The following is a 114,419-nucleotide window of genomic DNA, read 5'->3' on the forward strand; positions in this document are numbered from 1 at the left end:
CAGAGCGACCTCACCGGGTTAGCCACCCCGGGTCCTCTGACACTTAGTTCCTTTGTAGGTCTCTAAGGAGCAACAAAAGCTCCGGAGCGGACTACGAGTCCCTCCCAAAGCCTAAGGGCCACAAGAAGACCCAATCGCCTCTACAGCATGGGCAAAAGTTCATGAGCGAACTACGGGTCCCTCCCAAAGCCTAAGGGCAACAAGAAGACCCAGTCGCCTTTACGGCATGGGAAAAAGTTCAAGAGCAGACTATAGGTCCCTCCCAAAGCCTAAGGGCCACAAGAAGACCCAGTCACCTCTACGGCATGGGCAAAAGTTTAGGAGCAGACTATAGGTCCCTCCCAAAGCCTAAGGGCCATAAGAAGACCCAGTCACCTCCCTGGCATGGGCATAGTACAAGAGTGGACTACGGGTCCCTCCCAAAGCCTAAGGGCCTTACTACTGCTGAATGACCTAGTCGCCTCTACGGCATGGGCAACACTACTACTGAAAGACCCAGTCACCTCTACGGCATGGGCAACACTACTGCACAAAACCCAGCCACCTCGTCGGCATGGGCAAAGTCAAGGTGAGTGGACTGCAAGTCGCTCCTAGAATCTAAGGGATAAAGTACCGAACCAGCAGAGACTTTGGCGCCCCACGAGCAGCTCGCTTCCAAGCAATTCCCATAAACTAAGAAACTGAATCAGCGCTTACAAGCTTGTCGAATTACGGGCCAAAAGGGGAAATCTACTCCCTTCGCCAAGTTACTTTCAAATCGGGAGTGGAGGGCAACTAATAAGTGCGGATTTGGCCCTCCAATGACATTGTGACGCCTAGCACCTCATGCCAACTAAGTACAGCCCCTTGACAGCTAGACAGCTCAAGCTCGCCACAAGTAGCTCGTCACAAGCAGCTCGCCACTAGGCAGCTCGCCATCTTGAAGCCTGGTAGCTCAGAACAACTAGGTGACACCCGAGACCACTTTGACAGCAACTTGCCTTTGCTAAGTTGATGGTGTCCCACCAGGCGCGGCATGGCACAGGTGCGGCCTAGCACAAGCACGGCCTAGCACTAGCGCGGCCTGGCACGAGCTAGCAGCCTGGCCCTAGCACGAGCTGGCAACCTGGCCCTGGCGCAACCTGGCCTTGACACGAGCTAGCGGCCTGGCCCAGGCACCGACCTGGCGGCTTGACACATGCGCCAACCTAAGAACCTCGAGGAACACACCTCTGTACCCCGCATTTTAAGGGATTGTGACTTGTAACGGCTATTTTAGTTCACCAACTCCCCGGTTCTGGCGAGAGGGGATAGTTTTACCGTTTGATGGCATTTCACCCACCTAGCACGTAAGCCAGTCCCATCACAGCTGGGATCCAGGAACTGCTCCACCTAACCCATGAGGACTCCAGTATATAAATACCTCACCCCGTAGGGGCGAAAGTATGATGCAAAATGAGGCAAGATGATGCAAAATGAGGCAAAATGATGCAAAATGATGCAAAAAGGGATGAGTAACCTCTACTCTCTAGCTCTCTCATTCTCTTATCATCTTCAAGCTCTCTACTACTATATTGCGCTAACTTATCCATCTGAGTGACCTCACCGGGTAAACACCCATGGGTTCTCTGATTTGTTTCTCACAGGTCCCTCAGCTCCCGCCACCTACAAAGATGAGCAAATCATCGCCAGCAAGGAGTAGCCAGATCACCTCCTACCGGTAGCAGTCAGGTTGCACTACACTAGGGAGCTCGCCATCAAGGTGGCCCACCTCCAGGCAGCTCATCAAGGTAGCTCACCTCCAAGTAGGTCATCAAGGTAGCTCACCTTCAGGCAGCTCATCAAGGTAGCTCACCTCCAAGCAACTCATCAAAGTAGTTCACCACCAGGCAATTTGCCACTAGGGAGCTCCACTTCAGCCTCTGAGTCACAGGCCACTTGGGAGCAGACGAGATGATGAGGTACTTAGCCAAAAAATTGACACATCATGAAAAAATGATATGTGACCGGAACCGGTTACATCACGTCATTGCTGAAATTTTGGGTTTTAGGTTGATTTTCTTCTTATCATGTGGGTTTGATGGTTTTGAAAGCATTCCCATTGCTGAAATTTCTGGATTTTGAAAGTTTCTTTGATCCCCAACATGTGAAAAATGTTGGTTTTAAAAGCTCTCTCAGTGCTGAATTTTCTAGTTTTTTGGGTTCTTTTAGTCCCAAGTATGTGAGACATGTGGGTTTTAAAAGCATCCCTATTGCAGAAATTTCTAGGTTGTGGGTTCTCTTTGACCCCAAAATGTGAAAAATGCATGTTTTGGGATTATGTTCATTGCTGAATTTTTAAAATCATTACATTGCTAAAATTTCTGGGTTTTTGGTTCTTTTTAATCCAAATGTTTGAACAGTGCTTTATTTAACAGTGTGTTCATGGCTAAAATTTCTGGGTGTTGGGTTCTCTTTGATCCCAAAATTTGAGGAATACATGTTTTTAGAATCATAACATTGCTGATTTTTTTTGGTTTTGGGCTCTTTGATCCCATTATGTGGAAAATGCATGTTTTTGGAATCACAATATTGCTGAAATTTCTGGGTTTTGGGTTCTCTTTGACTCAAATGTGTGAAGGATGTTTGATTTAAAAGCGTGTTCTATGCTGAAATTTCTAGGTTTTGGGTACTCTTTAATTCAAGTAGTATATGATTTTAGAAGCATCCCTATGCTGAAATGAGAGGTTTTATGTGGCTTTTGAACTCTTTTGTGATGGATGTGTTGATCTAAGGACTTATTTTAAATGCTGAAATGACATGCTTCTTAATGGATGTTGAAAGGTTGATACTTACAAATAAGCGTGATGGTTCTTTGATCAAATTATAGTGTTGAAAGCTTGATGTTTATGATCTTGGAAAATCATCTATGCTGAAATGTGGATTCTCACATATTTTTTGGAAACAATGTTTGAATGAAATAAACTTTTGGGGATGGGATTCTATGATGAAATAAGCATATGAATAATGCATGCAAAAAGGGTTAGGTGTTTGGGCTGAAATAAAAAGGCTCATGTTGATCACTTAGGCTAACAGGAAACATGTCACATAATGAGAAAGCCTAGAACTTTAATCTTGGAACTCAAATAAAATGTGCAAATTGGGGTTAGGATGAGAACTTTGGGGTCTTCTAATTTTAGGTTGATAAGTGAGTAGTGTAATTAGATGTTCCTAGGGTAATCAGAATAAAATGCAAACAAATTGAGTATCATGTTTTGTGAGGTAAAAAAAAAATCAGCTTTAGGATAGAAGTTTAATCTCTCTTTTTCTCATTAATAAGCAATAAAAGAAAAGACCTCGGCTAATTCAGTTTTGGTGAGCGTCTTTTTGAAATCCTTGACTCTTGAAATGGTTTATTATACAGACATTGGAGGAGATTTCAGTATTATTCTTCGGGTCTTTATTAACCTGAAATGCTGAAATTAGAGTGAGTTTCTAACATCTTAGGTAGGACTGTACTCTCTTCAACTTGATTAAATCATTGGTCTTCTTATTGTGGAGATATTTGAGAGAATTTACAACACTATTCTTTGAGGATAAATATGATCAAATGCTGAAAAAGGGGGGAGTTTAAAATCTTTCAAGAAAAATAATCTTGTAAAGCATGAAGAAGTCTTGAAAGCTCACTTAGAGTAAGTAATTTAGGCCTTATAGGAAGTTGAATAAAGAGTGTCTTAAGCTGAAATGTGTTCAAGATTCAAAACAAAAGACAAAAAAAAATGATGAATAAAAAATAAACAAAAAAAAATGAAAAATCAAGTCAAAATAAAAAAGCAAATATTATCATTTAGGATAAGAAAAATAAAAAGAGGGCTTTGCATCCAATAATTTCACATTCCAAATAAATATACTCTCTTAGATTGAAAGTTCAATGTATGTAAATATCTCCTTTGTGTGATTTGTTTTTAATGAATGTGCTCTTTGCTTAATGTTTAGTTTTGTTTATTGATCTTGTTATTTACATTTTATATGTGATGATGTATTTAGCTATGTTTCTCTTACTTCACCTTTTGCATGCTTGATCTCACTCACCATTTGCATTAGACTCTAGTGTACTATTTCCTAATAGGAGGGGGGAAAGTATATGCTAGGCCATTTGGACAACATCGACAACCGAAAAACCAACCACAACTTGAGAAGCTCGCTTGTCCAATGGGTGGAGGTTTGAAGGCTGGCTACCTTGTTGGATCCTTGTGTCTAGAGATGAATCGTATTGACCCATGCATTTTTCACTTAAAACCCAATTTTGTATCTATAATGGAATAGAGAAGCTACCCTAGTTTAGGATAGGACACGTGTGTTGATTGTTGAGCACTTTGTGGATAGCAAAAAAAAAGGAAACAAAACATGATAGGATAGAAAAAGGAAGAAAAAAAGAAAGAAACAAAAGAAAATTTTAAAATAAAATGGAATAGGAAATGTAGTAATTTTCTTTTGATTAATCAAGGTGAGAAAGGTAGTAATAGCACAAATACAAATAAAAATAACAAAAAATAATTAAAAAATAATATTAAAAATAAAAAAAAAAAAGAAAAAGGAAAATTTTAAAGATTGAAAGGGGACTTTTGTTTTAAGAAGAAAAGAAAAAATAACAAAGACCAAATAAAAGGAAAAAAGTAAGATATAAAATATAAAATAATCCAAATTATCAAAATTTAAAAAATCATTAAAAACTAAAAAAGAATAAAAAACTCAAAAGAAAAATAAAAAATAAATAAAAAAAGAGAGAAAAAAAGAAAAAAGAAGAAAAGCACAAAAAGATCAGAAATATATAATGATGACTACTAAATAAAAAAATAAATGATAATAATAAAGTAAGGGGATCGGAAATTGTGGAAAAATTAAAGCATGAGTGGATTTCTTGTCATGCATCAATTCTTTTGGAGCTTATTCCAGTATATCTTGTTTTTTGGAGAAGATAATGCTATCAAGTAATAAAAAATAAATAAAGAAGAAAATGAGTAATGTAAAAAAGAAGAAAGCAGAAAATGAGAAATGATGATTGATAAATAAAATTGAGATGCTAGGATGACTTAAATTGCTTGGAGTTTATCTTGGAAAGTTTGATGAAGGTATGTTGCTAAGTAAAAAAATGTAAAATAAGTAAAAAAAAGTAAAAAAAAAAAAAAAAAAGATTGGGCTCCCTTTCAAGTCTTGAGAAGAAAACTGAAAGTTTCAAGTATAGTTGCAATTTCAATCCTGTGAGCTTTTTTCTTTTTCTCTTCAAGTCGTTGGGTCTATCCCCGTGGCGTTGGTAGTAAGGTTTTACAATTTCCCAATCTTCAATCATCCCAATTTGATCTAGACTTGCCCTCACTGATCTCCATTCGTTGGATCACATTTTGTAGTCTTTTGTATAGAAAAGAGAAACCCATCGAGATCTCTTTCGGGTTTGATTATCTCACCGTGTAGTTGGTCTCGTGTTATGTCCTTTGTAATGCTGCCAAGATAGTCATCTCTCGGGAACCTAGTTTCCACTTCTGTTAGGTATATAGGGTTTAAGTTGCCCATGGACCATGGTATCCCAATTTAACAAGACTATTTCCAATAGATTCATTTTTGTTCCAGGAGACCATACTTGAATGGTGTCAAGTTGCTTGGGGTTGTACCCACCATTGGTTTCAATTTGAGGTGTTTAAACAACTCGGAATTCAGAGCTGGTATCAAACACAGTTGTTTTTCTCTTAAGGGTCTTTTCTACCAGAGTGTGCCATCCTTAAGAGTTCAGGCTGCATATTTTATCTCCGAGTTTTCCTCTTGGGAGTGCGGAACAGTGGAAGGTTCACTGACAGCCTAAGAAATTATGTTTAAGCTTCTGTATAGAGGTGCAACTTAGAACTTGTTCGCGAAGTCAGAAGCTTAGGGGAGCCTGGAGCGTACAATTATCCTTCGACTCCTAGCTGGACCAGCATTGTATAACGCGGGGAGAGTGGTCTGTTTAGCATCCAAGGGCGTTGAAAATCCTGACGGGACAATCTCCAGCTGTATGGCAAGTCTGTATTTCTGTCTTTTTTCTTTATTCTCTAGAGAAGTCTCAGGAGAAACACTTAGCCTGGGTTGAGTTTCGCCAGCCTCCTGTTGTCAATATCAGGCCTGTTCGGTACCTCTAGAATTTCACTATCAGGTCTCTGTTGTCAAGATTTGGGTTTAGTACTGCCAACAATCATGTCATTCAGCCGTTTAAAGACCGATAGTTTCGTTTCTAGTGGCGTCATTGCCTGCCTTTTGTGGCCATGATTTGGGGTAATAGAAAGTCCCTGGGGTTGGGTGATATCAGCTCGCTTGTTTTCTGTTGAGTCTTCTAGGGGTTACACTAGGAAGATTCTAGCATACGTGGGACTATATTGGGAGAATGACCAATCAGCCCAGGGTTAGAATTTGTAGATTCAAAGTACTGTCGGGTTAGGTGCCAGTTCAGAATTGATGCCAATCCATAGGCGGGCGTTAATGCATAGAGTGTGGGTTGTGGACCTTTTGAATGTTTATAGTTCTCTGCAGTGCAAATCAGAAATCTGCATTAGGCAAATCCATACCTCTCTGTATATTTAATTGTTGTTGTCAGCTTAAAACAGTTTAGGAACTCATCAAAAATCTGGACTGAATCACCTATTCAGAAGCCAATGTCATGGATATCACCCCACCTAAGCTTGGAATCAATAGACCTTGAAGTCCTCGCATCTACGTTTGAATGTCCAGGAAAGTCTCCCTCTCATATGCATACAAAAGGTTTGTAATTTAATTCATGTACATGGATGTCCTGCAAAGAGATCGTACCATGATCGAGGGCACATTCTTTTCAAGTTCACATATGTGGGGTCACCCCAAAACGTCGTACAGTACATCCCAACCATGTATTGGAAACATTTCCTGATGACAATTACGGGAGTTTTTAATACACATGGAGTGTTGATGTGATCTCATTTCATCCCTGTAGTAATCGGTTAATTCCAATTTGAAAACTGAGCTTTATATTTAGCTTTGGACTAATTAAAAGTATTAAATCTGAGTCTAGTGTTAACATTGGGTTTAGTTTCAATTTCAACCACTCTTTTTAAATTTCAAATTTCATCATCTTCTTACTCACACGAAGTTTTTCCAAGTTTCAATTTCAGTTGCGAAAACAACCATTAAAGTTAAGAGTTGTTTCTCCCCCTCAACCTCATACTTAGGAACTTAAGCAAGGTGGTCTCTCCGTTTACTCAAATCTTTCCCATTTTTTTCTTTTGATCTTGGTTTTCTTAATGGGTATTAGATTTGTTCTTCTATGGAACATCTGATGATTTATCACTCTAAAAATCATGTGTTTCAGCGTATACGTAGGTTTTTGTACGCCATTTGTTCTTATAGTCGTTTTTTTTTTTCTCTCTAGAAATGGATAATAATCCACAAATCAACAACAAGGGGGAAGACTGTTCGGCTCGCTTGCAACACTCAGCAATGGTGACAAAAGGGTCCTTTTTGGATCGCCTTTAAGATTTGCTGATGGAGATTCAAGGAACTTGTTCTGCTTTTCTTCAAGACTCAACAATTGCGATGCCTGGAATTTGTTCGGATCTCCATTTCCTTGGGGGACTATTGGGAATTGGAGTCACTGAAACTTGGAAGAGAAACTCTGAGGCGAGTCTAAAGACATTGTCTTTAGAACGTTATTTTCCCCCACTCATAATATGACAACTGGTTGGCACCTTGTTGCAACCATCCAATGGGGACATCTTCCCACAAATGGAAACTTAACTCATGATATGACAACTCAACATATTACCAATTTAATTTGTTTAAAATAACTCATGGTATGGTGTGTCTAACGACAAGAAATCAATGGAAAATGAAAAAAAATATATATTTTTCTATATGAGAGAATCAATACTTTTTTTTGGTATTCAGTGCTATGCACTTTGCCCTGACCCCTTTTTCCCAAAGCACTGATTGCAGGATTTGATTCTGCATCAACGTTGGAACAAACCAGCTAACACACTAACGAGCCATCCCTCGGTTGGTTGAGAGAATTAGTACTTTGGACCATGTTTTTAGCCAAAAAATGATGAGAGGAATTTGAAGATTCCTTTCGAGCTCAAAACTGCTTTGCCACACAAACACCCTGAACTCCTTTCGAACTCGTTTAGGAAAATTTACAAACCAATCCAAATTGAAAACCCGCAAAATATAACTTTCAAGCAGCACCTGTATGATGCATTCATTTCTAACATGGTGATGGTACGATGCTCTTTTTTTGGCATCTTTGTTCAATTATTTACTTATAGTGAGCACAAACTCTCGTACCAATGGCATCAAACAAGTTGGTTAAATAGGATAAATCGTGCATGGCATGATACATTTGCATATCGATAGGCAGAGGATCTAGGGAATTTTCCTGTTTGCTGCAGTGCCCACGTTTAGAAAAATCCCATGCAAATGGCAGATAGAGAGATAGAAAGAGTGCATACACACATACACACTTGCAAGAAAGATTGAGAGAGAGAGAGAGAGAGAAAGACCCACAATGTAAGACCATGAAGCTGAGTTATATTAGCAAGATGGCAATAATTGTACAAATGACGGGCTAGGGCAAGTCCGGGCAGACTCGTTAACTTTTCAAACTACCCACATCGCCTGGAAAAAGCATGCCAAGCAAGATACATCCATTTCTACAAGCTTGGTCGTGGAAGTGGCTTTGCCACCACTTGTAAAGACATGCCCGGACCAGGCCTCCAAAGTTCTGTTATTATGCCAGCCCCACTGTAGCATCCCAAAACAAAGAGATTCCATTTCCATTGAGATTTTCTAGGTCCAGATTCACCTGTGCCGAAACATGAAGGAAAAGTGGGAAGAACTATTTCTCGACCAAGTGTGGTAGAGACCTGGGATTTGGTGGGATACATGAGTTATCATGGCTACTTGGAGATCTCAGGAGAGGGTTCCATCGATCAAATACTATCCACCCTCCACGACCAATTCTTTCATGAAAACGGTATCACAGTTTAGATGTCTCGTTATCAACTGGAGGAGTTGGTGGTGAAATGCCTGCAGCAGCCAATTTTCCAGGATCTAGAGGTCTTGTGAACAAGAAAACTGGCTCAAGAGGATCCTGCATTAATCCCACACTAGGTTGCATTAGCAATGATTTTCCATGCAATGGGAAAATAAAGAAAATATAAACTGGAACACGATATTCATGAAAAATGCTTAGGAGGCCATATCAAACGGTACTCTGAATAAATTGTAGTGTAGGGGCAGGTTGCATATAATCTACTGGTGAACTGTTTCTATCGAGTAAAGGTTTCCATCCCAAATAAGAATTTTGTAGATCCTGTCTTGCACTGCCACTACCAAGCCCAGATAAAAGGTCCCAGCTTAATTCAATAAAGCTCTAATTCCAACTATTTTTGGATAAGCTGCAAGAATCCTGTCACACCATATCACTCAAGAGCCATTTATGCACCACCACCAAGTCCAGATAAAGTTGAAAAAGAAACTTGTACAAAACTCTTGTACAGGAATCACATTTGTTTCAAGCTACTAGCCTATACAGAGAATGGAGAAGAATTTGAGAAATCAGACTAAAAATAGTTGGACTAAGGCTTGGTCACTTTGGTACGTTTTCTTATCATGGCGCTCAGAACAATTGAGAGGGAAGAGGGAACCATGTACTTACTGTTTGGCTTGCCAGTCCTTGCTACTATCCAAAAGTTGTGAGGAAATAGGAAAAAATAAAAAAATAAAAAAGAAATATAACTTGATCTTGCAGAATAAATATATTTGTATACCCTTCTATGGAACCATCCATGAGGAAGATGCCGCCATCTCAACTCTCGTTTCATCCGCCCTGTTGGGATCAACATTGTCTTCGGGTCCATGAAGGACAGATTTCCTACTGCAGCTGGTCGAATACAAAGGCGACTATTTTCCATGTCATCAGAGTCAATAAAATCATCCTCACTTGATCCAATTCTAGAAGAGATGGGTGGGAAGCCTGGGAGTGCCAATCCATCTTCAATGATTTGTGTCTCATGCTGAAAAGCCATGACAAATTGCCAATTAATTGCTTGGTAAAGATCACTATCAGCCGTGACAAATTCCCTAATATAACTGATATGATTACTGTAATTTAAGAGGCTGTTGATTAGTATTTACATTATTTGTGTGTAATGTTTATTTTAATTTAGATCTGGAGGAATATATGTTTTTTCTTTACAACACACTCTCTCTCTCTACAATTCTCTTTCTTTTTCACCTGTTTCTGCACACCATATACAGCATAATCTGTACATCTCTGTTGCAGCTGTGATCTTTCCTCCAACATCCTTTGCTTCAAAAACTGCAAGTACATCAGTCCTGGTCTGCTCTCGGAGCATTCAGTGATTGTATAATCCATCACAATAATTGTTGTGATGGTGTTAAGCGATATTATACTTTTTATTGGCACAGATTGTGAGGGATTATGAAGCTGTTTGTGAAGAATACTTGATCACGAACTCTGGACTCAGGTGATTGAAGTTGCTGTTTGGCTTAGTGTAATAGAATTATAGGTGAGCAGATCTGGTTGACGGTCTATAAGACCTTTTCTGTGAAGTATAATCTGTGATTTGTGAAGTGAAGCAAGAAAAAGTGGTGAACAAATGGATGATGATTATTTTAAGCTAGAATTTGGTGAAAGAGAACGGAACCTAAGCTAGAATGGGTGATGATTATTATTTTAATATCATGCTGTTTATTGATTTCATATCATTTCGGATGACTTCCATAAAATTAAATGGAAGTAACTTTGTTGTCTGGACAGTCTTTAAGATTGACCAGTGCATCTCACCAAAAGGCGCAATACGACTTTCTGAAGACTGCAGATTACAGTCAATGGTCAAATCAAATTAACCAGTGCATCTCACCAAAAGGCACAATACGACTTTCTGAAGACTGCAGATTACAGTCAATGGTCAAATCAAATGTTTGACCAGTGCACCTTACTGTTTGGTTAAGGCATGTGTGAGTGATAGTAAAATTTTGGTTAGAGGTAGAAAACTGTCTAGCTGTGTCTTCTTTCTTTTAAAGAATTTAGGGAGTTCAATTAATAGATTTCGAAACAAAATACAAGTACAGAATGATCAAGGGCAGTTTAGGAAGTTTATAAAGATTTTGTAGGATTTAGAAAGTATATATTATCTTTATCTGTTGATATATTTTCTGGTTGTTGCAATAAAGTTTTGAGTTTTCTTTACTATTTTCCATAGCTGATTTCTATAAAGGGATTGTTCTTCACTTTTGATTGACATTCTTCAAACAATTGCTGGAAAGTGCCTTCCATTAGCTACAGTTAGTGAATTTTCTTATTGTTTTACCACTATTACAAGGTATACCGCCAACTATATAAAACTTTTGGAAGATACTGGTGGTCTCATCTAACCTGAAAATTCTCATCCAAGCATGAACAACAAGGGCCTATGGGTTTTCTCAAGAGGAGGAAAAAATTCTATGAACCCGGTCCCTTGTTATCAGTTTATCACAACAGCACCACGGAAGACAGTGATTGCTAGAACTGAACACTTCTTTTGGTCTCCAATTTTATCAGAGTTGCTTGTTTGACTTTGGTAAATTTTATACTGGTTGGCTTGATGTTGTATTTCCAACCCAGATGATTTATAGGTTGTAAATGCTACATGTCTCCTACAAATGATCATTTCATCCTTGTAACTGCAATATTATAAAAACAATAGTGTTATTGCTAGAGCTGAACACTTCTTTTGGTCTTTGATTTTACTGGAGATTGCTTGTTTTACTTTTGCAAATTTTTTACTGACTGGCTTGATTTCATATTTCCAACTCCAGATGATTTATAGGAAATAAATGCTCTGCACATGTCGCATACAAATGATAATTTCATCCATATAATTGGGATATACTCCACTCATTGAAGCAAATTAAAATAAAATAAAAAAGCACTATAAAATATTGTTGCAATCAAAACAGACGAGACTTGAAATCATGTACTTACTTTATATTTCAATTGATTACGCTGAAAGTTAACTTCACATTCCATGACCTCTCTTTTTTTCTCTTCCCTCTGCAACCAATTATTTTGTTAGCAAATAGAATTTGTATCCTTGCGGTTGGTTCAATACCTTTACAAGCTAAAAAAGAACAAAAGAAATTAAGGAGATTTTAAATTTGTCACCAGAAAGATGTTGTACCTTAACCAAAGCCTCCAACACTGTCTTCGCCTGGTCCAAGTTGCGCCTGACCTAAAGATGATGAACTCAACAAATAAAATATTTCAACACAAGGACAGCATGAACAGTTAAAAAACTAATCTAATTTTTCTTTAAAATAATATTAGAACATATGTAACATAATATAGTAATAGTTCCATTCACCTGTTTTCAAGAGAAAACATATTCCAGTCTACGAGAGAATGGAAATTCGTGGTGTATACATAGATTAAGCTAGCAGTTTTTTTTTTTTTTGGATAATTGAAATAATTTTATTAATCAGCAATAGACAATAGTACAAAGTCCCCAAGGAGAGGCACAAGTTGCAACCTCTCTGGGCTAGTTAAGTACAAATTTCCAGATTAATAACAACTTACCCTAGAAACCCCCTGTTTGGCTAAAGCATCAGCCATAGAATTAGCAGACCTACTAACCCATTTTACCTCAACTCTCATATTACTGGTTAACCACTTTACTTTTTGATGAGATCTTTGTAGCCCCAAATGGTGGTACCCGGGTTTAGAAGCCACCTTGTTACCACCTGAGAGTCCCCTTCAACTAGGAGATGCTCCACTCCAAGCTGGTTAGTGATCTGAATTCCTTGTACTGCAGCAAGGATTTCTGCCCTTGTGGAGTCCCCCACTCTCACAGGTCCTGAGAATAAGAAAATTATGTTGCTGTCCTTATTTCTCAGGATATCCCCTATACCTGAAGGCCCGGGGTTGCCTTGGTTGCTTCCATCAAAGTTCAGCTTGATGACACCTTCCAAAGGTGGAACCCATTCTGACAGAATTCTATTCTTCTTTATTGAAGTGTTAGCTATTACTAGCCAATTCCTCCACAAGTCATCAAAGGAGAAGTCATAAAAAATATCCACAGTTTTCAGCCAATGGATTGCTCTTATTAGGATGCAGTCCTTCACTTCATCTAATCCTCTTTCCTTCTCTAAGAAAATTCTTGCATTCCTTTCCTCCCAAAGAGTCCACAAAGTGGCTGCCCTGACACATTTCCACATGACCTTACCTCTTCTAGTGTGCCAAACAAAAACAGATGGGTTGAATAACAAGCTTAAATCAGAAGGCATAGACCGCCTACCTCCAAATAAACAAAGGCTCCAACTCCATATAGATGTAGCAAAGGAATAGGAGATCAGCAAATGGAAACAGTCCTCATTCTCAGCCGTACACAAGGAACACCAATTTGGGGAAAGACAAAGAGAGGGTCTCTTTTTCTGTAAGTTTTCCGAAGTATTGATTTTCCCATAGAAAACTTCCCAGTAGAATACAACAATTTTTGGGGGAATAAGTCGCGCCCAAACTTCTTTGAAAGGGAATCCTTAGGAAATGGGGTTAGAACTGAGGGATCTTAGAAAGGAAGAGCAAGTAAATGTACCTTTTGGAAGAGGAGTCCAAACCCTTTGATTAGAAGAAATGGGGTCCAAACAAACAGATTCTAGTAAATGAATTAGCTCAATAACACAACTCGACTCACCATCCCTTAACCCTCTACGAAAACCAAAGTCCTAGTTTAAAGATAAGGGATTTAATGGGCTCGGGAGAAAAGTTGCAATTGTCTCATTTTTGTGAAGGGAAAGGGAATAGAGCGAGGGGAAACAATCTTTGAGGGGTTGAGTACCCACCAAAATATCCTCCCAGAACAAGCATCATACCTGATGAATTTGAGGAAGCGAGGGAGAATACCGTGTATAGCCTTCTAGAGTGTAGTAAGGGTAGCTCGGAGAGATATGCCAGAATCCCAACCATTTCCTAAGCAACCATGAATGCTTGCCACCACCTCATGCCATAATCTCTCTCTCTCTCTCTCTCTCTCTCTCTCTCTCTCTTGGAGCCATCTCCATAACCACTTCCGTAAAAGGGCTACATTCTTTTTCCAAGCTGCCAAGCACTTATCAAATTTCTCCCCAATAGGGGCCCAGAAACTATTCTTTAGGGTTGGCTCCTAAGGGTAGCCCTAAGTATGTCAAAGGCCAAGAAGAAGTATTGCAACCTAAGCATTCTGCAATGGATTCGAACTCCCTATTCTCCATGTTTACTCCAGCCACACAACTTTTATCAAAGTTTACCCTCAAGTTGGAGACACTCTCAAAAGTTCTTATTAAATTCTTAAGGTTCTCCACCTTGCTCAACTCATTCCCTTCACAAAAGATAACAATATCATCAGCAAACAGAAGGTGAGTTACTAGAATGCCTCTACTCCCTATTCTCCATCCCTTTATTTGGCCCTCCTCATCTGCTTTGGAAATCATCCTACTAAAGACATCATCAACAAGTGTAAAGAGGAAAGGGGAGAGTGGATCCCCTTGTCTTAAGCCTCTATTGGCTGGAAAGAAGTCCTTAACCACCCCATTCACCAACACTGAATAACGACAAGAATTTAAGCATCATCTTATCCAATTACACCATTTATCCCCAAATGCACATCTTCTTGACATCTCCAGCAGGAAACTCCAATCCACTAAGTCATAGGCCTTTTCCAAATCCAGTTTGCAAACAAAGCCTTTTCTGCTCGATCTCCTCATCTCTTCCACACTCTCGTTTGCAATAAGGATCTGATCTGTAATTTGTCTATCCTGTATAAAGGCTCCTTGTGCTTGGCTAACGAAAGAAGGGAGGACTGCTTTGATCCTCCTAGAGAGCACTTTTGCCAGAATCTTATAGATGCTTGTCACCAGGCCGATTGGCCAAAAATCTTTGGGGTGTTTGGCATCAGTCTTTTTGAGAATTAAGGCTATAAAGGTGGCATTGATTCCAGGACTCACAAAATGTTTATCCTCAAATTCTCTAAATACTCCAATTAAGCCTTCTTTGACTATGTCCCAACAATCCTAATAAAATGCCATTGTAAATCCGTCTAGACCCGGCGCCTTAGCCCTATCCATAGAAAAAACAGCTTGTTTAATTTCCTCTTCCTCAATCATTCTTTCTAGCCATCCCCTGTCTGTTTGGTTCAAAGTTGGCCAATTCTCCTCCCCAACTGTCAACCGATTCTCTAAGGGTCTTTGAAAGATTGAATTGAAATGATCCATAATCCTAATGGCAATCTCTTCTTGAGAGGTTATCTTCACACCATCAACCTCAAACTTTAGTATCAAATTTTTCCTTCTTCCATTAGCCAAAGCATGAAAGAATTTGGTATTCCCATCCCCTTCCTTGATCCACTTATGTCTGGACTTTTGTCTCCAAGAGATCTCCTCCCTCAACAAAGTCTCCTCTAACTCCTTTTTCAGTTTCCACCTCATTTCTCTGTCTTGCTCATCCATCATCCCTTGGGATTCTTTTGCATCTAAATCCTCAATTTGAACCAATAATCTAGCTTTTACCTCCTCCACTCTTCCAAATTGATCCTTATTCCATTCTTTTATTTTGCCTCTCAACCTTTTTATTTTTTTGTGGAATCTAACTCCATTCCATTTCACTTCTATCATCTCTTCACTCCACCATTCCTTAACCTTAGGCAAGAAGTCTGGATGTGTCAGCCACATGTTCTCAAACCTGAATGGTCTAGGTCCATTACCAAGAGGTTCTTGTCCTACTTCTATAGGGCAATGATCAGAGGTTATCCTAGGTAGGGCCTTAGCCACCAAACCTCTCCAGTGGCTCTCCTAACCCTCATTAAATAGGAATCTATTAAGCTTCGAGCAAGTTGGGTTTTCTTGGAAGTTGGATCAAGTGTAGGTAGCCTATAGTAAAAGAAGCTCTCATAACTCACAGGAATTAGTGAAGTCATTGAACTTCCTCATACTAATTGTAGGATTATTTGACTCAATTGTGAATCTTATCGCATTAAAATCCCCCCCCCCCACAAACACCAAGGGCCTTCCCATAAACCTTGAATTCCATGAAGCTCCTCTCATAACTCATTCCTCTCTGTGATTATTTAGACCATACACTATTAGTAGTTGTTGTTGGGTGGGGGGGTGGGGGGGGGTACCTAGACATATCAAGCCCAATAAATACTCAAGTACTCATGAGAGAGAGAGGATAATTACATATGTATCACAGCATGAAGTATCATCATCCATAATTGCATAAGTATAACCAGATATCAATATACCACTTGCAAAGTTGAAAATCAGAATATCAGAATTAACAATCCACATAAATTGCAAAACATTAACATTAGTGCGCCATCTGATATTCAAATGAATGTGATGCATTGAAGGAATGGGAACCATGGTACCTCCATTTCTAATTCTAACATTTTATTATAATATTATAATAGACAATTTTGGAGGGTTTTCATCCTCAGTATTGTTTCCTCGCATTTATTTATAATATATTTATTACAAAAAAATAGCTTAAAAGGTAAGAGCATATGCTATGTATACCTCATTTAAGGTGCATCTCTAGACATTTTCTTAACATCTTGCCTGGACGCATGCATCCAAGACTCCAAGTCCTTGCCATTGACTGGCCTTCAGGAATTGTGGTTGTGCTATGGATCTTAGTGGGAGTGCCATTGATGATCTTGATTCTCACTAGGGTTTTAAAGTCAGTAATTTAGCAGACACCAATAAGCCTATTCTTTTAGATAGGAATGTGGATGATGTGGACACTCAATCAAGTGACAGCTGATTATATAGGGCTAAACACAAGTGTAACAGGTAGAGGGAGTCAAGATAGGGTGAGGAATCTATCAGCTCAGAGGTGGTAGGTGGGCTACGGTGTGATAGGAGCAAAAAGGTGTATATGATTGGGGTGATGGAGATGTCTTTTTATGGCACCTATCTGCAGAGGGTATATAGGGTCGTGATGTCAGTTTAGAGCATGAGAAGGTAACTCTATAGTCTTTTTGGTTGATCCAAAGCTGTCTATGCTCTTTTTAATTTTCTTTGAGAAAATTGTTCTTTACCATGAAAAAAAGTTGATCATTTTGTTGATGTCATGTATTTTGCCTTATTCTTGTGCCCTCTAGTTTAGTTGATCTTGTAAGGCTGAGATGTTGGAATATACATCTTGCATACTTTTCTTTCTTTAAATTAACTTTTATTTAACTTGCAGATGCTACTAGAAAGATGAAGTGATCCAAGTTACTATGTTGTAATTCTAGGAACAGAAAGGAATGCAAGCATCATCTGGTAGGGTCTCGGATCTGCTACCAACGAGCTGTTCCCACATCTCTAACCATGAGACATTACAGCTGTGCATTGGGAATATCTCCCTTGTCATTCATGGGGAGATGTCCCCAATACACGGTGGTGGTGCTCTGTGGGTAGGGATGTGGGAACAATTTGTGGGTAGCAGATCCAGAGTGAGCTGATAGATATAACTATGGCAAGCTTACCTTATCTATGTCAGCAACAAAACTTCAAGAATCAAACTGGGGAAAGGTAAATACAACACATAAATCATAAAGAATGAGGGAAGGCAATTACTTCATAGGATAATGAAATAATGAAATAAAGACAAAGAAGATATTAACTGTAAGACAAACTGAAAGATTAGCTTATGTATGCATGTCAGACCATAATTGTAACCAAGGTTCAAAATATCAATATCGGCCTGTATTGTGGCTCGCTTCCCCCTTTTTTTTAGTTTTTTTTTTCAATCTACCGACCCCTCTACCCCCTGAACCAGGGTCTGACCCAAAACTTCCCCTGTAGGGGCGTATTTGGAAGCCCCCAATACAGTATCGGCCGATATGCCCCGATACCTTAAATTCACGAAATGTTAAACCAAGCTCTAAGCTTTCAAACGGATCCCCCTTATTACCATAGTTATGGTATTCAGGCATATTAGCCGAGATAAATTCTATGAATACACAGGAAAAAGGTGATAGTGGTTTTTACCTTACGAAGCTTTTCAAATGACTGCACATTGTTTTCTCTCCTTTGCATCTAAAAACCATGAAGAGAAAAGCTTGTAATTTGATTGACTAGTAAATCTGGTTTGTGTGTGCTTCAACAAGAACAAAAATAAAACTAATCTACTCAATTGGAATAGGTATTTAATATTTAACTAGCAACAAAAGTCATATGCACCAAGCTAAGCTTAGCAACTCACCCTTCTTGTGTGGAGTCTGTGTGCTTTCTCCCTTGATCTAAATACATTGTACGGATTGGTGTCATTAACTGGTGGAGGTGGCTGAATAGGCAGAAAAACGATGAACATTAGCCGGCTCTTCCAATGCCGTTAAACTTAACTAATCGATGGAACAAGATAGTGGTGAGCAGGGCATGCATTATACTACATTTATCTTCATGTATCTGAATCCTTTTGCCACCATAAGTAGAAGAGAAGTAAAGATGTTTTCAAAATCACTACAACAAGAAAGTCACTCTCATGGATATTCAAAAAGAAAATGAAAAAAGTGCATTATATGGTACCCATTTGGTGGACACAAACAGGACTTAATTTCCAATTGGATTTACTGCAGAGATTCAAAGATTAGGACAATATCCAGTCTACACCTCCCAAGACCCCAGATAGCTGAGACCAACATTGGATAATGGCTTCTTTTTTTAATTTACAGCAGTGACTCAAAACTTGGTGATCCCGATCAGGGATAGTGTAGGCCAAATCGTAAGAATTAGTTCATCAGTTTATTCCTGATGAATCATAATTATTTTACTACCTTCTTTTCCTATCCCTGATGAATTGGCCAAATCAAAGAATTATATTCCTGATGAATCATAATCAAAACAAATAAAGTAGGCCAAATTCTTTCTAACTTCCATCTCAATTTCTAATTTATCTTCTTCCCATCATTAGTTTATTCCTTTACTATCTTCTATTCCTATTCCTAAGGTTGTCCAAGAATCTCCTACTTCTCCAAGGTAGCTCAAAGCAATGGAGTAGGAATTTTCCACTCCTGAACATAATAACACATGGGAGTTTACTACTCTTCCATCGTCAAAGCATGTTGTAGGTTGTCGATGGGTTTATACTGTGGAGTTTCTACCAAATGGCTGGATAGAATGACTTAAAGCATATGATTTAGTGGATTGGAGTTCACTCTTGAAGTGTTACGATGTAGGAGTTTCGGGGAAAGGTGGTGCAAATGGATAAGGGGTTGCATTTCCTCCTATTGATAATAAGTTTGACCCTCATTCCCCATTTCTGTTCACCTTAGTAGCTGATGTTTTGAGTGATATGATTACAAGAGTTGATGTTGACAACCTGATAAGAGGTTCGAGAATTGGGAGGGATGCAGTGGCACTAACACATCTGCAGTTTGCAGATGACATTATTCTGTTTTGTGAAGGGGATTCTAGTTACTCATTAACTTGAAGAGATTGGCAACTAAATTTCAAAGGGTTTCAAATCTTAAAGTGAATTGGGATAAGAGTTGTGTAGCAAGAGTAAATAGATTAGGAGATGAGGTGGGACTTCTGGGTAGGATTGAGGGGTATGAGGAATGGGAATGGTTGTTACATTACTCGGGCTTACATCTAGGGGGAGGGGATCCAAAATTTGAAAGTTTTTAGTAGCCAATAGTGGAAAGATTCACAAAAAAGCTTGCAGGGTGGAAGAGAAATTGCATCTCACTACTCACTACGCGATAGAATTACTCTAATTAAATCCACTTTGGCCAATTTGCCAGTTTATTTCCTATCTACCTTCAACCTTCAAGATTACTAGTAAGGTTGTCAATTAAGTAGAGATTATTGAGGGATTTATTATTGGAACCAGGAGATTCAAAGAAGGATCATTTGGTGAAATGGGAGGTGGTTTCTAAAAGTAGAGATGATAGGGGATTATGTATAAGAAATATCAAGGTGACGAATCAAGCTTTATTGGGAAAATGGTTATGGACAAAGATCAATGCAGTGGTAATAGGTATTGTATCGGACAATCAAATATGGATACGCTTCGGAAACGCATGGATACAGACGAAAAATATGAAATGCATGGATATGCTAGGGAAATACATACAAATTTCATTAATAGTGTACAAATACATAGGAAATGCATATCTTAATGGTATATATGAAGAAATATAGAACAATTAAAAAAGAGGGATGCATCAATATCATACAACTTTATAATAACGCATCAATAAAGAGTCTAAGAAACATATTATATAGATTTTTACAAATTAATACATGCACAAAGCCATTATTCTGTTTATTTAAGTTCAAGGCACAAAGCATAAGCAACTATTATATTTTAATTATTATACCGATCTTTTTATTTTACCATTTTTACTTTTTAACATTAAAAAAATAAACTAAATATTAAACTCTCAAATGTTTAGTAAACAATATTTCTATTTTTTAAACAATAAGTATTCTATCAAATCTATTAAAATTTCTGAGACATATTTCATATGCAAATCCATAATTTTTAATTACTAAAATACTTATTCCATTATTAGTATTTTTATTTCTATATTTTTTCTGAAATTAAAATTATTTATGATATAAAACTAAGTTGATTTGGTAAATTCATTCAATATTATATTCTCAAATATTTTGTAAACAATATTTTTATTCTTGTAAATAATAAATATATTTTTATTTAATGTAAATTAAAATAATAACTAATAATTTATAAAAATATATACAAATTTTAAGATATTTATCATGTACAAATTTTGAAATTTTAAGTACTTAAAAATAATTATTCTATTACTAATATTTTTGTTTAATTTTTTGAGATAAAAATCATTTTTTGATATAAATGTGGATTTAATAGATTATTCCATTAGTCTATAAAATACCAATTCTGAATATTATTTTTTTTTTTAGTTGAAGTTGAGTTGTTGAATATAAGAATATGCTATTTGTTTGGATTGCATATGAATACAAAGGTTTATAAAAATTATTATGTTTCATTCAATATCACAAGAAGCAAGGTGGTGTGGTATCAGTTCATATCAGTGCATATCGGGTTTGATACAATGATTAGAGTTCAAATCATGCTATAATCGCTTTTTAATAAAGAGACACCAAAAGCGAGTGTAACATAGTATCAGTTCATATTAGTGTATATTGGTTTGATAAAATGTGATATGCACCGATGCATGCCCATATTGGCCCAATACGCATGAGCGGCACGATTCAAGGGATATGCCCTTGTTCATACCGTATCTCGTACCCATACGCACCGATAGATTGTGGTACAAAAAAATTTATATGCATTCATGGCTTGGCAAACAACGGATGGGATGCTGGCCTCGACCCTATGGCCTCTAGGTATTCTCCTTGGAAAGCTATCCACGGTATTCTTCCTTCCCTTCTTCCTTTCTGTAGGTATGATGCTTGTACAAGGAAAAAAGTGTGGTTTTGGGAAAATGTTTGGCTTGTGCGAGGAAGAAAGTGTGATAATGGTACCTCTTGGGATTTGGGATTGAGGAGATGCTTAAGGGAGTACGAAATGGGGTTGGTAGATGATTTTATTTTGATTCTAAGTTCAATGTTCTTGGATCAGTCATGCTCAAATACTAGAATTTGGTGGGTTTCCTCTGGATTATTCATTTATTCTTTGTTTCAAATCTTGCTTCAATCTTCTATCTAGCAGGGACCTTTCCAACAATGGAAGTTTGGTGCAGCCCAGTACCTCCAAAATTAGGGCTTTTTGCTGGGTGGTGATGCTTCAAAATATCAATACTTTGGATGTGCTTCAGGAAAAAAAAGGCCAAAGTATTGCCTCTCACCCCATGTTTGTAGCCTTTGCTTAAGATTTGGTGATACAATCACACATCTATTAATCTCTTGTCTTTTTGTGTTATTTATTTGGACTCCATTCTCTTCTTTTTGGTTGCAGGTGGACCCGTCATTCAGATGTGGCAGCCCTCTTTAACCCAAGTTTTCTTAGGCAACCACAGAAGAGGGGTAGAGTAATGTGAAGATCAACAAGAGCAGCTGTAGTCAGTTTGGGAAGAAAGAAATCCGAGGAAATAGTTGACTGCATAACTGTAAAGATGGTTCATTTGCTGATGACATTCTTAGAGGTTGGAATGCTGTAGTATCTTTTGCTTCTCTAAAGACTATTGTTTAGGATTTCTGTTCCCCATCAGTTGATCAAAAGGTGAAGTTGAATTCTGATGGAAGTTCAACAAGTAACCCTGGTCCTTCTGGAACTGGGGGAGCTTTTAGATATGGACCTCTAGGGGTGCAGAACTCCTTGAGAGCCAAACTGATGGCCCTACTTCAAGGTCTAAGGTTGGCAAGGCAGTTGGGTTTCCAACAACTTGAGGTGGAAGGAGATTCTAAGCTGGCAATTGACTGGATACAGAATAATTTGTTGGGTGTCTTGACACTTGGACAATCTGTAAGGAAAATCAGGAAGGCAGGCTGAAGATGAGAAGGTTCAAGAAGATGGGTTATGTGCAACTCAGCGAGTGGTTAATTCAAACTGGTCTGAAAATTTCACAAATATGGGAAGTCAAGGACAAGAATTAGTGAAAAAAAGAGAACAGAAGTCAAGCTAGAAAAGGAACCACCGATTGAAGGGAAAGTGTTTGGTAGGTCATATGTACAGGTGCTGACAGGTGGTAGCCTTGGGCAGACAATTGGTAGACAGGTTACATTAGAAAGGCAACCTAAAAATCTTACAAGGGGATGTAGACCGACTCCAAGCTCCTTTGATCCACCCGGACAGCAAGAAAAAGCAACAGCTAGTGACACATCCAGGTCATGGGTCATGTAGGCACCAGCAAAGAAGGTGCTCTTTTAAATGCCTGGTTCAGTTGTGGTAGGACAAATAATGTTGATCTGGACCTTTTGTCCAATACTGGGCCAGGCTTTGGCAAAAAAATGTTGGACCTGGTTAGGTTTTCAAATATTTTGAAATTGATTAAGTATGGGCTGGCAAAAGGAGTGGGCCCACCAGACCCAAAAGATCTTGGATAGAAAACAAACAGAAATTCAAAAGAAGCAACCAATGGGCCAAGCCCATTATTAAGTCTAAAGAATGGGGCATGTGACTTTAAAAGAGGTCACATGGGAGGGACCGAGCAGCCAATGGTTCACAGAGTCTATCATTGTCCCCAGCTCGACTACCATCTCAATCCAGGGACGAAGGGCAGGAAGCTCCCTTCAGTGAGTACCTAAGGTAGTTAAGGGGGCTTTCTCCAGATTGCTGCAACCCAAGAAGCAAGAAGAAATACTCTGCTAGGCCTGCCAAAGACGAGGAAGGTGATTTTTCAGCCAGTAAGGTGGAGTACGACTTGTATGACACTGAAACCTCAAGCATGGGTTGTATTTGTCCGGCAAGATCAGTAGGATTCCAAGAGAACATAAGCTCTGACACTAAGGGACCTTTTTTTTGGAGAAGAGGAGGATTTCAGCTCTAAGAAAATTGTCTCAGCGATCTCTGAAGCTCCTATGGAGGTTGTAAGGAAAAAAGAACACCAGGTTGGTAGTGGCCTCGAATGCTGCCCCTTGGGATCAATTTCTTTCCCGGATGCGCAGCAAGTACAGGGCATCCAGTCGATGGTCTATAGTCTTCCTTCTACGTAAGATAAAGGAATTTCAGCATCGGATATTTGTCTCAACCCAAATTTGTCAAGCCAGGTGCTCAGCAGCTAAGCAGCCTTGTTGTGTCCTTATCTCAGGGCAGCCAAGCAGCCCTGTTGTGTCCTTATTTTAAGTAGCCAAGTGCTCAGCAGCCAAGCAGCCCTGTTCTACTGACGACTTTTTTGTGCCTGTAACAGAGACACTCCAGTCCCAACCATTAGCTGCAGGTGTACAAGAGGAGAGTGTGAGAGGCGGGAACGTCAGAATAGATTTCTTTGAGGACTTGCTTAAGAATGAAGAAACAGTGAATTCTTTCAGGGAGCAGGGAGGGGAACCTCTGGTGGAATTAGTTGGGGAGTTGGTCTTGAGGTGAAAGCGTTAAAGTTTTTTTCCAAAAAGAAGAGAGATAACGAGGCTCAAAGGAATAGAAAGTTGACTGTGGTAGAAGATTGAAATATGATGTAGCAGAGGATCTAGAATTCAGTGCAAGGGGGGAAAGGAAAGGTCAAACGTAGAGGAAAAACGGTAAGGGGTGGTCCTGTATAAGTTGACATGAAGATAATTAGCTGGAATGTTAGGGGGTTGGGCAGTGCTAGACAGAGGCAAGTAATGAAGAATCTACTTAGAAAGGAGAATCCTGATATAGAGATATAGGATGGTCCTTTATACCGTCATGGGGTGCTTTCCAGGCCTAGTAACATTGTGAAGGACTGAGATGGTGGAGCTCTTGGTACAACTAATATGTCGTTTCAAACTTTCTCTAAAATTCAAGAATGTGGATGATGGGTTTACTTGGGTGCAGTGTTTTAAAAGCGCAAGGGCCAATTTGCGCCTAAGGCGCAAGGCGCAAGGCGAGGCATGCGCCTTTTCAAGAAAGGCGCAAAATTACAAAAAAAAAAAAGCTAAAAAATAAAACATGTAAAGTGTATTCAAATGAAAATATAAAAATAAAAGAAAACATATAAAGCATTTTCAAGCATATAAAACCCACAATCTCTTTTTTTCTTTAATTGCATTCCTTGGGTGTTGATGAATATCTACATACCCAATAGATATGGAGAAAGAGGTAAAATGTGGGAAAACTTTTTGATACTAGGGGTCTATGGAATGGGCCTTGGTGTTTAGACTTTAAAGTGGTCAGATTCACTATTGAGACAAATAATCCTAATAAGATAATCTCTACTAGTATGAGGAAGTTGAATGATTTCATAGAGAAGTGTGTGCTAAAGACTTTTTGAGTGGCCCAAAACCTTATAGGTTGGAGAATATGTGGCTTACACACCCTAACTTTGTCCATAAGGTAGAGGAATGGTCGAAAGGTGTAAAATTTCATAGGAAGCTGCAATGGCTAAAATGCAAAATCAACGAGTGGAATAGAGATCATTTTTGGAAGAATTGAGGAGAGGAAATTATTAGTAACTTCTCAAATTGAGCAATTGTATGTCAAGGAGAGTCAAAGTTCAATAAATAAGGAAGATAAGACTCTGAGAGTTGTTGAAAAAAGAATTGAAAGAAACTTTGTTGAGGGAAGAAATCAGTTGGAGGCAGAAATCGAGGCTCTTGTGGAGAAGAAGAAAAAAAATTGTGGAGAAATTAGAAGTAAATGGAGAAACTCCTGTCAATCAAGAAGAGATTGCTAATTGTTTTGTGGCTCATTTCAAATATGTGTTTAAAAGACAAGAAGACATGGGTGCTGCTCTAGAAAGACTGGATTGGCCAAGATTTGAGTCCGGATTTGGCAAGAGTGTTGGAAAGGGATTTTGATTTGGAAATAAGGGGAGCTGTCTTTTCAATGGATATATCTAAAGCTCCGGGATTTTGATTTGGAGAGAGCTGTTACCACTTACCATCTTCTAATTTCATGCCCCTTTTGATGCAAATATTTGGGAAACGTTTTGGTCTTTTTGGGTGTAGGTAGATGATGCTTCTGCAAATCAGGGGGCTTTTCACCCTATAACTTCCGGGTGGCCTAAGAGAAGAGGTAGAGTTTTATGGAGATTTGTTAGGGCTTCTTTAGTATGGACAGTTTGGGAGGAAAGAAATAACAGGAATTTTAATGATAAAGAAAGGGATGCAGCTACTACGGAAAAACTGCGAATCTGTTGTAAATTCTTCTTCGGTTAAAGACAAACCTGTTGTAGACTGGAAGCCCCCAGAAGAAGGCTTCATAAAGCTCAACTTTGACGGCAGCAGCCTTGGCAATCTTGGACCTTCTGGTATTGGGGGTGAAATCGAGCAACGTAAGGATTTTGATACTTTTGAATGTTCTCTATGGCATTAACACATTTAGAAAACTTATCCTATCTGGATATAGTATGGATGGAAATGGATGTGTTATCAGTTACAAAATTTACGGTAAAAACTGAAGTATCTGACACAAATCAGCACCTTTATGTGAATAGAAGATCATCTTGTTAATTTCTTAACCAAGGGAGTTACTAGTTTGACAGGATTCTAGGCAAGTTGAGCATGATCGACATCTATGGGGATGGATTTCAGCCCCATCTTGGGGAGCCTCAGGGGGGATTGTCACACTTTGGAAAGATGATGTAGTAGAGGTAGTGGAGGAGTTAATAGGGAGATTCTCAGTTTCCATTAAATTTAAGAATGTAGAGGATGACTTCACTTGGGTGTTAACTAATGTCTACGGTACCAATAATTATAGAGAAAGGAATGACATGTGGGAGGAACTATATGCAATTCAAGGTTTATGGGAAGGTCCATGGTGTTTAGGAGGGGATTTTAATGTGATAAGATTTTCTGAAGAAACTAATAACTCCCAACAAACCATCACAACTAGCATGAGAAAGCTTAATAGCTTTATTGCTGATTGTGAGTTAAAAGAGATCCCACTAGTGCAAGCTCGATTTACTTGGTCTAACTTACAAGAAGTGCCCTTGTGGTCGAAGTTGGATAGATTTATCTTTAATGTTGACTAGGAGAACTATTGGGGAAACTTGGTGTCTAAAGCATTGCCTAGGGTGACCTCGGATCATTGTCCTATACGAATAGGTGTGGAAGATTTTATCAGTGGACCTAAACCCTTTAGGTTTGAAAACATGTGGCTAACACACCCGGATTTTGTGAATAAAGTAAAATTTTGGTGGAATGAGGAATTGAGGGGGACAAAATGGAAAGGGGTAAGATTTCACAAGAAACTACAGAGGATAAGAGCCAAAATAAAAGTTTGGAATAAGGAACATTTTGGAAGACTTGAGCAGCAAAAAGTGAATCTAATCTCTAGGATAGAAGAGTTGGATGAAAGATAGGCTCAATCTAGAATGGAGGGGGAGAGAGTTCTAAGGGGACAGTTGAAGAAGGACCTAGAAGAGGTCTTACTGAGGGAAGAAATAAGCTGGAGGTAGAAATCGAGGCATAGATGGATTAAGGAAGGTGATGGGAATACCAAGTTTTTTCATGATGTAGCAAATGGGAAGAGGAGAAAAAATTTTGTGTCTAAGTTAGAGGTAGGGAGGAGGAATTCACTAACCAGGATGATATTGCTAGGAAGTTTGTGGAACATTTCAAATCGATTTACAGAAGACCCTTGGAAGAGAGGAGGGAAATCAAAGGGATTGATTGGTCAAGGTTGGAGGAAGATCAGGTTAGGTGGTTGGAAAGAAACCTTGAGGAAGAAGATATTAGGAAGGCGGTGTTTTTGATGGACAATTCCAAAGCTCCAAGACCAGATGGTTTTATAATGGCTTTTTACCAGGATTGTTGGGAGGTGATAAAAGATGATCTTTGTGAGGTTTTTAATGAGTTCGCAGAGAAGCATATAGTCAGTCGAGGCATTAATCCACATTCTTGGCCCTAGTTCCAAAGAAAGTTGATGCTCTCCATCCTAAAGATTTTAGGCCAATTAGTTGGTGACTAGTATTTATAAAATCCTGGCCAAGGTCTTGTCTTTAAGGATTAAAGAAATCCTCCCCTCCATTATTAGTCAAGCTCAAGGGGCTTTCATCCAAGGGCATCAGATAATTGATCAGATTCTGATTGCCAATGAATGTGTGGAAGAGATGAAGAGGTCCAAGTAGAGAGGCTTTGTTTGTAAGCTTAATCTGGAGAAAGCCTATGAATTGGGGGACTGGCAATTCCTACTAGAGGTTTTGAGGAAGTGTGGGTTTGGAGAAAGATGGTGTAATTGGATGACTGGTCGTGTTAGCTCTTGTCACTATTCCATCCTAATAAACGGGGTGGTGAGGGATTTTTTTCCAGCTAGTAGGGGAATCAGACAAGGGGACCCACTTTCACCCTTCCTCTTTACCTTGGTAGCTGATGTGTTTAGTCGAATTATCACTAGGGTTGATAGAGAAAATGTGATAAGGGATTGGAGAATAGGCACAAACCGAATTCCAATCACTCACCTTCAATTTGCAGATGACTTGATGATCTTCTGTGAGCGAGGTTTCGGTGAGAAGGTGGAAATTTTGAAAGAATTGATTATAGTTTTTGAAGGAGTCTCTAATTTGAAAATCAATCTAGGAAAAAGCTACATAGCCGGAGTAAATTTAGTTTTTGAGGAGGTTGAGGCGATTGTAGGTTGTCTTGAGTGCTCCATTTCCTCCTAGCTTTTGTGTTACTTAGGGCTTCCGTTGGGAGCAAACCCTAGGGAGAGTAGGTCCTAAACCCCAGTCTTGGAGAAGTTAGAAAAGAGACTAGCTGTTTGGAAGAAAAGTTATATCTCTTTGGGTGGGAGGATCACTTTGATAAAAGCTACCCTCATGAATCTACCTACCTATTATCTCTCTGTCTTTAGGATACCGTCTAGGGAAGCGAAGAAGTTGGAAATTTTGATGAGAGATTTTCTGTGGGAACCGAGAGAAGGTAAAAAAGACCATTTAATTAAGTGGGGGGTTGTGGATAGAAGTAAAGAGGAGGGAGGATTAGGGCTCGGGAATGTGCTTAAAAAGAACTCAGCTTTGTTAGGGAAGTGGTTGTGGAGATGGCCTTTGGAGCGGGATAGACTCTGGCAGGAAGTAGTGAAGAGTATTCATAGATGTTCAAAGAGTGGTTGGGATGCTGGTGCATCAAGGAGGGCTAACCTAGCCACACCTTGGAAAGCAATTCACAAAGTTCTTCCGCAGTTCCTTAGTTGTGTTAGGTATGATGCTTGTTCAAGTAATTCTATTCGGTTTTGGGAGGACATTTGGGTTGGAGATCTCCCTTTGAAAGACCTTTTTCCTTCATTGTACTCTGTTTCCTTGTATAAAAATGAGGTGATCTCAAAATTCCTTCCATCGAATTTATCCTTACCAACTTTGTCTTGGGATTTTCGTTTCCATAGAGGATTAAGGGATGAGGAAATTGAGTGTTTGTCTACTCTTCTATGTCTCCTTGATAAGGTTTGGTTGGATCCCTCGAAACCTAATAAAAGGATTTGGGCCATTCACCCCAAAGGGTCTTTTTCTTGTGGTTCCTTTTTCAAGTTCCTCTGCCAATCTCCCTCTAGTTAGAGTTTCCCTTTCAAAGAAGTTTGGTGTAAGCCGATCCCCCCCAACGTTATGGCTTTGTGTTGGGAAGTGTGGCATGGTAAAGTAAACACGCTGGACAACTTACAAAAGAGAAGACCCGTCCTTTGTATTTCACCAAACTGGTGCATTCTTTGCAGATCTCATGGTGAGGATTGTAACCATCTATTTTTATCTTGTAGTGTCACTGCAGAGCTCTGGGCTTGGCTTCTATCTTTGTTTGGGTCTAGTTGGGATATGCCAGCAGAAGTAAGCACAATCTTTAACCCCTCTTTCTTCTCTTGGCCCCATAAAAGAGGAAGGAAAATGTGGAGATGCTCACGAGCAGCATTGTTATGGACAGTATGGGAAGAAAGGAATGCCAGAATCTTCCAAGAAAAAGGAACAAGCAGTCAAACCTTAAAGGACTGCATTTTGTCCAGGTCTTTACATTGGTTAAAGACTCCAGAATTATTTAACCATTTTACTTTTGCTGATTGTTGGAAGGATTGGAAGTTGGTAGCAAGTTGTTCCTCCTACAAGGGAAGGGCAGTGACTAGCTGGGTCCCCCCTCCTCTTGGTTCTTTAAAGCTGAATTTTGATGGGAGTAGCCAGGGTAACCCGAGTCCCTCTGGGATGGGAGGTGTACTGAGGAATGAGGCTGGAGAGGTGGTCTTAATCTACTTTGGCCCTTTAGGAGTTGGGAACTCTATCCGACTGCAATACAAGGAATACTTCTTGCAAAAGAAGTGGACATGGAGCAGCTTCTGATTGAAGGAGACTCTAAGACAGTGGTGGACTGGTTAAATAATCCGGAGGATGTCACTTGGGGCTATAAAAATGAGTTAAAGAAATTCAAATGGCTGACAAGAAATATGTCTATGACAGTACAATGGGTTGGGAGATTAGCTAATGCTTTTGCTGATGTCTTGGCAAAACAAGGGAAATTCAACATTCATGTTTTCTCTATTGTAGTTTGTGTATTTTCTGTTTGGAGAGGCTGCTCCTCGCGCCTCTAAGGGGATCTTCTTGTATCTATTCATTATTTTAATGGAATTGATGTTATTTATCAAAAAAAAAAAGAAAGATACAAAAAGAGGTAACCATCCCAAGAAAGCAATTCAGATTACAATGTTGCCCAGAAAAAATTAGCTCTTCCCACCCCTTGTTTGGCCAATGAATCTGCCAAGGAATTAGTGCATCTCTTAGTCCCTTGAAACTTGACTTCCATATTTTGTATGAGATGTCTAACTTTCTTCTTTTCATTCAGAAACTTTCACAGACTCGAATCATCCTTCATTAGCCAGTTGATAGCCAACTTAGAATCACCTTCCACTATCAGATTTCTAATATTTAACTCTTGAGCTTTTTAACCCTTCCAAGACAGCCAACATTTCAGCTCTAAGAGAGTCCCCCCATCCAATAGAACCAGAATACAATGTGATAATTCGACCTTCATCATCCCTGAAAGCTCCCCCTATACCCAACAGACCTGGATTTCCTTCACTACTACCATCAAAGTTCACTTTAGTGAACCCTGAAGCTGGAGGGGACCAAACTGGGTAAGATACATTCTTCCTTGGAACTCACCAAGCCACTTCTTTCCACTTCCTGATGATATCTCCTTCTGAATAGTTTTCAAAAATTTGCAAAGTCTTAACCCACTGAATCACCCTTATAGGTAATTGCAAGTATTTAGCATGAGGAGGTTAATTTAACCCACTTACCAATCAGGTGATTCAGGTCCAAGATGAACAAGAAGGGTAATTTTAATTCAGATAACTTGGATGGTAATGGACCCATTAAGACCACTATGAATTAATAAAGTAACCAAACTCACCTGCAAGCGGCGTAGAATAGGCTTTTGCCACCGTTCTCGCTGATAAAAAGAACAAGAAACCATACATAAGAATTTAGTCTACAACATAAAACATAAAACATAAAGCATAATTCATAAATAAACTGAAGCCATTCCATTTGTTAACAACAAAATAAAATATGCTCTTAACTTCAAAAATGAAGAAGAAGAAAAACCACTAAACTGTTAACTGCTTGGCATGCACAAACATACTCGAAAAAATACAAATAGGAAACCAACTTGGACAGTCTAAAACACACCTTTGTCTTCCAGTAGTTATATACAGATTGCAGTACTGCATACTTTACAGAATGAGACTGCAATGCCTGCATCAAAAAGGCAACTGCAAACAGTTAAAACATGAAAAATCAATCTCTCAAGCAAAACACTCCACATGTCCTCTAAGGGAAAACCCTCATCTCATGACAAACCAAAATGGTAAGGACTGGATTTTTTTTTTATTACAGAATTTTCACAAAGATCAAAGGAAGAAGATTATAGGAAAAGGCATCCTATAACAGAAGATAGCCCAGGCAATACAACCCCAGGCCCCATTCCCACAAAAGACAAAAGTAAAACCAATGACAAAATGGTACAAAGAAACAAATCTCTGCCATACTAGCGCCTATGAATGCTTATTTGTGCAAGACAGACGATGAATTTTCAGATCCTGAGGTTCAATAGAATGGAGGGTTCACCCTTGCTCACCAAAGACCTTCCATCTCTAATGTAACAACTCATGCCATTCTGGTAGAGACTCTTCATCCGACTGGACCAGAATGGACCAAAATTATATCAACCTAGAACTAGCAGAAAACAACTCCTATGCCAAAGGCTCCCATTGCAACACAGTTGTCAATTGAGCTACACCATGTTTCTTGAGGGACTCAGGATCTGCTACCCACATCCATACCCACAAAGCACCACCACCATGTATTGGGAACATCTCCCCATGAATGACAAGGGAGATATTCCCAATGTGCAGTTGTCATGTCTCATGGGTAGAGATGTGGGAACATCTGGTAGGTAGCAGATCCAAGCTCTTCTTGAGGAAGGAATCCAACCAAGAACCCTCTTGGAAGGTCCACTTAAAAGAAAAAAGTTGTAGTCGAATAAGACTACTATCAGGTCTAGTTTTAGTGTTCAATTAACAAAAGAAAAACTGAGAAAGAAGAAGAGGATAAGAGAAGAGAAGAGAGGAGGAGAAGAAGAATTCGAAGGGGAGATTAGAAAAGAGAGGAAATAATAGATCTGCCGCCCCTCTCTTACTATTTATACTAATTTCCAAATGAAGATAAAAGGGCTGAAATACCCTTGCTGCATACATGGCAAAAAAAAAAACTAATAATTAAAGACTGACTCAAAGACTTGACTAAAATAGCTATCAACTACCAACAAACAACTAACTGCTGCTATAGTCATACGAGTACAGTAGTGGAGACCACATTAGTGTTCTCTACAAAACTCAGGCAACATACCTCTGAACTAGACCTGTTCGTGTTAAGCCCACGGGCTCGGGTTCGGGCTTTCCCAAATAAGCCCCGCCCAAGCCCAAGTCCAACTTAACAATAGTATATACACAATAAAGAATATAATAAATATTATATAATATATTATGTAATAATAATATCAATAGCAAAAAATGTATTATATACTATTTTATATCAAAACTTGCACTACAAAAGAGGACTTTCTTCTTTTCCAACCACGATAAAGACGGTCTTGAATACATAACCTTTAAGCAAAATAAATGAACCCACACACCAAGCTCGAGACTTCTTCTAAAACTATTAAACTTCTCCCCTCAACAGTGGCCACTTCACCCCGCCCCCCATCATTCTTCGTCTACAATTCCTTCCTCTCCTCCTTCACCTTTCTCCCAAGCCTTCCCTCCTTCCCCAAGAACTCTCAATTTGTTAGACTCTTCCTTTTTTTTTTTTTTTCAATTGCTCTTCTCACCACCGCTCCCCCCCCCCCCCCTCCCGTCCAAAAAAAAAGAATAACCCGAAGGCTTCCCAGTTTCCACATGTCTATCCACTAGTCGATTAATACCCACCGTCCCCTTCTCCGAGTTACCTTCCTTAGAAGACTCTTCAACTCCACTCCCCCCCTCTCTCCTTTCCTCTTGTTCCTCAAACTGAGATTCTGTGACTGCCATATTTCCCAATGCTTCTGATCTTCCCCCCTTCCCTCCACTGCCACTTTTTCTATGACCTCCTTCTCAGTGATGTTCTCTTCACCTTCCTTCTCTTCTGTAAGCAAGGGTCGTCCCCAACTAGCTCTTCCTTATGTCTATGAAAGACTTTGGTAACATGAACCAGCTGCCTGTTTCCGACACCTTTTGGTTTTCTCAGCTCCCCTGTTTTAAGTGTGTCATTAACAATGACTTTTTGAGACTCCTTCAACCTTTCTCATACCTAAATCCACCCCAATTTTCCTACTAAAACCGATTCTCAAAACTTCCACCTCACAAACCAGATCCATTTCCACTGTACTCGTTTCTCCCCCGAAAGCCAGATCCAAGACCCTACTGCCAGTCCCTCGTGAACTTACCTTACTCTTCGATGCATCGCCTAGAGCACTTACTCCATCCCCTTCAACCCCATCTGATTCAGCAGAACTAGTTGTCGTCAAGACCCTAGAACTCTCCTCTACCGCAACCCTACCTTTCGTGGCACCATCATCTGGTTCCAACAAAACCACTTGAGATTCATCCGGTATCGTATCTGGGCTTGTTTCAACCTTCAAACTTCTCAGACAATTTGATGAGCTCAGCTCTTCAGTGCAAACAAACCTTGTGGTCAGCCACTCCCAAACCTCTTTCTTCCTCTTTCCTAAACTGTTGTGGGGTTTTAAGACATGATTTTTAAGTCCAGCTACTTTTTTTGCCTTCAACTTGATTAGACGCACTAACCTTCCCCAACCTCCTTCTATATGACCCAACCCCTGCTAATCTTCATGAGCAAAAGACAAATCTTAGATTGCATTTTTCCGGCGATCCACCATGTTTGTCTTCTCTTGGAATTCACCGCATATCCGACTGTGTGGAAACCTTTTCTTTTCCCATCTGTCAAACTTCGGCTAAGGACGATGACGGACCCAAAATACCGTCCCCCATCATCCCCCCAACTTAACTAATGTGAGTCTTTAAAGAATCATGTGTCCTCTCTTTTATGGGCCTTAATGTCAGCCCACCTTCCAACATATGTTCTCCACGTATCTCTTTTGACAGACCCGGCCCAACTCCCTCTTTAATCCCAGCCTCCTTCACGTGACAACTTAAAGAGCCACGCAGATGGGCCTGATCCATTAGGCCCACCCGGTTTGACTCTCTCTTCTGGTTGAATTTAAATTCTCTTCTATCTGGACGTGTGCTTTCTTTAAAACTATTAATTAACACTTGGGCATATGAAAAGCCATCTGTCATTGCTTTTCGCCGTTTGGCATTCTCCACACTCTACCTTTGCTGTTCCAATTTGGTGAAACTTTTGTTCCCTAATGCCCCAACAAACCAGGAATTGCCGTATAAACGCTCCCTCTCCACCTGTTCATCTTCTTCCCTCCTACCTTCCTTCCCCAAAAAGGCTTCCATGGAGGTTGTCATCCACACAGAGTAGGAAGATGAACCATCTGTCACAAACTCCACCTTTCTGGGTATTTCTTCTGGTTTCACACCATTGAGCTTAGGCTGCTGAATCAAGATCACATGCACAAACACCGACCAACTGAGCACTGCAAATGGATGCCAAGGATTCAAAAACTTCTTCTTTCCACAGATGAAAGGGCAACCCAATTATTCTAACGATGATATTATCTTCAATACCAGCTTCTCTGGCATTAGACAGAGGGCACCATCTTGACACTGTCACATAACCCGAAGAGGAATTGATGTTTGTTGCATCTATCTCTTTCTCATTATCTAGTAAATTGACTAGAGCCTCACATTTTTCAAATGGGGTAATAATAATGGAGGTTTTTTTTTTATTTTTAACTCCATCATTACTGCTATGAACTTCCAATCCACTGGCTGCTGCTAGTTTGAATCACCAGTTTCTTTTTTCACTCCTCCATACCTCAGCCAGCAATCACCCTACTTCCCTGAGTACCCTTCCTATTACAATTGAGAGATCTTTTGGATCCTTCTGCTCCTCCATGACCTGGCAGACCTGCCCTGGTTCTACATGTTTGTCACTGTTGAAGCGGTCTCCCTTTCCTTGTTATAAGCCTGGGCTTCTTGCTGCTCACTCTGCTCCAAGAACTCTCTGAGAACTGTTAAAATCTCCTTCCATCCTTCACTTTCCCTTCCTTCAGGTAAGCATATAATCTGTTTTCCCTTTACTGAAAAATTCATAAAGTGTTATGAATCTTCCTCTAGCATTTGATTTCCTTTCAGCCTTAAACCCTCTATTTACCTTGATCTTTGTATTCTTATAGGTATCTTCTCTCCTCTGAGATAAGGCTTCTACCACAAACCCCTGAAACCATTCTATTACTTCTTTTCCCACTAACAGCACCATCAACACATTCATCTCCCTTACCTTCAAGGTGAGCTTACCTTGAGTTCTGTAGATCTCGAACAACAGAGTCTTGGGTTCCACCTTCACCATCTCCCAGTCTTGGTCAGTTCTGTAGCTCTTGAACCCATCCATGACCTATGCATCAGAATCATTGGGTGAGATGGGTCATAGGCGTTCTCTTAATTACATCTATGCTAGGGTAGAGACAACCTTTTAATTATGACATAGAAGTTTAAATGAAGAAGGGAATGTATTATTATTATTAATAATATATAACTAATATACTACAAAATATCTGTCCAAACCGGGCTTCAGGCTTTATATAGGTCAGGCTCAGGCTCCGGGCCTGTGAGCAGGTCTGCTCTAAACTGGCCAACCTGCTGAAGCCAGTGAATAGGCTTAGCATTCACAAGCTTTGTTACTTCCTTCTATGAGTGGTTTACACCTTGGGAGATTTGCATTCCTTCACTCTCCCCACCCCCACACACACAATGTGCATATATTTAATTACAAAAATATGTAGAATTCTCACCTCAATGGTCATCTCTCATCTACACCATACCCAGGCCACTCCTCTATGGTTCACTACAGAGCACAAGTGCCGAATAATGAATACAAGCAATCAGCATTGCAAAAGAGTTGACACCCAGGAGTTGCAAGGAAAATAAATAAATAATATACTATAATATATAATTAATTAATTAAACCTATTGCCAAAGATTGTCATGTTCTGCAAAGAGTGTACACCCTCTCAACTGGTGGTCACACAGTCAGTGTAGGAACAGGCAGTGTTTTAAAAGTAAAGGCACACTCCTTTTTTTAAGCAAGGCATAAAAATATAAAAATAAAAATAAAAACTATAAAATGATGTCAGAAATTTCAAAACAAATGCCAAAAAATTCAAAAATACAAAAAAAAATATTAAACATAATATGAATAAAAAATATAAATTGAAATTTTAAAAAATTTATTATCTAAAATTAAAATACATAAATATAATATGTAAAACGTATAAAGGATAAAATGATGTCAGAAATTTCAAAACAAATGCCAAAAAATTCAAAAATACAAAAAAAAAAATATTAAACATAATATGAATAAAAAATATAAATTGAAATTTTAAAAAATTTATTATCTAAAATTAAAATACATAAATATAATATGTAAAACGTATAAAGGCCAATACACTGGTAGGGATGTATCAGCCTATATGTTTGCTTGTCTTTTTTTTATAGTTTTTCTTTAAAACTGGTTCAGAGAGGTCGGTTTAAGGCTCATCGACACGTTGAACCAGGTCAGACCCCGAAACACCCCCTATAGGGGCATACGGGGAAGCCCCCGATATTGCATTCTTGATTAGGGGCTTAAATTGTTAACTCTCCCATATTAGGGGCTTAAATTGTTAACTCTCACATAAAAAAGTGAATGTTAAGCTTATTCTCCACAAGTCAAGTTGTGAATGTTAAGTTTATTCTCCACAAGTCAAGTTGAATCTTGACAGAAGTTATACGAGAGCAACTGGAACGGAATGGTGGGGTTATAAGAGATGCAAGTGCAAGTAAAGCAATTTTGTCACTCTATTCAGGCCCGACAGTACAAGGAATAGTTCTTCGAGCAGAAATTTCTGCACCCTATGGCTTGAAATTGGAGCATCACAAAAATTAAAGGATATTTTGGTGGAAGGGGATTTCAGGACAAACATTTAACTGTTAAATTGAGGGTAACCCAGGATATGGAGGTAAAGAAGTATACTAAGAGAAGAATGCTAGCTATGTTAAGAGCACAGATATGCTGGATCCCAAGAGAAAGGAACAATGTGGCAGATTCTTTAGCTAACAGGGTACCAACCAGGGCAAAGCATGTATTGTGGGCCTACCAATGTAAATGGTGTAGGCTGAAGTCTTAAAAGGGTATATGAGTGTAGCAGTGGCTAGCTGGGCTCATAATGTTTTACAATTATAATTTCATCATTCTTTTTATTTCTTTTTTATGGGTAACAGAAACTTCATCATTCTGTAATACTTTAAAGTCACAATTGACTATCAAAAACAAACATTCTTTGATGAAGTAAAGCCAATGTAATCATTGAAGAATTATCAATTAAAGTTGCAAAAATACACAAAGCCATTATAAGATGTGACATGAATAGGACCCTAGACATGTAATTGAGCAATAAAAAAATGGACCCAAATACTAAACCCAGCTGAACAGCTTATACTCAAAAATTGAATTAACTGCTTCAAGGTGTAAAGGATGCCAAACAATGGCATTGATTTGGAAGCATTAATACTTGTCATTTAATTTCTATACTAAAATAAAAAGTTATTAAAAAAAGTACATGAGGAAGGTGATAAAAAATCACCCAAGAGAAGAAAATAAAGCCCCCGACATCAAAAACAACTCATCACAACCTACAAGATCCCCGATCAATGATACAAAACTCAAATTAATGACCACAATCAACACCCCTTACACAACAGAACAAAGAAAAAATAACAACTTCAAAAACTCCACAATCAACTCCAAGATTATCCCTCCCTACCAAGATTCTCATCCTGACCTCTCCCTCAACCCATGTCTCTCCTCTTTAATGAAAATTTTCTTCATTACCAAAAGATAGGATTAATGCTCTCACGTAGAGGCAAACAGGAGTGCATGGATAGGGTAAGTTCACTCATCCTCCCAAAAAAATGGCAGAAAGAAAGAAAAAAAAGCCAAAAAAAAAGTGTAACTATTTTATTAATCAGAAGCATTTGCAACGTAACATCTCTAAAAAAGAGAAAATTAAGAAACCCATTAAGTAAAAAGATAGGATCCTTTTGGATGACAGGGAATGGTCAGCCAGAAGAATTCATATAGGCAATTAGAGGATAACAGGAGAAAGTTGGGACAGGACCAGGCCGTTTCTCATGGGAGAAACATGAATGACAGTGATCATAATGTCAGGCTGAAGTGTTTTTTTATATATATTTGGAGCCATTGCCGGTATGGCAAGTGGTACTTCAGCTTGGTTTGGAGGGTGATGGATAAGGTGGGATTTTGTGTATTTAGCTTTGCAAAGGGGAGATAATACTAGTTTTTTTTTTCATTTTTTGTATCTTTAGTATCACAAGTCCTCCTGATTTTGTCTCTTCTTTCATTTCTCTTCTTTGGCTTGTGCACTTTCCTCATAATCTTTGCTTAGATGCTTCAGCTTTTGGCGTTTCTCATCTTTAAGTAATTTGCTTAATCAATCAAAAGTGAGGTAGTTAAACTATGCACCGATAATGGATAAATAAAGGAAAAAAAATGAAAAAACAGTGTTTACAATTAAATTGGAGACTCGGTTCATGCAATAAAATCTAACTCACCAAAGATCGGACCACCAAACGCTGTGACACTTTGTCACGTTGTCAAAAAAGGAATGGAGATTCTAATTCACCCATAGGAGGCTTGGGGTGAGTGAGTTGTTTCTTTTGTAGTCGACGCTCAGATAGAGAGGTCTGGCAGATTTGGTTTCTAGAAAGGTGAGGTGGGGGTTGTTGAAGTTCGACCTGCCCTAGAATTCTGTCTTGTTCGTTGACTGTAAAGTAAAGTGAACAGCAAGAAGTAGAAGTAGGAGAGGAAAAAAGGTTTTCCCTAGATTCGGCCAGACCTGTTATTATATTATTAACTTACTGGAAAAGACTTAAGTGCCCTTATTTAAGTAAGAGTGAACTAACACCTGTTATTATATGATATATACCCCTTCACTAACACCACTAACACTCCCCCTCAAGTTGGGGAGTATATATCATATAATCCCAGCTTGTTACATATGTAGTCCACTCTCCCCAAACTCAAACCTTTTGAAAACAAGTCTGCCCACTGGTTTCCCGTACTAACATATGCAATTTCTATCACTCCATTCAGCACCTTCTCTCTCACAAAATGACAGTCAACTTCGATGTGCTTGGTTCTTTCATGAAACACCGGATTGGAAGAAATATGAACCGCTGCCTGATTGTCACAATAGAGCTTCATTAGAGTACTGATGTCATATCCTATCTCCTGTAGAAGGTTCCTTAGCCACACTAATTCACAAGCAGTATGCGCCATGGCCCTATATTCTGCTTCTGCACTGCTTCTTACTTTTCCACGTTACCAGGTTACCCCCCAGAAAAGTGCAATAGCCTGTGGTAGATCGTCTATCAGACATAGAACCTGCCCAATCAGCATCAGTGTACCCTTCTACTACCAGTTTTCCACCACTCCTGTACAACAAACCACGACCAGGAGCTCCTTTCAGATACCTCACGATCCTTAGCACTGCATTCCAATGTGGGACCAAAGGTTTATGCATGAACTGACTCACCACACTAACCGCAAATGAAATATCTGACCTAGTAATGGTTAGATAGTTTAGTTTGCCTACAAGTCGTCGGTATCTGCCAGGGTCTTCAAATACTTCACCTATATCACTGCTCAACCTCGTATTTGTTTCCATAGGTCTCTCAGTTGGTTTAGTACCCAGCAACCCTGTTTCTTCCAGTAAATCAAGCACATATTTCCTCTGACACAAATTAATGCTATGCTTAGATCTTGCTACCTCTATGCCCAAAAAGTATTTCAACTTGCCAAGGTCCTTTGTCTGAAAGTGTTCCTGTAAGAATGTCTTCAATCTGTCAATGCCCATTTTATCATTCACAATCACAACGATATCATCCACATACACCACCAATATTATTTTGCCTGTCGAAGAGTCAAGACTAAAGACAGAATGATCAACTTGGCATTGTTTCATACCAAACTTCTTGACCACCTCATTGAACCTACCAAACCATGCTCGAGGGGACTGTTTAAGTCCATATATAGCCTTCTTAAGTCTGCATACCTTACCATCCTCCCCCTAAGCAACAAACCCTGGTGGTTGCTCCACGTAGACCTCATCGAGCAAATCACCACGCAAAAAGGCATTTTTGATATCTAGCTGATGTAGAGGCCAATCATACATAGTTGCAAGGGAGATGACGACACGAACTGACCCTATCTTAGCAACCGGGGAGAATGTCTCTGTGTAGTCAATGCCATAGGTTTGGGAGTACCCTTTGGCAACCAGCCGCACCTTTAGGCGCTCAACACGACCATCTGGCAAATACTTAACACTATACACCCACTTACAACCAACAGCCTGCTTCCCAGGAGGAAGAGCAGTGAGGTCCCAAGTGTGATTATGATGCAGAGCAGAGAGCTCTTCTTCCATAGCACGGCACCACTCTGGAGAGGTAAGGGCTTCCTGGACATCCTTAGGAACAACGACGGAGGATAACAAAGAGATGAACTGGCGATGGGAGGCAGAGAGGTGAGTAAGTGAAACAAAATTGGAAATAGGGTGAAGGGTGCAGGTACGTTTACCTTTCCGGAAGGCAATAGGAAGATCTAGGTCGGAAGCTGGTGTTGGAGCTAGAGCTGGATCTGTCGACGATGATGAAGTCGGAGGAGCTATAGCCGGTACACGCGAGCGATGTGTATACACGTGACGAATGGGTGGACGGTCAACAGACGGTGGCACCGGAGGCAAGGACGTAGGCATGACTGGAACCAGAGGAGGTGGATCAGCCACAGGAAGAGGAAGAGGTGGTGGTGATGAGGAGGAAGCAGCGTCATCGGACCCCACGAAGAACGGGGTAGACTCGAAGAATGTAACATCAGCACATACCAAGGAACGACGAGAACTGGGATGATAACACTTGTACCCTTTCTGAGTTCGGGAATAGCCAAGGAAGATACACTTCAAGGAACGTGCATCTAACTTGTCAGTCTCGGGACCCAGATTATGAACGAAGCAGACACACCCAAATACCCGAGGAGGAAGCGGAAGCGGAGACATGTTGGGGAATAAAACACTAAAAGGAGAACGACCATCAAGAATAGACGTGGGCATCCGATTAATTAAGAAACAAGAGGTGAGCATTGCATCGCTCCAAAAGGTTTTGGGAACATTCATGTGGTGCATGAGGGAGCATGCTGTTTCTACAAGATGTCGGTTCTTTCTCTCAGCAACCCCATTTTGTTGCAGAGTGTAGGCACAGGAAGTTTGGTGTATAATGCCATGTTGGTCCAAGTATTCTTGAAAAGATGAAGACAAGTATTCACGACCATTATCAGAACGGAAAATTTTGATGTGAACGCCAAATTGATTACGAATCTCAGCATAAAATTTCTGGAAGATGGCAAATAATTTACTTCTTTCTTTCATTAAATAGAGCCACATCATTCTTGAACAATCATCAACAAAAATAACAAAATATTTGTATCCATTATATGACATCACTTTATAAGGGCCCCAAACATCTGAATGAATTAAAGAAAAAAGACTCGACACACGGTTATCGACCCTAGAACGAAAGGGAACACGATGGTGTTTCCCAAATTGACATGACTCATGATCTAAAACAGAAAGTTGACTCAATGAAGGGACTAAGGACTGCAACACTTTCAGCAAAGGATGACCAAATCTACAATGCCACTGGAGAGGAGAAATGGATGACTGAAGGGTCGTTGACGTTCTTCCACCACCATCAAGATAATACAGTCCACCGGCTTCATGCCCTCCACCAATCTTCATCCCCGTCTTGAAATCCTAAAAAACACACATAGAGGGGTAAAATGTGATGGAGCACTTAAGAGACTTGGTCAACTTACTAACAAACATGAGATTAAATGGAAGCTTAGGTACAAATAAAACAGAGGATAGGGATACAAGGTCTAGGTCAACATTACCAACACCACAGATAGATGATGTGGAGCCATTAGCAAGGGTAACAGATTGTGATGTTGAGCAATGGGTGAGAGATGAAAACACACCTGAAGTTCCCGTCATGTGATCGGAGGCTCCAGAGTCAATAATCCAAGGGTTGGGTGTGGATGCCAAACAAGCCATACCTGAGTGTGCAAAGGTAGTTGTGTTCTGCTGCGACTTGGATTGAACAAACATTTCATACTCATCCCGAGGAACACTCACCATCTCCTTGCCTAGACCATCTAAGGGAGTAGAAGGCATCAGATCAGCTGCCCGGTTCTCCAGTCTAGAGCTGAAACTGGTGTCACTAGTCATGGCATGGTTGGCCCACGTCGAGGGAGGACCATGTAAGTCATAGCAGTAGTTAATAGTATGTCCATCCAAACCACAATGAGTATACTTCCGTGGACCCGAGCCACATCCTCTTCCACGAGCTCCCCCTGAATCTCTACCTCCAGTACGACCACCACCACGGATATGTGTAGGTCCACCACTACCACTCCTACCAGGTTGGGCTCCTCGAGCCCCACTTCTGCCACCTCGACCTCTCGATACTGCAAATGTTGATTTATCTGAGACATTAGAATCCATAGATCCAATGGAAGCCCTCCGAAGACGAGCAAACACCTCCTCTAAAGATGGAAGAGCAGATCCCCCTAGTATATGGTCTCGTACTGGTTCATACTCAGACTTCAGCTCCACCAGAAACCGTGACACACCAAGCTGCTCTCGCTGTTGCTGTTGAACTTTAACATCATAAGTGAGAGGATGATAGACGTTTAACTCATTACGGATATTTCTCACACATGCATAGTACTCCTCAAGGCTCTGATTTCCCTATTGTAGATTGAAGTATTACTGATACAGTTGATATACCCTAGTGGTATTATCTTGACCTGAATACAGTTTCTTAGCATGATCCCACACCTCTTTGGCTGTGTCAAGAAACATGAAGTTCACATTGATTCTGGGTTCCATACTGTTCCACAACCATGTGATGATCTGTGCATCTTCCTGTTCCCAGTCTTCATACTCCTGAGAATTAGTGGGGGGTTTCTCCTCTCTTATGTGCTTCACTTTCTTCTTCGCCTTCAGAAAAACCTCTACAGACTTGGCCCAAGGGATATAGATCTCTCCATTCAGTTTAATGGAGGTCATTTGGACATTCAGGTAGTCAGTAGATATCATGACACTAGGTTTACTATCACTGTTATCTGACATTGCCGAACTCCCTTATCACTGAATTCTGAGCACTACACACTGCACACTACACACAATCACTTCACCGAAATCTGCACACTGATTTCAACAGTAATAATTGCTAAGAACTGCAACACCACAAACCCTACTCACCGAAATCTGCACCCTGATTTCAGCAATATTAAATGCGGAAAACTGCAACACCACAAACCCTACTCACCGAAGTTTGCACACTAATTTCAGCAATATTAAATGCTGAAAACCACACTTGTAACACCACAAACCCTAATCCACAGCTACCGGAAGTTTCACCATTAAGTAGACACTATTGCCCTTTGAATCACACACAAACCAGAATAAACCCTAGCATAAACCCTAGCATACTGCAATCTGAAAACCCATCATACGAACTGTACTACACCTCTCATGTATTCCATAACAGAAAATATGCATAAAAAGAAACTTTACCTCATCGCCTGAAGGCCAACCACACGAAGGACTAAGACACCACTGCACCACACGTACCAGCCCTAATTAGGGCTTAGAAACCATAGCAACCAATCACCAACGACACAATCGGAGGCATAGGAACCTCCACGGGAAGAAGGCGACACTCCTTTTCAGCCCTTTTCCAAGTCTCCTTTTCAGCCCTTTCCCTAGATTCGGCCAGACCTATTATTATATTATTAACTTATTGGAAAAGACTTAAGTACCCTTATTTAAGTAAGAGGCACTCAAACTAACATAACAGTACACATCAACATTTTCAACAAGTGCAAAGACCAAAATACCCCTTCACTAACACCACTAACAGGGGTCAAGTCAGGGGTCGGCTTGTGATCTAATTGGGTGTTTGAGCTGGGCGTGGAATGTTTTGAGCTTTTGCTTGTTTGGTGTTGATCTGTTGTTGTTTGTAGTGATTGTGGTGATTTCTTATCACCGTTTGCTCTCCTCTCTTTCTTCTTTCCTCAAAAAAAAAAATTCTTCATTTATCTTCAAAAGAAATGAAACCTAATTCACCTCAACTACATAATCCAACTGTAAAAGAACTGGGACAGGCGAACCAAGAGTAGGCATTATGATCCCTGCTCTTTCCTGGGCCTTGTGATCCAAAACCTCCAATTTGAAAAGAAGAGCCACGAACCTGTTTTGGCATGCATATGCACAAACAATTACCACTGGTGACAAGAGAAATATCAATTTTAGAAAAGGAAAAAAAAGGCAGCAAGAATTGTTCAATGGTTTCAAAGAAAACAATTTCCAAAACAATATTTTGTAATCACCTAATACAAGTATTTCTAGGTTGTGGACTGTACATACTCCTATGGACACGAACACCAAAAGGTAGCTTCTTACATGCACGTTGGTCTCCATCAACTGAGACCTCGGAATTTAGAATTTATATATTACAAAATTAAAATGAATTAAAGAAAAAGGTGTAAACAAGTGGTTGAGCTCAAGTGCTACACATGGCAGCATATGCAAGAGAAAAAATAAAACATTAAACAAGTTTAGGCCCAATAACTAAGAACTTAAGACCAAATATGACTAACATAAACACTAAAAACAGCCGAACCAACACTCCCCCTCAAGCTAAGCATGGATGTCAGTCATGTTTAGCATGCCAAGTAAGTCTAAGAACTTCGTTGAAGCTAGTCCTTTAGTTAACATATCCACAATCTGCATCTCGGAAGGAGTATAAGGAATGCAGAGTTCTCCTGAAACGATTCTTTCTCTAACGAAGTGCCGGTCAATCTCAATGTGCTTCGTCCTATCATGTTGCACGGGGTTATTTGCAATGATGGTGGCAGCCATGTTGTCATAGTACAGCCTGAGTGGACACTCGACCTTTACCCCGAGCTCAACAAGAAGGGTCCTAAGCCACAGTAATTCAGCAACACCATGAGCCATAGCTCAATATTCAGCCTCTGCACTTGATCTAGCAACCACATTCTGCTTTTTACTTCGCCATGTAACCAGATTTCCTCCAACAAACGTGCAATACCTAGAAGTAGACTTCCTGTCGCCAACATAGCCAGCCCAATCTGGATCAGCATACGCTTCAATTTCAATTTTATTGTGTTTTTTGAACAGAATTCCTTTCCCTGGGCAAGTCTTCAAGTACCTAAGAATTCTTTCCACTGCTCTCATACGAGGAATCTTTGGAGAGTGCATGAACTGGCTGACAACATGTACAGCATAAGCAATATCTGGTCGAGTGAGAGACAGATATATCAAATTCCCTACCAGTTTTTGGTATCTTTCTTTATCAAGGTAGTCATCTCCAACTGATTCCTGTAGACCATGGTTTTGTTCTATTGGAGTATCTGCTGGTCTACACTCCATCATACATGTCTCCCCTAGAAGGTCAAGGACATACTTCCGCTGACATATATAGATGCCCTCTTGTGACCTAGCAACTTCAATTCCAAGGAAGTATCTCAGATGGCCCAAGTCTTTGATCTCAAACTCAGAAGCCAAGAACTCCTTTAATCTTTTTATCTCTTCCAGATCATCCCCTGTAATCACCATACCATCCACATAGGTGATGAGTATCATAAGTTGGCTATTTTGTTTCCTTATGAACAAAGTATGATCTGCACCACTCTGAGTGTATCCCACTCTCTTCATGGCCCCACAAAGTCTCTCAAACCAAGCCCAGGGAGATTGCTTAAGGCCATATAATGCTTTCCTCAGTTTACATACTTTCCCATCAAAGCCAAAACCTGGTGGAGGATCCATGAATACCTCTTCACATAGGTCACCATTTAGAAAAGCGTTCTTCACATCCAACTAATGTAGCTCCCATGAGAAATTTAGAGCTAATGACAATAAGACCCGGGTTGTGCTGAGCTTCGCGACTAGAGCAAAGGTCTCTTTGTAGTCAATCCCTTCCTTTTGAGTAAACCCCTTTGCCACAAGTCTGGCCTTGTATCTTTCAATGGACCCGTCCTCCCATGCATTACAGTGAACACCCACTTGCATCCCATAGTGCTCTTCCCTTCTGGTAGATCCACTAATTCCCAAGTCCTTGCTTTCATTAAGGCTTTCATTTCTTCATTCATAGCCTCTTTCCATCTTAGATTAGACACTGCCTCTAAGTACCTAGTAGGAACATGCACGGAGAAGACACAAAGGAATAATAACGAGGAGATAAACGTGAGTAAGAAACAAATTCAGCAATGGGGTGTCGGATAGTACAAGAACGGGTAGACTTACAAAGAGCAATAGGGAGATCCAAATAAGAAGTATGGGTGATAGGATTACCTAGAGCTGCTGAGGCAGATTGATCTGAGTCCGATTGATTGCTGCCATGAGTTAGAGGGTCTTTTTTTCCTTCTGTTGTAGGTGATTCTTATATCTTTTTGTTGCTTACTGGTGTCCTCAGTTACATCTGCAACATCAAGAGTGGTAATAGGTGCAATGGTAGCCTCACTAGGTTCACTCGGGATGCTTCAACTAGGAGGATCAGGAGGAGAAGATGGAAGGCCCGAGGCAAAAAGACGCACAAAAAAGGAGGGGAAAGAAGAACCCTCTTCCATCCCACTAGTCTCCCCCTGAAGAGGATTCTGGGAAGAATGAAAATAGGAGTGAGACTCAAAAAATACCACATCTTTTGTGACGTATTTCTTCTTGGTGACGGGATCATAACACTTGTAACCTTTCTGTGTAGGAGGGTACCCAAGAAAGATTCCTTTCGTAGCCCTAGGATCCAACTTGGTCTTCTTTGGATCCTTTACATGTATAAAACATACACAACCAAAGACTCTAGGTGGAAGAGGAAAGTCAAGAAGATTAGGGCAAAGGACAGAGAAATGAGTTTTCATACCCAACACCTTGGATGGCATCCGATTTATCAGATATGACGTGGTAAGGACTGCTTGAGACCAGTAGTGCTTGGGAACCTTGTGCTGAAATAATAAAGCTCGAGCGGACTCCAATAAGTGTATTTTTGCGCTCAGCAACCCCATTCTGTTAAGGGGTACTAGCACAAGATGACTGATATAGCATGCTAGCATCTTCCATTAACAGGTTCAAGGATCTTTCAAAATATTTAGCAACATTGTCTGAACGAAATTTCTTAATCTTGTCAAATTGAGTTTCAATCATTTTACAAAATGCCATGGTTATCCGTGGCACTTCATCACATCCTTTTAACAAGTAGATCCATGTGCATCGTGAGTAGTGATCAATAAAACTGATAAAGTAACGAAAGCCATCCACAGAAACAAGGGGTGAAGGGCCCCAAACATCAGAATGGACCAAATCAAAAGGAGCTTGAATTTCATTACTAGAAATTGGATAGAGTTCTACATTGTTTTGACAACTGACACACTTCACAAACTAAACTCTTACTCGAAATACCCTTGAATAATTCAGGAAACATCCCTTGCAATGATGAAAAAGGTAAATGACCTAGCCTAGCATGCCACAAGTGAAACCTAGCTATTGACTCCTCATTATTCTGACTACCGGTAGCAGATGATTGTAAGGCCGAACTTATGTCAGCATCAAAATAGTAGAGACCTCCACACTCATGACCGCTCCCAACCGTTCTCTTCGTCAATCTGTCCTAACAGACACAATGAGTAGGAAAGAAAGTTACGCTATAGTTTAAATTCTTGGTAAGCTTCAAAAGAGATAAGAGATTGGAAGTAAGATTTGGAACATGTAGAACAGATTTAAGAGAAAGGTTCTTGCTTAGGTCAACCCCACCCCCCTTCCCAGAGATGGTGGAGAGAGAACCATCAGCAACTCTCATCTTATCTTGGCCAGACATCAATTGGTAAGAAGAAAATAAAGAGGACATGTGTGTCATGTGGTCAGTTGCACCGAAATTAATAACCCAAGAAGTAGAGTCTATAAAACTAGTTGTGCTATAAGCAGAGACAATACCTGATCTGGCAAGAGAGGTGGAAGCAAGGGAATTAGTCCTTAGACGGGTTAGGGCCCGGCTAAGGACCTCTACCTCATCAGCAGTGAAACCCAAGGACCCGGATGTGGAGGAATTAGCAGTCTGTCCCATGGGAGAAGATGCAACTGTAGATGTGTTCTTCGAGCTATCACCACTATGACTAGTAACATGGTTCCCAATTGTTGTTTGATTGTTCTGGGGCTTCTAGTCTTTCTTTAATGCAGCTGGTTTCAGATGAGGATAAAGAATGCAACAAGTCTCTTTTACATGCCTTTCACCACCACAATGAGAGCACTTAAGATGCCTCTTGTCTGAATGCTTGCTCCCCTTTTGATTTGAAGGAATCAGGGCTGAATGTTCAACAAGCTGTTCAGCTGGCTGTATTTGAGTGTCAACTTGCATCTCTTTCCTCCTAACCTCTTCATTCCTTATTAGATAATAGACATGGTGTAAATCTGGCATTTCATCCCTTCCCAGAATTTGAGACCTTATGCTCTCATACATTGGGTCTAAACTAGCCAAGAACTTAAAGGCTCTACCCTCTTCAATTTGTTTGTCATGCCTCTCCTTGTCTTTTGCATTCTCCCAATCAAGAATAAGATGACGATCAAGTTCTTCCCATAGTCCTTCTAGGGTTGCAAAATACGTTGCAACTGTCATATTTCCTTGTCTCAATGCAGCAATGTCTTGGTTCAGTCTATAAATTTTGGCATTGTTCTTTCTTAGTCCATAAGTTTTAGAGACTTTCTCCCAAATCTTGGCAGCGGTAGGAAAGTGTTAAACAGTCTTGGCCACTCTTGGAGTCATTGAAGCAAGCAATCAGGACATCACAGTAGCATTTTCCTTATGCCATACTACATACTCCGCACTACCCACAACAGGTTCCTTCTTCTGCCCATCTAAATAACCCGTAAGTTCCCGGGAAGTAATGAAGAACATGGCTGAAACAGACCATTCTCTGAAGTTATATTCATCCAACAATACACTAGTGATCTGCAAGCTGTGCAGATTTGGATTTTCCAGACTAGGAGACCTCCCACCAGTTCTATTATCCCTAGAAGACACTTCTCCCAATATTGAAGACATCTCCTTCCTCTTACAGTGATCACAATTGAAAACTCAGTACAAAGAACACTATTTCAGACTTACCGAAGCTGTTGCAGGTCTGAAAACCCCTTGTAACAGGTCTGAAACCAAGAACAGTCCGCCTCTGTACTGTGCTGAACTCTTCTGGACTAGACTGGGCTTTGATTTCTGCTGTCGTAGACTGGGATCACCCTTATGATCTATACTAGGACTGTCGAAGTCGATCCTTCCACCTAGATCTGTTCCACACAGATCTCTCTTAGCAACCGAATGGCTACTACCTGCTGCAAGGTGTCTAGTAGGGCATCGGTTTCTGGAACAAACTCCCCTTGGGCCCTACAACCAAGGGAAACCCTAGATACAGACCTTGTTGTGTTATGCGGTCAGCCCTATGGTTGCTTCACAGCAACCAAGATAAGAGAGAGAGAGGAAAAAAGAAATAGAGAAGAGCAGAGAAAGGTGGCAGCTGTAACCAGACAAACGAATTAGTGCTCTGATTCCAGCTGAAGAAGAAGAAGAAGAAGAAAGAAGAAGAAGAAGAAGAAGAAGAAGAAGAAGTTTTGAGAAAGGTGGCATACTCACTTCAGTCGGCCCTACAATCTTATATAGATGATTATAAAATAATGTTACATGAATGGACTAGAATGCCCCTGATTAGTGATGGGACACCTAGACAAATAAAAAAAATAAAACATTAAACAAGTTTAGGCCCAATAACTAAGAACTTAAGACACAAATATGACTAACATAAAACTAAAAACAGCCGAACCAACACCTAATTTCCCTAATATTTCCACAACATATTTCCATTTCCATGAGTAGCAACACGAAATTTTACTGGATCGACATTTCCCCAATGAACACTACCAGACCTACGTGGAGCACAAGAGAGTATCCACGACATATTTCCATTTTCACTTCCATGGGTAGCAACATGTAATTTTACTAGAATTGACATATTCCTTTTGAACACCACCAGTACTATGTGGAGTACAAGAGATAGTATTATAACATAGGTTGGTGACAATATTGTAGATATGTGAAGTAACAAGTTATTGTCCACCTAACTTACATGATTACAACTTTGAGCTAGCTCAATATTCATTTCAAACATGAAATTAAATAATAGTTTTTGTTTCTGTAGTAGATTATTTGGTTGATCTGCATTTTCTATGAGTTTAAATTTTGCTTTAACTAATTCTATATATCATGAAGTTCTAAAGCTTAAGGTTTACAAGGCAACTTCAGAACGTATTCTTTTGTCTATAACCCTAGTTTCTTAGTTTTGTTTAATATCTTGGAACAAGATAATAATTTAAAAAGGTGTGCTTATGCTTCTTTTGTCATTTCATAAAATACCATTCCATATTTTGCATATTTTACAATGTTTCCACCATGTCTATAATTTTTACAATATTTCCATACGATATTTCCAACATGTTTCTTATATTTGGATGTCAGACATTTCCACCGACATCGACATATTCACTATGTATAGGATCCTCCAAATAGTGTAGAAAGAGTATTTCAAGACTCCTCCAGTCCAGCCAAGGGGTAAGTTACTTTAGAAGTATGATGGAATCACTATCTTGTGATGCCTATGGGAGGAGAAGAATGAAACAATCTTTAAGGAAGAAGCCTGCACCAAGGGTGAAATTATTAAGAATATCATGATTAGGGTGGTCCATTGGGTAAAGGTTTTACCATGCATAAACAGTAGAAAGCCTTATGTGCTGATTCGGCCAAGCTTCTTGTGAAAGGAAGAGGAGAAAGTTGGGGGTTTCAGCAATAGACAAAGGAAAGGGAAGAAAAGGAGAAGGTTGACTAGGATAGTGATGCATAACCCTAGCCGCCAGCCCCTCATTCTATTTATAATTAACTTAAATATGAGATATTACAAAGATGCCCCTAGTAAGGCGACAACTCAAACTAAGTACCTACAATTCTTTTAAAAATAAAAAACTAATGGGCTCAAGGCCCAACAACTTCTTAATTTAAAAGAAAACAAACTAAACATAAATCGTCCCACTCAACACTCCCCCTCAAGTTGGGAATAGATGTCACACATTCCCAACTTGCGTAGAACATGTTCCAGCTTATTCTTCGCAACGCCTTTTGTGAGAATATCAACAAACTGCAGATCAGAAGAAATGTATGGAAGACAAACTTCTCCAGAAGTTACCCTTTCTCTGATAAAATGTCTATCTACTTCAATGTGCTTAGTTCAGTCATGCTGGACTGGATTATGGGCAATATTGATTGCTACCTGGTTATCGCAGTATAGCATCATAGGTTCTTCTGCCTGTACACCGATTTCTTCTAACAGAGAGCGGATCCAGAGAAGTTCTAAAACTCCATGTATCATGGCCCTATATTCCGCTTCTGCACTTGATCTTGCTACAACTGTTTGTTTTTTACTCTTCCATGAGACTAGGTTACCCCCAACTAGGGTGCACACTCCTGAAGTTGATCTTCTGTCATCAAGGCATCCTGCCCAATCCGCATCTGTATAGGTCTCTAGCTTCAGTTGTCCATGATCAGTAAACAATATGTCTCTGCCAGGATGTCCCTTCAAATAAGCAAGGATCCTGTCAACTGCCTTCCAATGCTAGTCTCGTGGAGCATGCATGTATTGACTCACTACACTTACTACATAGGAGATGTCCGGTCTTGTCATACACAAGTATAGTAGCTGACCCACAAGTCTTTGGTATCTCCCAAGGTCCTTCACTGGTTCACCTTCTGATGCACTGATTCTATGGTTCTGATCAATGGGGGTGCTAGCTACCTTTGTTCCAAGCTTCCCTGTCTCTTGGAGAAGGTCCAAGACATACTTCCTTTGAGAGATAAAAATTCCATGTTTCGATCTTGCAACTTCGATGCCTAAGAAATATCTTAGTTCTCCAAGATCGTTAATCTCAAATTCCTTATGCAGGTTCCTCTTCAGAATATCAATCTCACTCAGATCATTCCTAGTGACAACAATGTCATCCACATAAACAATTAGGATTGACACCAAAGATCCCCTGCATTTCACAAACAATGTGTGATCGGATTGAGTTTGAGTGTAGCCAAAAACAATCAGGGCCTTTCTGAATCTGTCAAACCATGCTCTGGGAGATTGTTTCAAGCCATATAGTGACTTCTTCAGCTTGCATACATTTCCCTTTTCAGCATTATCATAAAAACCAGTTGGAAGATCCATATACACCTCTTCTTGCAGATCCCCATTTAGGAAAGCATTCTTTACATCCAGTTGAAACAAGGGCCAAGAGTATGAGGAAGCAAGAAAAAGGAGTATCCGAACAGAGGTCATCTTTGCAACTGGCGCAAATGTCTCTAGATAATCAATGCCATAGGTCTGTGTGTACCCTTTTGCAACAAGTCTTGCCTTGTACCTCTCTATACTTCCATCGGCCTTATACTTTACTGTGTAAACCCATCTGCATCCAACTGTCTCCTTGCCTTCTGGTAGGCCCACAATCTCCCATGTTTGATTCTTAATCAAAGCCTCCATCTCTTCCTGCATAGCTGTCTTCCACTCAGGTTTGGAGAGAGCCTCACTAACACCCTTGGGTATAGACACTGAATCAAGAGAAGAGAGTAAAGCACAATAGGAAGGAGAAAGTCCACTGTAGGATAAGTACTGTGAGAAAAAATGAGCAGTGCATTTTCTCTTCCCTTTTCTAAGTGCAATTGGGAGATCAAGGTTATCTGTAACAGTGTCAGTAGGATCAATGGGAACTAAAATAGTAGTGGGATCAAGAGGAATACCTGAATCCGTATCAGCCGAATCTGGAGTCTCCAAGGGATCAGCAAGAAGTGGTGTCAGTTTTGTTGTAGTGGAATCAACCGCCTTATGGAGTCTCTGTCGTGAGTAATGCTGTGAAATGGAACGCAAAGGAGGTGGCAAGGTGGGTGACATCGGGTGGTGGTCAAGCATAGGAGTAGACACAGGGACTGGAACTGGGAGAGGGATAGACTACTGACTTACTTCCCCAAAACACTCCCCCTGAGAAGGATCCTTTGAGAAGAAGTACGTAGATTCAAAAAAGGTAACATCCATAGTAACATACAGGTTCCCAGAGACTGGATCATAGCAGCGGTACCCTTTCTGATTCTCTGCATATCCAAGGAAAACACATTTCTTTGCCTTGGGGTCAAGCTTCGAACGGTAAGGGCCAAGAATATGCGCAAAGCAGACACATCCAAACACCCTCAGAGGAATATGAAACATCACCCCCTGAGGAACATACCGGTTCCCAGAGACTGGATCATAGCAGCGGTACCCTTTTTGATTCTCTGCATATCCAAGGAAAACACGTTTATTTGCCTTGGGGTCAAGCTTCAAACGGTAAGGGCCAAAAATATGCGCAAAGCAGACACATCCAAACACCCTTAGAGAAATATGAAACATCTCCCCCGAGGAAAAAGAAGGCTGAATGGGGTCCTAAATCCGAGTACACGAGAGGGCACCCTGTTAATCAAATATACTGCCGTGATAACTGCATCACCCCAAAAACGAACTGGAACTGTGGCTGTGATCATCATGCTTCTTGCCGTCTCAACGATGTGTCTGTTCTTCCTCTCTGCAACACCATTCTGTTGTGGACTATAGGAGAAACTGCTCTGATGGACAACACCATACTCCAACAGATATGAGGCAAGATGTCTCTCAAAATATTCCCTAGCATTGTCAGATCTGAACATCTTTATTCTCATCCCAAACTGTGTTAGTACCATCTGGTGGAATTGCCTCACCAAGGATGGTACTTCATCGCATGATTTCATCAGGTAAATCCAGGAATATCGAGAGAAAACATCCACAAACAGGAGAAAATAGCGATAGCCGCCCATAGAGGGAACATGATAAGGGTCCCACACATCCGAATGAATAACATCAAAGGGAGAAGAACATCTTTTATTACTAGGTTTAAAAGAGTGTCTACAATGCTTTCCAAGTTCACAACCCTCACACTTCAAACTTGACAAACTCACAGACTCAAACAGTTTTGGAAACAAACAACTCAAAGAAGAAAATGATAAATGACCTAGACGGTTGTGCCAAAGCATAATCTGACCCACAGATTTTGACTCACTGTCTCTGCAAACATGATGGCTTTGGTGAAGAGGAGGAGCATCCAGGAGGAAGATTCCATTCACTTCACAACCACTAATCGTCCTCTGAATCCAGATCCTGCAAAATACAGCGCCCAGGAGAAAAAATTACTGAGCAGTTCATATTCTTAGTCAAACTACTAACAGATAACAAATTAGTAGTCAATCTAAGAACATGGAGGACAGAGGGTAAACAAATAGAATCATTAATCTTGACAGATCCCTTCCCAGCAATAGGAACATGGGATCCATCAGCTGTGGAGACCCTATCTCTGCCAGAACAGAGCTGATAAGAGGAGAAACAATGGGTCATATGCTCTGAGGCTCCAGAGTCTATAATGCATGGAGATCTCTCCTTACCTGAAGCAGAAACATAGTTTGCAGTGACATGTGAACTACCTGTGTGGGCAAACGAGGTAGAGTGAGCTCCACCTATGCTACTTGTACCTTGTTGTCCGCTTACGGCTGAACTGGAACTAGTTGTATCCCTCTGATTCAGAAGTAACCCAAACCTCTCAAGCTCGGCCCTTATTGCAACAACTGCAACGGACTCCAAAGCAGTTGAAGTAGGGGGGGCCGGAGTATCACCAGTAACTACCATGTGTGCATTTCCTTTCTTATTCTTCAATCTGGTCGGCACAAGATGTGGGTAAAGCTTCCAACAAGTATCTCTTGTATGCTTAGGCTTCTTACAGTAGTCACAGACCAAGTCCCTTTTGTCTTCCTTTTTGTTTTCATTGTCATTCTGTTTAGATCTTACAGCACTTACCATAGTAGACTGATCAGAACTGAGATTTTTAATCATTACATCCCTCCTGCACTCCTCTCCTGACACAAAGGCATATGCTTGGGAGAGAGTGGCATTATCCCTAGAAAGAAGATGTTGCCGTGCAATGTCATACTTAGGGTTAAGGCCAGCAAGGAATTTGAACACCCTATACTTCTCTAAATGTCTTTGATAGGTAGCTGCATCCTTGGAGGTTTCCCAACCAAAGGTCTCTAGATGGTCGATCTCCTGCCACAGGGTCTTAAGGACTGAAAAATAGGCTGCAACAGATCTATCTCCCTGCCTTGTGGCAATAATTTGATTTCTCAGTTGATAAGCCCTAGCAACATTCTCACTTTGTGAATAGGTTTCTGCAACCCCATCCAATATCTCCTTAGCAGTATTTGCCCATAAAAAAATTTTACTTATATGTGACAACATAGAATTACACAACCATGTCATTACCATATAATTTTCCTGCACCCACCAGGAGTTGCCAGTTTCGGGTTTCACCTCTTCACTAGTAATATACCCCAATTTTCCACGAGCCCCCCCCCAATGACAATCTTTGCAGATTAGGACCATTCCAAGTAGTTTGTACCATCCAACCTAACTATAGTAATGGTCCCAACTCCGAAGGGATCTCCAACACCTCCTCCCACTGGTCTCATTTCATTCCCAGGCTTATATTCAACTCAGTGTCCCTCCATGTGTCTCAAAAGAGGTACAGAAAACAACCAAAAATGCAGCAAGAACAAACAGAATACCTTTTGGAACCAACGGCACTCCTTTGGTGTCCTAGACTTTCTTCCCACGAAAGATTCCTTTTCTGTGGAATGGGAGAAGAGAGAGAAAAAGCAACCGCCCTCTCTCTAGAAGCCTCCAAACCACATGGAACTTCAATCACCCCTTACAAAAAACCCAGAGGAACCCTAAAAAATTAGGGCGCCACTACCTAGGTCAAAATTGAAGAGTCCAACAAAATCAGGACTCTTCCCCTTTCTCCAATTTTTCCTGATTCTGATGAGAAACCCTAGACCAGCTACAGGGCATACAGATCCATCAAGAAAATCCAAAAACTAGGCTTACCTGAGAGCTTCGATCAGTCTCTTAAATCTTCATGCAGTCGGCCGATCTAGGGCTGCAGGAGTGAATCTCTTCAAGAACCTTCAACCTGCTCCGATACCAAGTAGAAAGCCTTATGTGCTGATTCGGCCAAGCTTCTTGTGAAAGGAAGAGGAGAAAGTTGGGGGTTTCAGCAATAGACAGAGGAAAGGGAAGAAAAGGAGAAGAAGGTCGACTAGGATAGTGATGCATAACCCTAGCCGCCAGCCCCTCATTCTATTTATAATTAACTTAAATATGAGATATTACAAAGATGCCCCTAGTAGGGCGGCAACTCAAACTAAGTACTTACAATTCTTTTAAAAATAAAAAACTAATGGGCCCAAGGCCCAACAACTTCTAAATTTAAAAGAAAACAATCTAAACATAAATCGGCCCACTCAATATAAACAATGGACACCATTGAGGTTTTACCCATGTTTCCATGGAGTTGTTCTCTTCTCATTCATATGATGACTTGTGGAGAAGGTGGGAAGGAGGTAGTTGCATCTTCTATGGGGAAAATAAAAGTCCATAAACAATGGGCACCATCTGTGGAGGGTGCCATTCTACCTTGGAAATGAGCTAAAGACAGATTAAATGGTTAGCAAGGAGCAAATATTCTAGATGACATTCTACCTAGGCTACAAGAAATCAATTGTACTGGGCTTGTTTATAATATCAATGTTCTTGAAGTGGTAGGGTAGTAATTGCTACCCCATTCAAGGGTTGATTGTAATGCTTGTAATATTTCTGATCTTCATTAATAAAATTGATAAGTTATTCATCTTCATGAAGAGGTCATGCTTATATATTTGACAGCATTCCACACCAACAGGACTAGAATATTAGTGAATCATGTGTAAAATAACACATTCTCTCCAACCTCACCGTTCTCTCTCACACTCTACTCCACCAAGTTCTTTAACCCCCACTTCATTAAATATTACAAGCTTACAGCAGACCCAGGTTGGCTAGTGGTTGGAACTGAGAATCTGTGAAATGAGCACTTGGGTCAGCCAAAAAAGAAGATCAAATAAAATCAACATTACCTGGAAGAACGGAAAGATGAGAGAGGGATGGGTTTCTGGAATTATCTGGTTCATTTGTTTCCAGCCTCCAACTTCTATCACCAATTGGCTCAATTAACAGGTTTTCTTGATGGGCTTGCTATAAGAAAACACCCACTGTGGTATCTAGTTGTTGTATTGAGTCTACATATTTGTTAGGTAAATATCAAGCCTACTAGCTGTTCGAGGATTTAGAAAGTTTCTCTTGGACATGTCTAATTTATAAATATAGAGGAAGATGCCGTGTGATATGATGCATTGGAAATGAAATTGAATTAGGCTTTAATGTCCAGATACGAGAACAAGAATGCAACTGTTAGATAGTTTTTTATGCCCTTAGCTTCAATCAGTTTATGTACTTTTGATATTTAATGTAAATAAATAAAGTACATGTTTGATTCATGTTGTGGTATGCTTCTGTGTAAGACCCTAAAACTAGACACCTAATGAGACGTGTTAGTTTTAAATGTTCACAGCCGTTGGATAAGTCTGGGGAGATTTATCCAACTAAGGCTGACACTGGTGTGCTACCAACTGTTGGGGTGGCTTGTCTCAGCCGCCAGGGTGAGACCCAAGGCACACGCAGTGTAGGATTACTTAAACCCTTGAATCGGACCTGATTTCCAGTATTACCCTGGACCTTGGAGATTGATGGGCAAAACTGGAAAGTTACACCTGACCCCTAGACCCGATTATAGTACTGCACTAGGTGTCGGATTGGGCGGTCTTTGATATGCCAATCAATGAGATCCTTAACGAGGGTCAAAACCTGGGTATGTTGGGACAGTCTGAGAATTCATCTGAGTGGGTGATCATAGTGACAGGATCAGCCCCTTTGTCGGACAAAGGTAATGATCAGGGATGCACTGTCTCTGATGGAAACCAAACTGTCGGCAGTTGATTTCAATCGTTGGAATTTTGTTTTGCAAAATTTATATATATGTTACATACTTATATATGGTTTCAAAATATTTGCAAATGGTTTTAATTCCCGGGATCCATGTGAGTAGAGAGTGCAGCACTGTTCCTTGCAGCCGAGGGAAAGGTCCTCTCTTGTCGGGCAGTGCTTGATCATTATGGGCTGAGAGGTTAAGTGTAAGGCCATTTAGGATAATACCTGATGGGCTAATCTTGCATCTGCCCACAATCCCTGGGTTTTTATAAGATGGCTTGGCCCAGGGACCACTTAGTGTAAGTATTGGGCCCAAAGGGTCCATGTGATGGGCTCAGGGGGTTCACTGGGCTTTCCAGTGAATTCGGCTAGGCCTTGTAACAGAGGCTGGGCCGAACCCATGTGGCTGGTGTGTAGATCAATGCTTGGGTCCCACGCCATACAAAGAAGTCCAACTGAGCAGTAGTTTGGAAGACTATTGAGCACTTAATACATATTGGGCCTAAAGTTGATCAGTCACTTAAGGGGGCGGATTTGAGATTAGGTTAAGCCCAAAAGCTTATCTAATCTGCAGATAAGATTAAGAGGAGTCCTAATCCAAATACAGATTTGGATAAGGGCAACTCCTGATATGATTAGGAGGTTTTCTTAATCATTAAGAAAGAGGAAAACCCTAACTTCGAATTACTTGAATTCGAACCCTAGGTGTTTTTCAGCAGACAACCCTGCATTCTTGAGATGGGATCTCAAATAACCCTAGAGAAGAAAATAGCAGTTCGCCACCTTCTTCTCTAGCATTCTCCTCCAGCAGCCGCCGCCACCCTTTCTGCCAGTTCGAGTTCACAGTGGGAGCTGATCTTGGAATCTTCTTTGGGCGTGAACACCAACGTTGGGAGATACTACTTCTCCAGATCAGGTATAATCACTCCCTTCTCTTTTGGTTCAAATCTGGTCTGGTTTGGTTCAAGTAGGATCCTTGAATTTTGATTCTGAAATCAGGGAATGCGATTCCCAATTGGAAGGAAGGTAGAAAATTTTTAAAATTCACCCACCCATTCCGCAACAGTTTTGGCGTTCATACGATGGATTCTACCATTCCTTTCAGCAAACTAGTTTGGGAAACACCAATACACTAGCTAGGCATGTAGAGGTATCCAGGTATGATAGGAATGAAGTGTTTGTTAAGGTTCTAAGTCCTTTTGAATCTAGTTTGCTGCCGTGTGTTCTTATTCCTCTTCCATTAAGTCTTTACTGCTGTTGTATTCTCAATCCTCTTCTCAATTCTTTCTTTTAGTACTATTTGCTTTAACTCTTCTTACTATCTATATCCTGCATCAAACGTTGTGCCATCCCCCCTCCATCAATAGGCTCATAGTGATGGAGAGGCCTCAGCCCTAGAGTAAGAAGAGGCATGTGACAAGTCTAAAGAGACCAACAAAAAAGAAGAAACCAAGCTTCTGATTTCACTAGTTAATTGTTTTTCAATTCTATTTTGATGACTTATAGTTATGTCTCAGTTAATTCTGGCATTTCTAGTTGATTTTTTGCCGTTAGAGTATCTTTGAATTAATTATTAAGGTTTTATCAGACATAAAACAGTGGTATTTTAGTGATTCTTCAACAGGGTATACTTGTACTTTTGTTTCAAGTTATGGTGGTATTCATGTAATTTTATTCTAAGTTGTTGTTGCCCTACTTAAGGCATCTTCCAGGCACATAATGAGATTAGATCAGAATTTTTTTATGAATAATGATGCAATTTTATTAAAACAGATATTGATTCAGGATTACAATCTCATACAAGATCCCTTAGAGAGGCGCGAGCTGCAGCCTCTCCTGACATAATACAAAGAAGTTGGGAAACGATTACAGTAATCACAACTGAGCCCAAAACAATTTTTCCCTATTTGCCCCTTGCTTGGTTAACACATCAGCCAAAGCGTTTGCTAATCTCCCCACCCACTGAATAGAGACAGACATGTTCCTTGTTAGCCATTTAATCTTCTTAATTTCGGTCTTATAGCACCAAACAGTCACATCAGGTTTCCTTAACCAGCCCACCACCACCTTTGAGTCCCCCTCAATAATTAGTTGTTGTACCCCCATTTGGTTTGCAAACTGCACCCCTTGTACCACAGCTAGCATTTCTGCCCTAACAGAGTCACCAAGTCCCAAAGGACCAACAGAGTGGATCCCCTTGCTTGATACCCCTGTGAGCTAGAAAGAAGTCCTTTACCACACCATTGACCAATATAGATTAGTGGCAGGTATTAACACACCCCAGTATCCACTTACACATCTCTCCACCAAAACCACAATTCCTCAATGCCTCAGAGAGGAACTGTCAATCTACCCAGTTGTAGGCCTTTTCAAGATCAAACTTGCAAACAAAACCCCTTTGCCTAGATCTTTTCATCTCCTCCACACATTCATTCGCAATTAGGATATGATCTATTATTTGTCTTCTTGGGATAAATGCCCCTTGATTTTGGCTGATGATGGATGGGAGGACTTCTTTAATCCTCAGAGAGAGCACCTTAGCCAGAATTTTATAGATACTTCTCACCAAACTGATAGGCCCAAAGTATTTTGGATGTATGGAATCAATCTTCTTAGGAATTAGAGCCAAGAACGTAGCATTGACTCCAAAACTTACAAAGCTATTGTCTGCAAATTCCCAAAAGACATCACATAAATCCTCTTTTAGCACCTCCCAACAGTCTTGGTAAAAAGATATTGTAAAACCATATGGGCCCAGAGCATTAGATCTATCCATTAGAAAGACAACATGCTTGATCTCGTCTTCCTCGAAATTCTTTTCTAACCACCTTGCCTTGTCATCCTCCGCCCTAGGCCAATCTATCCCTTCCACACTTGCTCTCTCATTCAAAGGCCTTCTGAATATCGATTTGAAGTGCTCCACTAATTTCCTAGATACATCATCCTGGTTGGTAATCACCTCCACATCCACCTCTAGTTTGGTCACGAAGTTCTTCCTCCTTCTCCCATTGGCCAGCTATTCCCATCCCCTTAATCCACTTATGCCTAGATTTTTGTCTCCAACTAATTTCCTCTCTTAGAAGTACCTCTTCCAGTTCCTTTTTCAGTTGTCTCCCCAACCCTCTGTCATCCTTAGACATGATATTTTGGGATTCCTTCAGGTCCAATTCTTCTATTTGATTGATCACGCTCATTTTTTGTACCTCAAGTCTCCCAAAATGATCCCTATTCCACTCTTTTATCTTAGATCTTAACCTCTTTAATTTCTTAAGAAATTTGACTCCCCTTTAGTTTATCCCGGTTAGCTCCTCCCCCACCACTTCTTCACTTTATTCACAAATTCTTCATGGGTTAGCCACATATTTTCAAATCTGAAAGGTTTAGGTCCAATAGCAAAGGTGACCCTGGGCATAGCTCTAGAAACCAAATTTCTCCACAAACTTTCCCAAGCTAAGTTAAAAAGAAATCTGTAACTTAAGTGACCAAGAGAATTTAGCTTGCAAAAGTGTAAATTCCTTCAACTGACAATCACCAATGAAGCCATTAAACTTCCTTATATTTTTCACCATGAAAATATGCAGCAGCTTGCTTGCTTTCTTTCTATCTTTTCTAGTTCATGTTTCTACTTCAGCTTAGGTGATTTCTACGGTAATTTTTTTTTTTTTTTTGGAAAAGGTAAAGTAGTTTTATTCAGCTCAAAAAAACATACAAGCTGGGTTCAGACCCAGAAGGGCAGCTTGAAAACCACAGATTTCTACTGTAAAATCAGTAGAACAGATTTGGTAGGCCTGTTCTCTGCATTACATAGATCCAGGATCCTTGTCCTACTCCTGAAGGAATCATCAAGTCGAGTTTCCATGGTTGATCTATAATGAATCTGGGTCTATCAGGACTAACAGGTGCCTTCTACGATCAAGGGCTTCTGTTATTGTTTAATTGGGGATTAGGTAATTTAAACTGAATAAGGGCTGAATTGATGGCACTTCTTCACGATCTAAATTAACACCCATGTTGAAATACACTTCCTTGAAGATTGAAAGAAACTCTCAATTGGCAATTAGATAGGTGCAGGAAGGTGGAGAGGATAATTGGACAATCCATCACTTTTAAAGAGAGGCTAGATTTTTTTTCGATCAATAATTATAACCTTCATTGATTAGATATGAATTATAAAGAGTGTAAGCACAATAGGATAAAAAACAGTTTATCCCCAATACCAAAAAGCTTTACAATTGATCCCAAAACATTTGATCTCTCCAACCCTTTGTTTTGCCAAGGGGAATCAGCCACGCTGTTAGCCGTCCCTTTTTTTGATGAATAATAAGAAGTTTTATTAATAGAATTATAAAGATACACAGATAAGGATCCCAAAAAGAGGTGCAAGATCCAGCCTCAGATCAGAACAGAGAATTACAGCTTAAGCCCAAAACATCTGATTCTAATGCACTCCTTGTCTAGCTAGTGAGTCTGCCAACCCATTGCAGATCTTCTTTCCCATTGGAAATGGACAGACATGTTTGTAGTTAGCCATCTGAATCTTCGAAAAACCCCTTTATAGGACCAGGCTACTGTTTCTGGCTCTTTTAACCACTGGATCACCAGCTTGGAATCACGTTCAATTAAGAGCTGTTCACTGTCCAGTTCTTTGACAAATTCAGCTCCTTGTAACACTGCCTGAGTTTCTGCATTAACTGAATCCCCACCTCCTATAGGGCCAGAAAAAAGAGTGATGATCAGCCCCTCTGCATTTATAAACACTCCTCCAATACCGGAGGGTCCAGGATTGCCTAGGCTGCTACCATCAAAGTTGAGCTTAATGATACCCTCCTCAGGAGGTTTCAATTCTACTAACAGCTGGCTTTTCACGCTAGAACTTTTGGCAACCTCTTCCCAATTTCTCCATAAGTCATCAAAAGAGAATGGAGAAAAGAGTTCCAAAGTTTTATCCCAATTGATGGCTCTATTAAGTTAGCATCCCCAAACATTGACCTCATTCCTTTCCTTCTCATCAAAAATTCTGGAATTCCTTTCCTCCCAGACAGTCCAAACCAATGCAGCTCTAACACACCTCCACGTCACCCTACCTCTTTTCGTAGGCCACCTGAAGGTTGTAGGTTCAAATAGATTGCTAATCTGCAATGACAATGTCCACCTGCACTCAAAGAGACTAAAAAGCTTTTCCCAGAGACCTACAACAAAAGAACAGGATATTATTAGATGACTACAACTTTCTCCATTTTCTTTGCAGAGGACACACCAATTGCGAGATATAGTGAGACAAGGTCTTCTCCTTTGCAGGTTGTCCAAAGTGTTTAGTTTCACAAGAGAGGCCTCCCAACAGACAGCTCCCACTTTAGGAGGAATGGGTTTAAACCAAATCTCTTTGCATGGTAAAGACTGAGAGCTAAGGTCAAGAGCACAGGGAAGAGAAGAATGAAGCACAAGAGAAGGTACCCAAAGAGTTAACAGACCAAATACATGCATCTGGTTTAGAAGGGTCCAAGCAAATAGGATCGAGCAGGCAAAATAACTGAGCGGTCTAGTCAAGCTCAGAATCTCTCATGAAACTCAAATCCCGGTTCAATCCAAAAGACAAAGAGAATGAGACAAACCTTTGAACTGGTTCATTTTTAAAGCGAGAGAGGGAATAGAAGGAAGGAAAAAGGTCCTTGAGGGTTGAGTTACCGGTCCATATATCCTCCTAGAAAAGAACCCTATCCCCGGTATATACATCATAGCTGGTTCTAACATCCATACCCCAGGCTATCCATTTAATCTTCTTTAATGTGTTTTTGCACGCCCATAAATCATTTTCTTTATTTTGTAGCCACTGTATCACCAATTGTAAATCTCCTTATACAATCAATTTGTGCACATCTAACTCCTCTGCTCTGCCTACCCCCTTTCAAAATCGCCATTACTTGAGCTCTCAAGGAATCACCAATTCCAACTGGACCTAAAAAGGGTCAGCCACTTCAGTTGTAGATTCCCTTGCTAGGTCAAGGTTTACATGGGAGAATTGCATTGGGGGCCATCCAATTAGGGCTAGCCTTTGTTTCTTTGGGACCTTTTTAGGGTGTTTGGCCGGTTGTTAAGATAGCAATGGGTATGAGAGTTGCCCTTGTGTTTTTCTCTTTATTTCTATGAAGATTCTCTGTTGCTATCAAATTATAGCTATCAGAGCTCCATTTAAAGGAAAAAATTTGTATTAGATGGTATACAGTTTGGGGAGTAGAGAGTGATACTCTGTAATTGGTATTCATTTTCATTTCTCTACATTCTTATGCCTACAAGTAATAATATTTCTGTTACAAAAGTACTAAATTCCCATTATGATCTAGTTACAAAAATACTAAATTCACATGTGTCCAATATCAGGATATCTCAAGTTATTTGGCGAGAACCGAAGAGATGTAATTCGCTTGTACGAGAGACCCTTTCTTTTCTTTTTTTCACTTTTCCTTTTTTTATTTAAATGTTTATTTTGTGGAAATAAGTTGGAAATGAGCCAGCTAACTCAATATAATAACACAAAACTAGACAATAGCGCAGCTTAAATTGGATTTACCAGAAAATGCAAAAAAATGCAATTAAATTAAAAGAAACATACAATTAGAACAAGCACTATTATATAGGAAATACAAAAGCACTACAAGAGCAAAAGAAAATATATATTATATATCAAATGGACATGGGAAAGTAATGTCACTTTTCAGGTGTAAGAATCTTCTTTTCATTGTTGAACTCTTGGATCCAATCCTCATCCTCATTGTCTAGGTCATACTCAATAAACTCTCCAAGCTCAGCCCGAGCTGCAAATTATAAGCAAAATCCTAATAATCCAATTAAAGATAAATTATGTAGAAGATACTGTCACAGTTTCTCAAGATTCAAAGAATAAAGTTAACAAACCTCCCCTTCCACAAGGAGCGCAATGGGAAAAAGAGATGTAAGTGGAAAATTGGCCATTGAAGGGAACTTCAAGATGATAATTAGTTGGCTGGTTAATAATGAAGCAGTTCCATGGAGTTACAGAAATGAAATCAAGCAGTTCAACTGGCTCAGAAGAAATGTGCAACTGCAAATACATTGGGTGAAGAGATATTTAAATGGAATGGTTGATGGATTAGTCAAATCGGCAGTGGATTGGGAACAATTTTTCTGGGCACAATTGTAAGGGATTCATAAGAAGCATTGTGGTGGCGGCGGGGTTAACCATGCTCTCTGACCTTTGATTGTATAACTTGTAAACATTTTAATCAATGAAGAAATCTGCTATTGATCAAAAGAAAAAAAAAAAAAACAAACAAACCTCCTCTTCCACACAAATAAGATGTTGGTTGAGTGAAGGTGCGGGAATAATCTCGTTCATAAGTATCAACAACAACAAACTGTGGGATCGGTATTTCAGGGGCACTTTTCTTGTTAGAAGTTTGTTGTACCTGTAAGATAGAAATATAATCAGTCAAATTCTGGATAGATACAAACAAGGATTAGAGTATCGATATTATACTCCTTATACAGGAAGTATCATATCCATATCCATGGCCATGGATATGAGATATGCCACAATTGGGTACGTATCCCATGAGTTCCGTGTATCGGCATGATATGCCTCCGTATTGAGTCGTACCAATGGATACGGTCTGATGTTCACCGATACAAAAACGCATTGGTGCTTAGTTCGATGAAATTATGCATTAACCACTTTTGGATTATTTTTTAACTTTAATCAAAATTGAAAGTTATAATTATAAAAATTAAAACAGAATTATAATTATAAAAACTGAAATAGTTAATTTAAGATTTAATTTCCCAAAAAATTAATAACTAAAAGTTATAAAAATCATTTATTTTATCTACCTTAAATTATTTATGTGTTTCATTTTACATATAAATTATATGTTAAAAATAAGAACATATTTATTATTTGAAAAGGTAGAGTTGTTATTTATATAAAATACTAAATAAATAAATTTCCCACATTGCTTTGCACATTGTGGGAAGAAAGGAAAGCCAGAATACTCCAAGAAAAGGTGCAAAGCCAACAAGATTTGAAGGAATGTATCCTGTACAGGACTATAGTGTGGATAAAGTCGTTGGAGTTATTTCAGCAGTTTTCTTTTAATAACCTGTGGAGGCATTGGGCGAAGTGGTAAGCAGTTCCTCATTGAAGGCAAAAGATGCACATGAGCTAGGTAACCCCACCTGAAGGCATCTTGAAATTAAATTTTGATGGGAGTAGCCTGGGCAACCCAGGCCCTTCTAGGATGGATGGGGTTAAAAGGAATGAAAGTGCTTCTGTTGCTCTGCTATTTTCAGGCCCATTAAGTGCAGGGGATTCCACAAGGGCAGAACTATTAGCTGCACTACAAGGGGTACAGCTTGCTCTACAGATAGGAGTGGAGCAGCTAGTAATAGAAGGTGTGATTCTAAGGTGGTTGTGGGGTGGTTACAGAATCCAGAGACTGCAATTTGGTGCTTCAAAAATGAACTTAAAGACTCAGTTTGGAAAGAGTGCAAATACATAGAAAATAATACAAAATATAAGGTTTTTTTATCAATAACTTTGAAAGAATTTCATTAATTAAAATGCTTTAGGATACAACAAGAAGTTGCAAAAGAAATCAGCTTAGTAAGCTGACCTAGAACAGAATTACAAAATGTGCCCAAAACATATATGTTCTTTGAACCCCTTGCTTTGCTAAGCTATCTGCCAAAATATAAGGTTTTGCACTCTACATATTTGCATTTGTACTCCTTCCAAACTAAGCCTAAAAGATTCAAATGCTTGACGAGAAACTTGTATGTCAGAATTCAATGGGGCAACGAGGAAACATTTGTATTGGGCTCAGCTGTAATCCTTTTTAGTGTTTGATGGATTGGAGAGGTCACAGCTCATGTCTCTCCAAGTTTCTTATGTAATAGTTGCTCTTGATTTCTTCTTCTAATAAATTCTTCATTTATAAAAAAAAAAGATTTAATTTTCCCAAAAACTTAATAAAACTGAAAATTATAAAAATAATTTGTTTCATCTACCTTAAATGATTTATATGTTTTATTTTACAACTATATTTTAAAAACGAAAACATTTATTGTTTGAAAAAACAATAGAGATTATTTATATAAAAATACTAAATAAACAAAATTTTCCCAAAAATGTATGATGTGTACATGTTTTAGAGTGCCGATATTGTTGTTTGCATGTTTCTCTTCATACAAGCTATTAAAGTGTGCATCTTCATGTGTTCAAACCTTATTCACAGATACTTAGCTTTAGATATACTGTTGTTAATGTATTTATGTGATTTTTTTTTTATCAATAACAAGAAACTATATTAAAAATATGAAACTATGTGAAGCTTAGGTACAAAGGGGAGGTAAAAAGACTTAACTCCCCACCAAAGAATACAAGGAAAATTCAAAAATTAGCCCAAAAAGTCGAAACCCTATCCACCCCTTGCTTTGCTAACCCATCAGCAAAAGAATTACCAGTCCTCTTCACCCAGTTGTAATGAACCACAATATCCCTACTCAACCAGTTAAATTTATTCTTCTCATTGTTATAACTCCATAATCCGCTGCCTCCCCACTTTAGCCACCTAACCACCACCTCCAAGTCACCTTCAAGAACCAAACATCTGATGTTCAACTCCCTTGCTCTTTGGATACCTTCTAGGGCTGCGAGAATCTCAGCCCTAAGAGAGTCTCCTTCCCCAATTGGGCCTAAGAACATAGCAATAATAGCTCCCACCTCATTCCTGAATACTCCCCCAATCCCAGAAGGCCCTGGGTTCCTTATACAACTACCGTCAAAATTCAATTTTATGAACCCAGAAGGAGGAGAGGACCACGAAGGACTACAGGTCCTCTTACAGAGGGCAGAGAAGGCTATCTCCTTCCAATTTCTCACCACATCAGCCACAAAATAATCTGAAAACAATTCCATAGTTTTCAACCAATGTGCCACCCTTAACAAGATTAGATTTAATAAGTCTCCAATGGTTCTTTCCTTATCTGAAAATATTCATGAGTTTCTTTCTTCCCATAGAGACCAACACACTGCATCCCAAATGCTTCTCCACATAGTCTTCCCTCTCTTCTTCGGCCATCTAAAAAAAGAGTGAGAGAACAAGCTTTGGACACTCCCAGGGGGAATCCAAACACACCCAAAAAGGGAAAAGACCCACTCCCAAACTGATTTAGCAACCGAACAAGTGACCATAAGGTGGTAACTAGTTTCTCCATCAGCTTTATAGAGAGTACATCTATTAGGAAGTAAACAAGAGTTTGGTCTCTTCTTTTGAAGAGGTCATTTGTGTTAATTCTTTCCAAGAAAGTTTCCCAACAAAAACTACCAACCCGAGGAGGAATGGGCCTACTCCAAATTTCTTTAACCGAGAAAGACAACCCAATGGGATCAGAAGGCTGAGTTAAAGTCTCAAAAAATGAGGCACAAGAGAAAACACCTGAAGAGGAGGGAACCCAAAATCTAGTGTCCTCCTTAATGGGATCCAAGAAGACATTTTCAAGGATGGCTAACAAAGACAAAATGTGGTCCAAGTCTGTGTCCCTAATTTCCCTTCTCAACCCTAGGTTCCACCCAAACCCTGAAGGAGAGTCTGAGGGGGTTAAGAAGGAAGAAATGGGTTCATTTTTCAAATCAGAAAGAGCATACAAAGAGGGGAATTGGTCCATTAGAGGTGAGTCCCCGACCCAAAGTTGTTCCCAAAATTTTATTTTATTACCGGAGTTAAGACCATACCTGATACAAGGGGAGAATACTGGAAGCAGTTTGTGTATGGCTGACCAAGGAGAAGCAGCTGTAGTCCTTGCCAAGATTCCAGGTTCCCAACCATTGTCTTCCAACCCATGTATACTAGCCACAACCTTTGTCCACAACTTGTCTCTTTCCAATGGAAACCTCCATAGCCATTTCCCTAACAATGCCATGCTCCTCTTCCTAAGATACCCAATCCCAAGACCTCCTATATTTTTACCTCTAGTTACCACCTCCCAACTCACCCTGTGGTCCCACCTCTCCTCTCCAGGCTCCCACAAGCAATCCCTCATAAGCTTTTCCAAAGTGTTAGAGACCTTTGTGGGGATCTTAAACACAGATAGGAAGTACACAGGAAGATTAGCTAGGGTTGATCTAATCGAAGTGATTCTTCCCCCCCAAGGAAAGATAATTTTTCCTCCAAGAGGCAAGCCTTTTCCCAAATCTCTCCACCACCGAGTTCCAAAAGCTTACCTTCTTAGGGTTATCCCCCAGAGGGAGGCCTAAGTAAGCCATCGGCCAATCCGAGATTGCACACCCTAAGACATCCGCATACTCTCTAAGCTCCCTCTCCTCCAGATTCACACCCCCCAAACTACTTTTATCCAAATTCACCTTGAGATTGGATACCCGCTCAAAGAGTTGTATTGCCAACTTTAGGTTCTGAATCCACTCAATGTCCCCACCTTCACAGAAAAGCATAGTGTCATCTGCGAACTGTAGATGAGTAAGAGGTATCTCCTCCCTTCCTACTCTCCATCCTTTTATTAAATTCCTTGAATCTGCTCTCTGAATCAATCTCCCAAGTACATCAGCAATCAGAGTGAATAGGAAAGGGGATAATGGATCACCTTGTCTTATTCCTCTCGAGGCAGGGAAGAAATCCACCACAGTTCCATTCACCAAGATAGAGTAGTGGCAACTTCTAATACAACCCCAAATCCAATTACACTAACTATCTCCAAAGCCAAAACTTCTCAACACCTCCAACAAGAAGGACCAATTAACCAAGTCATAAGCCTTCTCCAAGTCCAATTTACACACCACTCCTTTCTTCTTGGATTTTCTAAAACTCTCCAGACTCTCATTTGCAATCAAGATTTGATCAGTAATTTGTCTTCCCATCACAAAGGCACCTTGGTTAGGTGCAATTATAGAAGGAAGAACCTTCTTTAACCTTAGAGAAAGCACTTTTGCGATTATTTTGTACAAATTGCTCACCAAACTAATAGGTCTGAAGTCCCTTGGTTGTGAAGCCTCTTTCTTCTTACGAACCAGAGCAATGAAAGTGGAGTTCAAGCCCGGGTTGATTATTCCCCTTCTGTGGAACTCCTCAAACATTGACCCAATATCTTCCTCCACAATACCCCAACAATCTTGATAAAAAGCCATTGTGAACCCGTCCGGACCTGGAGCTTTTGTTCTATCCATTGAAAAGATTGCTTCCTTTATCTCCTCCAAATCAAATCTCCTTTTTAACCACTCTCTGTTTTCTGGACTTAGAGTCGGCCAATCTAAACCCTCCAATCAGATCCTTTCATTTAAAGGTCTTCTGAAAATATATTTGAAATGGCCAACAAAGGTTTCTGCTATTTCTACTGGGTGGGAAATAATTGTTCCTTCGACTTCCGACTTTGAAATGAAATTCTTCCTTCTTCTACCGTTTGCCACTGAGTGAAAGAACCCGGTGTTTCTATCCCCCTCCTTCAACCACTTGCACCTAGATTTCTGCCTCTGACTTATTTCCTCCTTTCTAACCACTTTGAAATGTATTTATGTGATTTGGTTGCATTTCTTAGCCTATCTAAGCGTTTTGATATCTTTTGTCCATCTCCATGTGTTTCCAAAGTGAAACTATATTTTTATCTGTATATGAGCTATCTGATTCAATACTCGATACTGATACTTTGATCAGAATACACTAATTCAAGGAAGACATAATACATAAACCAAGAAAAGAAACCCTAATCAGCCATTTAAAGTGCACCAAAAGTCAGTCCAAAATCTTCTTTCTTGAGGCCTTCAAATTCTGGAAGAAGCACCCTATAACAATCTTCAAACTGATTTCAGCCCCAACTTTCCATGCTTTTCATCTTCCCCTCAAAGATTCTTTTGTTTCTCTCCTCCGATAACTCCTAGCAGACAGCAAAGGGAATACAGCTCCAAATAACTTTAGATTTAGGATTTCCATGAACTCTCGGCCAACAACCAAAATTTTCAGAAGAGTCCATTGGCACCCATCCAGCCACCTTGGAGAACTTGAAGAAATAGGCCCAGATTCTTTTCACAAAATTACACTGGACCAGCAGATGCAGAATATTCTCCTCTTCAGCAAAACACAGTGCACATCTCTTTGGGAACTGATAGCCTCTTTTCTTCAGCATATACTGTGTAAGAATACTGCCCATTGAAATCAGCCATGCAAAAGCTTCCACTCTTGGGGGAATTGGTTTCCCCCAGGCACCTCTAATTTATTCAGCCTCCAGCTGGTTCCTTATCAAAGCATTACACATAGATTTTTTTTTTGAAGAGTGAAGAAGAAATTTATTAAAAAAGGAAGGTAGAAGGTTTGACAGTGAATCTTCCATCTTTACATTCTTTCCACCATTTAACATACGAAACCAAAGGAACAATTTCCATTACCTGTACCTGTAGCTTAGCCAGCAGCTCCACACACTCCTCCATCTCACAATCAAACAAAGGTCTCCGAAAGGTAGGGCAACAAACCACTAAACTATTACTGATCTCATAGCATTGCAAAATAGGCACTCCCTTCTTGCTCAGACTATAGAGTCTTGGACAAAGCTCACACAGCTTTCCAATTCCAATCCAATCATCCTCTAAAAATATTACACTAGACCCATTCCCCACTCTTCAAGAGAAAAAAGGAAGCATCAATGAATTAAACTTCATAATCCCCTTCCACACACTTACCCCATAAGATGACCTCACCTCCCTCACATGCCACCCAAAATTCACCACCCCTTACTTACATGCCACCACATCCTCCATAGATCCTCCATCTCCCTCCCAAACTTCCATACCCACTTACCCAACAAAGCTTTACTAAAGACTCCCACCTTTCTCACTCCCAATCCCCCATCTTTCTAGATCTATACACAAAGTTCCACTTAACCAAATGAAATTTCTTCTTTTCCACCCTAACATTCCATAGAAAGTCCCTTTGAATCAATGAAACAACTTTCATACTAAATGTATGAAGGGGCTGTTTTTAAATTAACAATGGTTTTTTTTAAGATAAATAAAAAAATAAAATTTATTCAAGAAAGAAGAACAAGGTACTGAAAAGGTGATGAGAAATCACCCATTTCCAAAGGAACAAACGAAAACCAAGCCAAAATCTATTGTATATCAAACTCCATCCACCAATCCTGAAATGCAAAAGGAAAAAACCACCCACCCAACCCTATACAACCAACATAAAAATCAATCACACAATAACTTTACTTCAAAGCCCTAAAAACTCAAGGCATGCCATCCCATCACTCCAACACAATCAAACCACCTGCTTGCAGTTCTAATCCCCTCTAATCTTTCTAAGCTCACAACATAATAGTTCCATCCTCTTGAAAAGAAATCTCATTACTTTTTTATCAATAACTGCAGAATTTTCATTAATATAAAAGGTAAAGATGGATACAGAAGGTACATAATACAACATAAAGTCGATAAGAGACAAAAACCCATCCCTCCCCTACAAAGTTCCTGTCTTACAGCTTTACCCAGAAAAGAGTTCCCCTCTCCACCCCTTACTTGGCTAATACATCTGATATAGAATTAGCAGACCCACTTGATCTTCACTTCCATGTCTTTTGTTTTCCATTTAAACTTCTTTTTTAGATTACTCATTACTGTATATCCACATCCGCAGGTTATCACATTGTAGCCAGCTCACTACCAGTTTAGAGTCCCCCTCTACAATTTATCTCCTAATGTTCAACAATCTTGCTCTCTGTATTCCTTCCATCAAGACCAACAATTCTGCTCTAAGAGAGTCTCCTTCCCCAATTGGTCCCGAGTATAAAGCAATAAAACGGCCACTCTCATCTCTAAAACACCACCTATACCTGATGGTCCAGGGTTTCCCATACTACTTCCATCAAAGTTAAGCTTAAAGAAACCTCTGTCTGGTGGAGACCAATATGGATTAGTTATTATCATACTAGATTAAGTTCCTTTAATTCAAAATACTTTTTGTTTTCTTCATCTTCTTAACAAGACCAAATCCAAATAAGCCCCCTTCAGTCTTGTGAACACCTTTGAAACCGGAACCATTCATTGAATCTTCTACACTGCAGAAAAGACCTATGAACTTCATATCTCCTCAGGCTCAGAAACTATTCTTTCTAACTCCAAAACCACATTTTTCTCAAACATCTGATCTGCCTTCTCCAGCCCTTTTCCCTTTCTAGAAGTGTCCCCAGACAAGACCTGTCTCTCTTGGACTTCCTTATTTCTTAAATCGGTCATCCACTTCTCAACATCTACCTAAGAATCTTTTTTACTCTTTGGCTGCAGATAAGCTCTCTCTTCCATTTATCTAAGTCCTGCCAAATTCCTCTCCCCCCAAGAAAAACAAACACAATATTTTACTTATCTCCATTTCTTTATTCACCACCGTCTCTAGGTCAGCAATTTTTTCTACTCCATGGGTTTCATTGATCATCACATCCTCTTCGCTTGAGTCCACATTTTCTTTCTTTTTTTTTTATCAGCACAGAAAATTTATCTATTAAAAATTAATTACCAGTTACAGTGCAATGATAATCCATCATATATGTGACCCAGTTTACAACAGATTACATCATTACCCAAAATAAAGTGGGTCTATTAACCCCTTCTTTGCTAGCACATCAGCCAGCCCGTTTGCTTCCCTTATCACCTAACCAAAGGGTCCAAAACTAGAATTAAATATCCTTGCAAGTAAGCTAATCTGTCTCAAAATAAATCTGAATTTCCATTGCGCTGATTCAATTTGCTTTGCCCAAGTTATAACCAGTAGTAAATCCCCTTGAATTCCAGTTCTCTTGCTCCCAACTGCTCAGAAAGTTTCAAGCCCTGCAGAACAGCCTGAGTTTGTGCCTGAAACGAGTCACCAAATCCAACAGGTCCTGAAAACAGTTCCGCTACTATTCCTTGGTGATTCCGAAAAACTCCCCCTATTCTTGCTCTTCCCAGATTACCGTTTCCTCCTTTGACTTACTTTTTTCATTGAATATCCTTTGATTTCTTTCTTCCCATATAAACCAAAATCAAGGCTGCTTTTACTGCCTTCCACATATGTTTTCCCCTTTTCTTCTATTACCTCAAGAAATTGGTGCTGAATAAACCCACTACATCTTGTGGAGGGTGGGGGGTCATCTACAATCAAAGAGAGAATAGAAGTAATCCCAAATATAAGATACAAAAGAGCAGGATATTAGTGAGGGAGGGTTTCAGCACAAGCCTTACAAAGGACACACACATGAGGACAGAGGCAATTATTTGGCCTTTTTTTGTAGCACATCACAAGTGTTTACCTTCCCCAAGAACATCTCCCAACAAAGTGTATGTACTTTAGGAGGTATTAGTTTGCAACAGATGTCTCTCACAGGGAAATTTACACCCCCCCCCCCCCGGGCCCTCCAAAAGTCAGAAAGCGTCAGAAAATTAAAAATGGAGGCACAAGAAAACAAGCCATCAGGAGCTGGATACCAAATTCTATTATTAAAAAAGAAAAAAAACATTTCGATCCAGGTAAACCATCTCCAAGTTTGAAAGCAGGAGGAGGGAATCACATTCATTATCCCTCAAGCCCCTTCTGAACCCAAATCTCAATTTACCCGAATTCCAATGACACCCAAACCCCGGCTACAAGTTCAGCTTTAAGATTTGACACGAAGTAGACCTAGAAACACTTCCTTTCCAATCCTTCTCAGCACAAGGAGCTCACGGTTTTTGGACAACTGGGGAGCTGAAGTAAAGGCTGCAAACATAGCACACAAGTCAGTACCCAAATCCAAATTCTCTATAGTACCATACCTGGAGGGGGTGTAGGGGAAGTCTTTGTAGCCTTCCCCAAATCAGAAGAAAGGGGTTTACTAGCTTCTGATGACTCACCATTACCTCTTTATGAACACCCAGCAAGAGGTCTCTATTTTTTTTTTTTTTATCAGCAAGAAATTTTTATTAATAACAGAGAAATTCAGTTATAATAGATAAAGATTGCAGAGAAACATGAATCTAAACTGCAATCTCCAGCAATCAGTTACAATTCTGCCCAATACAATGAAGATCTATTTGCCCCTTGTTTTGCTAGGGTACCGCCATCCCATTTGCATCCCATTTGGCCCAACTAAACTGAGAGTTGATCCTCCTTGCAAGTATGTCAATTTCTCTGAAGATAAATTTGAGCTTCCAAGGTACAGATGTGATGTTTTTGGCCCAAGAAATGATCAATTGTGAATCTCCTTCTATTTCTATGTCTGTTGTTCCTTTCTGCTCAGCCATCTTTAGACCTTGAAGTAGGGCTAGAGATTCAGCCTGTATTGAGTCACCAAAACCTATTGGTCCTTAGTAGAGTGCCACCACCACACCCAGATGATTTCTAAACACACCCCCTATGCTTGCCCTTCCTAGGTTGCCAAGAGAACTCCCATCAAAGTTCAGTTTTAGTTTGTTCAGTGCCGGTGGCTTCCATTCCATACAAGTACTTTGGGTCCATTTGTTTGTGCTACTTCAGCCCAATTTCTTAGGATCTCATTCGTGGAGTAGTTTCTGAATATCTCCATAGCCTTCACCCAATGTGCAGTTCTGATTTTTATGGCTTCAATAACTTCCTCCTTTGTTTTACTTTTTTCAAAAAAAATTCTTAGGTTCATTTCCTCCCATATAGTCCATACTGTAGCTGCTCTTGCTGCCTTCCATAAGCACTTTCCTCTTTTCTTCTGTTGACACAGGAAAGAGGGGCTGAATAGACTCACCACATCCTGTGGGGGAATCCATCTGCATCCAAAGAGAGAACAAACAACATTCCAAATACCAGAAGCAAAAGAGTAGGATAAAAGTAAGTGAGTTAGGGTTTCACCACAACCCAAACAAAGGACACACATGAGGAGAGAGGCAATTGTTTGGCATCCTTTTCTGTAGCACATCACAAGTGTTTACCTTCCCTAGGAACACTTCCCAACAGAAAGCTTGTACTTTTGGAGGGATCGGTTTAGACCAGATTTCTCTCACTGGGAAGTTCACCCCCATAGAAGCAATGTGAGTGAGCAAACCAAAAAAAGATGCACAGGAAAATAAACCATCAGAAGTTGGGGACCAAACTCTATAATCAGCTATAGATTGGTCCAAGTAGACCCTCTCAAGTGTTGAAATCAAAAGCACTAGAGACTCGCATTCATTTTCCCTCAACCCTCTTCTGAAACCAAAATCCCAAGAGATCCCTAAATCTGAAAGCACACCAAACCTAGCAACAGGTTTGTTTTTATGGTTTGATAAGGAGTAGAGGTTTGGGAATTTGACCATAAGAGGCACATCCCCAACCCAAAGGTCTTCCCAGAATAAAACTTTATTGCCACAACCAACATCAAACCTGATAAATTGAAGAAAGGTTGGATATACCTCAAAGATTGCCTTCCAGGGAGAATTTGGAGCTGCATTGGAAGCTAGTTTTGCATCCCAACCGTTATTTACATCACCATGAATGCTTTTAATGACCCTGTGCCACAACCTATCTTCTTCACAAGGGAATCTCCACAGCCATTTCCCTTGAAGGGCCTTGTTCTTCTTTAATATGTTCCCTATACCTAATCCACCCTGCTCCTTAGGGTAACAAACCTGCCCCCCCCCCTTCACTAAATGATCTTTCTTTTCATCACCTAGTTCCCACAAAAAATCTCTCATAATCTTCTCCAACATCCTAGCTATTTTCATCGGGATCTTCCACATTGCCAACTTCTTTGTGAACCTCTCTAGCACCAGTTTCCAGAAGCTTTTAGCTTTCGGATTCCCACCCAAGGGCATACCTAAGTATTTTAGAGGCCAATTTTTCACTTCACAGCCTAGTAGATTTTCCATGGCTTGGATGCCCCCCCCTTCAATGTTGATTCCAGCTATACAGCTTTTTCCCCAATTGACTTTCAGTTTGGAGGCCTGTTGAAATCCATCCACCAATCTTTTCAGATTCCTTAAACTAGATTCATCACAGTTTTCACAGAAAATGATTATGTCATCAGCAAATTGCAAATGAGACACCACCACTCTACCCATCCTCCAACCTTTAAACTGGTTTTCTTGGTCAGCCTTGGTGATATGTGTACTCAAAACCTCGACCACCCCATTCATCAAAATAGAAAAATGTGTTGAGCTAATACATTCTTTAATCCACATCCTCCATCTTTCACCTAACCCCATCTTTTCCATTAGATTCAACAGGAATGACCAATCCACCATATCATAAGCTTTTTCTAGGTCCAATTTACAAATCAAACCTTTGCCACCTTGCTTTTTCTTAGCCGCCACACATTCATTTGCCACTAAGATTTGATCCATAATTTGTCTCCTTTCTACAAAAGCTCCTTGGTTTTGAGAGATAACATAGGGAAATACAGTCTTCAACCTACCAGTCAGGACTTCAGCAATGATTTTATACAAGCTACCCACAAAACTTATCAGTCTGTAATCCTTAGGGGCTTTGGTCTCCTTTTTTGGCACTAAAGCAATAAAATTTGCATTTGCTCCAAGCGATAACTTCCCTTCTTGATAGAACTCCACAAATACATCCATTAATTCTTCTTTCAAGATTTCCCAACAATCCTGATAGAAAGTCATTGAAAATCCATCCGGCCCTGGAGCTTTAGATTTATCCATCGAGAAAATTGCTTCATGTATCTCCTCAATAGTGAAAGCTCTTTATAGGAGGTTAACTTAGGATTCCGGCACTCTGTCCCACTATAAATCTCCCAATTCTGCAATGTTTTCATCAAAGGATGCAAGGAGATTTACTCAAAATGATCCATTAAGCACCTTTCAATTTCCTCTTTTGCATTTACTACTCTTCCCTCTACCTCTATACTGGAAATTTGGTTTTTCCGTCTTCTCCCGTTTGCTAGGGAGTAGAAAAATCGGGTATTTCCATCCCCCTCCAAAAGCCATTTACATCTAGATTTTTGCCTCCGAGAAATCTCTTCTTTTATTAGGATCTCTTCCAATTGCACTTTTAAGTTCCATCTTTCTACTCTATCCTTCAGCCCGCACTCTTTTCGGACCTCCTTTTTGTTCACTTCCTCTATTTTCCTAGCTAATTCCTCATTTATGACCTCAAGTTTTCCAAATTCCTCTTTGTTCCACTCCTTGACCTTTTCCTTCAATCTTTTCAGTTTCTTGGAGAACCTCACCACTTATCTCTAGCCCTTATCCCACCTTCTAACCACCATTCTTTTACCTTTTGCAAAAAAATTGGAGCTTCTAGCCACATATTTTCAAATCTAAAAGGTGTGGGGCCCCCAATAAGATTTTCTTGGTAGAGGCTTAAGGGGTAATGATCAGATGTCACTCTAGGTAGGGCTTTCAGTGTTAAGGTTCCCCACAACTCTTCCCAATCAATGGAGAAAAAAGTGAGATGGAGCATAAAATGCACTCACTTCCACCAATGAGAGAAAAAAAAAAGAGAGCAAGTAAAAATGTTTTCCCTAGTTTACTACCTGGTTTGTAGTAGTAAAGAAGGGATTGGCTGATAGATGAGTTGAGTATAACTTGGTTGTGTTGACTTAATAGTTCATAATAACCGACCTACGATATTTGTGGAAAAAGATGGAGAGTTGAGTTTAAAAATCGGTAGGATAGTTAGTTTGTTCTTGTTTTATTTTTGTTTGAATTTTGTCTTGCCCGAGAACGGACAAAGCTTAAGTTGGGGGGATTTGATGTGAATAAAACTTATCATATTTTTATCCCTAAATATTCATTCTTTTACACTTAATTAACACTTAATTGGACTCATTACTCTTGTAATTCGATTCAGGGCAAGCAATAAGGTGACAGGAGGAAAACAAGGCTAATCGGATGATTTTGCACAGTTTCGGCACCGTTCAGTAATCTGGGCATAACTCTCACATCCGGACTCCGATTGGGATGATTCAAGATGCACCAGAGAGATAAGGGAAAACTCCACAATTTTCATGTTTTGGTTTTTGACAGATTCGGTCTGCATCGAGTTCAAAATCGGGCCCGAAGTCGAAGCAAATTCATAGTAAAGCCCAATTCGCATAAAAGCCTTGTAGCAGCCCAATTTATTAAAGAAGCCCAACTCGAATTCGAGAATAAAGAGTCCTATCAGATTTAAATCTCAATTGTAATTCTAGAAAGATAAAAGATTGAGATTACTAGATAGGATAGGATAGAATTAGATCTAGTTAGGACTTTCTATTTTTAAGAAAGAACTCCTAAGAGGAGTTGAACACAGCCCCTCCTCCTAAAGCTATATAAAGGGGAGGGGAGGGGTGCGGACTAGCTTGGGGCATCAAGCATTCAAGCTCTCTCTGAAGTAATCAAGAAGACAACCAAGAAAGCTTCAAGAAGGAGATCAGCAAGGCAAGAAGGCTTCAAGAAGAAGGTGGCGGCAAGGAGAAGACAAGATCTCAGCTTCAAGGGCGACATCATGAGTTCTTTCTTACCTCTTGTTTGTTTTATTTCCTTTATCATGAATTAATTTATTTGTAGCTAGGGTTGTGAAAAGCCTAACCATGACAATGAATTGAATTTTATTCTGATTTATCCAAGATTGTTATTTTCATATTATCTAGAGTTATTATGCATAATGCGATTAAGAGCTTGGGCACCTCTTAATTGATTTAGTTTATGTGAATGAATCAAGAGAGGAATTCACATAATCGACTGAATAATTAATAGTGTGAATTGAATGATATATAGAGATATATATACATGAGTCATCTGATGACATAAGTTTTTCATTGAACTTAATGCATTTCTATCACGAAAACTCTAGTCGAGAGATCGAAGGGTTACTTGATAGAGGTAGATTTGATATATCCTGAGAAGGAATATCAAATAAATTTGAAAAAACTTCAACTTATGAAAATAATAAATTATCTTGGTTAATCTAATAAATTGATATCCATTGGAAGGGTTAGGTGGACCAATAGCCCTAACGCTTCCAATTAGGTCGTTGCAAGTTTTGTCATTGATTGCCCTTATTTTTATTTCTTTTTTTTCTTCTATTCTTAATTTTCAGTAGTTCCTATTGTTAGATCTGAAATTCGGTTGTCCAAATAATTAAGGTTATAGTTCTAATACATATTTTGTTAAATCCTCGTGGGAACGATATCTTTATACTTCTTGATAACTAGTGCACTTGCTAGGGTTACATAATTATAGCTATCACCTGCTACTCCAGATACTTCTTATCCACCTTCTATCCAAATCCGAAAGCTTTGCCTCCTATAGCATGATTATAACTGGCCTCTATTTTCTTATCACATTCCTGATGATTCTCCTTTCTTTACACTTCCTAAACCTCTTACATTCCAACAAAGAACCTTCACTCCACTTTTTTTCTCGACCCGATCTCATTTCCAATTCCTATTCTCCTCTTTTCTTCTCCCTTTCGCTATTTGAAACACCACAAGCTGGCCTTTCCACCTCATTCATTATCCTCTTTCTTTTTTTGTCATCTCCTACCTCCTTTCTAAGATAAACCTTCCCTTTGGCGAATTTCCTTTTGGCTTCATTTTGTTCCTTTTAGTTTGGGTATCTCTCTACAGCCATCTTCTCTTTCATCTAACCCGCAGAATTCCTTTTCCTTCTCTTGAGTGCCTGCAACAACTTCATTTACCCCAGCATCCTTCTCCAACTCCATTACATGAATCAAATTCACAAAATGAGTTTTGACAGTAAAGTGGGGACGAAGAAAAAACTGGATTGAGAGGAAGGGGGGAAGAAACTCCTGATCTTGAAACTGATTTTCACCGATTACTCCAAAGACAAACCCTGCTGGTTCGGGTTCAGGTACAATGTCCACCTGCGCAGCTGGGGGGAGCTGTTCCTCGAGAGGTTCCTTGGTCGGTTTGCACTGGATACCATCTCCTCAAATCTGTTATCCTGTCTTTGCTCTTGATTTGTATCTATTTTCTTCTCTCTCTGAGAATCACCTGTAGGCCTCCCACTTTCCGCAATAAAGTTACCATCCCCCGAATACTGTATCTTTAGAATCTCCATACCAGCATCTTCGATGAAGAGCAGTTCAGTTCCGAGAGTTTCAAAGTCTGTGAAGTTGCAGGCCTTTGTTGAGTTGATGCTGCCTATACTTGACGGCAGAACTCCATCATCTTCTTCCACATCTCTCAACGCCCCCCATTCTGAGTCATCTTCAGAGTCTCCTTGCAAGACCCTATTGTAGCGACGGTTCGACTTCTCAGGCGTCGTGGAGTTCTCTTCAGTCATCGGCCTCCATTGAAGCTTTCATCCAAGCGCCGATGAGATGCCAGCAACCGGAGGAAGAGGAGGGGGGTTCTCTGATTGCCGCCTTTGTATGGGGACAAGACGAACGAACAGAAGCCTTTGGGGATGATGATAGACCACAATCATCGTCGCCCGAAGGCGCAGAGGAGCTGCGCACATGCTTTTTTAAATAGTCGTGTGACCCGGATTGAGCAGTTGGGTCGGGTTGTGGGAACCCGGTTCAGACCTTTTATCTTCCTTCGCATAAAGGGCACGAGATGGCCCGCCTTTAGACTTCAGCACCTCTACATAAGATTTCATCTAGGCCGTTGGATCCCATTCAAATATTTTCGAAGTTACTCCCTTGAATGAAAATAAATGTTGTTCAAGTCTTTCACGCGCCCTTTCAGTTCCCCCATTATTTTGGTCAACTTGGCCCTTTGGGCGGTCCACCCAACTGATGCCACATGTTCTCCAACAGTCCACGTCAGCACCTTCTTCAACCTCCGAACCATTCCAAAGAGACGCTTCGACTTCCAACGCCAGCCACACCATTCTCCAGCAATCGTCTACGAAAATATCCAGGCTTCTTGGGATTTTTTCCAATCTTGCTCCTGCCACTTTGAATTTTACTACTTGGAGATTTTGCATAGAAAATCCTTCCAGAACACGCTGCAATCTTGTGGAAGATGTGTTCCTGCCACAGATTAAAAGGTAAACCTAGGATCTTGATCACTAAAGTTTTCTGAGAGATATTCACTTCATTACAGGAGGGCGACCAGTTTTCTTCTGCAATCTGGCCAAGTGAAGTTTCAAGTATTCTATTTTCACTCTAGAGTTTGGCCATGTCCAGAAGAGCCTTACACTTATCAAATGGGAACAGGGTGATTTTCTCCTTTGGCTTAATCGACTCCACCAGTATGTGCAACACTTCTTGCCAATATTCAACCAATTTTTTAAGTTTTACAACTTTCCTTTTGCCCCAGTCCGCATTCCTTTCCTCACACATTACCTTCGAACTGGTTTCAGTAGAGAGTACTGAAATGGGAAAGAACGAAATATTTTGCTGGTTTGTTTTCCCAATTGTTTTCTCACCTATGACCCGAGTTAAGTTCTTTACTTCTATCTTGTTCTGTCCAGTAACTCCCATTTTTCTGGTTGAATTCAGAAATTGCTCCAACAATCATCCTCCACCCCTGTTTAGCTTGTCCCTCTGGTAGGCATATTATTTGTTTTCTCCCCTTGCCAAAAAACTCTGTTAAAACTATAAATCCTCCATTTCTATTCCTCTTGTTTGCTACTGTGAATCTCTTCCCTTTGTAAGTCATTTCATTTCCCCAACCTTGTATTCTTTCTGCAAAAAGTAAACCATCTACGAAGCCTTTAAACCAGTCCACCACTTATGAGTCCATTATAATTGTTGCTCGTCGGTCTTCCCTTATTTTCAAGTTTTTCTTCCTATTGTTGGTTATTTCCTCCAATAAGATTTTCTTTATCTCCAGTTGAAAAGCTCTTCTCCATTTTTCCACCTGAATGAAACTCCCCATTTTCTGTTCAACGGTTTTTTTTGCTCCCACCTAAGATTTGTCACCGGCCACCAATCGCCTAAGATAACAATCGCCGGAATTACCAGTCTCCGGTGTCACAGTCCACGTCCATTAGAGCTTGAACAGTTCCGGCAATATTCGTTGGAATCCTTTGGACTGCCGCCTAGCTGCCCTTTACCACCACAATGCTGCCTTTTCTCCTTTCACAGCAACAGTAAATGGAGGATAAGAGCCATAATGCATCCCTTTACTTTTGAGCCCCTGCAAGAGGACTCTATTGGGCGATGATTCTTCGTGTCTGGCCTTTGGTTTATCTCCTCAACAACCAAAACATCCTCCACCTCCTTCAAATCTCTTCCAACTGCCGCCTACTCCAATAAGGGGTTGTTTCCAATTCCTGTTTTTTTTTTATCAATAACATCAATTTCATTAAATTAAGAGAATAGAGGGAAAGGAATACAAAGGGAGATAAAATAACTTAGCTCCCCAAAAATCAGAAAACTCGGGGAAAGCAAAGAAAATTAAAAACTAGCTCAGAAAATAGTCTCCCTATTCACTCCTTGCTTGGCCAACCCATCCGCAAATGAGTTGGCACTCCTCTTCACCCAGTTGTACCGAATCTCTATGTCCCTATCCAGTCATAAGAACTGTTTTTTCTCAATGTTAAGGTTCCACAAACCACTGTCCTCTGTCTTCAACCAATTAACCACCACCTTTGAGTCACCTTTCAGGATCAAACGGCTAATATTTAGATCTTTTGCTCTTCGAATGCCTTCAAGCGCTGCAAGGATCTCAGCCCTAAGAGAGTCACCTTCTCCAATAAGGCCAGAGAATAAAGCAGTAACAATCCCTTCCTCATTCCTGAAGACTCCTCCAATCCCAGAGGGCCCTGGATTCCTTACACTACTGCCATCAAAATTCAGCTTTAAAAAGCCCGAGGGGGGAGGGGACCAGAATGGACAAAGAGTCCTCTTGCATCTTGCAGTGAAAGCAATATCTTTCCAGTTTCTTAGCAAGTCATCCATAGGACAATTTGAAAACAACTCCAAAGATTTTAGCCAGTGAACCACTCTTATAAGGATTCGATCTAACAAATCTTCCAAAGTTTTTTCCTTGTCAGAAAATATGTGTAAGTTTCTTTCTTCCCACAAAGACCAACAAACCGCTGCCCTAATACACCTCCACATAGTCTTCCCTCGCTTCTTAGGCCAACTGAAAAAAGATGGGGAAAACAAACCTTGGACAGTCTCCGGAGGATACCAAGAACACCCAAAACGAGAGAAAACCCACTCCCAAACAGATTTAGCAACCTTACAAGAGACCATGAGGTGGTAGCCAGATTCCCCATCAACTTTACAAAGAGCACATCTATTAGGAAGTAGACAATAGTTGGGTCTCTTTCTTTGGATTAAGTCTAAAGTGTTGATTCTTTCAAGAAAATTTTCCCAACAAAAAAACCCCACCCGAGGAGGAATAGATCTGCTCCAAATTTCCTTAATTGGAAAGGACAACCCCAGGGGGGTAGGAGGCTTTGTTAAAGTTTCAAAGAAAGAAGCACAAGAAAATGTACCAAAGCTAGAAAGGGTCCAAAATCTAGTGTTTTCCTTAGCAGGGTTAAGGAAGACACCTTCAAGGGAGGGTAGCAGAGCTACCAGGCTATCCAAGTCCGTATCCCTAATTGCCCTACGCAGGCCAAGGTTCCAACCAAAGCCCGAAGTGGAAGCTGAATGGACTAAGAAAGAATAAATGGGTTCATTTTTCAAGTCTGAAAGAGCATACAAAGAAGGAAACTTGTCTTTTAGAGGAGAATCCCCGACCCAAAGATGTTCCCAGAAAATTATTCGGTTACCAGAGTTTAGACCATACACGATCCAAGGGGAGAAAACTGGAAGCAGATTATGGATGGATTTCCAAGGAGAAGCAATTGAAGCCCTTGCTAAGATTCCAAGATCCCATACATTGTCTTCCAGCCCACGAATGCTAGCCACAATCTTAGTCCACAATTTATCCCTTTCCAAAGAGAACCTCCACAACCACTTCCCCAGAAGAGCCATGTTCCTTTTCTTGAAATTACCAATCCCTAGACCTCCTATTGTTTTACACCTAGATACCACCTCCCAACTCACCCTATGATCTCTCTTCTCCTCTCCAGGCTCCCAGAGAAAGTTCCTTATTAATTTTTCCAAAAGATTTGAAACCTTTGAGGGGATTTTAAACACTGACAGAAAGTAAACAGGAAGGTTAGCTAGGGTAGATCTAATGAGAGAGACTCTTCCACCTAAAGAAAGATAACTCCTCTTCCAGGCTGCTAGCCTCTTCTCAAACCTCTCCACTACTGGAGCCCAAAAGCTGACACTCTTAGGATTATCTCCTAAAGGGAGGCCCAAGTAAGTCAGGGGCCAATCTGTAATAGCACAACCTAACTCATCTGCAGAATCCCTTAGGTCTCTTTCGTTCACATTCACTCTCGCCACACAATTCTTGTCGAAGTTTACCTTGAGGTTAGATATCTGCTCAAAAGGTTGTATTGACAACTTTAGATTCCGGATCCAACTGAGGTTCCCTCCTTCACAAAAAAAGATAGTATCATCTACAAACTATAGAAGAGTTAAGGGAACCTCCTCCCTTCCTACTCTCCACCCTCTTATCAGATTCCTCGAGTCTACTCTGTGGATCAATCGCCCAAACACATCAACAATAAGGGTGAAAAGAAAAGGGGAAAGAGGATCTCCTTGTCTTAGACCTCTCAACGTCGGAAAAAAGTCAACCACAGTCCTGTTCACCAGGATAGAATAATGGCAAGTTCTAACACAGCCCCAGATCCACTTGCACCACCTGTCACCAAAACCAAAACTCCTAAATACCTCCATCAAGAATGACCAATCAACCAAGTCAAAAGCCTTCTCCATATCCAATTTGCATACCACTCCCTTCTTCTTTGACTTTCTAAAGCTCTCCAAGCTCTCATTTGCAATGAGGATCTTATTAGTGATCTGTCTTCCCTCCACAAAAGCACTTTGGTTGGGTGCAATAACAGAGGGGAGCACCTTCTTTATCCTGAGAGACAGCACCTTAGCAATGATTTTGTACAAGCTGGTCACCAGACTAATAGGTCTAAAATCTTTTGGTTGAGAGGCATCTTTCTTCTTTAGGACTAAGGCAATGAAAGCTGAGTTCAATCCTGGGTTTATTACACCCCTCCTGTGGAACTCCTCAAAGACTGAAGCAAGATCATTCTCCAAGATATCTCAACAATCCTGGTAAAAGGCCATTGTGAACCCATCTGGACCCGGAGCTTTTGTCCTATCCATAGAGAAAACTGCTTCCTTTACCTCCTCCATATCGAATCTTTTTTCTAGCCACTCTCTCTTCTCTGCACTTAGAGTCGGCCAATCCAAACCCTCCAACCACACTCTCTCATTCATAGGCCATCTAAAAATAGATTTGAAGTGATTTACTAGGGCCTCTGCAATTTCATCCAGGTGAGACAAAACTGTTTCATCAACTTCCAAGTTAGAGATGTAATTCTTCTTTCTCCTTCCATTTGCCACTTACACCTAGATTTTTGCCTCCAACTGATTTCTTCCTTGATCAGGATGTCCTCCAACTTCCTCCATAAAGCCCATCTCAACTTCCTTTCTTCCTCTCCAAAGGGGCCTCTCTCTTCCTTCAGGTCCAAATCCTCAATTTGCTCCACCAGAACTTGCTTTGTCTCTTCTAATCTTCCAAATTCCAGCCTATTCCACTCCTTTAATTGAGATTTTAGGTATTGGAGTTTCTTGTGGAACCTCATTCCCTCCCAATCAACTACCGGATTCGCTTGCTCCCACCACTTTCTGATTTTCTCAGTGAAACCCGGATGAGACAACCACATATTTTCAAACTTGAAAGGGGTAGGCCCTACTCCTCTTAATTCCTGACCAAAACTATTGGCCAGTGGTCTGAAGTGAGTCTAGGGAGAGCCCTAGAAGTAAGGTTGCCCCAATGATCCTCCCAATCTGTTGAGAACAAAAATCTGTCCAACTTAGAGCAAATTGGCTGAGATTGAAGGTTGGACCAAGTGAAGTTATTATTTAGGAAATGAAGTTCTTTGAGATTAAAAGAGTCCACAAATTTGTTGAACTTCCTCATACTTGTTGTCACTCTCTGTCTGGGGTTGTTGGTTTCCTCCATAAATCTCACTACATTAAAGTCCCCTCCTGCACACCAGGGTCCATCCCAAAGGCCTCTAAAGTCACTCAATTCTTCCCATAATTTCTCCCTTTGCCTATAGTCATTGGGGCCATACACATTTGTTAGTACCCATACATACCCATCGGCCACATGTTTGAACTTCAGGGAGACAGAGTGATCTCCAATTAGCTCCCCCACACCTAAGAGAATCTCTTCTTTCCATAGGGTCACAATCCCTCCCGATGAACCCCATGAAGGAGCAGCCACCCACTTAATACCTCTAGAACTCCACACACTCCTTGCCCAGCTGCAATCAAAATCCATTCTTTTGGACTCCTGAAGCATAACCACATCCGGATTGAACTTCTTAATTATCTCTTTGATTGTTGTTCTCTTCCTAAAGCTGCCCAACCCCCTCACATCCCAACTTAGGATTCTCATTGAAAACTAAAGGCTTTAACCCTAAGTCCTCCAAGAACTATTTAGACCATTTTCTTCTAATCCCTTTCACTTCGAACTTCTTGTTCTCCTCAATATCTTTTTTTAATCTCTCCACTTCACTCAGCCTTCTAAACTTTATCTTGCTGTCCTCTTTATTTTGCAAGTAGGCTTTTAGGTCATTCAGGTTCTTCAGCTTGCACCCCAACTTTTTCACAAACTCTGCAACTAACTCTTCCCCAAAAGTTTCCTCTTTCCCTAAAGCACTCTCCTCACTCCTAGGAAGCTTCTTGTTCCTTCTCACTTTACCTCCAACCACAACCCTGTCTGTCCCCTCCAGGCTCCCTCTCTGCAAATCCTTCCTTTCCACTTCACCCAAGAGGCTTTCTAAGATTTCCCTAATTATTGTCTCTCTGCAAGATTCCTCACCCACTTCCCCCCCTTGTAGACTCATTGTGGCTTTCAGACCAAGGGCTTCCAACTCTTGGTTGGGAAGAGAATCTAGTACAAGAGATACAGAGCGTTCATTAGTATCCAAAACTGAATTGACAGAGTTGAGGGATTTACCTGAGGTAGAGAAGTGAGGAGAGAGCAAAGGCGAAGGAGAGGTAGTCACTTTCTTTTTTGGGAAAACAGAGAACTCTCTCTCCCAGAGATGGGGGAGGGAAATCCCTGTCGTTGTATCAACACAAAGACCCCTTTTTGTACCCAAGTATGTACCTCTCTATGAAGTACCCTTGTTCTACTCTGAGAAAACCCGAGCAACCTCCTTTTCGGCCTCTTACAAAGCACTAGAACTGAGGGGGGGCTCAGCTAGTAATGGGTTAAATTCAAACATCCGCTCCTCCCCCTCCACCTTTCCTTCCCCCACTGAATCCCCTAAGAACAAGCAGTCCAGGCTAAAAGAATCGTTGTTCCGACCTTTAGATAGACCTTCAACTGCCGCACTGCCTAAACTCCCACAGTCATCTGAACTATTGACATGATCAGAATCTGAACCGCAGCTCAACCAGCCTTGATCAGCCTCTTCTTTCTCTTTTGGTCTGCCTCTCGAATAGCGCAGGTTCGGGCGATCAGAAAGGCTGAGATTTAGCTCGTCGCTGGCTGCCCGTCAGACCCAGCATAGAGGCCGGCGCTCTCCAGCCTTGTTCGCAGACTTCGCCCCTCCACAGTTGAGAGGGCGAGACTTAGACGATGATAGATGAAAGATGTCATCTATCATCGTCCCATGCCTGCCTACCCCACGTGATGACTTAAGTTGTCACGTGGGATTTTAAAACCGATAGGAAGTTCACCCACTGGCCCGACCGGCTTGACCATTCTTAGAGCCAGTTCGGAGAAAGACTTAGCGCGCGAACCGTTCTTTCCCAACTTAGCCACGTCAGCATAGGACGGGCCACCCTCTTTACACAACCCTTCTTCAAAAAAATTTGAAAAAGAAGCCAAAATAGGAAGGCTTCGAGACTTGGGACACCCTTGCCACTGTTCCCCTTCCTCTGTAAAACGCCCACACTCAACAGACTTACCCACCAGCCCCTGAAGGCCACGTGTACACCCCCCTGCGAGCTTATCAGATTCTTCAACCTCTGGTCGTCTTCCCCATAGCAAAGCTTCAACTTCTGAAACCAACCAGACCTTGTGCTAAGCTTCTTCTGAGAGAACTTCGAAGATCCATGGCAAGTTCTCCGGATTGATCCCAGCAACCTTGAGTTCCACCACTCTCAAGTTACTTAAGTTAGCCTCCAACAGAACTCCACCCATCGCTCTAGTAATTTTCCCCATAATAAGGTCATTCCAAAGGTTGAAGGGAAGACCGAGAAGTTTAATCCAAAAACTGCCGGCTCTGGGTTCAACTTCGTTGCAATTTGGAGCCCAATTCTGGACCTTAATCAGGCTTCCTTCTACAAGGAAAGAATTGAAGAACAAAGTCTTATTTCCAATATCTAGTAAGGCTTTCTTTTCAGCAAAAGGTAGCAACAATACATCTTCCTCTAATCCCAACCTCTCTGTTAAAACTTCTATAACTTTCGTCCAGTCTTCTATCATCCTTTCTGCCACTAAAACCACCCTCTTCTCTCAACTCCCTCTCCCTTCTTCCACTGCTACTTGTTGGAGGACAGACGAGCTGGACACCAAAACTTTAGGGTAAATCTTTGGGCAGAGCACAGAACAATCCTTCGAGCCAGGGGATTCTTCTACTCTACATTCGACCTCCAAGAGAAAAGCCTGAAGATTCGAAGCAAAAGAAGCCCACCCTCTTCGCTTCAGACCTTCTGGAATACACAACACTTGCTTTTTGTTAAAACCAAAGAGTTCAGTGACCATAATGAACCTCCCTTTTCCATTCCTTTTTAGCACAGCTCCGAACCTCTTGTTCTCACAGGTCAACGAGTTTCTCCAACCTTCTTCTCGAAAGGAATTTACAGCTCCATCTACAAAACCTTTCAGCCACACACAGGCCTCCTCTGGTAGGAGAATCGACGCCCTGCTCCCTTCTTTGATTTTCAATAGAGCCTTCCCCTTTGTCCTTCCCTGCTCAAAGAGGAAAGATTTTGCTTCAATGGACAAATCCAGCTCCATTTCCCCACCAGCTTGAACTTCCTCTCCTCTCCCATATTCTTCTTCTGCCTACACTTTTTTCTCTTCAAGGAAAAGTTCAGATATATTAAGATCCTCTTCCACCTCTACTATACCTTCGTTTTAACCCATGCTGCCAATCAACGAATTTGTGTCCAATTCCAAATCATCTTCCACGGACAAGTCATAATCCAACCATCCTCCATCCTCCATCCACTATATCTTTCTCCTCTGATCTCTACATAGTATATCTTGGATTAGGCCAATCTTCTGTTGATCTACCAATGCCTTTTTCCACATTTGTTTCTATTGGATTCCACTGCATTGACCATTTTGACCCAGGCCTGGCATCAGTCTTCACTGCAGCATCTAAGGGGCAAGATGATAGATCAAAGCTATCGTCCCCCTCGAGTTCTTTGACCCGACTCCCCGTCACTATTTAGAGTGTCACATGAGCCAATTAAATTGACCCCATTTGGTTTAGAACCAACCACTTTCCCGGTCTAGCCCATAATCGGTTCAGATAGGACCAGGATCTTTTCCTTCTGTAGTCTTTCTGGACCCCACTGGGCTCCACCTTTCACCACCTCAGCATAAGAGGATGACCCTGCTCTTTTTTTTCAGGGTTACCTCATTATCAGCCTCTGCAGCAAAACGAAGTAACTGTGAATTACGTGTAGAAGTTGTCGCCTCCTCATCTTAAAAGTCTTTAATAGATTTAACAATTTGAATCTTTTTATGAATGTCTAGAGGACGAGGCCTGAATGACAACCTACTCATGTCCGCTCATCTCCCAGTGAAGCAAATATTTCTCATGGATCATGGCATACCCATTACACTTTCAATCAAGGAACAGTATGAAGAAACAATATTCAACAATTACTCAAATGTAACAAAGCTCGGCATTAAGAAGCCATCCTTCAGTTGCAGATTAAACATCTATTCCGAGCAACAGAAAGAGCATAATTGACGATTGAAAACATCCTTTTGTGTTGGACCATCACAGCATTCAGAACAGCATTGCAAACTAATGGTTTATGCACTCAACTTGCCCCTAACAGGCTCAACAGTGTTAAAATTGGTATGTTACAACCAGGGACCCATCTGCCCAGGAAAAAAAAAAGAATGTTAACAAACAGCAAAATATAACAGCACATAATCATATTAACCAACCAAAAATAAATAAGTTTAAAAAAACTGACAACAGAAGAAAGGGAAAAGACAGTTTTTCGCACTTCCTCATGCCAATATGAACTTGGGAGAGAGTGGAATTAAATGCATAAAACAAAACCCCTATCCATCAACTGTTCTTTTTTCTTATAAATAACAGAAATCAATTGATTAATTGGAAGCAAACACCAGCTGCTCAAAACAAATGGGCAGCAGGACAGCTTCCAAACAAAAGCCTAAAAAGTAATAAAGAGAAAAAGAGAGAGAACCGTTACACATTACCGCCCAGCCCAAACAACCCCATTCAAGGGAGTCACTTCCAATCCCAGCTCTTGCTAAAGAATCTGCCAACATGTTAACACTCCTATGATTCCCAGTTGAATGAGTTGTTCAAATTTGAACCAAGCAAGTGAGACAAACTCACCATAGGCCTGAACTGCCACGAATCTGGCTCTGAAATCTCATCCAACCTATAACCTGTTTAGCATTCATTCTCCACTTCCACAACTCTCAAACCCTGCATCACTGTTAATTCTGCCCTTTAGGAATTCCCAAAACCAGCAGGACCCAAAAAACATAGGATTGCATTGCTCTGGTGGTCCCTAACATCTCCCCCCACTCTAGACATACCCAGATTACCCAAATAGCACCCATCAAATTTTAGTTTACACCTCCCTGCCACTAGTGGAGACCAATATTATCACCCTTTTGGGGCTCATTAATCTGATGTCAAGTAACAACATGCCTTCCTCATTAAGATTTACTTCATTAAATTCTTCACAAATCAGAGCCCAATGAGCAGCTCTTATCATTGTGAATTCAATCAATTCCTCAAACTGTTTTGTGTTTTTCTTTAAATATCCTAGCATTTTGTTTCACACCAGAGTCCCCATAATATTGCTCCATATACACATTACATTACTACAAAAATTTTTTGCCTCCAAGTAGAACCATTCATCACACGAACTAAACAAATCTGCCACTTTAGGAGGCACCACACAATCTCTTCCAACCCAATGGGGGAAAAGATGCTGCCAACACTAGAGAGGCACAGGAGCAATGCAAAAGGAGATGGTTGGTATTTTCCCCATTCTTCAGGTATAGGACACATACTTGTAGTAGTCCCTTTGAATTGTGCCTCCTGATTACACCCGATCGAATCATAACCGTTGATATTCCAACAGTCAGCCTCGCATCAAAAGTCAAAATTGCCGTTTACGAGCAAAGTGCACATCTAAAATGCCTCATTGTGCCACACACACGCATGCACATTGTACTATCTCAAGCCTCCATACTAACTAAAAGTACTGAAGTAATCGGTAATCAGTTAATTCATCCCTACAGTAATCGGTTAATTCCAATTTGAAAACTGAGCTTTATCTTTAGCTGTGAACTAACTAAAAGTACTAAACCCGAGTCAATTGTTAACCCTGGGTTTAGTTTCAATTTCGACCGCTCTTTTTAAATTTGAAATTTCGGCATTTTCTTACTAGAATGAAACTTTTCCAAGTTTCAATTTCAGTTGCAGAGACAGCCATTGAAGTTAAGGGGTCGTTTCTGTCCCTCAACCTCATCCTCAGGAACTGAAGCAAAGTGGTCTCTCCGTTTACTCAAATCTTCCCCATTTTCTTCTTTTCATCTTGGTTTTCTTAATGGGTATCAGATTTGGTCTTTTATGGAAAATCTGATGGTTTATCACTCTAAAAATCTTGTGTTCCGGCATACACGTAGGTTTTTGTACGCCATTTGTTCTTATAATCCTGTTTTTTCCTCCAAGAATGGATAATAATGCACAAATCAACAGACAGATTATTTAGACCAGCCCCAATGGCATGGGTGCTCTTTCGACGTGGATTTGTTGGGGGTGTACATGATATCGAACAAGGGGGAAGACTATTTGGCTCGCCTGCAACACTCAGCAAGGACGACATAAGGGTCCTTTTTGGATCACCTTTAAGATTTGGTGATGGAGATTCAAGGAACTTGTTCCGCTTTCCTTCAAGGCTAAGCAATAGCGATGCCTGGAACTTGTTCGGATCTCCATTTCCATGGGGAACTGTTGGGCATTGGAGTCATTGAAACATGGAGGAGAAGCTCTGAAGCACATCAGTGTCTTTAGAACGTTATTTGCCCCCATTCAGTTACATTGAGTTTGATGTTGGATTAAACCTTTTGTATGTATATGAGAGGGAAACTTTGCTGGACATTCAAACGTAGATGCGAAGACTTCAAGCTCTATTGATTCCAAGCTTAGGTGGGGTGATATCCATGACATTGGCTTCTGAATAGGTGATTCAATCCAGATTTTTTATGAGTTCCTAAACTGTTTTAAGCTGAGAACAACAATTAATATAGCCCCACGTAAGCTGGAATCATCCAAGTGTAACCCCTTACCTCACAAAACATGATACCCAATTTGTTTGCATTTTATTCATGATTACCCTAGGAACATCTAATTACACTACTCACCTATCAACCTAAAGTTAGAAGATCCCAAAACTCTCATCCTAACCCCAATTTGCATATTTTATTTGAGCTCCAAGATTAAAATTTTAGGCTTTCTCATTATGTGACATGTTTCCTATTAGCCTAAGTGATCAACATGAGTCTTTTTATTTCAGCCCAAACACCCAACCCTTTTTGCATGCATTATTCACATTCTTGAATCTAACATGTGTAGCTTATTTCATCAAAGAACCCCATCCCAAAAGTTTGTTTCATTCAAACATTGTTTCCAAGAAACATGTGAGAAACCACATTTCAGCATAGATGATTTTCCAAGATTATAAACACCAAGCTTTCAACGCTATAATTTGATCAAAGAACCATTATGCTTATTTGTAAATATCAACCTTTCAACATCCATCGAGAAGTATGTCATTTCAGCATTTAAAACAAGTCATTAGATCAACACATCCATCACAAAGTAGTTTAAAAGCCACATAAAACCTCTCATTTCAGCATAGGGATGCTTCTAGAATCATGCACTACTTGAATAGTAGAATTAAAGAATTCTCAAAACCTAGAAATTTCAACATAGAACATGCTTTTAAATCAAACATCTTTCACACATTTGAGTCAAAGAGAACCCAAAATCCAGAAATTTCAGCAATATTATGATTCCAAAAACATGCATTTTCCACATAATGGGATCAAAGAGATCCCAAAACCCCAAAAAATCAGCAATCTTATGATTCCAAAAACATGTATTCCTCACATTTTGGGATCAAAGAGAACCCAAAACCCAGAAATTTTAGCAATGTAATGATTTTAAAAACATGCATTCCTCGCACATTTTGAGACCAAAGAGAACCCAAACCTAGAAATTTCAGCAATGGGTATGCTTTAAAAATCATCATTTTTCACATTCTAGAAATAATAAAACACTAACACACAAAAATTCAGCAATGAACATAATCCCAAAACTTGCATCTTTCACATGTTGGGGTCAAAGAGAACCCACAACCCATAAATTTCTGCAATAGGGATGCTTTTAAAATCCACATGTTTCACATACTTGGGACTAAAAGAACCCAAAAAACCAGAATATTCAGCAATGAGAGAGCTTTTAAAACCAACATTTTTCACATGTTGGGGATCAAAGAAACATCCAAAATCCGGAAATTTCAGCAATGGGAATGCTTTCAAAACTATCAAACCCACATGATAAGAAGAAAAGCAACCTAAGACCCAAAATTTCAGCAATGGCATGCTTATGAAAACAATCATCAAATCCATCATGTGAGAACAAAAGCAACCCTAGACCCAAAACTTCAACAATGACATGCTTATAAAGAATTATCAAGATCCATCATGTGTTGAGTTGGTAAATCACATGAAAACAAATGGCATTTCAGCATGAACATGTTATTACAACCATCCAAAACCATCACATACTAGAGTCAAGAACAATAAGTAATCTGAAATTTAAACATGCAAACAAGTATCCCATCATTCCCCATTGATGGAGCGCGATCCGGCTGGTCTTAGCTGTCCGCTGCCTTGCTTTCGAACGAGATAGCGGGGATCCTGAAACGGGAGAGATGGAAAAGCTCCGGGGGGAACTCGGTGTAGAGGCTCCGAAGCTCAAGTTAGAATCTTTCAAAAGCAAGGTAATACCAGATAGCGCAAAGTTTTTGCATACCTCCGTTGTCGGGGGGGGCAGGGGGCTCTTATAGTCGCTTCGCGTACTCGTCCCGAGGCCCTTGTCAGATCGGGTATGATTACTCTTGCGCTTGTCAACTCGGCTGTCGTCCCTTCTGCTGAGACAGAACCGTCACTGCCTAACCGTCTAACTGGAGAGGGCGGCGTCAGTGGCGGTGGCAGGTGGCCGTTTAGAGTGCTGCTGCCAAAACGTCAGATCCCAAGTCAGTCAGGCGTGGCGCCCTCGGGCACGGAATTCCCTGGTGCCAGGCATGGTACGACTTGTTTGGCTTTGGTGCCTAGAAGATGCGAAGTGCTGAGCGAGTCGGTCTTGAGCTCGGAGGTATCCCGAACTGCAACAAGGTGGGTCAGTTCGGCGAAGTGTGTCCCGAGCTGTTACAAGGTGGCAGTTCGGCGAAGTGTGTCCCGAGCTGTTACAAGGTGGCAGTTCGGCGAAGTGTGTCCCGAGCTGTTACAAGGTGGCAGTTCGGCGAAGTCTACCCTGAGCTGTTACAAGGTGGTAGTTCGGCGAAATCTACCCCGAGTTGTTACAAGGTGGTAGTTCGGCAAAGTCTACCCCGAGCTATTACAAGGTGGCAGTTCGGCGAAGTCTACCCCGAGCTGTTACAAGGTGGTAGTTCGGCGAAGTCTATCCCGAGCTGTTACAAGGCGGTTTAGTTCGACGAAGTGTGCCCTTGTTCCCGCCTAGGCTTGACCCCTTTTGCCGAGCTGTCGTTTCTGCCACGTGTCTCATAATAAAGAGGTCGGGCCAAATTTTCCTTCATCAATTGCCCCCCACTCCTTGCGCCGAGGGCCTTGCCATGGTGCGGGAAGTTTTCAAGAGGTGGTTGTAGATTTGTCCCGTCCTTCAAACCTTCACTGTATGAGACACTTTTGCTAGGGTTTTTTCGGTTTTCGAGAAGGCTGGAAACGTGCCTTACTCAAGAACGCTGGTGGTTGTGACCATGCATTTTAAATTTCAAACCAACTCGCGCCGCTGGGACGTGACAGCGGTCATTTCAAAAAGGCACGCCACTGCTGTACGTACGTCGTCGACTGTCAGGGAGACGTGCGGCGCGTCAGATTCAAAAAGACGCGTGTCGAAGCGACGTCGGTTTCAAAAAGACGTGCTGACGTTTCACTTTTTTCGGAAAGACGTGCGCCAATCACGTCTCGACTTTAAGGGTTGCAAGGTTGGTAAGAACGTGGGCCATCGGATCGTCTTCATTCTGCACGGTCAATTCTTGGTTACTGTAGCTATAAATAGTGGGGGACCCCGGTTGGTTTGTCACTTCTGCGGTTGTCTATCGAGTTCGCGTCCAACCTTCCAACTCGCGTCCGAGTCTCTTCCAGCTCGCGTCAAGGCTGGTTATATAGTCTTCACGGTTCTTTAGCTTGTTCTTCAAACTTTCCGGTGAGTACTTTCTTGAATCTATCTTTTCTCCAATGTCTAGCTTTGATAGCTCAGACGATTCTTCAAGTAGGGCCGACGTAGGTTCCACCAACCGAGCCGTGTCCCCAGACTGCCTCAGTGACCCTGAGGTGGAGCTTGAAGACTATGAACTAGTGGGCCGAGTTGCTTCGGGCAGTTTGGCGTCTACCTCCCGCCGAGGTCGGATGCTAGACAGGTTTGGTCCTTCGACCATGACGCCTGAGGGGCTTCAATCCATACTTCTGTCCTACAATCTTCCTGGGGGGTACACATATTTCATTCCTTCGGGTAGCTTTCCTTGGGAACACGGTCCCGACGAGATCGTGATTTTTCGAGAGCAGCTCGCCGTAGGGTTGCGACTTCCTTTCCATCCCCTCCTCGTCGAAGTCATAAACCACTTCGGTGTCACCATTGGCCAGCTTCATTCAAACTCTATTCGGAACCTGGTGGGGACGATATCCCTTTTTTGCGAGCAGAATTTCCCCTTGGATTTAGAGATATTCTCCTCTATCTTGATGCTCAAAAGACAAGCGGCTCCTCTTCCTGGGGGGAGACGGGCGTATTACCTTACTCCTCGCCAGGGTTTTAAGCTTCTGCACGATCTCCTTAACAAGGTCCCGGCGTGGAAACGGGACTACTTCGGCGTGCGAAGTGCATAAGGATGGCCCTTTCAGACCGGGTGGGGTGAGGCCGCTCCCGACTCGGCATAACTCTTGATAAAGAGATGGTGAAGGGTCTCCGGCAGTGGGCCGACTTGAGTTCGGGTAGGTTTCTGGCTATGCGGTTTCTTGCTTGCTCTGTTCCTTCATTTTTTCTGATGTCGAACTCGTTCTGTAGGTGTGATGGATGCGGAGAGAACTCGCGGCGGGCGTTTGTTCCAAGGTATGAAGAGGAGGAAGTGGGTCGCCAAGCGAACTCGTAACGAGCTGCCCCTGGATAAGGAGCCCCATGCCCCAGACCATACGACAGAGGATCTGCCTGGGGAGCCCGAAGTGACTCCACCGGTGCACGAGACTGCCGGGGAGCCTTTTGCTGAAACCACTCATACGGGCGCTCCTGCGTACTCAAGTGCTCCTCACTCCGGGTCTGCTCATACGCGGGCTGGGCCCTCTGACTCGGAAGCTCAAGGGGAGTTTAGGAGCGTGTTGATGCCGAACTACGCTCTTCAAAAGAGTAGGGATGCTACTTTCCCCGAGGAGGTCGCGGCGTGGACCGGTCTTCCCTTGAATCAGGTCGCTTGCCGCGCCGTAACACATGCCATGGTGGTAAGTGAGATTTCGTCTTCCTTTTTTATTCTGTTGCTTCTGCTGTTATTTGCTCACTTGTTTCTTTTGGTAGGTGAATTCTTCAATTCATGCCTTGGCTGCCCAAGTGGAGAGGAGCTCGCGACAGGCGCGAGCTGCTGAGACTGCTGCTCATGTTGCTGAAGAAGCCTTCCGTGCTGCAGAGGCAAATACCCGGGCTGCTGAGGTGGCTGCTTACGCTGCTGAAAAGGCTGCTCGCGTCGCGATGGCCAGACAGGCGAGGTCTCAGCGTGACGCCGAGGCCATGGGGGTAGTTGTCAAGCACATGGCGAACTTGAAGTTGGATTTGCAGCATCAAGTCGAGTATCTTCAGGAGGACATTAGGGAGAGAACACAGATTTTCTCCCAAGGCATTGAAGACGCCAAAGGGAAGGCAGTTGAAGACTACATTGCCTCCCCGCGTTTTGACGATCTGATGGTGGACTCTTACAGGAGGGGGTTCAAGTTAAGCCGGTGGATGATCCGGAATACATACCCCGACCTCGATGTAAGTGCCATAACCACTTCGCGCATAACTCAGGAGATGGCCAATGCTGCCGATGGCGAGCCGGACTCTGAAGGAGAGGTAGGGCCTTCGGGTGTTGTTGAAGTGCCTTCTGATGGCGAAGAAGTGGCTCCGGGCATGTAAATTTTTTTTTTGCCAATGTACTGTTTCTTGCAATGGAGTGTCTTTTTCCCTTGCTCATCTTCCCCGAGCTGTTTCTTTGCCGGGTTTTTAGATTTCCGTGGTCTTTTATGCCGTGAACTGATTTTTTGCCGAGCTGATAATGTGCTGAAGTTCCTCGGCTTGCCTTGTGGCACGGCCTGATTTCGTCCACTTCGCTAGGTGGTTTATAGGTAGTATCGCCTCAAGTTCACGATGTTCCACGTTCGGGGTACTCGTTTGCCTTCCAAGGTTTCGAGTTCATATGCGCCCCCGAGCGCTGTTTTTACTTTATAGGGACCTTCCCAATTAGGTCCAAGCTTGCCGACGCCGGGTTCGAGCACCATAATTTTCCGGAGGACTAAGTCGCCGACTCGAAAGCTTCGTCGCTTTACTCTGCTATTGTAGTAACGAGCTACCTGCTGCTGGTATACCGCTGTTCGGATGTGCGCGAGGTCCCTTACCTCGTCCAGTAGGTCGAGGTTGGTGCGTAACTCGTCTCCGTTCGTCCGATCGTCGTATGTTTCTAATCGCAACGTTGGTATTTCGATTTCCACCGGGATCACCGCTTCAGTGCTGTAGGTGAGGTTGAAGGGGGTTTCTCCCGTGGCTACTTTTTCGGTCGTTCGGTGAGCCCATAAGACACTTGGTAACTCTTCGGCCCATAATCCCTTAGCTCGATCCAGACGTGCTTTCAGTTCGCGCAGGATGGCTCTATTCATTACTTCCGTCTGACCGTTTGCCTGTGGGTGCGCGACTGACGTGAAATTTTTCCGAATCCCCATGTCCTGGCACCACTCTTGGAACTTGATATCCTCGAACTGTTTGCCATTGTCGGAAATTAGAACCCGAGGTAATCCGAACCGACATACTATGTTCTTCCAAAAGAAGTTCTGTATGTTTCGGGCCGTAACAGTTGCCAGAGGTTCGGCTTCTATCCACTTCGTAAAATAATCTACTGCAACAACTAAAAATTTTCTCCCGCCTGTTGCTGGTGGGAATGGCCCAAGGAGGTCGATGCCCCATTGTGCAAAGGGCCACGGGCAAGCGAGGTATTTGAGGTCGGAGGCAGGTTAATGGTGGATGTTAGCGTGCTTCTGACACTTGTCGCATTTTCTGACGAGCTCGACAGCTTCTGCCTTCATCGTTGGCCAGTAGTATCCTTGTCGAAGTGCCTTTTGGGCGAGTGCTCTACCCCCCAAGTGTCCGCCGCACAGGCCTTCATGAGTGTCGCGGAGTACAAACTCGGCTTCGGTAGGTCGCAGGCACCGCAAATAGGGGAGCATGTACGACCGTCGGTATAACCGTTCGTCTATTATGACATATTTGGCCGCCTGGCGCTGCACCCTTTTGGCGGCATTACGTTCTACAGAGAGGGTTTCGTCTATCAGGAAGCTCGCGAGTGGATCGATCCAGCTCGGCTCTGCTTCTAAGATGGGAGCGACCTCCTCTGTCCCCCCGACAATACTAGGCCGAGGTAAGTCCTCTATGTACACAGTTCTCATATTGTTGTGACTCGTGCTGGCTAACCGGGACAGGGCGTCAGCCTCAGTGTTTTCGGACCTCGGGATTTGCCTGATGATGTGTGACCGGAAGTCGAGCAGGGCTTCTTTTACTTTGGCCAAATATGCGATCATGGAGAGATCGCGTGCTTTGTACTCGCCGGTAACTTGGTTTACCACGAGCTGAGAATCGCTGCAAATGACCAAGTGTTTTGCCTTTAACTTTCGCGCTAGGTCCAGCCCGGCGATTAACGTTTCGTACTCTACCTCGTTGTTGGATGCCGCAAACTCAAAGCATAGCGCGTACTCTACTTTTGTGCCACTCGGGCCGCACAAGACTATTCCAGCTCCGCTGCCTTGCCGGTTCGAGGAACCATCCATGTGAAGGATCCAGGGCTCCTCATCCCAATTCGCTCTTCGCCTGATCAGGAGAGATGCCACACTAGATGCTACTTCACGGAGTTCGAACTCTATGTGTTCAGGAGCTCCGGGTTCGCCGCAAATGGGGACCTCGGCCTCGACCTGTGGGGCTTTGTGGCTGAAAGTGCACTCGGCGATAAAATCTGCCAAAGCTTGGGCCTTGATAGCGGTTCTCGGTTTGTACTGGAGATCGTACTCACTGAGTTCGATGGCCCATTTCATCAGTCGACCGGAGACTTCGGGTTTGAGTAAAACTTGTCTGAGAGGTTTGTCAGTTAGGACGATGACTGTATGAGCCTGGAAGTACGGGCAGAGTTTCCGAGCTGCTATTACTAGGGCGTATGCTAGTTTTTCTATCTTCGGGTACCTTGCCTCCACTCCCTGCAAAATTTTACTAACATAATATATGGGTCGTTGGACCCGGTCTGTTTCCTTTATTAGTACCGAACTGACCGCCTCGTCGCTCGTCGAGAGGTATAGTTGTAAGACCTCGCCCACCTCGGGCCGGGCTAAGGTTGGTATACTAGCGAGGTAACCTTTTTGTTCGTCGAACGTGAACTGGCAGTCCTGGATCCATTCGAACCCTTTGCCTTTGACTGCCTTGAAGAAGGGTAGGCAGCGGTCTGCTGACTTAGATAAGAAGCGGCTTAGGACGGCTATGCGGCCGTTTAGCCTCTGGACCTCTTTTACTTTTCGAGGTGGTTTCATATCTAGAATGGCTTTTATTTTGTCCAAGTTGGCCTCTATACCACGCCGATTGACAATGTAGCCTAGGAACTTGCCCGAGGTGACGCCGAAGACACACTTGTTGGGATTCAACTTCATGCTAAAGTGTCGCAGGATTTGGAAAACAGAATCTAAGTCTTGTATTAACTCTTGTGAAAACTGAGTTTTGACGACCATGTCGTCTACATAGCACTCTATCTTCGTACCAATCAGGGGCCGAAATAGCTTATTTACAAGTCTTTGGAAAGTTGCCCAGGCGTTTTTTAGTCCGAAGGGCATGACTTTGTAGCAATACAGGCCGAACTCGGTAATGAAGCTGGTTTTTTCCTCGTCGGATGGGTCCATCCTAACTTGGTTGTAGCCCGAGTAGGCGTCCAGGAAGCTTAGCAACTCGTTTCCCGAGGTCGCGTCCACTAGGCGGTCAATTCTGGGGAGGGAGAAGTAGTCTTTTGGGCAAGCTCGGTTCAGGTCAGTATAGTCGATGCACATGCGCCACTTGCCGCTTGCCTTTTTTACCAACACCGGGTTGGCCACCCAGCTCAGGTAGTGTTCTTCCCTTATGAAGTTTGCTGTGAGGAGCTTCTCAACCTCCTCGTCGACCGCTCTCCAGCGTTCTGGGGCTAAGTTGCGTTTCTTTTGTCTAACGGGTCTGACTACAGGGTCAGTATTAAGCTTGTGAGTTATCAGTCCGGGGCTAATGCCGGGCATGTCGGCCGCGGACTAGGCAAAAACATCTAAATTTTGGAGTAAAAAACTTACCAGTTTGGATCGTACGGGATCTTCGATGGAAGCTCCAATGCTTAGTGTGCGATCTGGGTCCGTAGCTGAAGCCTGGATTGCGACTGTTTCCTCCATGGGCGAAGCTCGCTCCTCACCTTGCTCCGCCGGCCGCTCCAGTTCGAGGTCGTCGGCCGCCTTGGTTTTTCCCTTTAGGGCGGCAACGTAGCACTTGCGGGACTCGAGCTGGTCGCCCCGCGCTACCCCTATACCGAAGTCCATAGGGAACTTCATGGCCAAATAGTAGGTGGAGACCGCCGCCCGTAGGACATGCGTGATCGGCCGCCCTATTATGGCATTGTATGGGGAGGGGGTCGCGACTACTAGGAAATCATGGTTGAGTCTGACCACACAAGGCCATGTGCCGACTTCCACAGGGACAGTTATTTTCCCAAGGGGCCTAACTTCCTCTCCGCTGAAACCTACCAGGGGAGTGTTCGCGGGCTTCAGCTCGCTCCTCTTTAATTAAAGCTGGTCAAATGCCGATTTGAAGAGGATGTCCGCTGAGCTGCCCGAATCTACGAGCACACGCCTGACCTCGAAATCGCTAATCCTTAGCTTAATGACAAGCGCGTCATCATGGGGGTAGTGGACTCCTCGCGCGTCGTCCTCCGTGAAAAAGATTGGCTCTTCGGTCTTTGACCTCTTTGGGGGGTTCCTTTCTTCGAGGGCCACTTCGCGAACTGAAGTCCGGGCTGCTGCCGAGGTACACCCCGCTACTACGTATCCTCCCACTATTACATGGATGGTTCCCCGAACTGGCCTCTCTTCCGGAGGCTGCTTCTGCAACGGTTCGGCAGGTCTGTTGCTAGACTCGGGTGCATCCTTTTCTTGCTCCCCTTGCCGACCTGCTTTATTGTTATTGTTGTGCTGTACAAAATTTCTCAAGTATCCGCGACGGATGAGTCCCTCTATCTCGTCCCGGAGGTTATTACACTGTTCGGTGCTATGACCATGGTCTCTATGGAAACTACAATACAAATTCTTGTTTCTATCGTTCGGATTTCCCTTCAGGCGAGGTGGCCACTTAACGTATGGAGCGTCTTTGATCGTCATTAAGATCTCTGTCCGCCTCGTGTTCAACGGCGTGTAGTCTGTCCGAACTGCTAAGGGGGCCCGGAAGGACTGGTTCGGCTTCGGCTCCCGGATCGGGTTTTTTCTACTCACCGGGTTGGGGAGCTCGCCTTCTCTCTTTCTTTTCTCGTTCCCGCCTTCGGTTCGTTGGTTGATCTCTTCCTCAGTCCTCATGAACTTATCCGCGAGTTTGAGGAATTCGGCCACGGTCGCGGGCTGGTTGGCCACCATGTGCCATTTGAACTCTTTGTGCGTCACCCCTCTTTTGGCCGCCGCAAGCTGCACTGCGGGGTCCAACCGTGGTATTTGCAAGCATGCCTCGTTGAACCGTTTGATGTAGCCCCGAATAGACTCTCCTTCTCTTTGGACCACTCCGAAGATGCTTTCCTCTGTTATGGGGCACCGTCGGCTGGTGACGAAGTGCATGGTGAAGACTTGCACGAACTGGGCCCAGCACTTTATCGACCCGGGGGCCAGGTTCCTGTACCAAGTGCGGGCTACCCCCCTGAGGATGGTGGTAAAGGCCACGCACATGCACGATTCGCTAGCCCTGGCAAGGTGCATTTGCGACTGAAAGGCGTCAACGTGGTCGTTGGGGTCGAAGGACCCGTCGTACTTGTCCAGAGGTGGGAGTTTGAAGTCTCTGGGTAAGGGGACCGCCAGGAGTTCCGACGCGAGAGGGGAAGGAACGAAGAGAGCCGGGGTCCCCCCTACCTCGTCCGAGCTCGTGGCTTTGCTTCTGACTTCCGACAAGGCGCGGGTGGCGGTTTGGCGCCTTCGCCGGCGCCTTCGCCGGCGCCTTCGCCGTTGAGCGGGCCTTGTGTTGGCGTTGCTGGCCTCCGTGTTACCGACCTCGATGGGCCCGGAGTGCTGGTAGTCTGCCGCTAGGGCGCTGAATCGATTTTCGGTGAGCGGGAGCTCGGGCTTGGAGCACCGGGGTGCCGACCTCGCGGGTGAGGTTCCCGACCCACCCGCGGGTTGCGAGGCGGGGATGACATTTCTCTCTCTTCGGCCTGGGGACGAGGCCTGGCTGTTGGGGTGGTTTTGGGGCTGGGAGGCCTTCGCCTGGCGGGGCGCCCATCCCGCGGGGAGGCCTTGACCGGCCTCGGAGCGGGGTGGCGAGGTGGAAGTAGTGGTTGGTTCAGTGGCAGTTGGGGGAACTGCTGTTGGTAGTGATACTGGGAGATGTTGTGCAGTACTTGGTGCTGGTGAAGCTGGTGTTGCTGGAACTGTTGCATTTGGGCTTGCATTGCCCGCATGCACTGCACCAAGTCCTCCAACCGGTCTTGGCTAGCTGCCAGGGGGACGGCAGTTGGTTCAGTGAAAGTTGTCTCAATGGGGAGATGAAAGGGGACGTTTGTGGTAGAAGGGTTTACGGGTGCCACTGCTTGTGGCGTGTTCAGGATGGGGATCCCATCCGCCGAAAGGGGGATGGTGAACTGTCCAACGCACACTACGGGGACCTGAAGTTGCTCCCCGGTGGCGTTTGTCTCCGTGCCACGTCCGGTGTTGCTGGAGGAGGCCATGAGTGTTGGGATTTTTGAAGAAGAAAGGGGGTATCGAAGTTTGGAGGGAGGCTTTTGAAGCGTTTTCCCACAGACGGCGCCAATTGATGGAGCGCGATCCGGCTGGTCTTAGCTGTCCGCTGCCTTGCTTTCGAACGAGGTAGTAGGGATCCTGAAATGGGAGAGATGGAAAAGCTCCGGGGGGAACCCGGTGTAGAGGCTCCGAAGCTCAAGTTAGAATCTTTCAAAAGCAAGGTAATACCAGATAGTGCAAAGTTTTTGCATACCTCCGTTGTCAGGGGGGCAGGGGGCTCTTATAGTCACTTCGCGTACTCGTCCCGAGGCCCTTGTCAGATCGGGTATGATTACTCTTGCGCTTGTCAACTCGGTTGTCGTCCCTTCTGCTGAGACAGAACCGTCACTGCCTAACCGTCTAACTGGAGAGGGCGGCGTCAGTGGCGGTGACAGGTGGCCGTTTAGAGTGCTGCTGCCAAAACGTCAGATCCCAAGTCAGTCAGGCGTGGCGCCCTCGGGCACGGAATTCCCTGGTGCCAGGCATGGTACGACTTGTTTGGCTTTGGTGCCTAGAAGATGCGAAGTGCTGAGCGAGGCGGTCTTGAGCTCGGAGGTATCCCGAACTGCAACAAGGTAGGTCAGTTCGGCGAAGTGTGTCCCGAGCTGTTACAAGGTGGCAGTTCGGCGAAGTGTGTCCCGAGTTGTTACAAGGTGGCAGTTCGGCGAAGTGTGTCCCGAGCTGTTACAAGGTGGCAGTTCGGCGAAGTCTACCCCGAGCTGTTACAAGGTGGCAGTTCGGCGAAGTCTACCCCAAGCTGTTACAAGGTGGTAGTTCGGCGAAGTCTATCCCGAGCTGTTACAAGGCGGTTTAGTTCGGCGAAGTGTGCCCTTGTTCCCGCCTAGGCTTGACCCCTTTTGCCGAGCTGTCGTTTCTGCCACGTGTCTCATAATAAAAAGGTCGGGCCAAATTTTCCTTCATCACCCATCATGTCATGGCTTTCAAGAATGTAAGTTCACCCAAAATCTCAAACCATTTCATGCCAAATCAAAACTTGGAGAATCCCACATGTTATCAATTTGTAGCATTCAAAGAAAATGAAGTGTGACGAAGAAATTTACCTCTTTGATAGCCCCCAACAAGCATTAAATAAAGAAATCTAAGAATACCAAACTAAAAGGGAGTCTTTAAGATGCATTTCAGCACCTCACAACTCATTCACATTGCAATTTTCCATGATATCCTGAGAGCATGTGCATGAAAACCCTTTGGTTTGGGTAGTGAATTTAATCCACATGAAAGAAATGCTTGAAGTACCAATATTCCAATCCATTATTTTGCTCTTCCAATTTATTCTACTATTAAAATTTCCTCCAAGAAACCATTATTAGAAATAAAGAGGCAAAAACATCTTATTGACAAAGGAGAACGGAAAAGAAGCAAACTAACATGACTATTGTATGAGGAAATTAAGCATGCATCTATTCTACCAATTCTCTTAAAAACCCAAAATTCTAAACAACCCAATAAATGCAAATGAAGAGACAAACATGCTCAAATTAGAAGGTGCAAACAAAAAGAAACCTAAACTAAATATCAATCCAAAAAGGTCTAACCCAAAGCCAAACATGCTGGCAAAATAAAGAAAACAAAGAAACAAGAGAGCTATCTTATTTGCAATGAACAATCAAAGCACAATATATGAATGAAAGAATAGCAAAACAAAGCTAACTTTATTCAAAAAGGAATAAACAACTTGGGTACCCCATGTGGGCCTCTATGGTCAAAGAACTCCTTAATGGATTTGCTAGTCTATAAGTGTCAAAAAAACAGTTCACTTGCCACTTGGGCCGGGAATGGAGTCACCAAGCATCAGTTATGGAAATAGAGGTGATGGGACCTCCAAAAATGGTATCAAGAAATTCGCTTTTTATTTGTAGTGACTCCAAAACCCAAACACTCACTACACCAGTCCAAATAAGACTCAAATGGGAAAGGGAAGAGATTAGGCATCCCTCTCTCGGGTCCAATAGGTGGGGCCCACATGGTATACCAACAAACACAAGCATAAGAAAAATTATTTAAACAAACTAACGATAAAGAAAGCAAACCACAATAATATGACATCTAAGAAGAAAAACCTCCCAATTTTATTTATCTATGTATTTTTTATTATTATTTTTATTCTTTATTTTCTATTTTCTTTTGTTATTTCCTTATGAAACCCTATTTGTCTATTTGTTTTATGAAATTATTATTACTTTTTTATTTTCTATGTTTTTATTTTTCTCACCTGTTTCTTTTTTATTTCTTTTTTTTTTTTATTTATAATTTTTTGTTTGTATTACCATTTCTTATAATGACCTGTTCGTCCCCAATACCTGTTTTTCATTTTAGTTTACCCTCCCCGGCCTATCATCTTCTCACTCCGTGCCTGCAAACGGAGATGTCTCCCCTCATTCATTGTCTTAACTAGGTCACCATCCTTTATTTTTTTTCTTCTTATTCTTATCTATAAAAACTGAGCTCCCATTAATAGGGGAATTCAGCAACGATGGTCTTCTTCAACCCCGGTTAAAATGACAGATCCAAACCCATCCCTTACGGTCTTAGGAGGTTGAACCAACAAACTCTTTCATTTTGAATTAGCTCACCGGAAAAAGAACGAGAAGGGCGGAAAGATGCCGGATAAGACGGACCTTTCACCAGATCTAGTAGAAAAGGAGAGCCTCGCCACCAGTTAGATATCCTGTTTTTTCAGAGAGATTGGCGGCGACCAAAGTTGCAGGGGGCGAAATACCGACGGGAAGAAAATTAAAAAGAAAAAAAAAAAACGAAAACAGAAAAGGAAAAGAGAGAGTGGAGAACGATGGAGGGATACCGATGAGAGAAGAGAGAACACCGCCGCTGTTCAACGAAGAAGGCGATGAACAGTGACCTTCGTGAAATTCGAGGAAACGGAAGGAAAAGAGGGTGAGAGAGATTGGAGGTGGGGATCGGAGAATGTTACCGCCGCTGCTGGCGCTCGAATGAGGGAGGAGGTGAGGTCGATTCCTTCAAATTCCTCCCCTTGGGTGAATAAGAGTTTCCGTTAAATTTAGGGTAAATTTCTGAAATCACTATCCACATTGTTTTTGACAATTGACTAATTCTACTCTTAACTTTTCGTTACATGTGACATCAAATGACTGATATATTTATTAAAATTCTTAAAACACCTATGCCACCTCCATTCTTAAAAATACCCTTTGACTTCTGTTCCTAAAATACCATCCCTAAAACCTTTTTATCTCATCTTTTGGGTCTCTGTCTCTCTCGAGGCTTTCTTCATTATTCCAACATTTTGAAACTCAAAGGCCTCCGACATAAATAGTGTGTGGAATAGATCTCAGTTCCCGTGAAGAGATCTCAATTTCAACATCCTTAAAGGCTTTATTCTTCTTTACTTCTTTATCTGTTTCAAGTGAAAACCCAGGAATAGAGATGTCTATCTCAGTTCCAGTGAAGAGATCTTAACAGGCATGCTGGTTAGGTGGTATCCCTTCCCTCCTTTTAAAAGATCTAGTGGGTTCTGGTGAATTGTTGAGAGGTACAATCTACCCAATATTAGATCTTTTAATGGGTTTTAAAAGATCTAATGGATTATAAGGAAAATGTACTACATAATCAGCATTCTTCATTAATTCTTTATCTGTACTCCCTCTAGTTTTGGTTGCAAATGAATCAAATCAGATTCGTTTTACAACCAAATCTTGTCTAACAAGCGCTAGATTTTGATCTCAGTTCCAACAAATAGAACGATAGTGCAGATCTCAGTTCCGGGAGGTTCTAGAGAAGAGAACGATACGGGTTTCAGAGAAGAGAACAAGAGGGAGAGGATGTCGATAGTTCCGATGAAGAGAACAAGTGTAGATCTCAGTTCCGATGGGTTCCAGAGAAGAGAACGAAAGGGAGAGGGAGAGATCTACAGTTCTAGTCGTAACTGGAGTCTTATTGTTTCCTAATCTACAACTCTGGCAGTTAGCGATTCCGAGAAGAAAACAAAAGGAAGAGGGAGAGATCTGAGAGATCTACAGTTATAGTAGTTCTGGCGGTTCTAGAAAAGAGAACAAGAGGGAGAGATCTAAGATATCTATAGTTTTCGATGGTTCCAGAGAAGAGAACGAGAGGGAGAGGAAGAGACCTGGGAGAACTACAAATTCAGCAATTCCAATGGTTCCAAGAAGATAACGAGAGGGAGAGGAAGAGACCTGGGAGAATTACAAATTCAGCAATTCCAATGGTTCCAAGAAGATAACGAGAGGGAGATGGAGAGATTTGAAAAATCTACATTTCTGGTGGTTCTAACAGTTCCAAAGAAGAGAACGAGAGGGAGAGGGACAAATCTGCAGTTTTGGCGGTTTGGGTGGTTTCGAAGAAGAGAACGAGCGGGAGGGGAGAGATACACTTTTTGAAAATTTAAAGAAAAGTATAGGGTAAAATAGTCTTTTTCTTATATTTTCCGTATAGTCAATTTTTAAACGGTAAGGGTACACTTAGTTAAGGTTAGTTTAATAAATTTACAGTCAAATTTATAATCAACAACAAGGGCATTTTCATAATTTAAGGAGAAATTATGGGTAAATTTATAATTTTGTAAATTTGGGTCACAATCAGGGTGTCAGACCAGGGTCCTAGATCAATAATGGATAGTTCTATGTCTAAAGGTGGAGGGTTGAAATAGTTCTTACCACAGAAAATGGGTTTGTACATGTAGACTAGTGAGATTGGCCAAAATGAAATCTTTTCGAATAGGAAGGCAAATGAAAGTATTTTTGGCTAAAATTTCATAGGGTGGGGTTTTTGAACATTCTGAGTTGGTTTGTAGGGTTGGATTGGCACAATTGGACCCAGATTGGGCAGATCTAGAAATGGCACAATTTGCCTAATCTAAAGCCTTAAAACAAAATCTTTATGTGACCAAGGGGCAAACAAGGGCATATTTGGATGAAATTTGACAGGGTTGGTTTTATTGGGTAACTTTGAGGTGATTGGTAATGTTAGATTAAGCCAATTGGGCCCAGATCAGGTAGATTTGTAATCCGGTCAATCTACAACCTTGAAATGGAATCTTGGTGCGATTGAAGGGTAAACGGAGATATTTTGGGTTGTGATTTCATGGGTGGTATTTGGGGATGTTTGAAATCTGATAATGTGGTCTAATCAGTCTTAGAGGGTCAACAAAATGCTAATAAACAAAATCTTGGTTTGATAGAAGGGTAAATGGGAGAATCTGGGGTTAAAACTTTATGGGAATGTGTTTTGATGTATCTAGAGTTTAATGGAGTGGGTTGATCAGTTCGGATGTGTCAAGATCAAAGGAATCTAGGTTCTGAGTGTTTAGGTTAACGAAAGAGGTCAAAATGGAATCTTCATTTGATAAGGGGGTAAATGAGAGAATATTGGGTTGAAATTTTATGGATAGGTATTTTGAAAGGTCCTGAGTTTAATGGTTGTGTCTAATCTAATAGTTGAGGTGTAAACGGGTATTAATCGGGGCCATTGGATTGGTATTGGACAGGTTTAATTGAGAATTTTATAAATGAGGGAATCTCAACGCTCCTATGCCTGAAGGTCATGGATTACCTTGGCTACTTCCATCATAATTCAGCTTAATAAACTCCTCCCCTGGTGGCATCCATTCAGCCATATGCATGTCTTTCCTAGTAGAAATATTAGCCATTGCTAACCAATTGCTCCATAGGTCATCAAAAGAGTATGCATCAAAGAGATTTAGAGTTTTCAGCCACTGAATTGCCTTGGTCAGAATACACTCTTTAGCTTCCAAAAAGCTTATTTCTTTTTCATAAAAAATTATGGTATTCTTTTCTTCCCAAATTGTCCACAACAAAGCTGTTCTTATGCACTTCCACATAATTCTCCCTTTCTTTGTGTGCTATTCAAAGATAGACGGACCAAAGAACAAGCAAGTATCAGATGACAGGTTCCACCTACACTCAAACAATATAAAACTCTAATTCCATAAAGCTATAGCAAATGAGCAAGAGATCAATAAGTGGTGACAATTACAAAGAACACACCAATTTGGGGATAAACACCATTTTGGTCTCCTATTTTGTAGGTTTTCAAAGGTATTAATCTTACCATAATATACTTCTCAACAAAAAAACAACAATCTTTGGGGGAACGGGTCCAGTCCATAATTCTTTAACTGGAAAGTTCTAGGGTGCAAAAGTGGAGCAAAGGGACTTGAAGAAAAAGGAGCAAGTAAAAAAGCTTTACGGGTTAGGGGTCCAAATTCTTGTGTCAAATTTGAGGGGATCTAAACAAAAAGACTCAAGTAAAGAAAACAATTCTGAAACACAATCACTTTCATCATCATGTAATCCTCTACGGAAACCAAAATCCAAGTTTAGGGCCACCAAAGAAGCTGGGGAGGAAATAAAACTAGAAACCAACTCTTTCTTATAAAGGGAAAGAGAGTAAAGAGAGGGAAAAGGTCTTTTAGAGGTTGGTTGCCTACCCAAATGTCTTCCCAAAAAAGAACATTATTTCTAGAGTTAACACCATACTTGACCAGATTGAGAAAATGGGAAAGGATTCCATGTATAGCCTTATAGGGTGTTGCAAGAGTTGCCCGTCGAGATACCCCGACAACCCAACCATTCTACGAACAACCATGAATACTATTCACCACTTTGTGCCACATCCTCTATTTCTCCAACGGCCATCTCCAAAGCCACTTCCCTAGTAGAGCTTCATTCTTAAGAACTAGGTTACCTAATCCTAATCCCCCTTCTTCCTTACATTTGCTAACTATCTCCCACCTAATCAGATGATCCTTCTTCTCTTTCCCTTGCTCCTACAAGAAGCCCCTCGTCACCTTTTCTAGCTTCTTAACTTCCCTTGAGGATATCTTGAACACCAAAAGAAATTAAATCGGAAGACTACCAAGTGTTTGCCCTAATCAAGGTCACTCTACCCCCTAACAAAATGTAACTTTTCTTCAAAAAAGTCAACCTCTTTTCAAACGTTTCCACAATTGGATATCAGAATTGACTTTCTACAGCCTCTACCTCCCAAACTTACAAATTGATTCCAACCACACAATTTTTGTCAAAGTTAATTGTCAGGTTTGAAGAAGACTCAAAGGATTTAATAAGATTTTTTGGGTTCCTCACTCGCCCTAATGCTCCCCCTTCACAAGAAATGATAACATCATCAACAAACTAAAAATGAGTCACCGGGACATTATTCCTGTCTATCCTCCAACTTCTTAATAGCACTTTCTTATCTGCTTTAGAAATCATTCTACTAAACACATCTATCACAAGTGTGAACAAGAAGGGTGAAAGAGGATTTCCTTGCATGAGCCCTCTACATGCTGGGAAAAAATCCTTGACCCCTCCATTAACTAGAATTGAAAACTGACAAGAGGTTATGCATCCACTCACCCACCTGCACCATCTATTCTCAAATCCACATTTTCTTAACACTTCTAATTATAAATCCCAATCCACCAAGTCGTAGGCTTTCTCAATGTCCAACTTAAAATAAAACCTTGATTGCTTGATCTCCTCATTTCCTCCACACATTCATTTAATGTTGAGGCAGCAAATGCGACAAAATGCCACGTAGGCCCAACATCACCGGCCATGACGTCACTAGCGCCATGTCGGTTAAGCAAGGCGTGAAGGGGTAGTAGTACACATGAGTCGTGAGGATCTCCGAGCAAAAGGAAAGTCAATCCTCGGCCAGATCCCCACAGGGACACATGGCGATACCTGAGAAGTGCCCTTAATAATTGATAGATAGATTATAGACCAATACCCGAGTCCAGTTCTTTAACGAACTAGAATCCCGTAGTGTTTTAGGGTTCATCATAGAGCCGGGTACGTATAAAACCTCATCGTGGGTTCATCTTGAATGCTTTGCATTTGTGCTAAGAATAGGCTTACCGCGAGCGTGCAATGAACCATGGGTTCATGGCAGACCTACGATGCACTGTAGGTTCATTGCAGAAGAGAGAAATTGGCCACGGGCTAATCGCAAGGGTCCATGTGGTATCTGCCCAATGTTTATTGTCTTTTGATGGAGTGAGCGGGCACTATGCACCTACAGCGTGTTTTCTGAAAAGGATTTGTTTGCAAGAATAGATGTACCCTTATCATCCTTTAAAGCTGCTGCTAGGTTCCCCTCATCCTTGTGTGTGGTGCATCAGTTGTTGAAGTCTTTAAATTTTCAGCCTTTGTCTTCCACCTTATTCTGCTCCTCCCCCTTTCCACATCCTTCCAAAACACATATTTCCTCCTCTGGGAATAGAATAACAGTGTTTAAACTTTCATCCTCCCACAAATCCTTTGAATCTTGCAGATTTACACTTCCTATACCGATCGTGTCGTCGTCTGTGTCTGAATCAGAATTGCTCTCAGCTTCAGTTGACAGATCTGCTTCAAGGTTTTTAAGGTCATGCCGTCAAACTGGCTTTGGATTGCAACGATCTTTGGTAAGTCACGACAGATTTTTCGAAGGAATCCATTGTAGCGAACCTATTCTCTGGTTTGACTTGTTCGAAGCCTTAGAAGAGCTCGATGGGGACGGTGCTAGACGATTAAACTTGTCTAGCATCAATCCTTCCTCAGTCACGCGTGGTTTTAAAGACTCATGTGATAACTTAAGACATGGGCCAGCTACAGTTGGTCCAGTAAAAAATTTCCTGTTTGAGAAGGCCCAAATGAAATGTTAAGCCCAGCACCACAACTGTTCAGTCACATGAGTTTTTAAAGAGCCACCCCCTTCGGCTTTACCTAATGGCTCAACCCTCTTAATAACTGGTTCGAAATCCTTGGCCAGACTGGTTTTTCCTTTTGGAGATGAATGGTCCACTGTAGCTTCATATCGGCTTAAGAAAACTACATTAATGCTTCGGGTTTGGTACAACCGAACTACATCTGATCTAATATAAATACAGAAAACAATGATTAGGGTTTGGCCTGTCCATACCGGTTCAGGTGTTTTGCTAGCCTAGTCTAATCCAGACCAATTCAGTCTTTATGGATTTCCTAACTTAATACTTAATTCACATTAATTATTTTATAATTAATTAATTAACAACAAATTAACAATATTAATTATGGATTCTAATAAATAATTACCATAACATTAATAGTAAATAATTTATAAATAATTAATTACTCATTTGGTTAATTAGCTTGTTAAATAAGTACTATTGGTTTACTTAAGATTTTTAATATTAATTAATATTAAAAATAATATTCTGATAATTATTATTTTGCAATAATTTTCTATTAAGTAATACTAGATGATTAACAATAAATTAACAGTATATTAACATTGTTAATT

General features: G+C 41.3%; 1 protein-coding gene across 1 annotated transcript; it reads right to left on the bottom strand.

Moving 5' to 3' along the window:
- Positions 1–8,521: 8,521 nt before the first annotated feature.
- LOC148842056 (uncharacterized) lies at positions 8,522–71,853 on the bottom strand. The gene is made up of 12 exons (XM_088958781.1): positions 71,797–71,853; positions 65,686–65,815; positions 65,083–65,185; positions 44,443–44,566; positions 31,206–31,271; positions 30,928–30,966; positions 18,239–18,319; positions 18,025–18,072; positions 12,198–12,248; positions 12,002–12,070; positions 9,783–10,028; positions 8,522–9,103 (listed from the first exon to the last, which is right to left on the bottom strand). The coding sequence occupies exons 1-12, from the start codon at positions 71,836–71,838 to the stop codon at positions 8,990–8,992; spliced, it is 1,113 nt and encodes a 370-aa protein (XP_088814907.1). The 5' UTR covers positions 71,839–71,853; the 3' UTR covers positions 8,522–8,989.
- Between the last annotated feature and the right edge of the window lie 42,566 nt (positions 71,854–114,419).

This window comes from Nelumbo lutea, chromosome 8, assembly GCF_056320005.1.
Source record: "Nelumbo lutea isolate HS-2025 chromosome 8, American lotus-T2T, whole genome shotgun sequence".
NCBI lineage: Eukaryota > Viridiplantae > Streptophyta > Magnoliopsida > Proteales > Nelumbonaceae > Nelumbo > Nelumbo lutea.

Excerpts from the sequence above, each read along its gene's own strand:
- LOC148842056 (XM_088958781.1), bottom strand. The coding sequence starts at position 71,838 with ATGGAGGAGTGTGTGGAGCTGCTGGCTAAGCTACAGGTACAG. Across the intron at positions 18,320-30,927 it reads CTATTCTACGCCGCTTGCAG|CCACCTCCACCAGTTAATGA; the intron begins GTGAGTTTGGTT and ends CTGCCTATTCAG. Across the intron at positions 9,104-9,782 it reads ATGGATGGTTCCATAGAAGG|GATCCTCTTGAGCCAGTTTT; the intron begins GTATACAAATAT and ends GGATTAATGCAG.